General features: G+C 49.9%; 31 non-coding genes across 31 annotated transcripts; all 31 read right to left on the bottom strand.

The window, feature by feature from the left end:
- Positions 1-11975: 11975 nt before the first annotated feature.
- TRNAK-CUU (transfer RNA lysine (anticodon CUU)) lies at positions 11976-12048 on the bottom strand. Its single transcript has one exon. It is a non-coding gene; the product is annotated as a tRNA-Lys (tRNA).
- Positions 12049-15230: 3182 nt separating this feature from the next.
- TRNAK-UUU (transfer RNA lysine (anticodon UUU)) lies at positions 15231-15303 on the bottom strand. The gene has a single exon. It is a non-coding gene; the product is annotated as a tRNA-Lys (tRNA).
- Positions 15304-27095: 11792 nt separating this feature from the next.
- On the bottom strand, positions 27096-27168 carry TRNAK-CUU (transfer RNA lysine (anticodon CUU)). Its single transcript has one exon. It is a non-coding gene; the product is annotated as a tRNA-Lys (tRNA).
- A 2373-nt stretch (positions 27169-29541) lies between these two features.
- On the bottom strand, positions 29542-29614 carry TRNAK-UUU (transfer RNA lysine (anticodon UUU)). The gene has a single exon. It is a non-coding gene; the product is annotated as a tRNA-Lys (tRNA).
- An 11792-nt stretch (positions 29615-41406) lies between these two features.
- TRNAK-CUU (transfer RNA lysine (anticodon CUU)) lies at positions 41407-41479 on the bottom strand. The gene has a single exon. It is a non-coding gene; the product is annotated as a tRNA-Lys (tRNA).
- Positions 41480-43844: 2365 nt separating this feature from the next.
- TRNAK-UUU (transfer RNA lysine (anticodon UUU)) lies at positions 43845-43917 on the bottom strand. Its single transcript has one exon. It is a non-coding gene; the product is annotated as a tRNA-Lys (tRNA).
- Positions 43918-49059: 5142 nt separating this feature from the next.
- On the bottom strand, positions 49060-49132 carry TRNAE-CUC (transfer RNA glutamic acid (anticodon CUC)). Its single transcript has one exon. It is a non-coding gene; the product is annotated as a tRNA-Glu (tRNA).
- A 3070-nt stretch (positions 49133-52202) lies between these two features.
- TRNAE-CUC (transfer RNA glutamic acid (anticodon CUC)) lies at positions 52203-52275 on the bottom strand. The gene has a single exon. It is a non-coding gene; the product is annotated as a tRNA-Glu (tRNA).
- A 7661-nt stretch (positions 52276-59936) lies between these two features.
- TRNAK-CUU (transfer RNA lysine (anticodon CUU)) lies at positions 59937-60009 on the bottom strand. Its single transcript has one exon. It is a non-coding gene; the product is annotated as a tRNA-Lys (tRNA).
- Positions 60010-60747: 738 nt separating this feature from the next.
- On the bottom strand, positions 60748-60820 carry TRNAK-CUU (transfer RNA lysine (anticodon CUU)). The gene has a single exon. It is a non-coding gene; the product is annotated as a tRNA-Lys (tRNA).
- A 6733-nt stretch (positions 60821-67553) lies between these two features.
- Positions 67554-67626, bottom strand: TRNAK-CUU (transfer RNA lysine (anticodon CUU)). The gene has a single exon. It is a non-coding gene; the product is annotated as a tRNA-Lys (tRNA).
- Positions 67627-68377: 751 nt separating this feature from the next.
- On the bottom strand, positions 68378-68450 carry TRNAK-UUU (transfer RNA lysine (anticodon UUU)). The gene has a single exon. It is a non-coding gene; the product is annotated as a tRNA-Lys (tRNA).
- Positions 68451-70004: 1554 nt separating this feature from the next.
- TRNAK-CUU (transfer RNA lysine (anticodon CUU)) lies at positions 70005-70077 on the bottom strand. The gene has a single exon. It is a non-coding gene; the product is annotated as a tRNA-Lys (tRNA).
- A 1555-nt stretch (positions 70078-71632) lies between these two features.
- TRNAK-CUU (transfer RNA lysine (anticodon CUU)) lies at positions 71633-71705 on the bottom strand. Its single transcript has one exon. It is a non-coding gene; the product is annotated as a tRNA-Lys (tRNA).
- Positions 71706-74077: 2372 nt separating this feature from the next.
- On the bottom strand, positions 74078-74150 carry TRNAK-CUU (transfer RNA lysine (anticodon CUU)). Its single transcript has one exon. It is a non-coding gene; the product is annotated as a tRNA-Lys (tRNA).
- Positions 74151-74894: 744 nt separating this feature from the next.
- Positions 74895-74967, bottom strand: TRNAK-CUU (transfer RNA lysine (anticodon CUU)). Its single transcript has one exon. It is a non-coding gene; the product is annotated as a tRNA-Lys (tRNA).
- Positions 74968-75715: 748 nt separating this feature from the next.
- TRNAK-CUU (transfer RNA lysine (anticodon CUU)) lies at positions 75716-75788 on the bottom strand. The gene has a single exon. It is a non-coding gene; the product is annotated as a tRNA-Lys (tRNA).
- A 745-nt stretch (positions 75789-76533) lies between these two features.
- Positions 76534-76606, bottom strand: TRNAK-CUU (transfer RNA lysine (anticodon CUU)). The gene has a single exon. It is a non-coding gene; the product is annotated as a tRNA-Lys (tRNA).
- A 744-nt stretch (positions 76607-77350) lies between these two features.
- On the bottom strand, positions 77351-77423 carry TRNAK-CUU (transfer RNA lysine (anticodon CUU)). Its single transcript has one exon. It is a non-coding gene; the product is annotated as a tRNA-Lys (tRNA).
- Positions 77424-79798: 2375 nt separating this feature from the next.
- On the bottom strand, positions 79799-79871 carry TRNAK-CUU (transfer RNA lysine (anticodon CUU)). The gene has a single exon. It is a non-coding gene; the product is annotated as a tRNA-Lys (tRNA).
- Positions 79872-80615: 744 nt separating this feature from the next.
- Positions 80616-80688, bottom strand: TRNAK-CUU (transfer RNA lysine (anticodon CUU)). The gene has a single exon. It is a non-coding gene; the product is annotated as a tRNA-Lys (tRNA).
- A 4011-nt stretch (positions 80689-84699) lies between these two features.
- TRNAK-CUU (transfer RNA lysine (anticodon CUU)) lies at positions 84700-84772 on the bottom strand. The gene has a single exon. It is a non-coding gene; the product is annotated as a tRNA-Lys (tRNA).
- A 1554-nt stretch (positions 84773-86326) lies between these two features.
- Positions 86327-86399, bottom strand: TRNAK-CUU (transfer RNA lysine (anticodon CUU)). Its single transcript has one exon. It is a non-coding gene; the product is annotated as a tRNA-Lys (tRNA).
- Positions 86400-88778: 2379 nt separating this feature from the next.
- On the bottom strand, positions 88779-88851 carry TRNAK-CUU (transfer RNA lysine (anticodon CUU)). Its single transcript has one exon. It is a non-coding gene; the product is annotated as a tRNA-Lys (tRNA).
- A 2372-nt stretch (positions 88852-91223) lies between these two features.
- Positions 91224-91296, bottom strand: TRNAK-CUU (transfer RNA lysine (anticodon CUU)). Its single transcript has one exon. It is a non-coding gene; the product is annotated as a tRNA-Lys (tRNA).
- A 1554-nt stretch (positions 91297-92850) lies between these two features.
- TRNAK-CUU (transfer RNA lysine (anticodon CUU)) lies at positions 92851-92923 on the bottom strand. The gene has a single exon. It is a non-coding gene; the product is annotated as a tRNA-Lys (tRNA).
- A 2379-nt stretch (positions 92924-95302) lies between these two features.
- Positions 95303-95375, bottom strand: TRNAK-CUU (transfer RNA lysine (anticodon CUU)). The gene has a single exon. It is a non-coding gene; the product is annotated as a tRNA-Lys (tRNA).
- A 2372-nt stretch (positions 95376-97747) lies between these two features.
- TRNAK-CUU (transfer RNA lysine (anticodon CUU)) lies at positions 97748-97820 on the bottom strand. The gene has a single exon. It is a non-coding gene; the product is annotated as a tRNA-Lys (tRNA).
- A 3191-nt stretch (positions 97821-101011) lies between these two features.
- Positions 101012-101084, bottom strand: TRNAK-CUU (transfer RNA lysine (anticodon CUU)). The gene has a single exon. It is a non-coding gene; the product is annotated as a tRNA-Lys (tRNA).
- Positions 101085-126936: 25852 nt separating this feature from the next.
- TRNAK-CUU (transfer RNA lysine (anticodon CUU)) lies at positions 126937-127009 on the bottom strand. The gene has a single exon. It is a non-coding gene; the product is annotated as a tRNA-Lys (tRNA).
- A 7807-nt stretch (positions 127010-134816) lies between these two features.
- Positions 134817-134889, bottom strand: TRNAK-CUU (transfer RNA lysine (anticodon CUU)). Its single transcript has one exon. It is a non-coding gene; the product is annotated as a tRNA-Lys (tRNA).
- Positions 134890-139111: the final 4222 nt, after the last annotated feature.

Here is a 139111-nt window from a genome sequence, read left to right as displayed (position 1 = left end):
AAATTAGCTAAAGAGCATGATATTAAAATAGTTAGAGGATTCTTTGAGCCAACACTTACATTTGGAACTGCTTATGCACATCGCAATAATTTGACTTGCTTATTATCTCCTGTAGAGAAAAGCTTTTTAGATCACACAGATGATAGACGCAAAGCACTAAAAGAAAGGTTAGAAAAAGGACTAGAAAAACGTACTTATGCAAATGATTATGCTTACACTGCAATCAAATCACAAGGCAAACTAGCTATAGATGCATTACATGTAGGTAGGCTCTGTATATATAGACCAAAATCTGATCAAGACAATTTGTTTGTAGGTACGAGTGAATGTAGGCATGTGTTTTTGTTTCAGAGTAAATGGAGCTTTATGTTAAATGGACAAGATCCAGCAATCCCTGGAATCTATTATATTTGTGGACTGAATGCATATTACCGTCTCCCTAAGGGATGGTATGGGACATGTTATTTGGGAATAGTATTTCCAAAGATATACCAGATTGATGACTTGAAACAAATACCTAAAACGTCTGAATTACAACATCCTAGACAAAAACGAGAATCAGTGGCGGCTGTCATTGGTGATATATTTGGAGCCATAATCCCATCAGTGGGGGTTATTTTAAATTCTATGAAAATTCAAAAGTTGTCTACTATTGTGGATAACATGCTGACACATTTTACAGGAGCTATACTCCTGATGGATACTGAACTTGCTGCAGAAAGAGCTATGACTCTTCAAAATCGGCTTGCTTTAGACATTCTTTTAGCAAAGAGTGGAGGTGTTTGCAAAATGCTTAATGAGCGTCATTGTTGCTCATTTATACCAGATAACAGTAAGAAAATTAGAAGCATGCTTACTAACCTTACCAGAGATAGTACAGATTTGAAGGATTTGAAAGAACCTGGTGTTTGGGAGAAATTTGGGAAAGGAATTGCCCGAGTGGGAAGCTGGTTTACCAACATTTGGAATGGGGTATTTGCAAAAATTATGATGGGTCTATTAATTGTTTTAATTTGTCTATTAGGATTATGGGGGGCATGTAAAATCAATGACAAAGTGAAAAGAAATTGGACTAAAAGAACCAGAAGAAATGAAGAAAGTGAAAGAGAGAAAATGTTCAATGAAATATGGGAAAGCTCACATAAGGGGCAAGATGTTGAAATGCGTATTATGCGCAAGGTGAAAAATTAAAATCAAAGAGAAAGATTGTGTGATGACGAGCGTCATCAGAGGAGGGACTGAGAGAGCGTAGTTTAAACATTACCTATTTTAGATGTGAAATGCTTATATTAACAACGCTAATATTATTCATTGAAACGTATTTTAAACGTGGAGAATTTTTTCACATGCATAAACTAATGTCGACTGTAAGGAATAATTGCTTGAATTATGACTAATTGAATATATTAATACGTACGATAAGTGCATTTTATTAGAATCCATAAGCCTTAAGTTAGCGTGAGTCGAAAACTAGCTGTGTAGCTCTCATATTAAAGCATATTTTTCTGTTTCTCCAGTGTGCTGACTTGCAAAAGGCCATGACCCATCATTTGTTCTTTTTCTTCGCTTATTGTATCATTGACTGTTATACTCTCATCCGCATGCTAGTTGCTTTAGGATAAAGTTGCACGCTTTGCAACAAATATGGACACTTTCAAGGATACTGAACCACGGAAAAGAGAACTCTTGACCCGATGAACGTGCCAGAAAATGAAGTAACCCCGGATATGCCACCTACGAAAGACGTCAATTATGAAGACCAATCAGAAGAATGTAAATTATCGTAGAATGACAAATGCATTACTTAATGTATAATTTGATAGGTTACAGATAGTGGGGTGTAGTGACTATCCAATAGAATTTTGGGGGAATGTATTACGAAAAAGGGATAAAAACCCATGACACAAGAGACTAGGGAGCATTAGGTAGGGAATTATATCGATTGCATCCAGAAACTCTGTCACTCTATTTGGTGATTTGAGACTTCGACAAAACCATCCTCACCCATAGACTGCCCCATTACACTTTCTTCCTTATGAGGGAAGTGTCCCCTGCCATTCGACTAGATAGATTGACGGTGATCTAACTGATGTCCTGAAGACGAAGACTGATCCTGTAGGCTGACCTATTCCGAGGAGGGTAAATTATGTTGTTGCTATTGAAATTCATTTATTTGCCTTTTCTTTTTAGGTGCCAGGGAGTGCAGAATTATTAGGCAAATTAGTATTTTGACCACATCATCCTCTTTATGCATGTTGTCTTACTCCAAGCTGTATAGGCTTGAAAGCCTACTACCAATTAAGCATATTAGGTGATGTGCATCTCTGTAATGAGAAGGGGTGTGGTCTAATGACATCAACACCCTATATCAGGTGTGCATAATTATTAGGCAACTTCCTTTCCTTTGGCAAAATGGGTCAAAAGAAGGACTTGACAGGCTCAGAAAAGTCAAAAATAGTGAGATATCTTGCAGAGGGATGCAGCACTCTTAAAATTGCAAAGCTTCTGAAGCGTGATCATCGAACAATCAAGCGTTTCATTCAAAATAGTCAACAGGGTCGCAAGAAGCGTGTGGAAAAACCAAGGCGCAAAATAACTGCCCATGAACTGAGAAAAGTCAAGCGTGCAGCTGCCACGATGCCACTTGCCACCAGTTTGGCCATATTTCAGAGCTGCAACATCACTGGAGTGCCCAAAAGCACAAGGTGTGCAATACTCAGAGACATGGCCAAGGTAAGTAAGGCTGAAAGACGACCACCACTGAACAAGACACACAAGCTGAAACGTCAAGACTGGGCCAAGAAATATCTCAAGACTGATTTTTCTAAGGTTTATGGACTGATGAAATGAGAGTGAGTCTTGATGGGCCAGATGGATGGGCCCGTGGCTGTATTGGTAAAGGGCAGAGAGCTCCAGTCCGACTCAGACGCCAGCAAGGTGGAGGTGGAGTACTGGTTTGGGCTGGTATCATCAAAGATGAGCTTGTGGGGCCTTTTCGGGTTGAGGATGGAGTCAAGCTCAACTCCCAGTCCTACTGCCAGTTCCTGGAAGACACCTTCTTCAAGCAGTGGTACAGGAAGAAGTCTGCATCCTTCAAGAAAAACATGATTTTCATGTAGGACAATGCTCCATCACACGCGTCCAAGTACTCCACAGCGTGGCTGGCAAGAAAGGGTATAAAAGAAGGAAATCTAATGACATGGCCTCCTTGTTCACCTGATCTGAACCCCATTGAGAACCTGTGGTCCATCATCAAATGTGAGATGTACAAGGAGGGAAAACAGTACACCTCTCTGAACAGTGTCTGGGAGGCTGTGGTTGCTGCTGCACGCAATGTTGATGGTGAACAGATCAAAACACTGACAGAATCCATGGATGGCAGGCTTTTGAGTGTCCTTGCAAAGAAAGGTGGCTATATTGGTCACTGATTTGTTTTTGTTTTGTTTTTGAATGTAGAAATGTATATTTGTGAATGTTGAGATGTTATATTGGTTTCACTGGTAATAATAAATAATTGAAATGGGTATATATTTGTTTTTTGTTAAGTTGCCTAATAATTATGCACACCTGATATAGGGTGTTGATGTCATTAGACCACACCCCTTCTCATTACAGAGATGCACATCACCTAACATGCTTAATTGGTAGTAGGCTTTCGAGCCTATACAGCTTGGAGTAAGACAACATGCATAAAGAGGATGATGTGGTCAAAATACTCATTTGCCTAATAATTCTGCACTCCCTGTATTTTTGATTAGAGACCTTAGATGTTTTCCAAATTGATGTTCTAAATTGTTTTGCATGAAGTCCAACATGCTGATGCTAATTGTGGTTAGATGAGGCATTTCATCTTGACTGACGTGACTGACGTGACTGACGTGGTGCTATGCTGAACTAAACATATATGAGGTTTTATGCGTCTAGATTTGTTCATCTTCATATTACTATCTTGTGTCTGTGATCTTTGTATTATTACCATATTGTGACTATGCTCTTTTGCTTCTTGGTTTTGAGATTAATACATTTGCTATTAGATTGTAATCAACAGGGAATAAAATTCACAAAACTTCAGTAAGGTGTGGTTATTCATGACTGAAAGGTCATGGTTGCGCCGAAGGTTTACTAATGTCTAAAGTGAAATATATTGTGGTGATATATGTTGACAATATTATTGATATATTGATTGATATATTGATCAGTTATCTCGTCTTACAGTGTCTCACCACTGGGTCCAAAGATTCATAGGCCTAAAACGAGTCCCGATGTGTATAAATTAACATAGAAGGGCGCGTTATCAGCTGCGAGGGCTACAGTACAGACCTGAAACATCACAGGCACCTACTGACGCAGAGCAGACTGGTACGTTATCGAGCGCTAAGACACGACTGTGAGGTTTCTCTGCGCACATTCGGTGTATGACAGATCAAGTGTGGCATCTGAAATTAAAGCTAATGACGTGTTAGATTCCGAGCAGTCTTAAATGTGATATGTTATAATCGTGGGTTCCTGCTCAACCGTCGTTTACCCACGGAGAATTCATTTAAATGCGGAAAAAATTATCTAGTTGCCATAAAAAGAAATTTACATCCGTCTGATGAATTATCAGAATGACTGAAGTACAATGAACTTTAATAGGCATAGTTATATGGCCTAGAAATTAGCAATGAGGGTAAATCAGACAAGGAGACGGCAGGTAGTTTCACAAGAACTTCGCAAATCTAAGGATAATGGAGACCAAAATAAAGAAACACGTGTTTGCTCTAAAGATGAAAGAACGCTCCGGTGCCATCCTTTAGCAGCCAGTCCTCAGCATGCCTCTTGCAGCGATGGCACTACTTGGTCGGTGTGGAGCATACAGGCGCTTCATACCGCGGTGGACACTGATATTACAGCTAACCCTAATGGCTTTCATCCAGCAGACCTAAACTATGCTCCCTACATGGTCCTAATTTACATGATCCATAGGTATATATATATATATATATATATATATATATATATATATATATATATATATATATATATATATATATACGACTTCTTCAGCATAGATTTAGCCTGCTGCACGGCGTTGTAACAATTTGGGAAAACTTTAGCTGCTCACGTGACAAAAATCCTGTTCAGCAAAAGCTGAAGCGCCTAAAGGATTGACTCTCAGACACATTGTTCGGTTGATGATTGGCATCTCGTGCACATGTGACCTTAGGCATTCATCCTTACACTTTCTCCTGTAGAGAACAGCCCCTCCGTGTCCGTGAATACCAGATGCAGGAGTGGATGCCCCATTCGGGAACACTAGGGGCGATCTTTCAACACCCAGGCGACCCTTTCTCCTTCCAAGCTGGCCCATGGCTTCTAGGCGCCCGCCCCTCATGATAGCAGCGGTCCAGGTAAGGATCCGTACCTAGGTCGACCGCTAAATCTGGAATCCGGTCACCAACTCTAGGAGCTGGTGGGGGGATGGGGAAGAGTCAACCGTGGAATCTCTGCAGCTGTAAAACCATCTGAGACGTAGTGGCCAGAACACCGCTGAGGATACATTGAGCAGAAAACGATTGGATCGCAGACGTAAGAGGTATTGTTCCCGGGTTGTTTGAAAATGAGGGCCAAACGGTGCGAAGTTCATCCCTCGGCCTCTTTCACATTGTTGATAAGAAGAGGTCTGTGACCGATAAATGCAGTAGAATAACACCCAGGAAGAAATCACTATCACGTGCATCCAGTCTCTAGACTAGATGACATCACATCCGGCATCCCCTTTGTTCAGCTGGCAGGATGGCCGAGCGGTGTAAGGCCCCAGACTCAAGAGCGGTCTTTTCCCACCAGCTGGGTGTTCTGGTCTCTGAATGGAGGTGTGGGTTCAAATCCCATTTCTGACAAAATAATCTTTCACACCCACTTTAATTACCATGCACGCGGGATCACTAACTTTAATTACTCACAGGGAGAAAACGGCCTAGGCCTAGTCCTTACTAAAAGTGTAGTTTTCTGTATGTGATGAAGAAAGTGCTTAGAGAGGCGGAGCTAACCTGTGCTCCGCGGCACCTTTCCAGAGTGAAAAGCGCTGCGTGAAGTATGATCGGACGCATTATGAGTATTTTTTTTTTAAGCTTGACTAGTATTGGTGGAAAACATGAGGACTGTAAAAAACGCGAATAAACCTTAAAAGAACAATTAGCGCCCACACAATCTTCATTTATAACTACTTTTCCTGACGCATAAACTTGTATACCCTTTTTAATTATGTCAGCGAGACCGCAAGCCTTAACTAATTATGGGGGGTAAGGGAGGGCACCGAGACCTCTCTAAATGTAAATTCTCAGAGCAGGAGGAGCTGAGCCGGGCTACGATCGCTACCTGCAAGGGTGGAAAGTGTTGTGATAATGAGTGAAACTGCAGGATGTGTTTTTTTGTTTTGACAGATACTGGTGAATTTGGTGAAAAACATGAAGACTGCAAAAAACAATTTATCGCCCAATGTGGGGCTCGAACCCACGACCCTGAGATTAAGAGTCTCATGATCTACCGACTGAGCTAGCCGGGCTGCTGTGCCTGTATCATTTCACATGTTTTTTTGTGAGGAACTAGTGTGTGGTTATCCCACGAGGCCCCTTTGTTTCATTTTCTCTGCTCCTGACTCGACACAGGCACCTTTCTCTTTCTCCATCTCTCGCTCTACCCCACTCTTATGTCCCCATCAGTCTCTCTGGAGCTCACTCTGGTACATACATGCATCTGTCCTCTCAACCTGTCTCTGGGCACATACTTGCAGTTGCTTTTGTCTCTTTGCCATTGTTCTGGGTACACTACACTCATCTGTCTCCCTGCATCCAGCCGCCTGTCTCTCTGGACCAGCTTCTGCTTACATACATGCAGCTCTCTTTCTGCTTCTGTCTCTCTTTGGGCCAGGTTTCAGAAGCCCCCACTGCCACCTTGCGCCACATTTGCATCAGTTTTAAAGCAAATGTGATGCTAAGGTGGCATTTTCACCCACGCCATATTTACAAAGTGGCGCAATGCATGCATTCTGCCACTTTGTAACCCCTTGCGCCACATTATGCCTGCGCCAGGCATAATGTATGCAAGGGTGGTGTTCAGGCGCTAGTAGGCCCGAAAGAATGGCGAAGTGAAATTTATCAGATTTCACTGCGCCACTTTTTCTCTCATTTTGCACAGCTGCTCAGAGCAGGCATTAAAATGACGCACCCATTTAAATCAATGCGCCTCCTTGCACTTTGCTACACTAGCATCAAATATTTTGGCGCTAGTGTAGCAAAGCGCCACAATAGCGTCAAACATTTTGATGCTATTGTTCTAACTACCACCATGGTGTGCCTTATGTTAAATACAGCACAACTATGGCGTTGTAGGTGCCTCTAGGGTGGCACAGAAAAAGTGGCTCGTCAGAACTAATGAGCTACTTTTTTATCAATCTGGGTTTTTGTGTGTCTTCACTTGAATGAAAAGATTCTGAAGCAGCCCGCCCTGTGTGCATTTCCACCAACCATTAATACCCACTCCAGTCTGTCACCCCGGGCAGATAAATAGCTTTGGAGGCGGTTCATAGCGCAAATACGTGTCTGTGAAAACAAGACAAAGTTGTTTTTCTGCCTCAGTTACATTTCCACCTTCCATTACATTCAGGGACACAGGCACAGACTCTCTCAGAGAGAGTGTGAAGAGCAGAGTGACCCCACAGCGCCTCACAGCCTTGCTACAGTGAGCTACAACAGCTGAAGAGAGTGAAGGATTAACTGGACAACACACAGAGTTCCACTGGCTTGCGAGGCCCAACAGCAACTGACTCAGAAGGGCAGACTGGCACAGTGGAAAGAGCACCAAGGCTGTGTTGAAGCATCACAGGTACCGAGTGGCACAGGGCAGACTGGTACACCACGGTAATCAAGAAGCACCGCAGGTACAGACTGGCACAGGGCAGACTGGCACAATGCAAAGAGCTACATCAGGGTAGTCAAGAAGCATTGCAGGTATAGACTGGTGTAATGCAAAGTGCTGCACACAGGATGTGTAGAAGTATTAAAGGGGTAGCTTGGTGCAGGTCAGACTGGTGCAATGCAGAGAGGTACAGGACTGATGTTAAGTGTCAAGATACAGACTGGCACAGGGCAGACTGGTGCAATGCAGATAACTACAGCACTGATGTGAAGTATCATAGGAACCTGCAGGGTAGACTCGTACAATGCAGACAGCCGCAGCACTGATATGAAGTATCACTGGCGCAGACTGATGCAGGGCAAACTGGCGACATGCAGAGAGCTACAATATAGATGTGAACTGTAGAATATCTGCCTTTTCTGCATAGTCACTACAATGGACCCTATATTTGTGCTGGTTTTAGAACTCTGTGCAGTTTACCCCTGCTATTAAGTAGTAAAGTGCCTGTGCTCCCCCTTTGAACATGGTTGAATTGGCATACTTGATAATGGCATAGTTAACTTGCCAATAAGGTCCTGGTATATGGTACAAAGTGTACCAAAGACATGGAAGTTAAATGTCACTAGTGCTATGCAGCACATATTGTGACATCCACTACAGTGACAGTGAAAACCTGGCTTCAGGCTCATCATTATAGCCTGACTGTAGCATATGGAAGATGCCATTCAATCAGTCAAAATAAACCCTCTCAATAAGTAAAATCCTCCCTTTTAAATATTAACAAATCATCCTTATGTAGGTGTTGTAGTCCGCTAGACAGGGAACATGGTATTTAACCATAGGGCATGTAGAACTTTAATGATAACATGTCCTTACAGTGATTAGCACCCACAAGCCATTTTCCACTGTGGGATGCCTAGCTGTCCTATTTAGAAAACCAGAGTACAGATTAAAATACTAATACTATATTTTGGGGATGGAACTAGTTACCAAAAAATGTAAACAACTATTTTAATAGTTAATAAAAATCCAATTCAATGGTGGGGTTGGATTTTTAATAGAAATTAAGGAAAAGTAACTTTTAGAAATCTATATTTTCCATGCCTGAAGTTCCTAGAGTCTAGTTTGCGTTGGCTCTGCAGCTTTTCACATCCAATAATTAGCCTTGAAAAGGTATGAAATGCTTCCCAGGAGCCGGTGCTGTAACAATACATGAGGGGACCCTCTCGAAGGGAAGATAAGGGTGCTCCATCACCCCACCTTAGTCCTATTGCACTGGATGCATTGTTGCGCTATCCCCCTATACACTTTGCCTCACTGCACAGTCTCTAGGATATATTAGACCTTTTTGAAAACAGCTCCTCAAAGACAGTCAATCAATATAAGGACAACCCAAGATTCTACAAAAACCTTTTTATTTAAGTTAGTTTTGGATTATATAATCTGACTTCAAAACAACCTTACATTGCTACACTGATCTGGCTACGGAGAGAGGGAATGTAACCAAAGCTTCACCATCCTGAGATCTGCCTGGTTATACCTGTGTAGTGACTGGGTACAAACTGTACATTACATCAGGGATGGTATGAAAATAAGCAAAGCATTCATCACCCCGAGAGGAGGACAGTTTTACCCACACAGTGTTTAGAAATAGGCCACACATTTTCTCAGCATAGGCCTGTAAATATCCCCAATACTGATAACTGAAGAGTTTCACCCCTGTAATGGCTGGAAAAAAGTCTTATATTATCACACAATAAATCTGTAATAACAATTACCCACACCTTTGCTATATAATTATACCCAGCATCATCGGAAGGGAAGTTTCCAGGCTTTCTGACAATGAAAGTGAAAAAGAACAATGTCTCTAAATAACAGGAAAACAATGCCTGGTCATTATCTTTTTTGTTTTGGCCTGAGGAGGACAACCTCCATGACATTAGCATTGTTAATATAGGGAAATAAACATCCTAACTTTTAAATAAAGGTGTGGTTATTCATGGCTGCGAGGTCATGGTGTGTCAATTACTGACTTTTAATGATTACTAATGTTATTGATTATTGTTGAAATTGACAAATTGGTTATTGATCAGTGTTGTTATTGTTTCTTTATGGTGGGAATATCTCAAGCGTTAGTCAAAAGGTTCATCGACCTACTCGCGTCCCCTTGTAAGTTTACTTATTACGGTCTGACGTGCTAACATCTGTTGTGTGACATTTAACCCCTGATGTCTTTGCAAGAATCCTCTATACTACATGGCCGGTGACAATATTACATATGTAATAGTTGTTTTGTCTTGTGTGCTGTATGTGTCCACTCTGAGGCATTTAAATCTATGTGTCTCTTCTAGAGCTCCATAAAGTATGTCTGACCCAGGATGCGTTGCCATCGGGCTCTCATGGCAGATGCCATTAGCGATGTCTTTACTGCAACATTTGATTTGTAATCGAAAATATCTCACTAGTGATGAACCTTCTGGGAACAGTCCCTTTAGATGTGGCTTAGGGGACAGTTTATACCGTAAGTCTGTGACATTCTTCTCAATTGTGAATGTGAGATAGAGAATCTGGCATTGCTGATAGCTGTTTCGGGAAGTATGCTCAAGATGTCTGTTGTGAAAAATTTGCATGCTGCTATCTCTGCTAAAAAGAGGCGATGCCTGTGGCATAAATGTCTGGTACAGCAGATGCCAACGGCTGTGCTCTTACTGTGACTTCAGTGCCAGATGCCTCTTCCAAGAGATCTGGGTTCCAGATGTCTGAACTAGAATATCTCACCGGAGATGTCAGTGAAATGATATTAAATCATTGGTTTATGTTCATGAATGTCAATTCACCGAAATGCCGGGGGTAGCAGAAGTGACATCACACGACCTTTGACCTCCACTTTCACTCACACACACATACTTATAAAAACATACAAATTGACACTTGCATACATTCTCTCTCACATAAACACCCTCTCACCCGCAAGCATGCACACAATAGACATTTACAAGCATTTTTTACTTACCTCAGCTGCCATGGACAGGCATATCCCAGCTAACTGTACTCCATTTTTATTACACTAATAGTGAATACTATATTATTTTTCACTATTAGTGTAATAAAAAAATTGACAGACTACAAAGAGTGGAGCCCAAACTGAAGTCCATAAGGACGAGCTGCCACTGTGTTCCTGGCAGTGAATTTGCCATGAATGACGTTTATGTTTATGTCCCAGAAAGGTCTGGTGCCGGGTTTGAAGGGGAAGGGAGGATTATTAAGGGCAGTTGTGTAATATTAAGCGGCAGCCTTGGGCTCTGTGGCCTTTAGGGTCTGACACCTGCTCTAGATGGAGAGATGTGTAAATTAGACAATGATTTTTATAGTTCCTGATGTGATATGCCTTTTCTGACGCGTCCTTGAATGAGCTAGCCGTGGTATGTGCTGTAAAAGCATTGGGGTTGGGTGTGTGATGTAGAAGGTTGAAGTGCTGGTGTTTATTGTTAAACATTTGGTCCTTCGATGCCCGTCTTGCAGCAGCGTCTCCCTGATGTCTGTTGAGGAGGCCCGTGCTGCTGAGGGTGTTGTGATAAATGTCCAGTAGAGAAGATTGTGAAGTCTCCCTGTTTCACGAGGTGGCAGTCAGCCTCCAGAGCCATGTTCCAGAAACCTGCCGTGGGCTCCCGGAATGGCCGAGCGGTGTAAGGCACCACATTCAAGAGCGGTATCTTCCCCAGTCCCGTGATCAAATCCTGGTGCCGACATTAAGTAGTTTTCATACCTACTTTAATCTTAACACCAGCGGGGATGAGACCTTAAACTCATCTTTTTGAAAGGATGGGGGGGGACGGGCCGGACCGGAGCGGCCTCCGAGCTCGCTGTAAGCACAGGCAGCTCAGGCTAGGAAAGGGCACAGGAAAGGCTCGGCCTAGGACCGCTCCCAGCGGCGCCTCCCAGGGGGGGAAGTGCTGCGTTGTGTGGAGTCCTGTGGCAAACTGCAGGATGTGTGTGTAGTTTTAAGCCTCAGCGAAATATCTGAAAAAGGTGAGAGTTAATGTTAAAGCCGAAAATGGAGAAGCCTTTAAAAAGCATCACGCCTAACGTGGGGTTCGAACCCACGACCCTGAGATTAAGAGTCTCATGCTCTACCAACTGAGCTAGCTGGGCTGCTGTGCCTATGTCATTTCACACACCCTCTGTGTGTTCTTTGTGAGGAAGTAGTGTGTGGTTATCCCAGGAGGCCCCTTTGTTTCATTTTCTCTGCTGCTGACTCGACACAGGCACCTTTCTCTTTCTCCATCTCTCGCTCTACCCCAGTCTTATGTCCCCATCAGTCTCTCTGGAGCTCACTCTGGTACATACATGCATCTGTCCTCTCAACCTGTCTCTGGGCACATACTTAAATGTCCAGTATAGAACAGTGTGAACTCTCCCTGTTTCGCGAGGTGGCAGTCAGCCTCCAGAGCCGTGTTCTGGAGGCTGCCGGAATGGCCGAGTGGTGTAAGGCGCCACATTCAAGAGCAGTATCTTCCCCAGTCCCGTGGTCAAATCCCACTGCCGACAAAAAGTAGTTTTCATACCTACTTTAATCATAACACCAGCGGGGATGAGACCTTAAACTTCTCTTTTTGAAAGGATGGGGGGGGACAGGACGGACCGGAGCGGACTCCGAGCTCGCTGTAAGCACGGGCGGCTCAAGCTAGGAAAGGGCGCAGGAAAGGCTCGGCCTAGGACCGCTCCCAGCGGCACCTCCCAGGGCGGGAAGTGCTGCGTTGTGTGGAGTCCTGTGGGAATCATGAGGCAAACTGCAGGATGTGTGTGTGTGTAGTTTTAAGCCTCAGCGAAATATCTGAAAAAGGTGAGAGTTAATGTTAAACCCGAAATTGGAGAAGCCTTTAAAAAGCAACACGCCCAAAAAAGGGCTCGAACCAACGACCCTGAGATTAAGAGTCTCATGCTCTACCGACTAAGCTAGCCAGGCTGCTGTGCCTATGTCATTTCACACACCCTCTGTGTGTTCTTTGTGAGGAAGTAGTGTGTGGTTATCCCAGGAGGCCCCTTTGTTTCATTTTCTCTGCTGCTGACTCGACACAGGCACCTTTCTCTTTCTCCATCTCTCGCTCTACCCCAGTCTTATGTCCCCATCAGTCTCTCTGGAGCTCACTCTGGTACATACATGCATCTGTTCTCTCAACCTGTCTCTGGGCACATACTTAAATGTCCAGTAGAGAACAGTGTGAACTCTCCCTGTTTTGCGAGGTGGCAGTCCGCCTCCAGAGCCGTGTTCCGGGCGCTGCAGGAATGGCCGAGCGGTGTAAGGCCCCACATTCAAGAGCAGTATCTTCCCCAGTCCCGTAATCAAATCCCGCTGCCGACATAAAGTTGTTTTCATACCTACTTTAATCATAACACCAGCGGGGATGAGACCTTAAACTCCACTTTTTGAAAGGAATGGGGGGGGGACAGGACGGACCGGAGCGGACTCTGAGCTCGCTGTAAGCACGGGCGGCTCAGGCTAGGAAAGGGCGCAGGAAAGGCTCGGCCTAGGACCGCTCCCAGCGGCGCCTCCCAGGGCGGGAAGTGCTGCGTTGTGTGGAGTCCTGTGGGAATCGTGAGGCAAACTGTAGGATGTGTGTGTGTGTAGTTTTAAGCCTCAGCGAAATATCTGAAAAAGGTGAGAGTTAATGTTAAACCCTTTAAAAAGTATCACGCCCAATCTGGGGCTCGAACCGAAGACCCTGAGATTAAGAGTCTCATGCTCTACCGACTGAGCTAGCCAGGCTGCTGTGCCTATGTCATTTCACACACCCTCTGTGTGTTCTTTGTGAGGAAGTAGTGTGTGGTTATCCCAGGAGGCCCCTTTGTTTCATTTTCTCTGCTGCTGACTCGACACAGGCACCTTTCTCTCCATCTCTCGCTCTACCCCAGTCTTATGTCCCCATCAGTCTCTCTGGAGCTCACTCTGGTACATACATGCATCTGTCCTCTCAACCTGTCTCTGGGCACATACTTAAATGTCCAGTAGAGAACAGTGTGAACTCTCCCTGTTTTGCGAGGTGGCAGTCAGCCTCCAGAGTCGTGTTCCGCAGGCTGCCGGAATGGCCGAGCGGTGTAAGGCGCCACATTCAAGAGCAGTATCCTCCCCAGTCCCGTGATGAAATCCCGCTGCCGACATAAAGTAGTTTTCATACCTACTTTAATCATAACACCAGCGGGGATTAGACTTTAAACTCCTCTTTTTGAAAGGATGGGGGGGGACAGGACGGACCGGAGCGGACTCAGATCTCGCTGTAAGCACGGGCGGCTCAGGCTAGGAAAGGGCGCAGGAAAGACTCGGGCTAGGTCCGCTACCAGCGGCGCCTCCCAGGATGGGAAGTGCTGCGTTGTGTGGAGTCCAGTGGGAATCGTGAGGCAAACTGCAGGATGTGTGTGTGTGTGTAGTTTTAAGCCTCAGCAAAATATCTGAAATAGGTGAGAGTTAATGTTAAACCCGAAAATGGAGAAGCCTTTAAAAAGCATCACACCCAACGTGGAGCTCGAACCCACAACCCTGAGATTAAGAGTCTCATGTTCTACCGACTGAGCTAGCCGGGCTGCTGTGCTTATGTCATTTCACACACCCTCTGTGTGTTCTTTGTGAGGAAGTAGTGTGTGGTTATCCCAGGAGGCCCCTTTGTTTCATTTTCTCTGCTGCTGACTCGACACAGGCACCTTTCTCTTTCTCCATCTCTCGCTCTACCCCAGTCTTATGTCCCCATCAGTCTCTCTGGAGCTCACTCTGGTACATACATGCATCTGTCCTCTCAACCTGTCTCTGGGCACATACTTAAATGTCCAGTAGAGAACAGTGTGAACTCTCCCTGTTTTGCGAGGTGGCAGTCAGCCTCCAGAGCCGTGTTCCGCAGGCTGCCGGAATGGCCGAGCGTTGTAAGGCGCCACATTCAAGAGCAGTATCCTCCCCAGTCCCGTGATGAAATCCCGCTGCCGACATAAAGTAGTTTTCATACCTACTTTAATCATAACACCAGTGGGGATGAGACTTTAAACTCCTCTTTTTGAAAGGATGGGGGGGGACAGGACGGACCGGAGCGGACTCCGAGCTCGCTGTAAGCACGGGCGGCTCAGGCTAGGAAAGGGCGCAGGAAAGGCTCGGCCTAGGACCGCTCCCAGCGGCGCCTCCCAGGACGGGAAGTGCTGCGTTGTGTGGAGTCCTGTGGGAATCGTGAGGCAAACTGCAGGATGTGTGTGTGTGTGTGTGTGTGTGTGTAGTTTTAAGCCTCAGCAAAATATCTGAAATAGGTGAGAGTTAATGTTAAACCCGAAAACGGAGAAGCCTTTAAAAAGCATCACACCCAACGTGGGGCTCGAACCCACGACCCTGAGATTAAAAGTTTCATGCTCTACCGACTGAGCTAGCCGGGCTGCTGTGCCGATGTCATTTCACATACCCTCTGTGTGTTCTTTGTGAGGAAGTAGTGTGTGGTTATCCCAGGAGGTCCCTTTGTTTCATTTTCTCTGCAGCTGATTCGACACAGGCACCTTTCTCTTTCTCCATCTCTCGCTCTACTCCAGTCTTATGTCCCCATCAGTCTCTCTGGAGCTCACTCTGATACATACATGCATCTGTCCTATCAACCTGTCTCTGGGCACATACTTAAATGTCCAATAGAGAACAGTGTGAACTCTCCCTGTTTCGCGAGGTGGCAGTCAGCCTCCAGAGCGGTGCTCCGGAGGCTGCCGGAATGGCCGAGTGGTGCAAGGTGCCACATTCAAGGGCAGTGTTTTCCCCAGTCCTGTGATCAAACCCCGCTGCCGACAGAAAGTAGCTTTCATATCTACTTTAATCATAACACCAGCGGGGATGAGACTTTAAACTCCTCTTTTTGAAAGGATGGGGGGGACAGGACGGACTGGAGCGGACTTCAAGCTCGCTGTAAGCACAGGCGGCTCAGGCTAGGAAAGAGCGCAGGAAAAGCTCGGCCTAGGACCGCTCCCAGCGGCGCCTCCCAGGGCGGTAAGTGCTGCGTTGTGTGGAGTCCTGTGGGAATCGTGAGGCAAACTGCAGGATGTGTGTGTGTGTAGTTTTAAGCCTCAGCGAAATATCTGAAAAAGGTGAGAGTTAATGTTAAACCCGAAAATGGAGAAGCCTTTAAAAAGGATCACACCTAACGTGGGGTTCGAACCCACAACCCTGAGATTAAGAGTCTCATGCTCTACCGACTGAGCTAGCCGGGCTGCTGTGGCTATGTCATTTCACACACCCTCTGTGTGTTCTTTGTGAGGAAGTAGTGTGTGGTTATCCCAGGAGGCCCCTTTGTTTCATTTTCTCAGCTGCTGACTCGACACAGGCACCTTTCTCTTTCTCCATCTCTCGCTCTACCCCAGTCTTATGTCCCCATCAGTCTCTCTTGAGCTCACTCTGGTACATACATGCATCTGTCCTCTCAACCTGTCTCTGGGCACATACTTAAATGTTCAGTATAGAACAGTGTGAACTCTCCCTGTTTCGCGAGGTGGCAGTCAGCCTCCAGAGCCGTGTTCTGGAGGCTGTCGAAATGGCCGAGTGGTGTAAGGCGCCACATTCAAGAGCAGTATCTTCCCCAGTCCTGTGGTCAAATCCCGCTGCTGACATAAAGTAGTTTTCATACCTACTTTAATCATAACACCAGCGGGGATGAGACCTTAAACTATTCTTTTTGAAAGGATGGGGGGGGGACAGGACGGACCGGAGCGGACTCCGAGCTCGCTGTAAGCACGGGCGGCTCAGGCTAGGAAAGGGCGCAGGAAAGGCTCGGCCTAGGACCGCTCCCAGCGGCGCCTCCCAGGACGGGAAGTGCTGCGTTGTGTGGAGTCCTGTGGGAATCGTGAGGCAAACTGCAGGATGTGTGTGTGTGTGTGTGTAGTTTTAAGCCTCAGCAAAATATCTGAAATAGGTGAGAGTTAATGTTAAATCATAACACCAGTGGGGATGAGACTTTAAACTCCTCTTTTTGAAAGGATGGGGGGGGACAGGACGGACCGGAGCGGACTCCGAGCTCGCTGTAAGTACGGGCGGCTCAGGCTAGGAAAGGGCGCAGGAAAGGCTCGGCCTAGGACCGCTCCCAGCGGCGCCTCCCAGGGCGGGAAGTGCTGCGTTGTGTGGAGTCCTGTGGGGATCGTGAGGCAAACTGTAGGATGTGTGTGTGTGTAGTTTTAAGCCTCAGCGAAATATCTGAAAAAGGTGAGAGTTAATGTTAAAGCCGAAAATGGAGAAGCCTTTAAAAAGCATCACGCCTAACGTGGGGTTCAAACCCACGACCCTGAGATTAAGAGTCTCATGCTCTACCGACTGAGCTAGCCGGGCTGCTGTGCCTATGTCATTTCACACACCCTCTGTGTGTTCTTTGTGAGGAAGTAGTTGTCAAAGCCCAGCTCACCTGAGTTCTTGTTCAGTTCTGATGGAGGTTGAAGACAATCCGACCCCACCCTGAAACTGCTTGTTCCAGCACACTAGTTTTTAAAACAGTGCACTAAGAACAGAAGCTCAAGGGAAGGGGGGAAGTGGATAAAATAAAAAATAAAGAGACAACACCGTTCTTGCGTTTCCACTGTTGAAGTGCTGCACAAATCTGCGGCCCTTTCTGACTTCTGTAGAAACTGGTGCCTAATGAAACATAAACAAAGAACAGATAAGTGCAACCTATTCCTAAATGGGTTCCTAACTATCCCTTTATTTATTAGAAATTCTCTTCTAAAAGTACCTCTTGGATCCTGGTCTCTAGTTTCCAGGTTTGGAATGTGTTACTGCTCTGGGATGTGTTTTCTATTACTGTAAAGCTTCTAAAACATTAAACAAATACCATTATCAGAATTACCAATATCAAACATTCATCATAATATAACTAAAGCCTAAATTCCCAATAGCAGACTCACTTTTCGCATATTTCCAGAATCTTTTATAAAACAAATACTGTACTTTTACATCAAAATACAGCATGTAATTTGTGCAAGTCCTTGATTTACTGTTTGCCTTGCTGTCAATGGTTTCCACTGTTCGATTCCCAAAAGTTCCATGAAAAAAAACAATGTCCGCTTCACAAAGTCCTGCAAAATACTCCTGCAACAAAGAGCCTGAATCACAATGCTCGTGGAAGGCACTTCGCCTCAAACTGTCTATACACGAATCCAGAAATTGCCGTCAAAGCTCCCTCAGGTAATAAAAAGTTTTGCACTTACTTGTTGCTGGCAAGAGATACTGATCAGTCTAACCTTGTCTTCTTTCTCTTTTGCAGGTTACTCGTAGGAGAGAGGCTGAGGCAAGGAGGAACCGGAAACCAGAAGAAAGAAGAGCCAGCAGCTGCACCCATTGAAGTCAAAGAAAGTCTGTAAAGAGCAGGAGTGCCAGCGCCGAGGGATCTGTTCTCAGGTAAGCGGGAGGTAGACGAGCACAAGCACTGGGTGAGGCTCGGGGGATGCCTTTTATAGACAGGGCTGGGTGTGGTTCGAAGAGCTGGGTGTGGTTTGAAGGGCTGGGTGTGGTCCTCACATGCTGCACATGCTCTTGGAAGGTGTGCAGAGCTGGGTGTGGTTTGAAGAGCTGGGTGTGGTCCTCACATGCTGCACATGTTCTTGAAAGGTGTGCAGAGTTTCAGTTATTATGCAAATGAGTTGGATTAACACATGGCCTAGGGAGGAGTGTTTTAAAGAAGCCTTGGTAAAAGCAAGGCCCAATGTGTAAACAAAACAGCACATTAAACAACATACACAGAAGCCTAGGGGGGGGGGGAGGTGAGATAACAAGAAAGGCTTTCAATAGTAAGTTTAAAAGGGAGCTATTACAGAACCCACTAGTGCAGTGAGAGGGGACATGCTCTTTGCTGTGTACAAACCCTAACAGTTGCCCCCCTCAAAGGCCCTCCTACAGGACGGGGTTTTCCTGGATTTTTTAAATAAAACCGTCTAATCCGCTGTGGGGCATGTACATATGATGCTGGTTCCCATGAATTCTCAGATTCATCATATCCTTTCCATTCTACTAAATAAAACAGACGTCCACTAATTCTTTTTGAGTCTTTTATGCTTTTCACTTCATATTCCAGATTTCCCTTAATTGGTATGGGTGGAGGTGGTGGTTCAGGTCGGGTTTTTGAGTTGTACGGCTTAAGCAAGGACACATGGAATGTAGTATGTACTGGATATTCTTTTGGTAAATCTAATTTTACTGTTACCGGGTTTACTATGGCAGTTATACTAAAGGGTCCAATGAAACGTGGTTGCAGCTTTCGGGATCCCTCTATGTTTAGGTTTTTTGTGGAGAGCCATACCTTGTCACCAATTTTATACATTGGGGCCTCAGACCTGTGTTTGTCTGCTTGTCTTTTCATGCTTTCCTTGTACTTTAATAAATGTTTCCTGGCTTTGTCTTGTATGTCACCTAACCTCGTTAGTCTATCCGTTACTGTAGGCAACAGGGAATCTTCTAACAAAATGGGTATAGCTCTTGGATGATACCCCTGCAAGAAATAGAATGGTGAGCAAAGTAGAGCTGAATGCTCAGTATTATTATAAACAAACTCTGCTACAGGAAGAGCTTCCAACCATTCACTAGAATAATCAGCCAATAAACAACGTAGCGTTTGAAGTAAGGTTTGGTTCAGTCGTTCAGTCTGTCCATCTGTCTCTGGGTGGAAAGCAGTGGATAAGGCCACATCTATTTTCAGTTTTTCACATAATTTTTTCCAAAATCTGGAGTTGAACTGGCTCCCTCGGTCTGACACCACTTTGCTTGGCAAACCATGTAAACGCACAATTTCCCTTATAAAAATATCGGCAAAATCTGCCGCCGTGGGTAATTTCTGTAATGGTACAAAATGTGCCAATTTAGATAAAAAATCCACTATAACCAACACTGTTGTGAAGGATTTTACAGGTGGTAAACCTACAATAAAGTCTACGCTCACAGTGTGCCAAGGTTGTTTGGGTGTTGGCATTGGTATTAACAAGCCGTCAGGAGCCTTATGAGAAGATTTATGTCTTGCACAAATTGGACAGGTAGTGACAAATTGCTTAATGTCCTTTCTTATAGTGTCCCACCAAAAGTGTTTTTGCACATTTTCCAGGGTTTTTACCCAACCAGGATGACCTGCCAACGGTGAGGCGTGATGCCAAATTATCACCTGTGTTTGTAATTCAGAGGTGGGCACTAACAGCATGTTGTCGTGATACAATAAACCTCGTTGTATTGTGTTATGGGAATCCTTTAACCAATCCTGAGGTGCTATTTGCATGTGTGCATTATATAGATCTGTGATGAAATCCTTCTGTTGTACTGGTGCCAACAACTTTTGGGGAGGAATAATGGGTTCTCCTATTTTATCTTGTTTCATGTCTGAGGTATGTCCGTATCTAGATAACACATCAGATTGAATTTGTTGTGCACCTGGTCTATAGGTTATAACAAAGTCAAATGTGCTAAAAAAAATTAACCAGCGCATCTGACGTGGTGTTAGTGCTTTAAGTGATCCAAAAAACTGTAGGTTCTTATGGTCAGAAAAGATTGTAACTGGGTACTTGGCTCCCATTAAATGGTGCCTCCATTCTGAAAAGGCTACTTTGATAGCTAGTAGTTCCCTTTCAGCCACAGTGTAATTTTGTTCAGCTGGCAATAACTTTTTGGAATAGAAGGCTATAGGATGTAACTGGCCATCTACTGCATCTCGTTGAGAGAGAACTCCTCCTAAAGCTACTTGTGAAGCATCCGCTTCAACAAAAAAGGGCAAGTCAGGATCAGGATGTTTCAGAATTGGGGCTGAAGTGAACTTTTGTTTTAGGAGTTGAAAGGCGTGTGCCGCCTCATCAGTCCAAAGAAATCGTTGCCCTTTCCGCAACAAGGTAGTTATTGGGGCCGCAATGTCTGCAAAATGTGCAATAAACCTACTATAAAAATTGGCGAAACCCAGAAATTTCTGAATATCTTTTACAGAGGATGGTTCTGGCCAATCAGCAATAGCACTGATTTTCTTTACATCCATAGTTATTCCTTGAGGTGACAGGCAGTATCCTAAAAAGTCCACCTTGTTGACATTAAAAGTACACTTTTCTAACTTAGCAAAAAGATGATTTTCTTTTAACTTTGATAATACTGCACGAACATGTTGGGTATGTTCTTCTGAGTTCTTAGAGTAAATGAGGATGTCGTCTATGTATACTATGACACAAACGTCCAGGAATTCGTGTAGGACCTCATTTATAAAGAACTGAAAGGCCGCAGGGGCATTACATAACCCAAAGGGCATTACTGTGTACTCAAATAAACCAAACTTTGTCTTGAAAGCTGTCTTCCACTCATCCCCCTCTTTTACTCGGACCAGGTGGTAAGCTCCCCGCAGATCTAGTTTAGTGTATACAGTAGAATGTCTTAATTGATCCAACAACACAGGTATTAGAGGAAGAGGATATTTATTCTTTATTGTAGCCTTATTTAGTCCTCTATAATCGATACACGCGCGCAGGGATTTATCCGGCTTCGGGATAAAAAAGAGTGGAGATGACACTGGAGATGTGGAATGACGGATGAACCCAGACTGTAGTAGGTCATCTAGGTAGGTTCTTAAGTATTTGGTTTCTTCGTCAGTCAAAGCATATACTCTGTTATTAGGTAAAGGGGCCCCTGGGATAAGATCTATACGGCAGTCATAAGACCGATGTGGGGGCAGCACACTAGCCTTTACTGGATCAAAGACGTCTTTAAAGTCAGAATATTCAGGAGGGAGACTTGGTTCATCTTGTGTAACACTAGCACAGTGTAATACTGTGCTCTGTTCTGTACCTGCTTCTTGATAGCAATTGGTTCTACAGAAAGAGGAATCCAAAGTAACAGTTCTATTCACCCAATCAATTTTTGGGTTATGAGTTGTTAACCAGGGTACCCCGAGAATCAAACCAAAATTAGGAGTATCTATCAGATCAAAGCTAATCACCTCTGTGTGCCCGTTCTGACAGACCATAACAAGTGGACTTGTTTGTTTTGTGATTAATCCAGAGGTCAATTCTGACCCATCCACCGCACATACTACTTCTGGACAAGGCTTTAGGCACATAGGAAGTCCTAAGATTTCAGCTAACTTATTATCCACAAAATTTCCTGTCGCGCCTGAGTCCAGTAGGACAGGGAGAGAATGCCTCACTTGGGTAGTAACAATTAAAACGACCTGAATTATGAAATGTCTAGGTATGTGCGGTACCCTGAAGGCTGAAGCATTAGAGGTTTGATTAAGATGTTTTCTCGAACAAGTAACCTCTCCCCTTGTCGAGCTTAATCGTTTCCCGATTCAGTTGAGGAGGTGGAGGAAACAGCACCCTTTCGTGGAGTTTTAGGCTTTACTGGACATTCTCTGGCAAAGTGACCTGCCCTGCCACAATATAAACATAATTGAAATTTTCTCCTTCTTTCTTTTTCCTCTGATGTGAGTGGACCTCTGAGTGTCCCTATTTGCATAGGCTCTGGTTCAGGGAGTTTATTATCTGTGTCTTTCTTCTCGTGTCTAATAAAAGTTAACCGTGATTCCAGTTTGTATTTATCTCTCTTTCTTTCTCCTAGTCTATGTTCTAATTTCACAACTAAATCTACAAAGTCCGAATAGTCTTTTGGCAAATCAACGATATGAGCCAGCGCGTCTTTTAACTCGTCTCTCAAACCTTTATAAAAAAGGGAGACACGCTTTTCTTCTGGCCACTGTGTCTCGGTGAGTAAACGATTAAAACTAGTGAGATAGGTCAATAAATCCTTGTTACCTTGTTTAAGATTTAAAAGCTCATTATCATTTGCCTGCATGAAAGTGTGTTTTGCAAAAAGGCTGGTCATGGTACGTTTAAATTGATTCCAATTATGGAGGATGGGATCATCTCTATCCACGAAAGGAATTGACCAATTGGCTGCTGTGCCACCCAAATAAGACAAGACGAATGCCACTTTCGTATCATCAGTAGGGAACTGTTGTGGCTTACAAATGAAGTGTAATTGACATTGATTGATAAAAACATGGAATTTGTTACTATCTCCATGAAAACGTTCAGGTGCTGCTAAGGGCACAACATTAGGAACATTAACAGTAACCTCAACTGGGGAAGGCAAAGTTGTATGTTTTGATGGCGCCCCTGTCTCTGAGGAGGTTTTAAACAAAGGCGTAGAAGCTGTGTTCCACTGAGATCCCCTAAATTTATACCTGCTTAAATCCTGTTTTAAAGAGGTATTCTCCATCTTTAATCTCTCTATTTCCTCTTGCATATGTTGCAAGATGCCAGACACTGATTCATTATGAGCCAAGTCCTCATTTAGGGCCTGCGCCATATCCGTGACGTCAATGCCCTCTATTTCTTCCCCGGTATTCATCGTCCACCAGAACTGAAATTTTTTAAGGCTTGTGCTTCTGTCAAAGCCCAGCTCACCTGAGTTCTTGTTCAGTTCTGATGGAGGTTGAAGACAATCCGACCCCACCCTGAAACTGCTTGTTCCAGCACACTAGTTTTTAAAACAGTGCACTAAGAACAGAAGCTCAAGGGAAGGGGGGAAGTGGATAAAATAAAAAATAAAGAGACAACACAGTTCTTGCGTTTCCACTGTTGAAGTGCTGCACAAATCTGCGGCCCTTTCTGACTTCTGTAGAAACTGGTGCCTAATGAAACATAAACAAAGAACAGATAAGTGCAACCTATTCCTAAATGGGTTCCTAACTATCCCTTTATTTATTAGAAATTCTCTTCTAAAAGTACCTCTTGGATCCTGGTCTCTAGTTTCCAGGTTTGGAATGTGTTACTGCTCTGGGATGTGTTTTCTATTACTGTAAAGCTTCTAAAACATTAAACAAATACCATTATCAGAATTACCAATATCAAACATTCATCATAATATAACTAAAGCCTAAATTCCCAATAGCAGACTCACTTTTCGCATATTTCCAGAATCTTTTATAAAACAAATACTGTACTTTTACATCAAAATACAGCATGTAATTTGTGCAAGTCCTTGATTTACTGTTTGCCTTGCTGTCAATGGTTTCCACTGTTCGATTCCCAAAAGTTCCATGAAAAAAAACAATGTCCGCTTCACAAAGTCCTGCAAAATACTCCTGCAACAAAGAGCCTGAATCACAATGCTCGTGGAAGGCACTTCGCCTCAAACTGTCTATACACGAATCCAGAAATTGCCGTCAAAGCTCCCTCAGGTAATAAAAAGTTTTGCACTTACTTGTTGTTGGCAAGAGATACTGATCAGTCTAACCTTGTCTTCTTTCTCTTTTGCAGGTTACTCGTAGGAGAGAGGCTGAGGCAAGGAGGAACCGGAAACCAGAAGAAGGAAGAGCCAGCAGCTGCACCCATTGAAGTCAAAGAAAGTCTGTAAAGAGCAGGAGTGCCAGCGCCGAGGGATCTGTTCTCAGGTAAGCGGGAGGTAGACGAGCACAAGCACTGGGTGAGGCTCGGGGGTTGCCTTTTATAGACAGGGCTGGGTGTGGTTCGAAGAGCTGGGTGTGGTTTGAAGGGCTGGGTGTGGTCCTCACATGCTGCACATGTTCTTGGAAGGTGTGCAGAGCTGGGTGTGGTTTGAAGAGCTGGGTGTGGTCCTCACATGCTGCACATGTTCTTGAAAGGTGTGCAGAGTTTCAGTTATTATGCAAATGAGTTGGATTAACACATGGCCTAGGGAGGAGTGTTTTAAAGAAGCCTTGGTAAAAGCAAGGCCCAATGTGTAAACAAAACAGCACATTAAACAACATACACAGAAGCCTAGGGGGGGGGGAGGTGAGATAACAAGAAAGGCTTTCAATAGTAAGTTTAAAAGGGAGCTATTACAGAACCCACTAGTGCAGTGAGAGGGGACATGCTCTTTGCTGTGTACAAACCCTAACAGTAGTGTGTGGTTATCCCAGGAGGCCCCTTTGTTTCATTTTCTCTGCTGCTGACTCGACACAGGCACCTTTCTCTTTCTCCATCTCTCGCTCTACCCCAGTCTTATGTCCCCATCAGTCTCTCTTGAGCTCACTCTGGTACATACATGCGTCTGTCCTCTCAACCTGTCTCTGGGCACATACTTAAATGTCCAGTATAGAACAGTGTGAACTCTCCCTGTTTCGCGAGGTGGCAGTCAGCCTCCAGAGCCATGTTCTGGAGGCTGCGGAATGGCCGAGTGGTGTAAAGCGCCACATTTAAGAGCAGTATCTTCCCCAGTCCCGTGGTCAAATCCCGCTGCTGACATAAAGTAATTTTCATACCTACTTTAATCATAACACCAGCGGGGATGAGACCTTAAACTCCTCTTTTTGAAAGGATGGGGGGGGGGGGGACAGGACGGACCGGAGCGGACTCCGAGCTCGCTGTAAGCACAGGCGGCTCAGGATAGGTAAGGGCGCAGGAAAGGCTCGGCCTAGGACCACTCCCAGCGGCGCCTCCCAGGGCGGGAAGTGCTGCGTTGTGTGGAGTCCTGTGGGAATCGTGAGGCAAACTGCAGGATGTGTGTGTGTGTAGTTTTAAGCCTCAGCGAAATATCTGAAAAAGGTGAGAGTTAATGTTAAACCCGAAAATGGAGAAGCCTTTAAAAAGCATCACGCCCAACGTGGGGCTCGAACCCACAACCCTGAGATTAAGAGTCTCATGCTATACCGACTGAGCTAGCCGGGCTGCTGTGTCTATGTCATTTCACACACCCTCTGTGTGTTCTTTGTGAGGAAGTAGTGTGTGGTTATCCCAGGAGGCCCCTTTGTTTCATTTTCTCTGCTGCTGCCTCGACCCAGGCACCTTTCTCTTTCTCCATCTCTCGTTCTACCCCATTCTTATGTCCCCATCAGTCTCTCTGGAGCTCACTCTGGTACATACATGCATCTGTCCTCTCAACCTGTCTCTAGGCACATACTTAAATGTGCAGTAGAGAACAGTGTGAACTCTCCCAGTGTCGTGAGGTGGCAGTCAGCCTCCAGAGACGTGTTCCGGAGGCTGCCGGAATGGCAGAGCGGTGTAAGGTGCCACATTCAAGAGCAGCATCTTCCCCAGTCCTGTGGTCAAATCCTGCTGCTGACATAAAGTAGTTTTCATACCTACTTTAATCATAACACCAGCGGGGATGAGACCTTAAACTCGTCTTTTTGAAAGGATGGGGGGGGACAGGACGGACCGGAGCGGACTCCGAGCTCGCTGTAAGCACGGGCGGGTCAGGCTAGGAAAGTGCGCTTGAAAGGTTCGGCCTAGGACCACTCCCAGCGGCGCCTCCCAGGGCGGGAAGTGCTGCGTTGTGTGGAGTCCTGTGTGAATCGTGAGGCAAACTGCAGGATGTGTGTGTGTGTAGTTTTAAGCCTCAGCGAAATATCTGAAAAAGGTGAGAGTTAATGTTAAACCCGAAAATGGAGAAGCCTTTAAAAAGTATCACACCCAACGTGGGACTCGAACCCATGAACCTGAGATTAAGAGTCTCATGCTCTACCGACTGAGCTAGCCGGGCTGCTGTGCCTATATCATTTCACACACCCTCTGTGTGTTCTTTGTGAGGAAGTAGTGTGTGGTTATCCCAGGAGGCCCCTTTGTTTCATTTTCTCTGCTGCTGACTCGACACAGGCACCCTTCTCTTTCTCCATCTCTCGCTCTACCCCACTGTTATGTCCCCATCAGTCTCTCTGCAGCTCACTATGGTACATACATGCATCTGTCCTCTCAACCTGTCTCTGGGCACATACTTAAATGTCCAGTAGAGAACAGAGTGAACGCTCCCTGTTTCGCGAGGTGGCTGTCAGCCTCCAGAGGTGTGTTCCGGAGGCTGCCGGAATGGCCGAGCGGTGTAAGGTGCCACATTCAAGAGCAGTATCTTCTCCAGTCTTGTGATCAAATCCCTCTGCCGACATAAAGTAGTTTTCATACCTACTTTAATCATAACACCAGCAGGGATGACACCTTAAACTCCTCTTTTTGAAAGGATGGGGGGTGGGGGGGAAAGGGACGGACCGGAGCAGACTCCGAGCTCGCTGTAAGCACGGGCGGCTCAGGCTAGGAAAGGGCGCAGGAAAGGCTCGGCCTAGGACAGCTCCCAGCGGCGCCTCCCAGGGCGGGAAGTGCTGTGTTGTGTGGAGGTCCGTGGGAATCGTGAGGCAAACTGCAGGATGTGTGTGTGTGTAGTTTTAAGCCTCAGCGAAATATCTGAAAAAGGTGAGAGTTAATGTTAGACCCGAAAATGGAGAAGCCTTTAAAAAGCATCACACCCAACGTGGGGCTCGAACCCACGACCCTGAGATTAAGAGTCTCATGCTCTACCGACTGAGCTAGCCGGGCTGCTGTGCTTATGTTATTTCACACATCCTCTGTGTGTTCTTTGTGAGGAAGTAGTGTGTGGTTATCCCAAGAGGCCCCTTTGTTTCATTTTCTCTGCTGCTGACTCGACACAGGCACCTTTCTCTTTCTCCATCTCTCGATCTACCCCAGTCTTATGTCCCCATCAGTCTCTCTGGAGCTCACTCTGGTACATACATGCATCTGTCCTCTCAACCTGTCTCTGGGCACATACTTAAATGTCCAGTAGAGAACAGTGTGAACTCTCCCTGTTTCGCGAGGTGGCAGTCATCCTCCAGAGCTGTGTTTCGGAGGCTGCCGGAATGGCCGAGCGGTGTAATGTGCCACTTTCAAGAGCAGTATTTTCCCCAGTCCTGTGATCAAATCCCGCTGTCTACATAAAGTAGTTTTCATACCTACTTTAATCATAACACCAGCGGGGATGAGACCTTAAACTCCACTTTTTGAAAGGAATGGGGGGGGGGACAGGACGGACCGGAGCGGACTCTGAGCTCGCTGTAAGCACGGGCGGCTCAGGCTAGGAAAGGGCGCAGGAAAGGCTCGGCCTAGGACCGCTCCCAGCGGCGCCTCCCAGGGCGGGAAGTGCTGCGTTGTGTGGAGTCCTGTGGGAATCGTGAGGCAAACTGTAGGATGTGTGTGTGTGTAGTTTTAAGCCTCAGCGAAATATCTGAAAAAGGTGAGAGTTAATGTTAAACCCTTTAAAAAGTATCACGCCCAATCTGGGGCTCGAACCGAAGACCCTGAGATTAAGAGTCTCATGCTCTACCGACTGAGCTAGCCAGGCTGCTGTGCCTATGTCATTTCACACACCCTCTGTGTGTTCTTTGTGAGGAAGTAGTGTGTGGTTATCCCAGGAGGCCCCTTTGTTTCATTTTCTCTGCTGCTGACTCGACACAGGCACCTTTCTCTTTCTCCATCTCTCGCTCTACCCCAGTCTTATGTCCCCATCAGTCTCTCTGGAGCTCACTCTGGTACATACATGCATCTGTCCTCTCAACCTGTCTCTGGGCACATACTTAAATGTCCAGTAGAGAACAGTGTGAACTCTCCCTGTTTTGCGAGGTGGCAGTCAGCCTCCAGAGCCGTGTTCCGCAGGCTGCCGGAATGGCCGAGCGGTGTAAGGCGCCACATTCAAGAGCAGTATCCTCCCCAGTCCCGTGATGAAATCCCGCTGCCGACATAAAGTAGTTTTCATACCTACTTTAATCATAACACCAGCGGGGATTAGACTTTAAACTCCTCTTTTTGAAAGGATGGGGGGGGACAGGACGGACCGGAGCGGACTCAGATCTCGCTGTAAGCACGGGCGGCTCAGGCTAGGAAAGGGCGCAGGAAAGGCTCGGCCTAGGACCGCTCCCAGCGGCGCCTCCCAGGATGGGAAGTGCTGCGTTGTGTGGAGTCCTGTGGGAATCGTGAGGCAAACTGCAGGATGTGTGTGTGTGTGTAGTTTTAAGCCTCAGCAAAATATCTGAAATAGGTGAGAGTTAATGTTAAACCCGAAAATGGAGAAGCCTTTAAAAAGCATCACACCCAACATGGAGCTCGAACCCACAACCCTGAGATTAAGAGTCTCATGTTCTACCGACTGAGCTAGCCGGGCTGCTGTGCTTATGTCATTTCACACACCCTCTGTGTGTTCTTTGTGAGGAAGTAGTGTGTGGTTATCCCAGGAGGCCCCTTTGTTTCATTTTCTCTGCTGCTGACTCGACACAGGCACCTTTCTCTTTCTCCATCTCTCGCTCTACCCCAGTCTTATGTCCCCATCAGTCTCTCTGGAGCTCACTCTGGTACATACATGCATCTGTCCTCTCAACCTGTCTCTGGGCACATACTTAAATGTCCAGTAGAGAACAGTGTGAACTCTCCCTGTTTTGCGAGGTGGCAGTCAGCCTCCAGAGCCGTGTTCCGCAGGCTGCCGGAATGGCCGAGCGTTGTAAGGCGCCACATTCAAGAGCAGTATCCTCCCCAGTCCCGTGATGAAATCCCGCTGCCGACATAAAGTAGTTTTCATACCTACTTTAATCATAACACCAGTGGGGATGAGACTTTAAACTCCTCTTTTTGAAAGGATGGGGGGGGACAGGACGGACCGGAGCGGACTCCGAGCTCGCTGTAAGCACGGGCGGCTCAGGCTAGGAAAGGGCGCAGGAAAGGCTCGGCCTAGGACCGCTCCCAGCGGCGCCTCCCAGGACGGGAAGTGCTGCGTTGTGTGGAGTCCTGTGGGAATCGTGAGGCAAACTGCAGGATGTGTGTGTGTGTGTGTGTGTGTGTGTAGTTTTAAGCCTCAGCAAAATATCTGAAATAGGTGAGAGTTAATGTTAAACCCGAAAACGGAGAAGCCTTTAAAAAGCATCACACCCAACGTGGGGCTCGAACCCACGACCCTGAGATTAAAAGTTTCATGCTCTACCGACTGAGCTAGCCGGGCTGCTGTGCCGATGTCATTTCACATACCCTCTGTGTGTTCTTTGTGAGGAAGTAGTGTGTGGTTATCCCAGGAGGTCCCTTTGTTTCATTTTCTCTGCAGCTGATTCGACACAGGCACCTTTCTCTTTCTCCATCTCTCGCTCTACTCCAGTCTTATGTCCCCATCAGTCTCTCTGGAGCTCACTCTGATACATACATGCATCTGTCCTATCAACCTGTCTCTGGGCACATACTTAAATGTCCAATAGAGAACAGTGTGAACTCTCCCTGTTTCGCGAGGTGGCAGTCAGCCTCCAGAGCGGTGCTCCGGAGGCTGCCGGAATGGCCGAGTGGTGCAAGGTGCCACATTCAAGGGCAGTGTTTTCCCCAGTCCTGTGATCAAACCCCGCTGCCGACAGAAAGTAGCTTTCATATCTACTTTAATCATAACACCAGCGGGGATGAGACTTTAAACTCCTCTTTTTGAAAGGATGGGGGGGACAGGACGGACTGGAGCGGACTTCAAGCTCGCTGTAAGCACAGGCGGCTCAGGCTAGGAAAGAGCGCAGGAAAAGCTCGGCCTAGGACCGCTCCCAGCGGCGCCTCCCAGGGCGGTAAGTGCTGCGTTGTGTGGAGTCCTGTGGGAATCGTGAGGCAAACTGCAGGATGTGTGTGTGTGTAGTTTTAAGCCTCAGCGAAATATCTGAAAAAGGTGAGAGTTAATGTTAAACCCGAAAATGGAGAAGCCTTTAAAAAGGATCACACCTAACGTGGGGTTCGAACCCACAACCCTGAGATTAAGAGTCTCATGCTCTACCGACTGAGCTAGCCGGGCTGCTGTGGCTATGTCATTTCACACACCCTCTGTGTGTTCTTTGTGAGGAAGTAGTGTGTGGTTATCCCAGGAGGCCCCTTTGTTTCATTTTCTCAGCTGCTGACTCGACACAGGCACCTTTCTCTTTCTCCATCTCTCGCTCTACCCCAGTCTTATGTCCCCATCAGTCTCTCTTGAGCTCACTCTGGTACATACATGCATCTGTCCTCTCAACCTGTCTCTGGGCACATACTTAAATGTTCAGTATAGAACAGTGTGAACTCTCCCTGTTTCGCGAGGTGGCAGTCAGCCTCCAGAGCCGTGTTCTGGAGGCTGTCGAAATGGCCGAGTGGTGTAAGGCGCCACATTCAAGAGCAGTATCTTCCCCAGTCCTGTGGTCAAATCCCGCTGCTGACATAAAGTAGTTTTCATACCTACTTTAATCATAACACCAGCGGGGATGAGACCTTAAACTATTCTTTTTGAAAGGATGGGGGGGGGACAGGACGGACCGGAGCGGACTCCGAGCTCGCTGTAAGCACGGGCGGCTCAGGCTAGGAAAGGGCGCAGGAAAGGCTCGGCCTAGGACCGCTCCCAGCGGCGCCTCCCAGGACGGGAAGTGCTGCGTTGTGTGGAGTCCTGTGGGAATCGTGAGGCAAACTGCAGGATGTGTGTGTGTGTGTGTGTAGTTTTAAGCCTCAGCAAAATATCTGAAATAGGTGAGAGTTAATGTTAAATCATAACACCAGTGGGGATGAGACTTTAAACTCCTCTTTTTGAAAGGATGGGGGGGGACAGGACGGACCGGAGCGGACTCCGAGCTCGCTGTAAGTACGGGCGGCTCAGGCTAGGAAAGGGCGCAGGAAAGGCTCGGCCTAGGACCGCTCCCAGCGGCGCCTCCCAGGGCGGGAAGTGCTGCGTTGTGTGGAGTCCTGTGGGGATCGTGAGGCAAACTGTAGGATGTGTGTGTGTGTAGTTTTAAGCCTCAGCGAAATATCTGAAAAAGGTGAGAGTTAATGTTAAAGCCGAAAATGGAGAAGCCTTTAAAAAGCATCACGCCTAACGTGGGGTTCAAACCCACGACCCTGAGATTAAGAGTCTCATGCTCTACCGACTGAGCTAGCCGGGCTGCTGTGCCTATGTCATTTCACACACCCTCTGTGTGTTCTTTGTGAGGAAGTAGTTGTCAAAGCCCAGCTCACCTGAGTTCTTGTTCAGTTCTGATGGAGGTTGAAGACAATCCGACCCCACCCTGAAACTGCTTGTTCCAGCACACTAGTTTTTAAAACAGTGCACTAAGAACAGAAGCTCAAGGGAAGGGGGGAAGTGGATAAAATAAAAAATAAAGAGACAACACCGTTCTTGCGTTTCCACTGTTGAAGTGCTGCACAAATCTGCGGCCCTTTCTGACTTCTGTAGAAACTGGTGCCTAATGAAACATAAACAAAGAACAGATAAGTGCAACCTATTCCTAAATGGGTTCCTAACTATCCCTTTATTTATTAGAAATTCTCTTCTAAAAGTACCTCTTGGATCCTGGTCTCTAGTTTCCAGGTTTGGAATGTGTTACTGCTCTGGGATGTGTTTTCTATTACTGTAAAGCTTCTAAAACATTAAACAAATACCATTATCAGAATTACCAATATCAAACATTCATCATAATATAACTAAAGCCTAAATTCCCAATAGCAGACTCACTTTTCGCATATTTCCAGAATCTTTTATAAAACAAATACTGTACTTTTACATCAAAATACAGCATGTAATTTGTGCAAGTCCTTGATTTACTGTTTGCCTTGCTGTCAATGGTTTCCACTGTTCGATTCCCAAAAGTTCCATGAAAAAAAACAATGTCCGCTTCACAAAGTCCTGCAAAATACTCCTGCAACAAAGAGCCTGAATCACAATGCTCGTGGAAGGCACTTCGCCTCAAACTGTCTATACACGAATCCAGAAATTGCCGTCAAAGCTCCCTCAGGTAATAAAAAGTTTTGCACTTACTTGTTGCTGGCAAGAGATACTGATCAGTCTAACCTTGTCTTCTTTCTCTTTTGCAGGTTACTCGTAGGAGAGAGGCTGAGGCAAGGAGGAACCGGAAACCAGAAGAAAGAAGAGCCAGCAGCTGCACCCATTGAAGTCAAAGAAAGTCTGTAAAGAGCAGGAGTGCCAGCGCCGAGGGATCTGTTCTCAGGTAAGCGGGAGGTAGACGAGCACAAGCACTGGGTGAGGCTCGGGGGATGCCTTTTATAGACAGGGCTGGGTGTGGTTCGAAGAGCTGGGTGTGGTTTGAAGGGCTGGGTGTGGTCCTCACATGCTGCACATGCTCTTGGAAGGTGTGCAGAGCTGGGTGTGGTTTGAAGAGCTGGGTGTGGTCCTCACATGCTGCACATGTTCTTGAAAGGTGTGCAGAGTTTCAGTTATTATGCAAATGAGTTGGATTAACACATGGCCTAGGGAGGAGTGTTTTAAAGAAGCCTTGGTAAAAGCAAGGCCCAATGTGTAAACAAAACAGCACATTAAACAACATACACAGAAGCCTAGGGGGGGGGGGGAGGTGAGATAACAAGAAAGGCTTTCAATAGTAAGTTTAAAAGGGAGCTATTACAGAACCCACTAGTGCAGTGAGAGGGGACATGCTCTTTGCTGTGTACAAACCCTAACAGTTGCCCCCCTCAAAGGCCCTCCTACAGGACGGGGTTTTCCTGGATTTTTTAAATAAAACCGTCTAATCCGCTGTGGGGCATGTACATATGATGCTGGTTCCCATGAATTCTCAGATTCATCATATCCTTTCCATTCTACTAAATAAAACAGACGTCCACTAATTCTTTTTGAGTCTTTTATGCTTTTCACTTCATATTCCAGATTTCCCTTAATTGGTATGGGTGGAGGTGGTGGTTCAGGTCGGGTTTTTGAGTTGTACGGCTTAAGCAAGGACACATGGAATGTAGTATGTACTGGATATTCTTTTGGTAAATCTAATTTTACTGTTACCGGGTTTACTATGGCAGTTATACTAAAGGGTCCAATGAAACGTGGTTGCAGCTTTCGGGATCCCTCTATGTTTAGGTTTTTTGTGGAGAGCCATACCTTGTCACCAATTTTATACATTGGGGCCTCAGACCTGTGTTTGTCTGCTTGTCTTTTCATGCTTTCCTTGTACTTTAATAAATGTTTCCTGGCTTTGTCTTGTATGTCACCTAACCTCGTTAGTCTATCCGTTACTGTAGGCAACAGGGAATCTTCTAACAAAATGGGTATAGCTCTTGGATGATACCCCTGCAAGAAATAGAATGGTGAGCAAAGTAGAGCTGAATGCTCAGTATTATTATAAACAAACTCTGCTACAGGAAGAGCTTCCAACCATTCACTAGAATAATCAGCCAATAAACAACGTAGCGTTTGAAGTAAGGTTTGGTTCAGTCGTTCAGTCTGTCCATCTGTCTCTGGGTGGAAAGCAGTGGATAAGGCCACATCTATTTTCAGTTTTTCACATAATTTTTTCCAAAATCTGGAGTTGAACTGGCTCCCTCGGTCTGACACCACTTTGCTTGGCAAACCATGTAAACGCACAATTTCCCTTATAAAAATATCGGCAAAATCTGCCGCCGTGGGTAATTTCTGTAATGGTACAAAATGTGCCATTTTAGATAAAAAATCCACTATAACCAACACTGTTGTGAAGGATTTTACAGGTGGTAAACCTACAATAAAGTCTACGCTCACAGTGTGCCAAGGTTGTTTGGGTGTTGGCATTGGTATTAACAAGCCGTCAGGAGCCTTATGAGAAGATTTATGTCTTGCACAAATTGGACAGGTAGTGACAAATTGCTTAATGTCCTTTCTTATAGTGTCCCACCAAAAGTGTTTTTGCACATTTTCCAGGGTTTTTACCCAACCAGGATGACCTGCCAACGGTGAGGCGTGATGCCAAATTATCACCTGTGTTTGTAATTCAGAGGTGGGCACTAACAGCATGTTGTCGTGATACAATAAACCTCGTTGTATTGTGTTATGGGAATCCTTTAACCAATCCTGAGGTGCTATTTGCATGTGTGCATTATATAGATCTGTGATGAAATCCTTCTGTTGTACTGGTGCCAACAACTTTTGGGGAGGAATAATGGGTTCTCCTATTTTATCTTGTTTCATGTCTGAGGTATGTCCGTATCTAGATAACACATCAGATTGAATTTGTTGTGCACCTGGTCTATAGGTTATAACAAAGTCAAATGTGCTAAAAAAAATTAACCAGCGCATCTGACGTGGTGTTAGTGCTTTAAGTGATCCAAAAAACTGTAGGTTCTTATGGTCAGAAAAGATTGTAACTGGGTACTTGGCTCCCATTAAATGGTGCCTCCATTCTGAAAAGGCTACTTTGATAGCTAGTAGTTCCCTTTCAGCCACAGTGTAATTTTGTTCAGCTGGCAATAACTTTTTGGAATAGAAGGCTATAGGATGTAACTGGCCATCTACTGCATCTCGTTGAGAGAGAACTCCTCCTAAAGCTACTTGTGAAGCATCCGCTTCAACAAAAAAGGGCAAGTCAGGATCAGGATGTTTCAGAATTGGGGCTGAAGTGAACTTTTGTTTTAGGAGTTGAAAGGCGTGTGCCGCCTCATCAGTCCAAAGAAATCGTTGCCCTTTCCGCAACAAGGTAGTTATTGGGGCCGCAATGTCTGCAAAATGTGCAATAAACCTACTATAAAAATTGGCGAAACCCAGAAATTTCTGAATATCTTTTACAGAGGATGGTTCTGGCCAATCAGCAATAGCACTGATTTTCTTTACATCCATAGTTATTCCTTGAGGTGACAGGCAGTATCCTAAAAAGTCCACCTTGTTGACATTAAAAGTACACTTTTCTAACTTAGCAAAAAGATGATTTTCTTTTAACTTTGATAATACTGCACGAACATGTTGGGTATGTTCTTCTGAGTTCTTAGAGTAAATGAGGATGTCGTCTATGTATACTATGACACAAACGTCCAGGAATTCGTGTAGGACCTCATTTATAAAGAACTGAAAGGCCGCAGGGGCATTACATAACCCAAAGGGCATTACTGTGTACTCAAATAAACCAAACTTTGTCTTGAAAGCTGTCTTCCACTCATCCCCCTCTTTTACTCGGACCAGGTGGTAAGCTCCCCGCAGATCTAGTTTAGTGTATACAGTAGAATGTCTTAATTGATCCAACAACACAGGTATTAGAGGAAGAGGATATTTATTCTTTATTGTAGCCTTATTTAGTCCTCTATAATCGATACACGCGCGCAGGGATTTATCCGGCTTCGGGATAAAAAAGAGTGGAGATGACACTGGAGATGTGGAATGACGGATGAACCCAGACTGTAGTAGGTCATCTAGGTAGGTTCTTAAGTATTTGGTTTCTTCGTCAGTCAAAGCATATACTCTGTTATTAGGTAAAGGGGCCCCTGGGATAAGATCTATACGGCAGTCATAAGACCGATGTGGGGGCAGCACACTAGCCTTTACTGGATCAAAGACGTCTTTAAAGTCAGAATATTCAGGAGGGAGACTTGGTTCATCTTGTGTAACACTAGCACAGTGTAATACTGTGCTCTGTTCTGTACCTGCTTCTTGATAGCAATTGGTTCTACAGAAAGAGGAATCCAAAGTAACAGTTCTATTCACCCAATCAATTTTTGGGTTATGAGTTGTTAACCAGGGTACCCCGAGAATCAAACCAAAATTAGGAGTATCTATCAGATCAAAGCTAATCACCTCTGTGTGCCCGTTCTGACAGACCATAACAAGTGGACTTGTTTGTTTTGTGATTAATCCAGAGGTCAATTCTGACCCATCCACCGCACATACTACTTCTGGACAAGGCTTTAGGCACATAGGAAGTCCTAAGATTTCAGCTAACTTATTATCCACAAAATTTCCTGTCGCGCCTGAGTCCAGTAGGACAGGGAGAGAATGCCTCACTTGGGTAGTAACAATTAAAACGACCTGAATTATGAAATGTCTAGGTATGTGCGGTACCCTGAAGGCTGAAGCATTAGAGGTTTGATTAAGATGTTTTCTCGAACAAGTAACCTCTCCCCTTGTCGAGCTTAATCGTTTCCCGATTCAGTTGAGGAGGTGGAGGAAACAGCACCCTTTCGTGGAGTTTTAGGCTTTACTGGACATTCTCTGGCAAAGTGACCTGCCCTGCCACAATATAAACATAATTGAAATTTTCTCCTTCTTTCTTTTTCCTCTGATGTGAGTGGACCTCTGAGTGTCCCTATTTGCATAGGCTCTGGTTCAGGGAGTTTATTATCTGTGTCTTTCTTCTCGTGTCTAATAAAAGTTAACCGTGATTCCAGTTTGTATTTATCTCTCTTTCTTTCTCCTAGTCTATGTTCTAATTTCACAACTAAATCTACAAAGTCCGAATAGTCTTTTGGCAAATCAACGATATGAGCCAGCGCGTCTTTTAACTCGTCTCTCAAACCTTTATAAAAAAGGGAGACACGCTTTTCTTCTGGCCACTGTGTCTCGGTGAGTAAACGATTAAAACTAGTGAGATAGGTCAATAAATCCTTGTTACCTTGTTTAAGATTTAAAAGCTCATTATCATTTGCCTGCATGAAAGTGTGTTTTGCAAAAAGGCTGGTCATGGTACGTTTAAATTGATTCCAATTATGGAGGATGGGATCATCTCTATCCACGAAAGGAATTGACCAATTGGCTGCTGTGCCACCCAAATAAGACAAGACGAATGCCACTTTCGTATCATCAGTAGGGAACTGTTGTGGCTTACAAATGAAGTGTAATTGACATTGATTGATAAAAACATGGAATTTGTTACTATCTCCATGAAAACGTTCAGGTGCTGCTAAGGGCACAACATTAGGAACATTAACAGTAACCTCAACTGGGGAAGGCAAAGTTGTATGTTTTGATGGCGCCCCTGTCTCTGAGGAGGTTTTAAACAAAGGCGTAGAAGCTGTGTTCCACTGAGATCCCCTAAATTTATACCTGCTTAAATCCTGTTTTAAAGAGGTATTCTCCATCTTTAATCTCTCTATTTCCTCTTGCATATGTTGCAAGATGCCAGACACTGATTCATTATGAGCCAAGTCCTCATTTAGGGCCTGCGCCATATCCGTGACGTCAATGCCCTCTATTTCTTCCCCGGTATTCATCGTCCACCAGAACTGAAATTTTTTAAGGCTTGTGCTTCTGTCAAAGCCCAGCTCACCTGAGTTCTTGTTCAGTTCTGATGGAGGTTGAAGACAATCCGACCCCACCCTGAAACTGCTTGTTCCAGCACACTAGTTTTTAAAACAGTGCACTAAGAACAGAAGCTCAAGGGAAGGGGGGAAGTGGATAAAATAAAAAATAAAGAGACAACACAGTTCTTGCGTTTCCACTGTTGAAGTGCTGCACAAATCTGCGGCCCTTTCTGACTTCTGTAGAAACTGGTGCCTAATGAAACATAAACAAAGAACAGATAAGTGCAACCTATTCCTAAATGGGTTCCTAACTATCCCTTTATTTATTAGAAATTCTCTTCTAAAAGTACCTCTTGGATCCTGGTCTCTAGTTTCCAGGTTTGGAATGTGTTACTGCTCTGGGATGTGTTTTCTATTACTGTAAAGCTTCTAAAACATTAAACAAATACCATTATCAGAATTACCAATATCAAACATTCATCATAATATAACTAAAGCCTAAATTCCCAATAGCAGACTCACTTTTCGCATATTTCCAGAATCTTTTATAAAACAAATACTGTACTTTTACATCAAAATACAGCATGTAATTTGTGCAAGTCCTTGATTTACTGTTTGCCTTGCTGTCAATGGTTTCCACTGTTCGATTCCCAAAAGTTCCATGAAAAAAAACAATGTCCGCTTCACAAAGTCCTGCAAAATACTCCTGCAACAAAGAGCCTGAATCACAATGCTCGTGGAAGGCACTTCGCCTCAAACTGTCTATACACGAATCCAGAAATTGCCGTCAAAGCTCCCTCAGGTAATAAAAAGTTTTGCACTTACTTGTTGTTGGCAAGAGATACTGATCAGTCTAACCTTGTCTTCTTTCTCTTTTGCAGGTTACTCGTAGGAGAGAGGCTGAGGCAAGGAGGAACCGGAAACCAGAAGAAGGAAGAGCCAGCAGCTGCACCCATTGAAGTCAAAGAAAGTCTGTAAAGAGCAGGAGTGCCAGCGCCGAGGGATCTGTTCTCAGGTAAGCGGGAGGTAGACGAGCACAAGCACTGGGTGAGGCTCGGGGGTTGCCTTTTATAGACAGGGCTGGGTGTGGTTCGAAGAGCTGGGTGTGGTTTGAAGGGCTGGGTGTGGTCCTCACATGCTGCACATGTTCTTGGAAGGTGTGCAGAGCTGGGTGTGGTTTGAAGAGCTGGGTGTGGTCCTCACATGCTGCACATGTTCTTGAAAGGTGTGCAGAGTTTCAGTTATTATGCAAATGAGTTGGATTAACACATGGCCTAGGGAGGAGTGTTTTAAAGAAGCCTTGGTAAAAGCAAGGCCCAATGTGTAAACAAAACAGCACATTAAACAACATACACAGAAGCCTAGGGGGGGGGGAGGTGAGATAACAAGAAAGGCTTTCAATAGTAAGTTTAAAAGGGAGCTATTACAGAACCCACTAGTGCAGTGAGAGGGGACATGCTCTTTGCTGTGTACAAACCCTAACAGTAGTGTGTGGTTATCCCAGGAGGCCCCTTTGTTTCATTTTCTCTGCTGCTGACTCGACACAGGCACCTTTCTCTTTCTCCATCTCTCGCTCTACCCCAGTCTTATGTCCCCATCAGTCTCTCTTGAGCTCACTCTGGTACATACATGCGTCTGTCCTCTCAACCTGTCTCTGGGCACATACTTAAATGTCCAGTATAGAACAGTGTGAACTCTCCCTGTTTCGCGAGGTGGCAGTCAGCCTCCAGAGCCATGTTCTGGAGGCTGCGGAATGGCCGAGTGGTGTAAAGCGCCACATTTAAGAGCAGTATCTTCCCCAGTCCCGTGGTCAAATCCCGCTGCTGACATAAAGTAATTTTCATACCTACTTTAATCATAACACCAGCGGGGATGAGACCTTAAACTCCTCTTTTTGAAAGGATGGGGGGGGGGGGACAGGACGGACCGGAGCGGACTCCGAGCTCGCTGTAAGCACAGGCGGCTCAGGATAGGTAAGGGCGCAGGAAAGGCTCGGCCTAGGACCACTCCCAGCGGCGCCTCCCAGGGCGGGAAGTGCTGCGTTGTGTGGAGTCCTGTGGGAATCGTGAGGCAAACTGCAGGATGTGTGTGTGTGTAGTTTTAAGCCTCAGCGAAATATCTGAAAAAGGTGAGAGTTAATGTTAAACCCGAAAATGGAGAAGCCTTTAAAAAGCATCACGCCCAACGTGGGGCTCGAACCCACAACCCTGAGATTAAGAGTCTCATGCTATACCGACTGAGCTAGCCGGGCTGCTGTGTCTATGTCATTTCACACACCCTCTGTGTGTTCTTTGTGAGGAAGTAGTGTGTGGTTATCCCAGGAGGCCCCTTTGTTTCATTTTCTCTGCTACTGCCTCGACCCAGGCACCTTTCTCTTTCTCCATCTCTCGTTCTACCCCATTCTTATGTCCCCATCAGTCTCTCTGGAGCTCACTCTGGTACATACATGCATCTGTCCTCTCAACCTGTCTCTAGGCACATACTTAAATGTGCAGTAGAGAACAGTGTGAACTCTCCCAGTGTCGTGAGGTGGCAGTCAGCCTCCAGAGACGTGTTCCGGAGGCTGCCGGAATGGCAGAGCGGTGTAAGGTGCCACATTCAAGAGCAGCATCTTCCCCAGTCCTGTGGTCAAATCCTGCTGCTGACATAAAGTAGTTTTCATACCTACTTTAATCATAACACCAGCGGGGATGAGACCTTAAACTCGTCTTTTTGAAAGGATGGGGGGGGACAGGACGGACCGGAGCGGACTCCGAGCTCGCTGTAAGCACGGGCGGGTCAGGCTAGGAAAGTGCGCTTGAAAGGTTCGGCCTAGGACCACTCCCAGCGGCGCCTCCCAGGGCGGGAAGTGCTGCGTTGTGTGGAGTCCTGTGTGAATCGTGAGGCAAACTGCAGGATGTGTGTGTGTGTAGTTTTAAGCCTCAGCGAAATATCTGAAAAAGGTGAGAGTTAATGTTAAACCCGAAAATGGAGAAGCCTTTAAAAAGTATCACACCCAACGTGGGACTCGAACCCATGAACCTGAGATTAAGAGTCTCATGCTCTACCGACTGAGCTAGCCGGGCTGCTGTGCCTATATCATTTCACACACCCTCTGTGTGTTCTTTGTGAGGAAGTAGTGTGTGGTTATCCCAGGAGGCCCCTTTGTTTCATTTTCTCTGCTGCTGACTCGACACAGGCACGCTTCTCTTTCTCCATCTCTCGCTCTACCCCACTGTTATGTCCCCATCAGTCTCTCTGCAGCTCACTATGGTACATACATGCATCTGTCCTCTCAACCTGTCTCTGGGCACATACTTAAATGTCCAGTAGAGAACAGAGTGAACGCTCCCTGTTTCGCGAGGTGGCTGTCAGCCTCCAGAGGTGTGTTCCGGAGGCTGCCGGAATGGCCGAGCGGTGTAAGGTGCCACATTCAAGAGCAGTATCTTCTCCAGTCTTGTGATCAAATCCCTCTGCCGACATAAAGTAGTTTTCATACCTACTTTAATCATAACACCAGCAGGGATGACACCTTAAACTCCTCTTTTTGAAAGGATGGGGGGTGGGGGGGAAAGGGACGGACCGGAGCAGACTCCGAGCTCGCTGTAAGCACGGGCGGCTCAGGCTAGGAAAGGGCGCAGGAAAGGCTCGGCCTAGGACAGCTCCCAGCGGCGCCTCCCAGGGCGGGAAGTGCTGTGTTGTGTGGAGGTCCGTGGGAATCGTGAGGCAAACTGCAGGATGTGTGTGTGTGTAGTTTTAAGCCTCAGCGAAATATCTGAAAAAGGTGAGAGTTAATGTTAGACCCGAAAATGGAGAAGCCTTTAAAAAGCATCACACCCAACGTGGGGCTCGAACCCACGACCCTGAGATTAAGAGTCTCATGCTCTACCGACTGAGCTAGCCGGGCTGCTGTGCTTATGTTATTTCACACATCCTCTGTGTGTTCTTTGTGAGGAAGTAGTGTGTGGTTATCCCAAGAGGCCCCTTTGTTTCATTTTCTCTGCTGCTGACTCGACACAGGCACCTTTCTCTTTCTCCATCTCTCGATCTACCCCAGTCTTATGTCCCCATCAGTCTCTCTGGAGCTCACTCTGGTACATACATGCATCTGTCCTCTCAACCTGTCTCTGGGCACATACTTAAATGTCCAGTAGAGAACAGTGTGAACTCTCCCTGTTTCGCGAGGTGGCAGTCATCCTCCAGAGCTGTGTTTCGGAGGCTGCCGGAATGGCCGAGCGGTGTAATGTGCCACTTTCAAGAGCAGTATTTTCCCCAGTCCTGTGATCAAATCCCGCTGTCTACATAAAGTAGTTTTCATACCTACTTTAATCATAACACCAGCGGGGATGAGACCTTAAACTCCACTTTTTGAAAGGAATGGGGGGGGGGACAGGACGGACCGGAGCGGACTCTGAGCTCGCTGTAAGCACGGGCGGCTCAGGCTAGGAAAGGGCGCAGGAAAGGCTCGGCCTAGGACCGCTCCCAGCGGCGCCTCCCAGGGCGGGAAGTGCTGCGTTGTGTGGAGTCCTGTGGGAATCGTGAGGCAAACTGTAGGATGTGTGTGTGTGTAGTTTTAAGCCTCAGCGAAATATCTGAAAAAGGTGAGAGTTAATGTTAAACCCTTTAAAAAGTATCACGCCCAATCTGGGGCTCGAACCGAAGACCCTGAGATTAAGAGTCTCATGCTCTACCGACTGAGCTAGCCAGGCTGCTGTGCCTATGTCATTTCACACACCCTCTGTGTGTTCTTTGTGAGGAAGTAGTGTGTGGTTATCCCAGGAGGCCCCTTTGTTTCATTTTCTCTGCTGCTGACTCGACACAGGCACCTTTCTCTTTCTCCATCTCTCGCTCTACCCCAGTCTTATGTCCCCATCAGTCTCTCTGGAGCTCACTCTGGTACATACATGCATCTGTCCTCTCAACCTGTCTCTGGGCACATACTTAAATGTCCAGTAGAGAACAGTGTGAACTCTCCCTGTTTTGCGAGGTGGCAGTCAGCCTCCAGAGCCGTGTTCCGCAGGCTGCCGGAATGGCCGAGCGGTGTAAGGCGCCACATTCAAGAGCAGTATCCTCCCCAGTCCCGTGATGAAATCCCGCTGCCGACATAAAGTAGTTTTCATACCTACTTTAATCATAACACCAGCGGGGATTAGACTTTAAACTCCTCTTTTTGAAAGGATGGGGGGGGACAGGACGGACCGGAGCGGACTCAGATCTCGCTGTAAGCACGGGCGGCTCAGGCTAGGAAAGGGCGCAGGAAAGGCTCGGCCTAGGACCGCTCCCAGCGGCGCCTCCCAGGATGGGAAGTGCTGCGTTGTGTGGAGTCCTGTGGGAATCGTGAGGCAAACTGCAGGATGTGTGTGTGTGTGTAGTTTTAAGCCTCAGCAAAATATCTGAAATAGGTGAGAGTTAATGTTAAACCCGAAAATGGAGAAGCCTTTAAAAAGCATCACACCCAACGTGGAGCTCGAACCCACAACCCTGAGATTAAGAGTCTCATGTTCTACCGACTGAGCTAGCCGGGCTGCTGTGCTTATGTCATTTCACACACCCTCTGTGTGTTCTTTGTGAGGAAGTAGTGTGTGGTTATCCCAGGAGGCCCCTTTGTTTCATTTTCTCTGCTGCTGACTCGACACAGGCACCTTTCTCTTTCTCCATCTCTCGCTCTACCCCAGTCTTATGTCCCCATCAGTCTCTCTGGAGCTCACTCTGGTACATACATGCATCTGTCCTCTCAACCTGTCTCTGGGCACATACTTAAATGTCCAGTAGAGAACAGTGTGAACTCTCCCTGTTTCGCGAGGTGGCAGTCAGCCTCCAGAGCCGTGTTCCGCAGGCTGCCGGAATGGCCGAGCGCTCTAAGGCTCCACATTCAAGAGCAGTATCTTCCCCAGTCCTGTGAATAAATCCCGCTGCCCACATAAAGTAGTTTTCATACCTACTTTAATCATAACACCAGTGGGGATGAGACTTTAAACTCCTCTTTTTGAAAGGATGGGGGGGGACAGGACGGACCGGAGCGGACTCCGAGCTCGCTGTAAGCACGGGCGGCTCAGGCTAGGAAAGGGCGCAGGAAAGGCTCGGCCTAGGACCGCTCCCAGCGGCGCCTCCCAGGACGGGAAGTGCTGCGTTGTGTGGAGTCCTGTGGGAATCGTGAGGCAAACTGCAGGATGTGTGTGTGTGTGTGTGTAGTTTTAAGCCTCAGCAAAATATCTGAAATAGGTGAGAGTTAATGTTAAACCCGAAAACGGAGAAGCCTTTAAAAAGCATCACACCCAACGTGGGGCTCGAACCCACGACCCTGAGATTAAAAGTTTCATGCTCTACCGACTGAGCTAGCCGGGCTGCTGTGCCGATGTCATTTCACATACCCTCTGTGTGTTCTTTGTGAGGAAGTAGTGTGTGGTTATCCCAGGAGGTCCCTTTGTTTCATTTTCTCTGCTGCTGATTCGACACAGGCACCTTTCTCTTTCTCCATCTTTCGCTCTACTCCAGTCTTATGTCCCCATCAGTCTCTCTGGAGCTCACTCTGATACATACATGCATCTGTCCTATCAACCTGTCTCTGGGCACATACTTAAATGTCCAATAGAGAACAGTGTGAACTCTCCCTGTTTCGCGATGTGGCAGTCAGCCTCCAGAGCTGTGTTACGGAGGCTGCCGGAATGGCCGAGTGGTGCAAGGTGCCACATTCAAGGGCAGTGTTTTCCCCAGTCCTCTGATCAAACCCCCCTGCCGACAGAAAGTAGCTTTCATATCTACTTTAATCATAACACCAGCGGGGATGAGACTTTAAACTCCTCTTTTTGAAAGGATGGGGGGGACAGGACGGACTGGAGGGACTTCAAGCTCGCTGCAAGCACAGGCGGCTCAGGCTAGGAAAGGGCGCAGGAAAAGCTCGGCCTAGGACCGCTCCCAGCGGCGCCTCCCAGGGCGGTAAGTGCTGCGTTGTGTGGAGTCCTGTGGGAATCGTGAGGCAAACTGCAGGATGTGTGTGTGTGTAGTTTTAAGCCTCAGCGAAATATCTGAAAAAGGTGTGAGTTAATGTTAAATCCGAAAATGGAGAAGCCTTTAAAAAGGATCACACCTAACGTGGGGTTCGAACCCACAACCCTGAGATTAAGAGTCTCATGCTCTACCGACTGAGCTAGCCGGGCTGCTGTGGCTATGTCATTTCACACACCCTCTGTGTGTTCTTTGTGAGGAAGTAGTGTGTGGTTATCCCAGGAGGCCCCTTTGTTTCATTTTCTCAGCTGCTGATTCGACACAGGCACCTTTCTCTTTCTCCATCTCTCGCTCTACCCCAGTCTTATGTCCCCATCATTCTCTCTTGAGCTCACTCTGGTACATACATGCATCTGTCCTCTCAACCTGTCTCTGGGCACATACTTAAATTTTCAGTATAGAACAGTGTGAACTCTCCCTGTTTCGCGAGGTGGCAGTCAGCCTCCAGAGCCGTGTTCTGGAGGCTGTCGAAATGGCCGAGTGGTGTAAGGCGCCACATTCAAGAGCAGTATCTTCCCCAGTCCTGTGGTCAAATCCCGCTGCTGACATAAAGTAGTTTTCATACCTACTTTAATCATAACACCAGCGGGGATGAGACCTTAAACTATTCTTTTTGAAAGGATGGGGGGGACAGGACGGACCGGAGCAGACTCCGAGCTCGCTGTAAGCACGGGCGGCTCAGGCTAGGAAAGGGCGCAGGAAAGGCTCGGCCTAGGACCGCTCCCAGCGGCGCCTCCCAGGACGGGAAGTGCTGCGTTGTGTGGAGTCCTGTGGGAATCGTGAGGCAAACTGCAGGATGTGTGTGTGTGTGTGTGTAGTTTTAAGCCTCAGCAAAATATCTGAAATAGGTGAGAGTTAATGTTAAATCATAACACCAGTGGGGATGAGACTTTAAACTCCTCTTTTTGAAAGGATGGGGGGGGACAGGACGGACCGGAGCGGACTCCGAGCTCGCTGTAAGCACGGGCGGCTCAGGCTAGGAAAGGGCGCAGGAAAGGCTCGGCCTAGGACCGCTCCCAGCGGCGCCTCCCAGGGCGGGAAGTGCTGCGTTGTGTGGAGTCCTGTGGGGATCGTGAGGCAAACTGTAGGATGTGTGTGTGTGTAGTTTTAAGCCTCAGCGAAATATCTGAAAAAGGTGAGAGTTAATGTTAAAGCCGAAAATGGAGAAGCCTTTAAAAAGCATCACGCCTAACGTGGGGTTCAAACCCACGACCCTGAGATTAAGAGTCTCATGCTCTACCGACTGAGCTAGCCGGGCTGCTGTGCCTATGTCATTTCACACACCCTCTGTGTGTTCTTTGTGAGGAAGTAGTGTGTGGTTATCCCAGGAGGCCCCTTTGTTTCATTTTCTCTGCTGCTGACTCGACACAGGCACCTTTCTCTTTCTCCATCTCTCGCTCTACCCCAGTCTTATGTCCCCATCAGTCTCTCTTGAGCTCACTCTGGTACATACATGCGTCTGTCCTCTCAACCTGTCTCTGGGCACATACTTAAATGTCCAGTATAGAACAGTGTGAACTCTCCCTGTTTCGCGAGGTGGCAGTCAGCCTCCAGAGCCATGTTCTGGAGGCTGCGGAATGGCCGAGTGGTGTAAGGCGCCACATTTAAGAGCAGTATCTTCCCCAGTCCTGTGGTCAAATCCCGCTGCTGACATAAAGTAGTTTTCATACCTACTTTAATCATAACACCAGCGGGGATGAGACCTTAAACTCCTCTTTTTGAAAGGATGGGGGGGGACAGGACGGACCGGAGCGGACTCCGAGTTCGCTGTAAGCACGGGTGGCTCAGGCTAGGAAAGGGCGCAGGTAAGGTTCGGCCTAGGACCGCTCCCAGCGGCGCCTCCCAGGGCGGGAAGTGCTGCGTTGTGTGGAGTTCTGCGGGATCGTGAGGCAAACTGCAGGATGTGTGTGTGTGTGTAGTTTTAAGCCTCAGCAAAATATCTGAAAAAGGTGAGAGTTAATGTTAAAGCCGAAAATGGAGAAGCCTTTAAAAAGCATCATGCCCAACGTGGGGCTCGAACCCACAACCCTGAGATTAAGAGTCTCATGCTCTACCGACTGAGTTAGCCAGGCTGCTGTGCCTAGGTAATTTCACACACCCTCTGTGTGTTCTTTGTGAGGAAGTAGTGTGTGGTTATCCCAGGAGGCCCCTTTGTTTCATTTTCTCTGCTGCTGACTCGACACAGGCACCTTTCTCTTTCTCCATCTCTGGCTCTACCCCAGTCTTATGTCCCCATCAGTCTCTCTGGAGCTCACTCTGGTACATACATGCATCTGTCCTCGCAACCTGTCTCTGGGCACACACTTAAATGTCCAGTAGAGAACAGTGTGAACTCTCCCTGTTTCACGAGGTGGCAGTCAGCCTCCGGAGCCGTGTTCAGGAGGCTGCTGGAATGGCCGAGTGGTGTAAGGCACCACATTCAAGAGCAGTATCTTCCCCAATCCCGTGATCAAATCCCACTCCTGACATAAAGTAGTTTTCATACCTACTTCAATCATAACACCAGCGGGGATGAGACCTTAAACTCCTCTTTTTGGGGGGGGGGGGGGGGCAGGACGGACCAGAGCGGACACCGAGCTCGCTGTAAGCTCAGGATAGGAAAGGGCGCAGGAAAGGCTCAGCCTAGGACCGCTCCCAGCGGCGCCTCCCAGGGCGGGAAGTGCTGCGTTGTGTGGAGTCCTGTGGGAATCGTGAGGCAAACTGCAGGATGTGTGTGTGTGTAGTTTCAAGCCTCAGCGAAATATCTGAAAAAGGTGAGAGTTAATGTTAAACCCGAAAATGGAGAAGCCTTTCAAAAGCATCACACCCAACATGGGGCTCGAACCCACGACCCTGAGATTAAGAGTCTCATGTTCTACCAACTGAGCTCGCGAGGCTGCTGTGCCTATATCATTTCACACACCCTCTGTGTGTTCTTTGTGAGGAAGTAGTGTGTGGTTATCCCAGGAGGCCCCTTTGTTTCATTTTCTCTGCTGCTGACTCGACACAGCACCTTTCTCTTTCTCCATCTCTCGCTCTACCCCAGTCTTATGTCCCCATCAGTCTCTCTGGAGCTCACTCTGGTACATACATGCATCTGTCCACTCAACCTGTCTCTGGGCACATACTTAAATGTCCAGTAGAGAACAGTGTGAACTCTCCCTGTTTCGCGAGGTGGCAGTCAGTCTCCAGAGAAATGATCCGGAGGCTGCCGGAATGGCCAAGCGGTGTAAGGTGCCACATTCAAGAGCAGTATTTTCCCCAGTCCCGTGATCAAATACCGCTGCCGACATAAAGTAGTTTTCATACCTACTTTAATCATAACAGCAGCGGGGATGAGACCTTAAACTCCTCTTTTTGAAAGGATGTGGGGGGACAGGACGGACCGTAGCGGACTCCTAGCTCGCTGTAAGCACGGGCGGCTCAGGCTAGGAAAGGGCGCAGGAAAGGCTCGGCCTAGGACCGCTCCCAGCGGCGCCTCCCAGGGCGGGAAGTGCTGCGTTTTGTGGAGTCCTGTGGGAATCGTGAGGCAAACTGCAGGATGTGTGTGTGTGTGTGTAGTTTTAAGCCTAAGCGAAATATCTGAAAAAGGTGAGAGTTAATGTTAAACCCGAAAATGGAGAAGCCTTTAAAAAGCATCACCCCCAACATGGGGCTCGAACCCACAAGCCTGAGATTAAGAGTCTCACACCCTACCGACTGAGCTAGCCAGGCTGCTGTGTTTACGTCATTTCACACACCCTCTGTGTGTTCTTTGTGAGGAAGTAGTGTGTGGTTATCCAAGGAGGCCCCTTTGTTTCATTTTCTCTGCTGCTGAGTCGACACAGGCACCTTTCTCTTTCTCCATCTCTCGCTCTACCCCAGTCTTATGTCCCCATCAGTCTCTCTGGAGCTCACTCTGGTACATACATGCATCTCTCCTCTCAACCTGTCTCTGGGCACATACTTAAATGTCCAGTAGAGAACAGTGTGAACTCTCCCTGTTTCACGAGGTGGCAGTCAGCCTCCAGAGGCGTGTTCCGGAGGCTGCCGGAATGGCCGAGCGGTGTAAGGCACCACATTCAAGAGCAGTATCTTCCCCAGTCCTGTAATCAAATCCCACTGCCGACATAAAGTAGTTTTCATACCTACTTTAATCATAACACCAGCGGTGACGAGACCTTAAACTCCTCTTTTTGAAAGGATGGGGGGGGACAGGACGGACCGGAGCGGACTCCGACCTCGCTGTAAGCACGGGCGGCTCAGGCTAGGAAAGGGCGCAGGAAAGGCTCGGCCTAGGACCGCTCCCAGCGTCGCCTCCCTGGGCGGGAAGTGCTGCGTTGTGTGGAGTCCTGTGGGAATCGTGAGGCAAACTGCAGAATGTGTGTGTGTGTGTGTGTAGTTTTAAGCCTCAGCGAAATATCTGAAAAAGGTGAGAGTCAGCCTCCAGAGCTGTGTTCAATATCTGAAAAAGGTGAGAGTTAATATTAAACCCGAAAATGGAGAAGCCTTTAAAAAGCATCACGCTCAAAATAGGGCTCGAACCCACGACCCTGAGATTGAGAGTCTCATGCTCTAACGACTGAGCTAGCCAAGCTGCTGTGCCTATGTGATTTCACACACCCTCGTGTGTTTAATTATGAGGAAGTAGTGTGTGGTTATCGCTGTAAGCACGGGCGGCTCAGGCTAGGAAAGGGCGCAGGAAAGGCTCGGCCTAGGACCACTCCCAGCGGCGCCTCCCAGGGCGGGAAGTGCTGCGTTGTGTGGAGTCCTGTGGGAATCATGAGGCAAACTGCAGGATGTGTGTGTGTGTAGTTTTAAGCCTCAGCGAAATATCTGAAAAAGGTGAGAGTTAATGTTAAACCCGAAAATGGAGAAGCCTTTAAAAAGCATCACGCCCAACGTGGGGCTCAAACGCACAACCCGTAGATTAAGAGTCTCATGCTCTACCGACCGAGCTAGCTGGGCTGCTGTGCCTATGTCATTTCACACACCCTCTGTGTGTTTCTTGTGAGGAAGTAGTGTGTGGTTATCCCAGGAGGCCCCTGTGTTGTGTGGAGTCCTGTGGGAATCGTGAGGCAAACGGCAGGATGTGTGTGTGTGTGCAGTTTTAAGCCTCAGCAAAATATCTGAAAAAGGTGAGAGTTAATGTTAAACCCGAAAATGGAGAAGCCTTTAAAAAGCATCATGCCCAACGTGGGGCTCGAACCCACAACCCTGAGATTAAGAGTCTCATGCTCTACCGACTGAGTTAGCCAGGCTGCTGTGCCTAGGTAATTTCACACACCCTCTGTGTGTTCTTTGTGAGGAAGTAGTGTGTGGTTATCCCAGGAGGCCCCTTTGTTTCATTTTCTCTGCTGCTGACTCGACACAGGCACCTTTCTCTTTCTCCATCTCTGGCTCTACCCCAGTCTTATGTCCCCATCAGTCTCTCTGGAGCTCACTCTGGTACATACATGCATCTGTCCTCGCAACCTGTCTCTGGGCACACACTTAAATGTCCAGTAGAGAACAGTGTGAACTCTCCCTGTTTCACGAGGTGGCAGTCAGCCTCCGGAGCCGTGTTCAGGAGGCTGCTGGAATGGCCGAGTGGTGTAAGGCACCACATTCAAGAGCAGTATCTTCCCCAATCCCGTGATCAAATCCCACTCCTGACATAAAGTAGTTTTCATACCTACTTCAATCATAACACCAGCGGGGATGAGACCTTAAACTCCTCTTTTTGGGGGGGGGGGGCAGGACGGACCAGAGCGGACACCGAGCTCGCTGTAAGCTCAGGATAGGAAAGGGCGCAGGAAAGGCTCAGCCTAGGACCGCTCCCAGCGGCGCCTCCCAGGGCGGGAAGTGCTGCGTTGTGTGGAGTCCTGTGGGAATCGTGAGGCAAACTGCAGGATGTGTGTGTGTGTAGTTTCAAGCCTCAGCGAAATATCTGAAAAAGGTGAGAGTTAATGTTAAACCCGAAAATGGAGAAGCCTTTCAAAAGCATCACACCCAACATGGGGCTCGAACCCACGACCCTGAGATTAAGAGTCTCATGCTCTACCAACTGAGCTCGCGTGGCTGCTGTGCCTATGTCATTTCACACACCCTCTGTGTGTTCTTTGTGAGGAAGTAGTGTGTGGTTATCCCAGGAGGCCCCTTTGTTTCATTTTCTCTGCTGCTGACTCGACACAGCACCTTTCTCTTTCTCCATCTCTCGCTCTACCCCAGTCTTATGTCCCCATCAGTCTCTCTGGAGCTCACTCTGGTACATACATGCATCTGTCCACTCAACCTGTCTCTGGGCACATACTTAAATGTCCAGTAGAGAACAGTGTGAACTCTCCCTGTTTCGCGAGGTGGCAGTCAGTCTCCAGAGAAATGATCCGGAGGCTGCCGGAATGGCCAAGCGGTGTAAGGTGCCACATTCAAGAGCAGTATTTTCCCCAGTCCCGTGATCAAATACCGCTGCCGACATAAAGTAGTTTTCATACCTACTTTAATCATAACAGCAGCGGGGATGAGACCTTAAACTCCTCTTTTTGAAAGGATGTGGGGGGACAGGACGGACCGTAGCGGACTCCTAGCTCGCTGTAAGCACGGGCGGCTCAGGCTAGGAAAGGGCGCAGGAAAGGCTCGGCCTAGGACCGCTCCCAGCGGCGCCTCCCAGGGCGGGAAGTGCTGCGTTTTGTGGAGTCCTGTGGGAATCGTGAGGCAAACTGCAGGATGTGTGTGTGTGTGTGTAGTTTTAAGCCTAAGCGAAATATCTGAAAAAGGTGAGAGTTAATGTTAAACCCGAAAATGGAGAAGCCTTTAAAAAGCATCACCCCCAACATGGGGCTCGAACCCACAAGCCTGAGATTAAGAGTCTCACACCCTACCGACTGAGCTAGCCAGGCTGCTGTGTTTATGTCATTTCACACACCCTCTGTGTGTTCTTTGTGAGGAAGTAGTGTGTGGTTATCCAAGGAGGCCCCTTTGTTTCATTTTCTCTGCTGCTGAGTCGACACAGGCACCTTTCTCTTTCTCCATCTCTCGCTCTACCCCAGTCTTATGTCCCCATCAGTCTCTCTGGAGCTCACTCTGGTACATACATGCATCTCTCCTCTCAACCTGTCTCTGGGCACATACTTAAATGTCCAGTAGAGAACAGTGTGAACTCTCCCTGTTTCACGAGGTGGCAGTCAGCCTCCAGAGGCGTGTTCCGGAGGCTGCCGGAATGGCCGAGCGGTGTAAGGCACCACATTCAAGAGCAGTATCTTCCCCAGTCCTGTAATCAAATCCCACTGCCGACATAAAGTAGTTTTCATACCTACTTTAATCATAACACCAGCGGTGACGAGACCTTAAACTCCTCTTTTTGAAAGGATGGGGGGGGACAGGACGGACCGGAGCGGACTCCGACCTCGCTGTAAGCACGGGCGGCTCAGGCTAGGAAAGGGCGCAGGAAAGGCTCGGCCTAGGACCGCTCCCAGCGTCGCCTCCCTGGGCGGGAAGTGCTGCGTTGTGTGGAGTCCTGTGGGAATCGTGAGGCAAACTGCAGAATGTGTGTGTGTGTGTGTGTAGTTTTAAGCCTCAGCGAAATATCTGAAAAAGGTGAGAGTCAGCCTCCAGAGCTGTGTTCAATATCTGAAAAAGGTGAGAGTTAATATTAAACCCGAAAATGGAGAAGCCTTTAAAAAGCATCACGCTCAAAATAGGGCTCGAACCCACGACCCTGAGATTGAGAGTCTCATGCTCTAACGACTGAGCTAGCCAAGCTGCTGTGCCTATGTTATTTCACACACCCTCGTGTGTTCAATTATGAGGAAGTAGTGTGTGGTTATCGCTGTAAGCACGGGCGGCTCAGGCTAGGAAAGGGCGCAGGAAAGGCTCGGCCTAGGACCACTCCCAGCGGCGCCTCCCAGGGCGGGAAGTGCTGCGTTGTGTGGAGTCCTGTGGGAATCATGAGGCAAACTGCAGGATGTGTGTGTGTGTAGTTTTAAGCCTCAGCGAAATATCTGAAAAAGGTGAGAGTTAATGTTAAACCCGAAAATGGAGAAGCCTTTAAAAAGCATCACGCCCAACGTGGGGCTCAAACGCACAACCCGTAGATTAAGAGTCTCATGCTCTACCGACCGAGCTAGCCGGGCTGCTGTGCCTATGTCATTTCACACACCCTCTGTGTGTTTCTTGTGAGGAAGTAGTGTGTGGTTATCCCAGGAGGCCCCTGTGTTGTGTGGAGTCCTGTGGGAATCGTGAGGCAAACGGCAGGATGTGTGTGTGTGTGCAGTTTTAAGCCTCAGCAAAATATCTGAAAAAGGTGAGAGTTAATGTTAAACCCGAAAATGGAGAAGCCTTTAAAAAGCATCACGCCCAACGTGGGGCTCGAACCCACGACCCTGAGATTAAGAGTCTCATGGTCTACCGACTGAGCTAGCCGGGCTGCTGTGCCTATGTCATTTCACATACCCTCTGTGTGTTCTTTGTGAGGAAGTAGTGTGTAGTTATCACAGGAGGCCCCTTTGTTTCATTTTCTCTGCTGCTGTCTCGACACAGGCACCTTTCTATTTCTCCAGCTCTCGCTCTACCCCACTCTTATGTCCCCATAAGTCTCTCTGGAGCTCACTCTGGTACATACATGCATCTGTACTCTCAACCTGTCTCTGGGCACATACTTAAATGTCCAATAGAGAACAGTGTGAACTCTCCCTGTTTCGTGAGGTGGCAGTCAGCCTCCAGAGTCGCGTTCTGGAGGCTGCCGGAATGGCCGAGCGGTGTAAGGTGCCACATTCAATAGCAGTATCTTCCCCAGTCCCGTGATCAAATCCTTCTGCCGACATAAAGTAGTTTTCATACCTACTTTAATCATAACACCAGCTGGGATGAGACCTTAAACTCCTCCTTTTGAAAGGATGGGGGGGACAGGATGGACCAGAGCGGACTCCGAGATCGCTGTAAGCACGGGCGGCTCAGGCTTGTAAAGGGCGCAGGAAAGGCTCGGCCTAGGACCGCTCCCAGCGGCGCCTCCCAGAGCGGGAAGTACTGCGTTGTGTGGAGTCCTGTGGGAATCGTGAGGCAAACTGCAGGATGTGTGTGTGTGCATTTTTAAGCCTCAGCGAAATATCTGAAAAAGGTGAGAGTTAATGTTAAACCCGAAAATGGAGAAGCCTTTAAAAAGCATCACGCCCAATGTGGGACTCAAACTCACGACCCTGATATTAAGAGTCTCATGCTCTACCGACCGAGCTAGCCGGGTTGTTGTGCCTATGACATTTCACACACCCACTGTGTGTTCTTTGTGAGGAAGTAGTGAGTGGTTATCCTAGGAGGCCCCTTTGTTTCATTTTCTCTGCTGCTGACTCGACACAGGCACCTTTCTCTTTCTACATCTCTCGCTCTACCCCAGTCTTATGTCCCCATCAGTCTCTCTGGAGCTCACTCTGGTACATACATGCATCTGTCCTCTCAACCTGTCTCTGGGCACATACTTAAATGTCCAGTAGAGAACAGTGTGAACTCTCCCTGTTTTGCGAGATGGCAGTCAGCCTCCAGAGCTGTGGTCCGAAGGCTGCCGGAATGGCCGAGCGGTGTAAGGCGCCACATTCAAGAACAGTATCTTTTCCAGTCTTGTGATCAAATCCCGCTGCTGACATAAAGTAGTTTTCATACCTACTTTAATCATGTAGGAGGCTGGACTGGCTTGTAGTGAGTACCAAGGGGTACTTGCACCTTGCACCAGGCCCAGTTATCCCTTATTAGTGTATAGGGTGTCTAGCAGCATAGGCTGATAGATAATGGTAGCTTAGCAGAGCAGCTTAGGCTGAACTAGGAGACGTGTGAAGCTACTACAGTACCACCTAGTGTCATATGCACAATATCATAAGAAAACACAATACACAGTTATACTAAAAATAAAGGTACTTTATTTTTATGACAATATGCCAAAGTATCTTAGAGTGTACCCTCAGTGAGAGGATAGGAAATATACACAAGATATATATACACAATAGCAAAAATATGCAGTATAGTCTTAAAAAACAGTGCAAACAATGAATAGTTACAATAGGATGCAATGGGGAAACATAGGGATAGGGGCAACACAAACCATATACTCCAAAAGTGGAATGCGAAACACGAATGGACCCCAAATCTATATGACCTTGTAGAGGGTCGCTGGGACTATTAGAAAATAGTGAGAGTTAGAAAAATAACCCTCCCCAAGACCCTGAAAAGTGAGTGCAAAGTGCACTAAAGTTCCCCTAAGGACAAAGTAGTCGTGTTAGAGGAATAATGCAGGAAAGACACAAACCAGCAATGCAACAACTGTGGATTTCCAATCTAGGGTACCTGTGGAACAAGGGGACCAAGTCCAAAAGTCACAAGCAAGTCGGAGATGGGCAGATGCCCAGGAAATGCCAGCTGCGGGTGCAAAGAAGCTTCGACTGGACAGAAGAAGCTGAGGTTTCTGCAGGAACGAAAAGGGCTAGAGACTTCCCCTTTGGTGGACGGATCCCTCTCGCCGTGGAGAGTCGTGCAGATGTGTTTTCCCGCTGAAAGAACGCCAACAAGCCTTGCTAGCTGCAAATCATGCGTTTGGCGTTTTTGGACGCTGCTGGGGCCCAGGAGGGACCAGGAGGTCGCAAATTGGACCTGCAGAGAGAGGGGACGTCGAGCAAGACAAAGAGCCCTCACTGAAGCAGGTAGCTCCCGGAGAAGTGCCAGGAACAGGCACTATGAGGATGCGTGAAACGGTGCTCGCCGAAGTTGCACAAAGGAGTCCCACGTCGCCGGAGACCAACTTAGAAAGTCGTGCAATGCAGGTTAGAGTGCCGTGGACGCAGGCTTGGCTGTGCGCAAAGGATTTCCGCCGGAAGTGCACAGGGGCCGGAGTAGCTGCAAAGTCGCGGTTCCCAGCAATGCAGCCCAGCGAGGTGAGGCAAGGACTTACCTCCACCAAACTTGGGCTGAAGAGTCACTGGACTGTGGGGGTCACTTGGACAGAGTCGCTGGATTCGAGGGACCTCGCTCGTCGTGCTGAGAGGAGACCCAAGGGACCGGTAATGCAGCTTTTTGGTGCCTGTGGTTGCAGGGGGAAGATTCCGTCGACCCACGGGAGATTTCTTCGGAGCTTCTGGTGCAGAGAGGAGGCAGGCTACCCCCACAGCATGCACAAGCAGGAAAACAGTTGAGAAGGCGGCAGGATCAGCGTTACAGAGTTGCAGTAGTCGTCTTTGCTACTATGTTGCAGGTTTGCAGGCTTCCAGCGCGGTCAGCAGTCGATTCCTTATCAGAAGGTGAAGAGAGAGATGCAGAGGAACTCGGATGAGCTCTTGCATTCGTTATCTAAAGTTTCCCCAGAGACAGAGACCCTAAATAGCCAGAAAAGAGGGTTTGGCTACCTAGGAGAGAGGATAGGCTACTAACACCTGAAGGAGCCTATCAGCAGGAGTCTCTGACGTCACCTGGTGGCACTGGCCACTCAGAGCAGTCCAGTGTGCCAGCAGCACCTCTGTTTCCAAGATGGCAGAGGTCTGGAGCACACTGGAGGAGCTCTGGACACCTCCCAGGGGAGGTGCAGGTCAGGGGAGTGGTCACTCCCCTTTCCTTTGTCCAGTTTCGCGCCAGAGCAGGGGCTAAGGGGTCCCTGAACCGGTGTAGACTGGCTTATGCAGAATTGGGCACATCTGTGCCCAACAAAGCATTTCCAGAGGCTGGGGGAGGCTACTCCTCCCCTGCCTTCACACCATTTTCCAAAGGGAGAGGGTGTTACACCCTCCCTCAGAGGAAGTTCTTTGTTCTGCCATCCTGGGCCAGGCCTGGCTGGACCCCAGGAGGGCAGCTGCCTGTCTGAGGGGTTGGCAGCAGCAGCAGCTGCAGTGAAACCCCAGGAAGGGCAGTTTGGCAGTACCAGGGTCTGTGCTACAGACCACTGGGATCATGGGATTGTGCCAACTATGCCAGGATGGCATAGAGGGGGCAATTCCATGATCATAGACATGTTACATGGCCATATTCGGAGTTACCATTGTGAAGCTACATATAGGTAGTGACCTATATGTAGTGCACGCGTGTAATGGTGTCCCCGCACTCACAAAGTTCAGGGAATTGGCTCTGAACAATGTGGGGGCACCTTGGCTAGTGCCAGGGTGCCCTCACACTAAGTAACTTTGCACCTAACCTTTACCAGGTAAAGGTTAGACATATAGGTGACTTATAAGTTACTTAAGTGCAGTGTAAAATGGCTGTGAAATAACGTGGACGTTATTTCACTCAGGCTGCAGTGGCAGGCCTGTGTAAGAATTGTCAGAGCTCCCTATGGGTGGCAAAAGAAATGCTGCAGCCCATAGGGATCTCCTGGAACCCCAATACCCTGGGTACCTCAGTACCATATACTAGGGAATTATAAGGGTGTTCCAGTAAGCCAATGTAAATTGGTAAGAATGGTCACTAGCCTGTTAGTGACAATTTGGAAAGAAATGAGAGAGCATAACCACTGAGGTTCTGATTAGCAGAGCCTCAGTGAGACAGTTAGTCACTACACAGGTAACACATTCAGGCACACTTATGAGCACTGGGGCCCTGGTTTACCAGGGTCCCAGTGACACATACAACTAAAACAACATATATACAGTGAAAAATGGGGGTAACATGCCAGGCAAGATGGTACTTTCCTACAAATCATAACACCAGCGGGGATGAGACCTTAAACTCCTCTTTTTGAAAGGATGGGGGGGAGGGGGGGACAGGGCGGACCGGAGCGGACTCCGAGCTCGCTGTAAGCACGGGCGGCTCAGGCTAGGAAAGGGCGCAGGAAAGGCTCGGCCTAGGACCGCTCCCAGCGGCGCCTCCCAGGGCGGGAAGTGCTGCGTTGTGTGGAGTCCTGTGGGAATCCTGATGCAAACTGCAGGATGTGTGTGTGTGTAGTTTAAATCCTCAGCGAAATATCTGAAAAAGTGAGAGTTAATGTTAAACCCGAAAATGGAGAAGCCTTTAACAAGCATCACACCCAACATGGGGCTCGAACCCACGACCCTGAGATTAAGAGTCTCATGCTCTACCGACTGAGCTAGCCGGGCTGCTAGGCCTATGTAATTTCACACATCCTCTGTGTGTTCTTTGTGAGGAAGTAGTGTGTGGTTATCACAGGAGGACCCTTTGTTTCATTTTCTCTGCTGCTGACTCGACACAGGGACCTTTCTCTTTCTCCATCTCTCGCTCTACCCCAGTCTTATGTCCCCATCAGTCTCTCTGGAGCTCACTCTGGTACATACATGCATCTCTCCTCTCAAACTGTCTCTGGGCACATACTTAAATGTCCAGTAGAGAACAGTGTGAACTATCCCTGTTTCACGAGGTGGCAGTCAGCCTCCAGAGATGCGTTCCGGAGGCTGCCGGAATGGGCGAGCGGTGTAAGGTGCCTCTTTCAAGAGCGGTATCTTCCCCAGTCCTGTGATCAAATCCTGCTGCCGACATAAAGTAGTTTTCATACCTACTTTAATCATAACACCAGCGGGATGAGACCTTAAACTGCTCTTTTTGAAAGGATGGGGGGGGGGGACAGGACGGACCGGAGCGGACTCCGAGCTCACTGTAAGCACGGGCGGCTCAGGCTAGGAAAGGGCGCAGGAAAGGCTCGGCCTAGGACCGCTCCCAGAGGCGCCTCCTAGGGCGGGAAGTGCTGCGTTGTGTGGAGTCCTGTGGGAATCGTGAGGCAAACTGCAGGATGTGTGTGTGTGTGTGTAGTTTTAAGCCTCAGCGAAATATCTGAAAAAGGTGAGAGTTAATGTTAAACCCGAAAATGGAGAAGCCTTTAACAAGCATTACGCCCAACATGGGGCTCAAACCCACGACCCTGAGATTAAGAGTCTCATGCTCTACCGACTGAACTAGCCACGCTGCTGTGCCTATGTCATTTCACACACCCTCTGTGTGTTCTTTGTGAGGAAGTAGTGTGTGGTTATCCCAGGAGGCCCCTTTGTTTCATTTTCTCTGCTGCTTACTCGACACAGGCACCTTTCTCTTTCTACATCTCTTGCTCTACCCCAGTCTTATGTCCCCATCAGTCTCTCTGGAGCTCACTCTGGTACATACATGCATCTGTCCTCTCAACGTGTCTCTGGGCACATACTTAAATGTCCAGTAGAGAACAGTGTGAACTCTCCCTGTTTCGCAAGGTGGCAGTTAGCCTCCAGAGCCATGTTCCGGAGGCTGCCGGAATGGCCGAGCGGTGTAAGGTGCCACATTCAAGAGCAGTGTCTTCCCCAGTCCCGTGATCAAATCCTGTTGCCGATATAAAGTAGTTTTCATACCTACTTTAAACATAACACCAGCGGGGATGAGACCTTAAACTCCTCTTTTTGAAAGGATGGGGGAGAGACAGGACGGACCGGAGCGTACTCCGAGCTCGCTGTAAGCATGGGCGGCTCAGGCTAGGAAAGGGCGCAGGAAAGGCTCGGCCTAGGACCGCTCCAGCGGCGCCTCCCAGGGCGTGAGGTGCTGCGTTGTGTGGAGTCCTGTGGCAATTGTGAGGGAAACTGCAGGATGTGTGTGTGTGTAGTTTTAAGCCTCAGCGAAATATCTGAAGAAGGTGAGAGTTAATGTTAAACCCGAAAATGGATAAGCCTTTAAAAAGCATCACACCCAACGTGGGGCTCAAACCCATGACCCTGAGATTAAGAGTCTCGTGCTCTACCGACTGAGCTAGCCCGGCTGCTGTGCCTGTTGTTTCACACACCCTCTGTGTGTTCTTTGTGAGGAACTAGTGTGTGGTTATGCGAGGAGGCCCCTTTGTTTCATTTTCTCTGCTGCTGACTCGACACAGGCACCTTTCTCTTTCTCCATCTCTCGCTCTACCCCAGTCTTATGTCCCCATCAGTCTATCTGGAGCTCACTCTGGTACATACATGCATCTGTCCTCTCAACCTGTCTCTGGGCACATACTTAAATGTCCAGTAGAGAACAGTGTGAACTCTCCCTGTTTTGCGAGGTGGCAGTCAGCTTCCAGAGCGGTGTTCCGGAGGCTGCCAGAAAGGCCGAGCGGTGTAAAGCGCCACATTTAAGAGCAGTATCGTCCCCAGTCCCGTGATCAAATCCCGCTGCTGACATAAAGTGGTTTTCATACCTACTTTAATCATAACACCAGCGGGGATGAGACCTTAAACTCTTCTTTTTGAAAGGATGGGGGGGGGGACAGGACGGACCGGAGCAGACTCCGAGCTCGCTGTAAGCACGGGCGGCTCAGGCTAGGAAAGGGCGCAGGAAAGGCTGGGCCTAGGACCGCTCCCAGGGCTGGAAGTGCTGCGTTGTGTGGAGTCCTGTGGGAATCGTGAGGCAAACGGCAGGATGTGTGTGTGTGTGTCGTTTTAAGCCTCAGCGAAATATCTGAAAAAGGTGAGAGTTAATGTTAAACCTGAAAATGGAGAAGCCTTTAAGAAGCATCACGCCCAACGTGGGGCTCGAACCCACGACCCTGAGATCAAGAGTCTCATGCTCTACCGACTGAGCTAGCCGGGCTGCTGTGCCTGTGGTATTTCACACAACCTCTGTGTTCTTTGTGAGGAAGTAGTGAGTGGTTATCCCAAGAGGCCCCTTTGTTTCATTTTCTCTGCTGCTGACTCGACACAGGCACCTTTCTCCATCTCTCGCTCTACCCCAGTCTTATGTCCCCATCAGTCTCTGGAGCTCACTCTGGTACATACATGCATCTGTCCTCTCAACCTGTCTCTGGGCACATACTTGAATGTCCAGTAGAGAACAGTGTGAACTCTCCCTGTTTCGCGAGGTGGCAGTCAGCCTCCAGAGCCGTGTTCGGGAGGCTGCCGGAATTTCCGAGCAGTGTAAGGCGCCACATTCAAGAGCAGTATCTTCCCCAGTCCCGTGATCAATTCCTGCTGCCGACATAAAGTAGTTTTCATACCTACTTTAATCATAACACCGGCGGGGTTAAGACCATAAACTCCTCTTTTTGAAAGGATGGGGGGGAGACAGGACGGACCGGAGCGGACTCCGAGCTCGCTGTAAGTACGGGCGGCTCAGGCTAGAAAAGGGCGCAGGAAAGGCTCGGCCTAGGACCGCTCCAAGCGGCACCTCCCAGGGTGGGAAGTGCTGCGTTGTGTGGAGTCCTGTGGGAATCGTGAGGCAAACTGCAGGATGTGTGTGTGTGTGTGTAGTTTTAACCCTCAGCGAAATATATCTGAAAAAGGTGAGAGTTAAGGTTAAACCCGAAAATGGAGAAGCCTTTAAAAAGCATCACACCCAACGTGGGGCTTGAACCCACGACCCTGAGATTAAGAGTCTCATGCTCTACCGACTGAGCTAGCCGGGCTGCTGTGCCTATGTTATTTCACACATCCTCTGTGTGTTCTTTGTGAGGAAGTAGTGTGTGGTTATCCCAGGAGGCCCCTTGGTTTCATTTTCTCTGCTGCTGACTCGATACAGGCACCTTTCTCTTTCTCCATCTCTCGCTCTACTCCAGTCTTATGTCCCCATCAGTCTCTCTGGAGCTCACTCTGGTACATACATGCATCTGTCGTCTCAACCTGTCTCTGGGCACATACTTAAATGTCCAGTAGAGAACAGTGTGAACTCTCCCTGTTTTGCGAGGTGGCAGTCCGCCTCCAGAGATGTGTTCCGGAGGCTGCCCGAATGGCCGAGCGGTGTAAGGTGCCACATTCTAGAGCAGTATCGTCCCCAGTCCCGTGATCAAATCCTGCTGCAGACATAAGGTAGTTTTCATACCTACTTTAATCATAACACCAGCGGGGATGAGACCTTAAACTCCTCTTTTTGAAAGGATGGGGGGGACAGGACGGACCGGAGCGGACTCCGAGCTCGCTGTAAGCATGGGCAGCACAGGTTAGGAAAGGGCGCAGGAAAGGCTGGGCCTAGGACCGCTCCCAGCGGCGCCACCCATGGCGGGAAGTGCTGTGTTGTGTGGAGTCCTGTGGGAATCGTGAGGGAAACGGCAGGATGTGTGTGTGTGTCGTTTTAAGCCTCAGCGAAATATCTGAAAAAGGTGAGAGTTAATGTTAAACCCGAAAATGGAGAAGCCTTTAAAAAGCATCACGCCCAACGTGGGGCTCGAACCCACAACCCTGAGATTAAGAGGCTCATGCTCTACCGACTGAGCTAGCCAGGCTGCTGTGCCTATGTCATTTCACACACCCTCTGTGTGTTCTTTGTGAGGAAGTAGTGTGTGGTTATCCCAGAAGGCCCCTTTGTTTCATTTTCTCTGCTGCTTACTCGACACAGGCACCTTTCTCTTTCTACATCTCTTGCTCTACCCCAGTCTTATGTCCCCATCAGTCTCTCTGGAGCTCACTCTGGTACATACATGCATCTGTCCTCTCAACGTGTCTCTGGGCACATACTTAAATGTCCAGTAGAGAACAGTGTGAACTCTCCCTGTTTCGCAAGGTGGCAGTTAGCCTCCAGAGCCATGTTCCGGAGGCTGCCGGAATGGCCGAGCGGTGTAAGGTGCCACATTCAAGAGCAGTGTCTTCCCCAGTCCCGTGATCAAATCCTGCTGCCGATATAAAGTAGTTTTCATACCTACTTTAAACATAACACCAGCGGGGATGAGACCTTAAACTCCTCTTTTTGAAAGGATGGGGGAGAGACAGGACGGACCGGAGCGTACTCCGAGCTCGCTGTAAGCATGGGCAGCTCAGGCTAGGAAAGGGCGCAGGAAAGGCTCGGCCTAGGACCGCTCCCAGCGGCGCCTCCCAGGGCGGGAAGTTCTGCGTTGTGTGGAGTCCTGTGGGAATTGTGTGGCAAACTGCAGGATGTTTGTGTGTGTAGTTTTAAGCCTCAGCGAAATAGCTGAAAAAGGTGAGAGTTAATGTTAAACCCGAAAATGGAGAAGCCTTTAAAAAGCATCACGCCCAACATGGGGCTCGAGCCCACGACCCTGAGATTAAGAGTCTCATGCTCTACCGACTGAGCTAGCCAGGGTGCTGTGCCTATGCCATTTCACACACCCTCTGTGTGTTCTTTGTGAGGAAGTAGTGTGTGGTTATCCCAGGAGGCCCCTTTGTTTCATTTTCTCTGCTGCTGAGTAGACACAGGCCCCTTTCTCTTTCTCCATCTCTCGCTCTACCCCAGTCTCATGTCCCCATCAGTCTCTCTGGAGCTCATTCTGGTACATACATGCATCTGTCCTCTCAACCTGTCTCTGGGCACATACTTAAATGTCCAGTAGAGAACAGTGTGAACTCTCCCTGTTTTGCAAGGTGGCAGTCAGCTTCCAGAGCTGTGTTCTAATGGCTGAGCGGTGTAAGGCACCACATTCAAGAGCAGTATCTTCCCCAGTCCGGTGATCAAATCGTGCTGCTGATATAAAGTACTTTTCATACCTACTTTAATCATAACACCAGCGGGGATGAGACCTTAACTCCTCTTTTTGAAAGGATGGTGGGGACAGGACGGACCGGAGCAGACTCCCAGCTCGCTGTAAGAACAGGCAGCTCAGGCTAGGAAAGGGCGCAGGAAAGGCTCGGCCTAGGACCGCTCCCAGTGGCGCCTCCCAGGGCGGGAAGTGCTGCGTTGTGTGGAGTCCTGTGGGAATCATGAGGCAAACTGCAGGATGTGTGTGTGTGTAGTTTTAAGCCTCAGCTAAATATATCTGAAAAAGGTGAGAGTTAATGTTAAACCCGAAAATGGAGAAGCCTTTAAAAAACATCACACACAACGTGGGGCTCGAACCCACGCCCCTGAGATTAAGAGTCTCATGCTCTACCAACTGAGCTAGCCAGGCTGCTGTGTCTATGTCATTTCACACACCCTCTGTGTGTTCTTTGTGAGGAAGTAGTGTGTGGTTATCCCAGGAGGCCCCTTTGTTTCATTTTCTCTGCTGCTGACTCGACACAGGCACCTTTCTCTTTCTCCATCTCTTGCTCTACTCCAGTCTTATTTCCCCATCAGTCTCTCTGGAGCTCACTCTGGTACATACATGCATCTGTCGTCTCAACCTGTCTCTGGGCACATACTTAAATGTCCAGTAGAGAACAGGGTGAACTCTCCCTGTTTCGCGAAGTGGCAGTCAGCCTCCACATCCGTGTTCCGGAGGCTGCCGGAATGGCCGAGCGGTGTAAAGTTCCACATTCAAGAGCACTATCTTCTCCAGTCCTGTCATCAAATCCCGCTGCCGACATAAAGTAGTTTTCATACCTACTTTAATCATAACACCAGCGGGGATGAGACCTTAAACTCCTCTTTTTGAAAGGATGGTGGGGGACAGGACGGACCGGAGCGGACTCCGAGCTCGCTGTAAGCACGGGCAGCTCAGGCTAGGAAAGGGCGCAGGAAAGGCTCGGCCTAGGACTGCTCCCAGCGGCGCCTCCCAGGGCGGGAAGTGCTGCGTAGTGTGGAGTCCTGTGGGAATCGTGAGGCAAACTGCAGGATGTGTGTGTGTGTGTAGTTTTAAGCCTCAGCGAAATATATCTGAAAAAGGTGAGAGTTAATGTTAAACCCGAAAATGGAGAAGCCTTTAAAAAGCATCACTCCCAACATGGGGCTGGAACTCACAACCCTGAGATTAAGAGTCTCATGCATTACCGACTGAGCTAGCCGGGCTGATGTGCCTATGTCATTTCACACACCCTCTGTGTGTTCTTTGTGAGGAAGTAGTGTGTGGTTATCCCAGGAGGCCCCTTTGTTTCATTTTCTCTGCTGCTGACTCGACACAGGCACCTTTCTCTTTCTCCATCTCTCGCTCTACCCCAGTCTTATGTCCCCATCAGTCTCTCTGGAGCTCACTCTGGTACATACATGCATCTGTCCTCTCAACCTGTCTCTGGGCACATACTTAAATGTCCAGTAGAGAACAGTGTGAACTCTACCTGTTTCGCGAGGTGGTAGTCACCCTCCTGAGTGTTGTTCCGGAGACTGCCGGAATGGCCGAGCGGTGAAAGGTGCCACATTCGAAAGCAGTATCTTCCCCAGTCCCGTGATCAAATCCTGCTGCCGACATAAAGAAGTTTTCATTACTAATTTAATCATAACACCAGCTGGGATGAGACCTTAAACTCCTCTTTTTGAAAGGATGAGGGGGGACAGGACGGACCAGAGCGGACTCCAAGCTCGCTGTAAGCACGGGCTGCTCAGGCTAGGAAAGGGCGCAGGAAAGGCTCGGCCTAGGACCGCTCCCAGCGGCGCCTTCCAGGGCGGGAAGTGCTGCGTTGTGTGGAGTCCTGTGGGAATCGTGAGGCAAACTGCAGGATGTGTGTGTAGTTTTAAGCCTCAGCAAAATTTCTGAAAAAGGTGAGAGTTAATGTTAAACCCGAAAATGGAGAATCCTTTAAAAAGCATCACGCCCAACGTGGGGCTCAAACCCACAACTCGGAGATTAAGAGTCTCATGCTCTACCGACCGAGCTAGCCCGCTTCCTGTGTCTATGTCATTTCACACACCCTCTGTGTGTTTCTTGTGAGGAAGTAGTGTGTGGTTATCCCAGGAGGCCCCTGTGTTGTGTGGAGTCCTGTGGGAATCGTGAGGCAAACGGCAGGATGTGTGTGTGTGTGTCGTTTTAAGCCTCAGCAAAATATCTGAAAAAGGTGAGAGTTAATGTTAAACCCGAAAATGGAGAAGCCTTTAAAAAGCATAAAGCCCAACGTGGGGCTCGAACCCACGACCCTGAGATTAAGAGTCTCATGGTCTACCGACTGAGCTAGCCGGGCTGCTGTGCCTATGTCATTTCACACACCCTCTGTGTGTTCTTTGTGAGGAAGTAGTGTGTGGTTATCACAGGAGGCCCCTATGTTTCATTTTCTCTGCTGCTGACTCGACACAGGCACCTTTCTCTTTCTCCATCTCTCGTTCTACCCCACCCTTATGTCCCCATAAGTCTCTCTGGAGCTCACTCTGGTACATACATGCATCTGTACTCTCAACCTGTCTCTGGGCACATACTTAAATGTCCAGTAGAGAACAGTGTGAACTCTCCCTGTTTCACGAGGTGGCAGTCAGCCTCCAGAGTCGCGTTCTGGAGGGTGCCAGAATGGCCGAGCGGTGTAAGGTGCCACATTCAATAGCAGTATCTTCCCCAGTCCTGTGATCAAATCTTGCTGCTGACATAAAGTAGTTTTCATACCTACTTTAATCATAACACCAGCTGGGATGAAACCTTAAACTCCTCTTTTTGAAAGGATTGGGGGGGGGGGGGGGGAACAGGACGGACCAGAGCGGACTCCGAGCTCGCTGTAAGCACGGGCGGCTCAGGCTAGGAAAGGGTGCAGGAAAGGCTCGGCCTAGGACCGCTCCCAGCGGCGCCTCCCAGGGCGGGAAGTGCTGCGTTGTGTGGAGTCCTGTGGGAATTGTGAGGCAAACTGCAGGATGTGTGTGTGTGTGTGTAGTTTTAAGCCTCAGCGAAATATCTGAAAAAGGTGAAAGTTAATGTTAAACCCGAAAATGGAGAAGCCTTTATCAAGAATCACACCCAACATGGGGCTCGAACCCACGACCCTGAGATTAAGAGTCTCATGCTCTACCGACTGAGCTAGCCGGGCTGCTAGGCCTATGTAATTTCACACATCCTCTGTGTTCTTTGTGAGGAAGTAGTGTGTGGTTATCCCAGGAGGACCCTTTGTTTCATTTTCTCTGCTGCTGACTCGACACAGGGACCTTTCTCTTTCTCCATCTCTCGCTCTACCCCAGTCTTATGTCCCCATCAGTCTCTCTGGAGCTCACTCTGGTACATACATGCATCTCTCCTCTCAACCTGTCTCTGGGCACATACTTAAATGTCCAGTAGAGAACAGTGTGAACTATCCCTGTTTCACGAGGTGGCAGTCAGCCTCCAGAGCTATGGTCCGGAGGCTGCCGGAATGGGCGAGCGGTGTAAGGTGCCTCTTTCAAGATCGGTATCTTCCCCTGTCCTGTGATCAAATCCCGCTGCCGACATAAAGTAGTTTTAATACCTACTTTAATCATAACACCAGCGGGGATGAGACCTTAAACTCCTCTTTTTGAAAGGATGGGGGAGGACAGGACGGACCGGAGAAGACTCCGAGCTCGCTGTAAGCACGTGCGGCTCAGGCTAGGAAAGGGCGCAGAAAAGGTTCGGCCTGGGACCGCTCCCAGCGGCGCCTCCCAGGGCGGGAAGTGCTGCGTTGTGTGGAGTCCTGTGGGAATCGTGAGGCAAACTGCAGGATGTGTGTGTGTGTGTAGTTTTAAGGCTCAGCGAAATATCTGAAAAAGGTGAGAGTTAATGTTAAACCCGAAAATAGAGAAGCCTTTAAAAAGCATCTCGCCCAACGTGGGGCTTGAACCCACGACCCTGAGATTAAGAGTCTCATGCTCTACCGACTGAACTAGCCGGGCTGCTGTGCCTATGTTATTTCACACACCCTCTGTGTGTTCTTTGTGAGGAAGTAGTGTGTAGTTATCCCAGGAGGCCCCTTTGTTTCATTTTCTCTGCTGCTGACTCGACACAGGCACCTTTCTCTTTCTCCATTTCTCGCTCTACCCCAGTCTTATGTCCCCATCAGTCTCTCTGGAACTCACTCTGGTACATACTTGCATCTGTCCTCTCAACCTGTCTCTGGGCACATACTTAAATGTCCAGTAGAGAACAGTGTGAACTCTCCCTGTTTCGCGAGGTGGCAGTCAGCCTCCAGAGCCGTGTTCCGGAGGCTGCTGGAATGGCCGAGCGGTGTAAGGTGCCTCATTCAAGAGCAGAATCTTCACCAGTCCCGTTATCAAATCCTGCTGCTGACATAAAGTAGTTTTCTTACCTACTTTAATCATAACACCAGCGGGGATGAGACCTTAAACTCCTCTTTTTGAAAGGATGGGGGGGACAGGACGGACCGAAGCGGACTCCGAGCTCGCTGTAAGCACGGGCGGCTCAGGCTAGGAAAGGGCGCAGGAAAGGCTCGGCCTTGGACCGCTCCCAGCGGCGCCTCCCAGGGCGGGAAGTGCTGCGTTGTGTGGAGTCCTGTGAGAATCGTGAGGCAAACTGCAGGATGTGTCTGTGTGTAGTTTTAAGCCTCAGCGAAATATCTGAAAAAGGTGAGAGTTAATGTTAAACCTTAAAATGGAGAAGCCTTTAAAAAACATCACGCCCAACGTGGGGCTCAAACCCACGACCCTGAGATTAAGAGTCTCATGCTCTACCAACTGAGCTAGCCGGGCTGCTGTGCCTATTTCATTTCACACACCCTCTGTGTGTTCTTTGTGAGGAAGTAGTGTGTGGTTATCCCAGGAGGCCCCTTTGTTTCATTTTCTCTGCTGCTGACTCGAAACAGGCACCTTTCTCTTTCTCCATCTCTCGCTCTACCCCAGTCTTATGTCCCCGTCAGTCTCTCTGGAGCTCACTCTGGTACATACATGCATCTGTCCTCTAAACCTGTCTCTGGGCACATACTGAAATGTCCAGTAGAGAACAGTGTGAACTCTCCCTGTTTCGCGAGGTGGCAGTCAGCCTCCAGAGCTGTGTTCCCGAGGCTGCCGGAATGGCCGAACGGTGTAAGGCGCCACATTCAAGAGCAGTATCTTCCCCAGTCCTGTGATCAAATGCTGCTGCCGACATAAAGTAGTTTTCATACCTACTTTAATCATAACATCAGTGGGGATGAGACCTTAAACTCCTTTTCTTGAAAAGATGGGGGGGGGACAGTACGGACCGGAGCGGAGCGGACTCCGAGCTCGCTGTAAGCACGGGCGGCTCAGGCTAGGAAAGGGCGCAGGAAGGGCTCGGCCTAGGACCGCTCAAAGCGGCGCCTCCCAGGGCAGGAAGTGCTGCGTTGTGTGGAGTCCTGTGGGAATCGTGAGGCAAACTGCAGGATGTGTGTGTGTGTGTAGTTTTAAGCCTCAGCGAAATATATCTGAAAAAGGTGAGAGTTAATGTTAAACCCGAAAATGGAGAAGCCTTTAAAAAGCATCACGCCACACGTGGGGCTCGAACCCACGACCCTGAGATTAAAAGGCTCATGCTCTACCGACTGAGGTAGCCGGGCTGCTGTGCCTATGTCGTTTCACACACCCTCTGTGTGTTCTTTGTAAGGGAGTAGTGTGTGGTTATCCTAGGAGGCCCCTTGGTTTCATTTTCTCTGCTGCTGACTCGACACAGGCACCTTTCTCTTTCTCTATCTCTCGCTCTACTCCAGTCTTATGTCCCGATCAGTCTCTCTGGAGCTCACTCTGGTACATACATGCATCTATCGTCTCAACCTGTCTCTGGGCACATACTTAAATGTCCAGTAGAGAACAGTGTGAACTCTTCCTGTTTCGCGAAGTGGCAGTCAGCCTCCAGAGCCATGTTCCAGAGGCTGCCGGAATGGCCGAGCTGTGTAAGGTGCCCCATTTAAGAGCAGTATGTTCCCCAGTCCTGTTATCAAATCCCGCTGCCGACATAAAGTAGTTTTCATACCTACTTTAATCATAACACCTGCGGGGACGAGACCTTAAACTCCTCTTTTTGAAAGGATGGGGGGGGACAGGACGGACTGGAGCGGACTCCGAGCTCGCTGTAAGCACGGGCAGCTCAGGCTAGGAAAGGGCGCAGGAAAGGCTCGGCCTAGGACCGCTCCCAGCGGCGCCTCCCAGGGCGGGAAGTGATGCGTTGTGTGGAGTCCTGTGGGAATCGTGAGGCAAACTGCAAGATCTGTGTGTGTGTAGTTTTAAGCCTCAACGAAGTATCTGAAAAAGGTGAGAGTTAATGTTAAACCCGAAAATGGAGAAGGCTTTAAAAAGCATCACGCCCAACGTGGGGCTTGAACCCACGACCCTGAGATTAAGAGTCTCATGCTCAACCGACTGAACTAGCCGGGCTGCTGTGCCTATGTTATTTCACACACCCTCTGTGTGTTCTTTGTGAGGAAGTAGTGTGTAGTTATCCCAGGAGGCCCCTTTGTTTCATTTTCTCTGCTGCTGACTCGACACAGGCACCTTTCTCTTTCTCCATTTCTCGCTCTACCCCAGTCTTATGTCCCCATCAGTCTCTCTGGAACTCACTCTGGTACATACTTGCATCTGTCCTCTCAACCTGTCTCTGGGCACATACTTAAATGTCCAGTAGAGAACAGTGTGAACTCTCCCTGTTTCGCGAGGTGGCAGTCATCCTCCAGAGGCGTGTTCCGGAGGCTGCTGGAATGGCCGAGCGGTGTAAGGTGCCTCATTCAAGAGCAGAATCTTCACCAGTCCCGTTATCAAATCCTGCTGCTGACATAAAGTAGTTTTCATACCTACTTTAATCATAACACCAGCGGGGATGAGACCTTAAACTCCTCTTTTTGAAAGGATGGGGGGGACAGGACGGACCGAAGCGGACTCCGAGCTCGCTGTAAGCACGGGCGGCTCAGGCTAGGAAAGGGCGCAGGAAAGGCTCGGCCTTGGACCGCTCCCAGCGGCGCCTCCCAGGGCGGGAAGTGCTGCGTTGTGTGGAGTCCTGTGAGAATCGTGAGGCAAACTGCAGGATGTGTGTGTGTGTAGTTTTAAGCCTCAGCGAAATATCTGAAAAAGGTGAGAGTTAATGTTAAACCTTAAAATGGAGAAGCCTTTAAAAAACATCACGCCCAACGTGGGGCTCAAACCCACGACCCTGAGATTAAGAGTCTCATGCTCTACCAACTGAGCTAGCCGGGCTGCTGTGCCAATGTAATTTCACACACCCCCAGTGTGTTCTTTGTGAGGAAGTAGTGTGTGGTTATCCCAGGAAGCCCCTTTGTTTCATTTTCTCTGCTGCTGACTCGACACAGGCACCTTTCTCCATCTCTCGCTCTACCCCAGTCTTATGTCCCCATCAGTCTCTCTGGAGCTCACTCTGGTAGATACATGCATCTGTCCTCTCAACCTGTCTCTGGGCACATACTTAAATGTCCAGTAGAGAACAGTGTGAACTCTCCCTGTTTCGCGAGGTGGCAGTCAGCTTCCAGAGGATTGTTCCGGAAGCTGCTGGAATGGGCGAGCGGTGTAAGGTGCCACATTCAAGATCAATATCTTTCCCAGTCTTGTGATCAAATCCCGCTGCCGACATAAAGTAGTTTTCATACCTACTTTAATCATAACACCAGCGGGGATAAGACCTTAAACTCCTCTTTTTGAAAGGATGGGGGGGGGGACAGGACGGACCGGAGCGGACTCCGAGCTCGCTGTAAGCACGTGCGGCTAAGGCTAGGAAAGGGCGCAGGAAAGGCTCGGCCTAGGACCGCTCCCAGCGGCGCATCCCAGGGCGGGAAGTGCTGCGTTGTGTGGAGTCCTGTGGGAATCGTGAGGCAAACGGCAGGATGTGTGTGTGTGTGTAGTTTTAAGCCTCAGCGAAATATCTGAAAAAGGTAAGAGTTAATGTTAAACCCGAAAATGGAGAAGCCTTTAAAAAGCATCACACCCAACGTAGGGCTCGAACCCACGACCCTGAGATTAAGAGGCTCATGTTCTACCGACTGAGCTAGCCAGGCTACTGTGCCTATATCATTTCACACACCCTCTGTGTGTTCTTTGTGAGGAAGTAGTGTGTGGTTATCCCAGGAGGCCCCTTTGTTTCATTTTCTCTGCTGCTGACTCGACACAGGAACCTTTCTCTTTCTCCATCTCTCGCTCTACCCCAGTCTTATGTCCCCATCAGTCTCTCTGGAGCTCACTCTGGTAAATACATGCATCTTTCCTCTCAACCTGTCTCTGGGCACATACCTAAATGTCCAGTAGAGAACAGTGTGAACTCTCCCTGTTTTGCGAGTTGGCAGTCAGCCTCCAGAGCAATGTTCCGCAGGCTGCCGGAATGGCCGAGCGGTGTAAGCTGCCACATTCTAGAGCTGTATCGTCCCCAGTCCCGTGATCAAATCCCGCTGCTGACATAAAGTAGTTTTCATACCTACTTTAATCATAACACCAGCGGGGATGAGACCTTAAACTCCTCTTTTTGAAAGGATGGGGGGGGACAGGACGGACCGGAGCAGACTCCGAGCTCGCTGTAAGCACGGGCGGCTCAGGCTAGGAAAGGGCGCAGGAAAGGCTGGGCCTTGGACCGCTCCCAGCGGCGCCTCCCAGGGCTGGAAGTGCTGCGTTGTGTGGAGTCCTGTGGGAATCGTGAGGCAAACGGCAGGATGTGTGTGTGTGTGTCGTTTTAAGCCTCAGCGAAATATCTGAAAAAGGTGAGAGTTAATGTTAAACCTGAAAATGGAGAAGCCTTTAAGAAGCATCACGCCCAACGTGGGGCTCGAACCCACGACCCTGAGATTAAGAGTCTCATGCTCTACCGACTGAGCTAGCCGGGCAGCTGTGCCTGTGATATTTCACACAACCTCTGTGTGTTCTTTGTGAGGAAGTAGTGTGTGGTTATCCCAAGAGGCCCCTTTGTTTCATTTTCTCTGCTGCTGACTCGACACAGGCACCTTTCTCCATCTCTCGCTCTACCCCAGTCTTATGTCCCCATCAGTCTCTCTGGAGCTCACTCTGGTACATACATGCATCTGTCCTCTCAACCTGTCTCTGGGCACATACTTAAATGTCCAGTAGAGAACAGTGTGAACTCTCCCTGTTTTGCGAGGTGGCAGTCAGCCTCCCGAGTTGTGTTCCGGAGGCTGCCCGAATGGCCGAGCGGTGTAAGGTGCCACATTCTAGAGCAGTATCGTCCCCAGTCCCGTGATCAAATCCTGCTGCAGACATAAGGTAGTTTTCATACCTACTTTAATCATAACACCAGCGGGGATGAGACCTTAAACTCCTCTTTTTGAAAGGATGGGGGGGACAGGACGGACCGGAGCGGACTCCGAGCTCGCTGTAAGCATGGGCAGCACAGGTTAGGAAAGGGCGCAGGAAAGGCTGGGCCTAGGACCGCTCCCAGCGGCGCCACCCAGGGCGGGAAGTGCTGCGTTGTGTGGAGTCCTGTGGGAATCGTGAGGGAAACGGCAGGATGTGTGTGTGTGTGTCGTTTTAAGCCTCAGCGAAATATCTGAAAAAGGTGAGAGTTAATGTTAAACCCGAAAATGGAGAAGCCTTTAAAAAGCATCACGCCCAACGTGGGGCTCGAACCCACAACCATGAGATGAAGAGGCTCATGCTCTACCGACTGAGCTAGCCAGGCTGCTGTGCCTATGTCATTTCACACACCCTCTGTGTGTTCTTTGTGAGGAAGTAGTGTGTGGTTATCCCAGGAGGCCCCTTTGTTTCATTTTCTCTACTGCTGACTCGACACAGGCACCTTTCTCTTTCTCCATCTCTCGCTCTACCCCAGTCTTATGTCCCCATCAGTCTCTCTGGAGCTCACTCTGGTACATACATGCATATGTCCTCTCAACCTGTCTCTGGGTACATACTTAAATGTCCAGTAGAGAACAGTGTGAACTCTCCCTGTTTCGCGAGGTGGCAGTCAGCCTCCAGAGCCATGTTTTGGAGGCTGCCGGAATGGCTGAGCGGTGTAAGACGCCACATTCAAGAGCAGCATCTTCCCCAATCTTGTGATCAAATCCTGCTGCCGACATAAAGTAGGTTTCATACCTACTTTAATCATAACACCAGCAGGGATGAGACCTTAAACTCCTCTTTTTGAAAGGATGGGGGGGGGACAGGACGGACCGGAGCGGACTCCGACCTCGCTGTAAGCACGGGCGGCTCAGGCTAGGAAAGGGCGCAGGAAAGGCTCGGCCTAGGACCGCTCCCAGCGGCGCCTCCCAGGGCTGGAAGTGCTGCGTTGTGTGGAGTCCTGTGGGAATCGTGAGGCAAACTGCAGGATGTGTGTTTGTGTAGTTTTATGCCTCAGCGAAATATCTGAAAAAGGTGAGAGTTAATGTTAAACCCGAAAATGGAGAAGCCTTTAAAAAGCATCACGCCCATCGTGGGGCTCGAACCCACGACCCTGAGATTAAGAGTCTCATGCTCTACTGACTGAGCTAGCCGGGCTCCTGTGCCTATGTCATATCACACACCCTCTGTGTGTTCTTTGTGAGGAAGTAGTGTGTGGTTATCCCAGGAGGCCCCTTTGTTTCCTTTTCTCTGCTGCTGACTCAACACAGGCACCTTTCTCTTTCTCCATCTCTAACTCTACCCCAGTCTTATGTCCCCATCAGTCTCTCTGGAGCTCACTCTGGTACATACATGCATCTGTCCTCTCAACCTGTCTCTGGGCACATACTTAAATGTCCAGTAGAGAACAGTGTGAACTCTCCCTGTTTCGCGAGGTGGCAGTCAGCCTCCAGAGCCGTGTTCGGGAGGCTGCCGGAATTTCCGAGCGGTGTAAGGCGCCACATTCAAGAGCAGTATCTTCCCCAGTCCCGTAATCAATTCCCGCTGCCGACATAAATTAGTTTTCATACCTACTTTAATCATAACACCAGCGGGGTTGAGACCTTAAACTCCTCTTTTTGAAAGGATGGGGGGGAGATAGGACGGACCGGAGCGGACTCCCAGCTCGCTGTAAGCACGGGCGGCTCAGGCTAGGAAAGGGCGTAGGAAAGGCTCGGCCTAGGACCGCTCCCAGCGGCGCCTCCCAGGGTGGGAAGTGCTGCGTTGTGTGGAGTCCTGTGGGAATCGTGAGGCAAACTGCAGGATGTGTGTGTGTGTGTGTGTAGTTTTAAGCCTCAGCGAAATATCTGAAAAAGGTGAGAGTTAATGTTAAACCCGAAAATGGATAAGCCTTTAAAAAGCATCACACCCAACGTGGGGCTCGAACCCACGACCCTGAGATTAAGAGTCTCATGCTCTACCGACTGAGCTAGCCGGGCTGCTGTGCTTATGTCATTACACACATCCTCTGTGTGTTCTTTGTGAGGAAGTAGTGTGTGGTTATCCCAGGAGGCCCCTTTGTTTCATTTTCTCTGCTGCTGACTCGACACAGGCACCTTTCTCTTTCTCCATCTCTCACTCTACCCCAGTCTTATGTCCCCATCAGTCTCTCTGGAGCTCACTCTGGTACATACATGCATCTGTCCTCTCAACCTGTCTCTGGGCACATACTTAAATGTCCAGTAGAGAACAGTGTGAACTCTCCCTGTTTTGCGAGGTGGCAGTCAGCCTCCAGAAGAGTGTTCCGCAGGCTGCCGGAATGGCCGAGCGGTGTAAGGTGCCACATTCTAGAGCCGTATCGTCCCCAGTCCCGTGATCAAACCCTGCTGCTGACATAAAGTAGTTTTCATACCTACTTTAATCATAACACCAGCGGGGATGAGACCTTAAACTCCACTTTTTGAAAGGATGGGGGGGGGACAGGACGGACCGGAGCGGACTCCGAGCTTGCTGTAAGCACGGGCGGCTCAGGCTAGGAAAGGGCGCAGGAAAGGCTTGGCCTAGGACCGCTCTCAGCGGCGCCTCCCAGGGCTGGAAGTGCTGCGTTGTGTGGAGTCCTGTGGGAATCGTGAGGCAAACGGCAGGATGTGTGTGTGTGTCTCGTTTTAAGCCTCAGCAAAATATCTGAAAAAGGTGAGAGTTAATGTTAAACCCGAAAATGGAAAAGCCTTTAAAAATCATCCCGCCCAACGTGGGGCTCGAACCCACGACCCTGAGATTAAGAGTCTCATGCTCTACCGACTGAGCTAGCCAGGCTGCTGTGCCTGTAGTATTTCACACAACCTCTGTGTGTTCTTTGTGAGGAAGTAGTGTGTGGTTATCCCAAGAGGCCCCTTTGTTTCATTTTCTCTGCTGCTGACTCGACACAGGCACCTTTCTCCAACTCTCGCTCTACCCCAGTCTTATGTCCCCATCAGTCTCTCTGGCGCTCACTCTGGTACATACATGCATCTGCCCTCTCAACCTGTCTCTGGGCACATACTTGAATGTCCAGTAGAGAACAGTGTGAACTCTCCCTGTTTCGCGAGGTGGCAGTCAGCCTCCAGAGCCGTGTTCGGGAGGCTGCCGGAATTTCCGAGCGGTGTAAGGTGCCACATTCAAGAGCAGTATCTTCCCCAGTCCCGTAATCAATTCCCGCTGCCGACATAAATTAGTTTTCATACCTACTTTAATCATAACACCAGCGGGGTTGAGACCTTAAACTCCTCTTTTTGAAAGGATGGGGGGGAGATAGGACGGACCGGAGCGGACTCCCAGCTTGCTGTAAGCACGGGCGGCTCAGGCTAGGAAAGGGCGTAGGAAAGGCTCGGCCTAGGACCGCTCCCTGCGGCGCCTCCCAGGGTGGGAAGTGCTGCGTTGTGTGGAGTCCTGTGGGAATCGTGAGGCAAACTGCAGGATGTGTGTGTGTGTGTGTGTGTGTGTAGTTTTAAGCCTCAGCGAAATATCTGAAAAAGGTGAGAGTTAGTGTTAAACTCGAAAATGGATAAGCCTTTAAAAAGCATCACGCCCAACGTGGGGCTCGAACCCACGACCCTGAGATTAAGAGTCTCATGCTCTACCGACTGAGCTAGCCAGGCTGCTGTGCTTATGTTATTTCACACATCCTCTGTGTGTTCTTTGTGAGGAAGTAGTGTGTGGTTATCCCAGGAGGCCCCTTTGTTTCATTTTCTCTGCTGCTGACTCGACACAGGCACCTTTCTCTTTCTCCATCTCTCGCTCTACCCCAGTCTTATGTCCCCATCAGTCTCTCTGGAGCTCACTCTGGTACATACATGCATCTGTCCTCTCAACCTGTCTCTGGGCACATACTCAAATGTCCAGTAGAGAACAGTGTGAACTCTCCCTGTTTTGCGAGGTGGCAGTCAGCCTCCAGAGCAGTGTTCCGCAGGCTGCCGGAATGGCCGAGCGGTGTAAGATACCACATTCTAGAGCCGTATCATCCCCAGTCCCGTGATCAAATCCTGCTGCTGACATAAAGTAGTTTTCATACCTACTTTAATCATAACACCAGCGGGGATGAGACCTTAAACTCCTCTTTTTGAAAGGATGGGGGGGGACAGGACGGACCGGAGCGGACTCCGAGCTCGCTGTAAGCACGGGCGGCTCAGGCTAGGAAAGGGGGCAGGAAAGGCTGGGCCTAGGACCGCTCCCAGCGGCGCCTCCCAGGGCTGGAAGTGCTGCGTTGTGTGGAGTCCTGTGGGAATCGTGAGGCAAACGGCAGGATGTGTGTGTGTGTGTGTCGTTTTAAGCCTCAGCGAAATATCTGAAAAAGGTGAGAGTTAATGTTAAACCCAAAAATGGAAAAGCCTTTAAAAATCATCACGCCCAACGTGGGGCTCGAACCCACGACCCTGAGATTAAGAGTCTCATGCTCTACCGATTGAGCTAGCCGGGCTGCTGTGCCTGTGGTATTTCACACAACCTCTGTGTGTTCTTTGTGAGGAAGTAGTGTGTGGTTATCCCAAGAGGCCCCTTTGTTTCATTTTCTCTGCTGCTGACTCGACACAGGCACCTTTCTCCAACTCTCGCTCTACCCCAGTCTTATGTCCCCATCAGTCTCTCTGGAGCTCACTCTGGTACATACATGCATCTGTCCTCTCAACCTGTCTCTGGGCACATACTTGAATGTCCAGTAGAGAACAGTGTGAACTCTCCCTGTTTCGCGAGGTGGCAGTCAGCCTCCAGAGCCGTGTTCGGGAGGCTGCCGGAATTTCCGAGCGGTGTAAGGTGCCACATTCAAGAGCAGTATCTTCCCCAGTCCCGTAATCAATTCCCGCTGCCGACATAAATTAGTTTTCATACCTACTTTAATCATAACACCAGCGGGGTTGAGACCTTAAACTCCTCTTTTTGAAAGGATGGGGGGGAGATAGGACGGACCGGAGCGGACTCCCAGCTTGCTGTAAGCACGGGCGGCTCAGGCTAGGAAAGGGCGTAGGAAAGGCTCGGCCTAGGACCGCTGCCAGCGGCGCCTCCCAGGGTGGGAAGTGCTGCGTTGTGTGGAGTCCTGTGGGAATCGTGAGGCAAACTGCAGGATGTGTGTGTGTGTGTGTGTGTAGTTTTAAGCCTCAGCGAAATATCTGAAAAAGGTGAGAGTTAGTGTTAAACTCGAAAATGGATAAGCCTTTAAAAAGCATCACGCCCAACGTGGGGCTCGAACCCACGACCCTGAGATTAAGAGTCTCATGCTCTACCGACTGAGCTAGCCAGGCTGCTGTGCTTATGTTATTTCACACATCCTCTGTGTGTTCTTTGTGAGGAAGTAGTGTGTGGTTATCCCAGGAGGCCCCTTTGTTTCATTTTCTCTGCTGCTGACTCGACACAGGCACCTTTCTCTTTCTCCATCTCTCGCTCTACCCCAGTCTTATGTCCCCATCAGTCTCTCTGGAGCTCACTCTGGTACATACATGCATCTGTCCTCTCAACCTGTCTATGGGCACATACTTAAATGTCCAGTAGAGAACAGTGTGAACTCTCCCTGTTTTGTGAGGTGGCAGTCAGCCTCCAGAGCAGTGTTCCGCAGGCTGCCGGAATGGCCGAGCGGTGTAAGATACCACATTCTAGAGCCGTATCATCCCCAGTCCCGTGATCAAATCCCGCTGCTGACATAAAGTAGTTTTCATACCTACTTTAATCATAACACCAGCGGGGATGAGACCTTAAACTCCTCTTTTTGAAAGGATGGGGGGGGACAGGACGGACCGGAGCGGACTCCGAGCTCGCTGTAAGCACGGGCGGCTCAGGCTAGGAAAGGGGGCAGGAAAGGCTGGGCCTAGGACCGCTCCCAGCGGCGCCTCCCAGGGCTGGAAGTGCTGCGTTGTGTGGAGTCCTGTGGGAATCGTGAGGCAAACGGCAGGATGTGTGTGTGTGTGTGTCGTTTTAAGCCTCAGCGAAATATCTGAAAAAGGTGAGAGTTAATGTTAAACCCAAAAATGGAAAAGCCTTTAAAAATCATCACGCCCAACGTGGGGCTCGAACCCACGACCCTGAGATTAAGAGTCTCATGCTCTACCGACTGAGTTAGCCGGGCTGCTGTGCCTATGTCATTTCACACATCCTCTGTGTGTTCTTTGTGAGGAAGTAGTGTGTGGTTATCCCAGGAGGCCCCTTTGTTTCATTTTCTCTGCTGCTGACTCGACACAGGCACCTTTCTCTTTCTCCATCTCTCGCTCTACCCCAGTCTTATGTCCCCATCAGTCTCTCTGGAGCTCACTCTGGTACATACATGCATCTGTCCTCTCAACCTGTCTCTGGGCACATACTTAAATGTCCAGTAGAGAACAGTGTGAACTCTCCCTGTTTCGCGAGGTGGCAGTCAGCCTCCAGAGCCGTGTTCCGGAGGCTGCCGGAATGGCCGAGCGGTGTAAGGTGCCACATTCAAGAGCAGTTTTTTCCCCAGTCCTGTGATCAAATCCCACTGCCGACATAAAGTAGTTTTCATACCTACTTTAATCACAACACCAGCGGGGATGAGACCTTAAACTCCTCTTTTTGAAAGGATGGGGGGGACAGGAGAGACCGGAGCGGACTCCGAGCTCGCTGTAAGCACGGGCGGCTCAGGCTAGGAAAGGGCGCAGGAAAGGCTTGGCCTAGGACCGCTCTCAGCGGCGCCTCCCAGGGCTGGAAGTGCTGCGTTGTGTGGAGTCCTGTGGGAATCATGAGGCAAACGGCAGGATGTGTGTGTGTGTCTCGTTTTAAGCCTCAGCGAAATATCTGAAAAAGGTGAGAGTTAATGTTAAACCCGAAAATGGAAAAGCCTTTAAAAATCATCACACCCAACGTGGCGCTCAAACCCACGACCCTGAGATTAAGAGTCTCATGCTCTACCGACTGAGCTAGCCGGGCTGCTGTGCCTGTTGTATTTCACACAACCTCTGTGTGTTCTTTGTGAGGAAGTAGTGTGTGGTTATCCCAAGAGGCCCCTTTGTTTCATCTTCTCTGCTGCTGACTCGACACAGGCACCTTTCTCCATCTCTCGCTCTACCCCAGTCTTATGTCCCCATCAGTCTCTCTGGAGCTCACTCTGGTACATACATGCATCTGTCCTCTCAACCTGTCTCTGGGCACATACTTGAATGTCCAGTAGAGAACAGTGTGAACTCTCCCTGTTTCGCAAGGTGGCAGTCAGCCTCCAGAGCCGTGTTCGGGAGGCTGCCGGAATTTCCGAGCGGTGTAAGGCGCCACATTCAAGAGCAGTATCTTCCCCAGTCCCGTGATCAATTCCCGCTGCCGACATAAAGTAGTTTTCATACCTACTTTAATCATAACACAGGCGGGGTTAAGACCTTAAACTCCTCTTTTTGAAAGGATGGGGGGGAGACAGGACGGACCGGAGCGGACTCCGAGCTCGCTGTAAGCACGGGCGGCTCAGGCTAGAAAAGGGCGCAGGAAAGGCTCGGCCTAGGACCGCTCCAAGCGGCGCCTCCCAGGGTGGGAAGTGCTGCGTTGTGTGGAGTCCTGTGGGAATCGTGAGGCAAACTGCAGGATGTGTGTGTGTGTGTGTAGTTTTAAGCCTCAGCGAAATATATCTGAAAAAGGTGAGAGTTAATGTTAAACCCGAAAATGGAGAAGCCTTTAAAAAGCATCACACCCAACGTGGGGCTTGAACCCACGACCCTGAGATTAAGAGTCTCATGCTCTACCAACTGAGCTAGCCGGGCTGCTGTGCCTATGTCATTTCACACATCCTCTGTGTGTTCTTTGTGAGGAAGTAGTGTGTGGTTATCCCAGGAGGCCCCTTTGTTTCATTTTCTCTGCTGCTGACTCGACACAGGCACCTTTCTCTTTCTCCATCTCTCGCTCTACCCCAGTCTTATGTCCCCATCAGTCTCTCTGGAGCTCACTCTGGTACATACATGCATCTGTCCTCTCAACCTGTCTCTGGGCACATACTTAAATGTCCAGTAGAGAACAGTGTGAACTCTCCCTGTTTCGCGAGGTGGCAGTCAGCCTCCAGAGCAGTGTTCTGCAGGCTGCCGGAATGGCAGAGCGGTGTAAGGTGCCCCATTCTAGAGCTGTATCGTCCCCAGTCCTGTGATCAAATCCCGCTGCTGACATAAAGTAGTTTTCATACCTACTTTAATGATAACACCAGCGGGCATGAGACCTTAAACTCCACTTTTTGAAAGGATGGGGGGTGGACAGGACGGACCGGAGCGGACTCCGAGCTCGCTGTAAGCACGGGCGGCTCAGGCTAGGAAAGGGCGCAGGAAAGGCTTGGCCTAGGACCGCTCTCAGCGGCGCCTCCCAGGGCTGGAAGTGCTGCGTTGTGTGGAGTCCTGTGGGAATCATGAGGCAAACGGCAGGATGTGTGTGTGTGTCTCGTTTTAAGCCTCAGCGAAATATCTGAAAAAGGTGAGAGTTAATGTTAAACCCGAAAATGGAAAAGCCTTTAAAAATCATCACACCCAACGTGGGGCTCGAACCCACGACCCTGAGATTAAGAGTCTCATGCTCTACCGACTGAGCTAGCCGGGCTGTTGTGCCTGTTGTATTTCACACAACCTCTGTGTGTTCTTTGTGAGGAAGTAGTGTGTGGTTATCCCAAGAGGCCCCTTTGTTTCATCTTCTCTGCTGCTGACTCGACACAGGCACCTTTCTCCATCTCTCGCTCTACCCCAGTCTTATGTCCCCATCAGTCTCTCTGGAGCTCACTCTGGTACATACATGCATCTGTCCTCTCAACCTGTCTCTGGGCACATACTTGAATGTCCAGTAGAGAACAGTGTGAACTCTCCCTGTTTCGCAAGGTGGCAGTCAGCCTCCAGAGCCGTGTTCGGGAGGCTGCCGGAATTTCCGAGCGGTGTAAGGCGCCACATTCAAGAGCAGTATCTTCCCCAGTCCCGTGATCAATTCCCGCTGCCGACATAAAGTAGTTTTCATACCTACTTTAATCATAACACAGGCGGGGTTAAGACCTTAAACTCCTCTTTTTGAAAGGATGGGGGGGAGACAGGACGGACCGGAGCGGACTCCGAGCTCGCTGTAAGCACGGGCGGCTCAGGCTAGAAAAGGGCGCAGGAAAGGCTCGGCCTAGGACCGCTCCAAGCGGCGCCTCCCAGGGTGGGAAGTGCTGCGTTGTGTGGAGTCCTGTGGGAATCGTGAGGCAAACTGCAGGATGTGTGTGTGTGTGTGTAGTTTTAAGCCTCAGCGAAATATATCTGAAAAAGGTGAGAGTTAATGTTAAACCCGAAAATGGAGAAGCCTTTAAAAAGCATCACACCCAACGTGGGGCTTGAACCCACGACCCTGAGATTAAGAGTCTCATGCTCTACCAACGGAGCTAGCCGGGCTGCTGTGCCTATGACATTTCACACATCCTCTGTGTGTTCTTTGTGAGGAAGTAGTGTGTGGTTATCCCAGGAGGCCCCTTGGTTTCATTTTCTCTGCTGCTGACTCGATACAGGCACCTTTCTCTTTCTCCATCTCTCGCTCAACTCCAGTCTTATGTCCCCATCAGTCTCTCTGGAGCTCACTCTGGTACATACATGCATCTGTCGTCTCAACCTGTCTCTGGGCACATACTTAAATGTCCAGTAGAGAACAGAGTGAACTCTCCCTGTTTTGCGAGGTGGCAGTCAGCCTCCAGAGCCGTGTTCCGGAGGCTGCCCGAATGGCCGAGAGGTGTAAGGTGCAACATTCTAGAGCAGTATTGTCCCCAGTTCTGTGATCAAATCCAGCTGCCGACATAAGATAGTTTTCATACCTACTTTAATCATAACACCAGCGGGGATGAGACCTTACACTCCTCTTTTTGAAAGGATGGGGGGGACAGGACGGACCGGAGCGGACTCCGAGCTCGCTGTAAGCACGGGCAGCTCAGGTTAGGAAAGGGCGCAGGAAAGGCTCGGCCTAGGACCGCTCCCAGCGGCGGCTCCCAGGGCGGGAAGTGCTGCATTGTGTGGAGTCCTGTGGGAATCGTGAGGCAAACGGCAGGATGTGTGTGTGTGTGTGTCGTTTTAAGCCTCAGCGAAATATCTGAAAAAGGTGAGAGTTAATGTTAAACCCGAAAATGGAGAAGCCTTTAAAAAGCATCACGCCCAACGTGGGGCTTGAACCCACAACCCTGAGATTAAGAGGCTCATGCTCTACCGACTCAGCTAGCCAGGCTGCTGTGCCTATGTCATTTCACACACCCTCTGTGTGTTCTTTGTGAGGAAGTAGTGTGTGGTTATCCCAGGAGGCCCCTTTGTTTCATTTTCTCTACTGCTGACTCGACACAGGCACCTTTCTCTTTCTCCATCTCTCGCTATACCCCAGTCTTATGTCCCCATCAGTCTCTCTGGAGCTCACTCTGGTAAATACATGCATCTGTCCTCTCAACCTGTCTCTGGGCACATACTTAAATGTCCAGTAGAGAACAGTGTGAACTCTCCCTGTTTCGCGAGGTGGCAGTCAGCCTCCAGAGCCGTGTTTTGGAGGCTGCCGGAATGGCTGAGCGGTGTAAGACGCCACATTGAAGAGCAGCATCTTCCCCAATCCTGTGATCAAATCCTGCTGCCGACATAAAGTAGTTTTCATACCTACTTTAATCATAACACCAGCAGGGATGAGACCTTAAACTCCTCTTTTTGAAAGGATGGGGGGGGGGGACAGGACGGACCGGAGCGGACTCCGACCTCGCTGTAAGCACGGGCGGCTCAGGCTAGGAAAGGGTGCAGGAAAGGCTCGGCCTAGGACCGCTCCCAGCGGCGCCTCCCAGGGCTGGAAGTGCTGCGTTGTGTGGAGTCCTGTGGGAATCGTGAGGCAAACTGCAGGATGTGTGTTTGTGTAGTTTTATGCCTCAGCGAAATATCTGAAAAAGGTGAGAGTTAATGTTAAACCCGAAAATGGAGAAGCCTTTAAAAAGCATCACGCCCAATGTGGGGCTCGAACCCACGACCCTGAGATTAAGAGTCTCATGCTCTACTGACTGAGCTAGCCGGGCTCCTGTGCCTACGTTATTTCACACACCCCCTGTGTGTTCTTTGTGAGGAACTAGTGTGTGGTTATCCCAGGAGGCCCCTTTGTTTCATTTTCTCTGCTGCTGACTCAACACAGGCACCTTTCTCTTTCTCCATCTCTCGCTCTACCCCAGTCTTATGTCCCCATCAGTCTCTCTGGAGCTCACTCTGGTACATACATGCATCTGTCCTCTCAACCTGTCTCTGGGCACATACTTAAATGTCCAGTAGAGAACAGTGTGAACTCTCCCTGTTTCGCGAGGTGGCAGTCAGCCTCCAGAGCCGTGTTCGGGAGGCTGCCGGAATTTCCGAGCGGTGTAAGGCGCCACATTCAAGAGCAGTATCTTCCCCAGTCCCGTAATCAATTCCCGCTGCCGACATAAATTAGTTTTCATACCTACTTTAGTCATAACACCAGCGGGGTTGAGACCTTAAACTCCTCTTTTTGAAAGGATGGGGGGGAGATAGGACGGACCGGAGCGGACTCCCAGCTCGCTGTAAGCACGGGCGGCTCAGGCTAGGAAAGGGCGTAGGAAAGGCTCGGCCTAGGACCGCTCCCAGCGGCGCCTCCCAGGGTGGGAACTGCTGCGTTGTGTGGAGTCCTGTGGGAATCGTGAGGCAAACTGCAGGATGTGTGTGTGTGTGTGTAGTTTTAAGCCTCAGCGAAATATCTGAAAAAGGTGAGAGTTAATGTTAAACCCGAAAATGGATAAGCCTTTAAAAAGCATCACGCCCAACGTGGGGCTCGAACCCACGACCCTGAGATTAAGAGTCTCATGCTCTACCGACTGAGTGAGCCGGGCTGCTGTGCCTATGTCATTTCACACATCCTCTGTGTGTTCTTTGTGAGGAAGTAGTGTGTGGTTATCCCAGGAGGCCCCTTTGTTTCATTTTCTCTGCTGCTGACTCGACACAGCCACCTTTCTCTTTCTCCATCTCTCGATCTACCCCAGTCTTATGTCCCCATCAGTCTCTCTGGAGCTCACTCTGGTACATACATGCATCTGTCCTCTCAACCTGTCTCTGGGCACATACTTAAATGTCCAGTAGAGAACAGTGTGAACTCTCCCTGTTTTGCGAGGTGGCAGTCAGCCTCCAGAGCAGTGTTTCGCAGGCTGCCGGAATGGCCGAGCGGTGTAAGGTGCCACATTCTAGAGCTGTATCGTCCCCAGTCCCGTGATCAAATCCCGCTGCTGACATAAAGTAGTTTTCATACCTACTTTAATCATAACACCAGCGGGGATGAGACCTTAAACTCCACTTTTTGAAAGGATGGGGGGGGACAGGACGGACCGGAGCGGACTCCGAGCTCGCTGTAAGCACGGGCGGCTCAGGCTAGGAAAGGGCGCAGGAAAGGTTTGGCCTAGGACCGCTCTCAGCGGCGCCTCCCAGGGCTGGAAGTGCTGCGTTGTGTGGTGTCCTGTGGGAATCGTGAGGCAAACGTCAGGATGTGTGTGTGTGTCTCGTTTTAAGCCTCAGCGAAATATCTGAAAAAGGTGAGAGTTAATGTTAAACCCGAAAATGGAAAAGCCTTTAAAAATCATCATGCCCAACGTGGGGCTCGAACCCACGACCCTGAGATTAAGAGTCTCATGCTCTACCGACTGAGCTAGCCAGGCTGCTGTGCCTGTGATATTTCACACAACCTCTGTGTGTTCTTTGTGAGGAAGTAGTGTGTGGTTATCCCAAGAGGCCCCTTTGTTTCATTTTCTCTGCTGCTGACTCGACACAGGCACCTTTCTCCATCTCTCGCTCTACCCCAGTCTTATGTCCCCATCAGTCTCTCTGGAGCTCACTCTGGTACATACATGCATCTGTCCTCTCAACCTGTCTCTGGGCACATACTTGAATGTCCAGTAGAGAACAGTGTGAACTCTCCCTGTTTCGCGAGGTGGCAGTCAGCCTCCAGAGCCGTGTTCGGGAGGCTGCCGGAATTTCTGAGCGGTGTAAGGCGCCACATTCAAGAGCAGTATCTTCCCCAGTCCCGTAATCAATTCCCGCTGCCGACATAAATTAGTTTTCATACCTACTTTAATCATAACACCAGCGGGGTTGAGACCTTAAACTCCTCTTTTTGAAAGGATGGGGGGGGAGATAGGACGGACCGGAGTGGACTCCCAGCTCGCTGTAAGCACGGGCGGCTCAGGCTAGGAAAGGGCGTAGGAAAGGCTCGGCCTAGGACCGCTTCCAGCGGCGCCTCCCAGGGTGGGAAGTGCTGCGTTGTGTGGAGTCCTGTGGGAATCGTGAGGCAAACTGCAGGATGTGTGTGTGTGTGTAGTTTTAAGCCTCAGCGAAATATCTGAAAAAGGTGAGAGTTAATGTTAAACCTGAAAATGGATAAGCCTTTAAAAAGCATCACGCCCAACGTGGGGCTCGAACCCAGAACCCTGAGATTAAGAGTCTCATGCTCTACCGACTGAGCTAGCCGGGCTGCTGTGCTTATGTTATTTCACACATCCTCTGTGGGTTCTTTGTGAGGAAGTAGTGTGTGGTTATCCCAGGAGGCCCCTTTGTTTCATTTTCTCTGCTGCTGACTCGACACAGGCACCTTTCTCTTTCTCCATCTCTCGCTCTACCCCAGTCTTATGTCTCCATCAGTCTCTCTGGAGCTCACTCTGGTACATACATGCATCTGTCCTCTCAACCTGTATCTGGGCACATACTTAAATGTCCAGTAGAGAACAGTGTGAACTCTCCCTGTTTTGCGAGGTGGCAGTCAGCCTCCAGAGCAGTGTTCCGCAGGCTGCCAGAATGGCCGAGCGGTGTAAGGTGCCACATTCTAGAGCCGTATCATCCCCAGTCCCGTGATCAAATCCCGCTGCTGACATAAAGTAGTTTTCATACCTACTTTAATCATAACACCAGCGGGGATGAGACCTTAAACTCCTCTTTTTGAAAGGATGGGGGGGACAGGACGGACCGGAGCGGACTCCGAGCTCGCTGTAAGCACGGGCGGCTCAGGCTAGGAAAGGGGGCAGGCAAGGCTGGGCCTAGGACCGCTCCCAGCGGCGCCTCCCAGGGCTGGAAGTGCTGCGTTGTGTGGAGTCCTGTGGGAATCGTGAGGCAAACGGCAGGATGTGTGTGTGTGTGTCGTTTTAAGCCTCAGCGAAATATCTGAAAAAGGTGAGAGTTAATGTTAAACCCGAAAATGGAAAAGCCTTTAAAAATCATCACGCCCAACGTGGGGCTCGAACCCACGACCCTGAGATTAAGAGTCTCATGCTCTACCAACTGAGCTAGCCGGGCTGCTGTGCCTATGTCATTTCACACATCCTTGTGTGTTCTTTGTGAGGAAGTAGTGTGTGGTTATCCCAGTAGGCCCCTTTGTTTCATTTTCTCTGCTGCTGACTCGACACAGGCACCTTTCTCTTTCTCCATCTCTCGCTCTACCCCAGTCTTATGTCCCCATCAGTCTCTCTGGAGCTCACTCTGGTACATAAATGCATCTGTCCTCTCAACCTGTCTCTGGGCACATACTTGAATGTCCAGTAGAGAACAGTGTCAACTCTCCCTGTTTCGCGAGGTGGCAGTCAGCCTCCAGAGCCGTGTTCCGGAGGCTGCCGGAATTTCCGAGCGGTGTAAGGCGCCACATTCAAGAGCAGTATCTTCCCCAGTCCCCTAATCAATTCCCGCTGCCGACATAAAGTAGTTTTCATACCTACTTTAATCATAACACCAGCGGGGTTGAGACCTTAAACTCCTCTTTTTGAAAGGATGGGGGGGAGACAGGACGGACCGGAGCGGACTCCGAGCTCGCTGTAAGCACGGGCGGCTCAGGCTAGGAAAGGGCGCAGGAAAGGCTCGGCCTAGGACCGCTCCCATCGGCGCCTCCCAGGGTGGGAAGTGCTGCGTTGTATGGAGTGCTGTGGGAATCGTGAGGCAAACTGCAGGATGTGTGTGTGTGTAGTTTTAAGCCTCAGCGAAATATCTGAAAAAGGTGAGAGTTAATGTTAAACCCGAAAATGGATAAGCCTTTAAAAAGCATCAAGCCCAATGTGGGGCTCGAACCCATGACCCTGAGACTAAGAGGCTCATGCTCTACCGACTGAGCTAGCCGGGCTGCTGTGCCTCTATCGTTTCTCACATCCTCTGTGTGTTCTTTGTGAGGAAGTAGTGTGTGGTTATCCCAGGAGGCCCCTTTGTTTCATTTTTTCTGCTGCTGACTCGACACAGGCACCTTTCTCTTTCTCCATCTCTCGCTCTACCCCAGTCTTATGTCCCCATCAGTCTCTCTGGAGCTCACTCTGGTACATACATGCATTTGTCCTCTCAACCTGTCTCTGGGCACATACTTAAATGTCTAGTAGAGAACAGTGTGAACTCTCCCTGTTTCGCGAGGTGGCAGTCAGCCTCCAGAGCCGTGTTCCAAAGGCTGCCGGAATGGCCGAGTGGTGTAAGGTGCTACATTTAAGAGCAGTATCTTCCCCAGTCCTGTGGTCAAATCCCGCTGCTGACATAAAGTAGTTTTCATACCTACTTTAATCATAACACAGGCGGGGTTAAGACCTTAAACTCCTCTTTTTGAAAGGATGGGGGGGAGACAGGACGGACCGGAGCGGACTCCGAGCTCGCTGTAAGCACGGGCGGCTCAGGCTAGAAAAGGGCGCAGGAAAGGCTCGGCCTAGGACCGCTCCAAGCGGCGCCTCCCAGGGTGGGAAGTGCTGCGTTGTGTGGAGTCCTGTGGGAATCGTGAGGCAAACTGCAGGATGTGTGTGTGTGTGTGTAGTTTTAAGCCTCAGCGAAATATATCTGAAAAAGGTGAGAGTTAATGTTAAACCCGAAAATGGAGAAGCCTTTAAAAAGCATCACACCCAACGTGGGGCTTGAACCCACAACCCTGAGATTAAGAGTCTCATGCTTTACCAACTGAGCTAGCCGGGCTGCTGTGCCTATGTCATTTCACACATCCTCTGTGTGTTCTTTGTGAGGAAGTAGTGTGTGGTTATCCCAGGAGGCCCCTTTGTTTCATTTTCTCTGCTGCTGACTCGACACAGGCACCTTTCTCTTTCTCCATCTCTCGCTCTACCCCAGTCTTATGTCCCCATCAGTCTCTCTGGAGCTCACTCTGGTACATACATGCATCTGTCCTCTCAACCTGTCTCTGGGCACATACTTAAATGTCCAGTAGAGAACAGTGTGAACTCTCCCTGTTTCGCGAGGTGGCAGTCAGCCTCCAGAGCAGTGTTCTGCAGGCTGCCGGAATGGCAGAGCGGTGTAAGGTGCCCCATTCTAGAGCTGTATCGTCCCCAGTCCTGTGATCAAATCCCGCTGCTGACATAAAGTAGTTTTCATACCTACTTTAATCATAACACCAGCGGGGATGAGACCTTAAACTCCACTTTTTGAAAGGATGGGGGGGGGACAGGACGGACCGGAGCGGACTCCGAGCTCGCTGTAAGCACGGGCGGCTCAGGCTAGGAAAGGGCGCAGGAAAGGCTTGGCCTAGGACCGCTCTCAGCGGCGCCTCCCAGGGCTGGAAGTGCTGCGTTGTGTGGAGTCCTGTGGGAATCATGAGGCAAACGGCAGGATGTGTGTGTGTGTCTCGTTTTAAGCCTCAGCGAAATATCTGAAAAAGGTGAGAGTTAATGTTAAACCCGAAAATGGAAAAGCCTTTAAAAATCATCACACCCAACGTGGGGCTCGAACCCACGACCCTGAGATTAAGAGTCTCATGCTCTACCGACTGAGCTAGCCGGGCTGCTGTGCCTGTTGTATTTCACACAACCTCTGTGTGTTCTTTGTGAGGAAGTAGTGTGTGGTTATCCCAAGAGGCCCCTTTGTTTCATCTTCTCTGCTGCTGACTCGACACAGGCACCTTTCTCCATCTCTCGCTCTACCCCAGTCTTATGTCCCCATCAGTCTCTCTGGAGCTCACTCTGGTAAATACATGCATCTGTCCTCTCAACCTGTCTCTGGGCACATACTTAAATGTCCAGTAGAGAACAGTGTGAACTCTCCCTGTTTCGCGAGGTGGCAGTCAGCCTCCAGAGCTGTGTTTTGGAGGCTGCCGGAATGGCTGAGCGGTGTAAGACGCCACATTGAAGAGCAGTATCTTCCCCAATCCTGTGATCAAATCCTGCTGCCGACATAAAGTAGTTTTCATACCTACTTTAATCATAACACCAGCAGGGATGAGACCTTAAACTCCTCTTTTTGAAAGGATGGGGGGGGGGACAGGACGGACCGGAGCGGACTCCGACCTCGCTGTAAGCACGGGCGGCTCATGCTAGGAAAGGGTGCAGGAAAGGCTCGGCCTAGGACCGCTCCCAGCGGCGCCTCCCAGGGCTGGAAGTGCTGTGTTGTGTGGAGTCCTGTGGGAATCGTGAGGCAAACTGCAGGATGTGTGTTTGTGTAGTTTTATGCCTCAGCGAAATATCTGAAAAAGGTGAGAGTTAATGTTAAACCCGAAAATGGAGAAGCCTTTAAAAAGCATCACGCCCAATGTGGGGCTCGAACCCACGACCCTGAGATTAAGAGTCTCATGCTCTACTGACTGAGCTAGCCGGGCTCCTGTGCCTATGTTATTTCACACACCCCCTGTGTGTTCTTTGTGAGGAACTAGTGTGTGGTTATCCCAGGAGGCCCCTTTGTTTCATTTTCTCTGCTGCTGACTCAACACAGGCACCTTTCTCTTTCTCCATCTCTCGCTCTACCCCAGTCTTATGTCCCCATCAGTCTCTCTGGAGCTCACTCTGGTACATACATGCATCTGTCCTCTCAACCTGTCTCTGGGCACATACTTAAATGTCCAGTAGAGAACAGTGTGAACTCTCCCTGTTTCGCGAGGTGGCAGTCAGCCTCCAGAGCCGTGTTCGGGAGGCTGCCGGAATTTCCGAGCGGTGTAAGGCGCCACATTCAAGAGCAGTATCTTCCCCAGTCCCGTAATCAATTCCCGCTGCCGACATAAATTAGTTTTCATACCTACTTTAGTCATAACACCAGCGGGGTTGAGACCTTAAACTCCTCTTTTTGAAAGGATGGGGGGGAGATAGGACGGACCGGAGCGGACTCCCAGCTCGCTGTAAGCACGGGCGGCTCAGGCTAGGAAAGGGTGTAGGAAAGGCTCGGCCTAGGACCGCTCCCAGCGGCGCCTCCCAGGGTGGGAACTGCTGCGTTGTGTGGAGTCCTGTGGGAATCGTGAGGCAAACTGCAGGATGTGTGTGTGTGTGTGTAGTTTTAAGCCTCAGCGAAATATCTGAAAAAGGTGAGAGTTAATGTTAAACCCGAAAATGGATAAGCCTTTAAAAAGCATCACGCCCAACGTGGGGCTCGAACCCACGACCCTGAGATTAAGAGTCTCATGCTCTACCGACTGAGTGAGCCGGGCTGCTGTGCCTATGTCATTTCACACATCCTCTGTGTGTTCTTTGTGAGGAAGTAGTGTGTGGTTATCCCAGGAGGCCCCTTTGTTTCATTTTCTCTGCTGCTGACTCGACACAGCCACCTTTCTCTTTCTCCATCTCTCGATCTACCCCAGTCTTATGTCCCCATCAGTCTCTCTGGAGCTCACTCTGGTACATACATGCATCTGTCCTCTCAACCTGTCTCTGGGCACATACTTAAATGTCCAGTAGAGAACAGTGTGAACTCTCCCTGTTTTGCGAGGTGGCAGTCAGCCTCCAGAGCAGTGTTTCGCAGGCTGCCGGAATGGCCGAGCGGTGTAAGGTGCCACATTCTAGAGCTGTATCGTCCCCAGTCCCGTGATCAAATCCCGCTGCTGACATAAAGTAGTTTTCATACCTACTTTAATCATAACACCAGCGGGGATGAGACCTTAAACTCCACTTTTTGAAAGGATGGGGGGGGACAGGACGGACCGGAGCGGACTCCGAGCTCGCTGTAAGCACGGGCGGCTCAGGCTAGGAAAGGGCGCAGGAAAGGTTTGGCCTAGGACCGCTCTCAGCGGCGCCTCCCAGGGCTGGAAGTGCTGCGTTGTGTGGTGTCCTGTGGGAATCGTGAGGCAAACGTCAGGATGTGTGTGTGTGTCTCGTTTTAAGCCTCAGCGAAATATCTGAAAAAGGTGAGAGTTAATGTTAAACCCGAAAATGGAAAAGCCTTTAAAAATCATCATGCCCAACGTGGGGCTCGAACCCACGACCCTGAGATTAAGAGTCTCATGCTCTACCGACTGAGCTAGCCAGGCTGCTGTGCCTGTGATATTTCACACAACCTCTGTGTGTTCTTTGTGAGGAAGTAGTGTGTGGTTATCCCAAGAGGCCCCTTTGTTTCATTTTCTCTGCTGCTGACTCGACACAGGCACCTTTCTCCATCTCTCGCTCTACCCCAGTCTTATGTCCCCATCAGTCTCTCTGGAGCTCACTCTGGTACATACATGCATCTGTCCTCTCAACCTGTCTCTGGGCACATACTTGAATGTCCAGTAGAGAACAGTGTGAACTCTCCCTGTTTCGCGAGGTGGCAGTCAGCCTCCAGAGCCGTGTTCGGGAGGCTGCCGGAATTTCTGAGCGGTGTAAGGCGCCACATTCAAGAGCAGTATCTTCCCCAGTCCCGTAATCAATTCCCGCTGCCGACATAAATTAGTTTTCATACCTACTTTAATCATAACACCAGCGGGGTTGAGACCTTAAACTCCTCTTTTTGAAAGGATGGGGGGGGAGATAGGACGGACCGGAGTGGACTCCCAGCTCGCTGTAAGCACGGGCGGCTCAGGCTAGGAAAGGGCGTAGGAAAGGCTCGGCCTAGGACCGCTTCCAGCGGCGCCTCCCAGGGTGGGAAGTGCTGCGTTGTGTGGAGTCCTGTGGGAATCGTGAGGCAAACTGCAGGATGTGTGTGTGTGTGTAGTTTTAAGCCTCAGCGAAATATCTGAAAAAGGTGAGAGTTAATGTTAAACCTGAAAATGGATAAGCCTTTAAAAAGCATCACGCCCAACGTGGGGCTCGAACCCAGAACCCTGAGATTAAGAGTCTCATGCTCTACCGACTGAGCTAGCCGGGCTGCTGTGCTTATGTTATTTCACACATCCTCTGTGGGTTCTTTGTGAGGAAGTAGTGTGTGGTTATCCCAGGAGGCCCCTTTGTTTCATTTTCTCTGCTGCTGACTCGACACAGGCACCTTTCTCTTTCTCCATCTCTCGCTCTACCCCAGTCTTATGTCTCCATCAGTCTCTCTGGAGCTCACTCTGGTACATACATGCATCTGTCCTCTCAACCTGTATCTGGGCACATACTTAAATGTCCAGTAGAGAACAGTGTGAACTCTCCCTGTTTTGCGAGGTGGCAGTCAGCCTCCAGAGCAGTGTTCCGCAGGCTGCCAGAATGGCCGAGCGGTGTAAGGTGCCACATTCTAGAGCCGTATCATCCCCAGTCCCGTGATCAAATCCCGCTGCTGACATAAAGTAGTTTTCATACCTACTTTAATCATAACACCAGCGGGGATGAGACCTTAAACTCCTCTTTTTGAAAGGATGGGGGGGACAGGACGGACCGGAGCGGACTCCGAGCTCGCTGTAAGCACGGGCGGCTCAGGCTAGGAAAGGGGGCAGGAAAGGCTGGGCCTAGGACCGCTCCCAGCGGCGCCTCCCAGGGCTGGAAGTGCTGCGTTGTGTGGAGTCCTGTGGGAATCGTGAGGCAAACGGCAGGATGTGTGTGTGTGTGTCGTTTTAAGCCTCAGCGAAATATCTGAAAAAGGTGAGAGTTAATGTTAAACCCGAAAATGGAAAAGCCTTTAAAAATCATCACGCCCAACGTGGGGCTCGAACCCACGACCCTGAGATTAAGAGTCTCATGCTCTACCAACTGAGCTAGCCGGGCTGCTGTGCCTATGTCATTTCACACATCCTTGTGTGTTCTTTGTGAGGAAGTAGTGTGTGGTTATCCCAGTAGGCCCCTTTGTTTCATTTTCTCTGCTGCTGACTCGACACAGGCACCTTTCTCTTTCTCCATCTCTCGCTCTACCCCAGTCTTATGTCCCCATCAGTCTCTCTGGAGCTCACTCTGGTACATAAATGCATCTGTCCTCTCAACCTGTCTCTGGGCACATACTTGAATGTCCAGTAGAGAACAGTGTCAACTCTCCCTGTTTCGCGAGGTGGCAGTCAGCCTCCAGAGCCGTGTTCCGGAGGCTGCCGGAATTTCCGAGCGGTGTAAGGCGCCACATTCAAGAGCAGTATCTTCCCCAGTCCCCTAATCAATTCCCGCTGCCGACATAAAGTAGTTTTCATACCTACTTTAATCATAACACCAGCGGGGTTGAGACCTTAAACTCCTCTTTTTGAAAGGATGGGGGGGAGACAGGACGGACCGGAGCGGACTCCGAGCTCGCTGTAAGCACGGGCGGCTCAGGCTAGGAAAGGGCGCAGGAAAGGCTCGGCCTAGGACCGCTCCCATCGGCGCCTCCCAGGGTGGGAAGTGCTGCGTTGTATGGAGTGCTGTGGGAATCGTGAGGCAAACTGCAGGATGTGTGTGTGTGTAGTTTTAAGCCTCAGCGAAATATCTGAAAAAGGTGAGAGTTAATGTTAAACCCGAAAATGGATAAGCCTTTAAAAAGCATCAAGCCCAATGTGGGGCTCGAACCCATGACCCTGAGACTAAGAGGCTCATGCTCTACCGACTGAGCTAGCCGGGCTGCTGTGCCTCTATCGTTTCTCACATCCTCTGTGTGTTCTTTGTGAGGAAGTAGTGTGTGGTTATCCCAGGAGGCCCCTTTGTTTCATTTTTTCTGCTGCTGACTCGACACAGGCACCTTTCTCTTTCTCCATCTCTCGCTCTACCCCAGTCTTATGTCCCCATCAGTCTCTCTGGAGCTCACTCTGGTACATACATGCATTTGTCCTCTCAACCTGTCTCTGGGCACATACTTAAATGTCTAGTAGAGAACAGTGTGAACTCTCCCTGTTTCGCGAGGTGGCAGTCAGCCTCCAGAGCCGTGTTCCAAAGGCTGCCGGAATGGCCGAGTGGTGTAAGGTGCTACATTTAAGAGCAGTATCTTCCCCAGTCCTGTGGTCAAATCCCGCTGCTGACATAAAGTAGTTTTCATACCTACTTTAATCATAACACAGGCGGGGTTAAGACCTTAAACTCCTCTTTTTGAAAGGATGGGGGGGAGACAGGACGGACCGGAGCGGACTCCGAGCTCGCTGTAAGCACGGGCGGCTCAGGCTAGAAAAGGGCGCAGGAAAGGCTCGGCCTAGGACCGCTCCAAGCGGCGCCTCCCAGGGTGGGAAGTGCTGCGTTGTGTGGAGTCCTGTGGGAATCGTGAGGCAAACTGCAGGATGTGTGTGTGTGTGTGTAGTTTTAAGCCTCAGCGAAATATATCTGAAAAAGGTGAGAGTTAATGTTAAACCCGAAAATGGAGAAGCCTTTAAAAAGCATCACACCCAACGTGGGGCTTGAACCCACAACCCTGAGATTAAGAGTCTCATGCTTTACCAACTGAGCTAGCCGGGCTGCTGTGCCTATGTCATTTCACACATCCTCTGTGTGTTTTTTGTGAGGAAGTAGTGTGTGGTTATCCCAGGAGGCCCCTTTGTTTCATTTTCTCTGCTGCTGACTCGACACAGGCACCTTTCTCTTTCTCCATCTCTCGCTCTACCCCAGTCTTATGTCCCCATCAGTCTCTCTGGAGCTCACTCTGGTACATACATGCATCTGTCCTCTCAACCTGTCTCTGGGCACATACTTAAATGTCCAGTAGAGAACAGTGTGAACTCTCCCTGTTTCGCGAGGTGGCAGTCAGCCTCCAGAGCAGTGTTCTGCAGGCTGCCGGAATGGCAGAGCGGTGTAAGGTGCCCCATTCTAGAGCTGTATCGTCCCCAGTCCTGTGATCAAATCCCGCTGCTGACATAAAGTAGTTTTCATACCTACTTTAATCATAACACCAGCGGGGATGAGACCTTAAACTCCACTTTTTGAAAGGATGGGGGGGGGACAGGACGGACCGGAGCGGACTCCGAGCTCGCTGTAAGCACGGGCGGCTCAGGCTAGGAAAGGGCGCAGGAAAGGCTTGGCCTAGGACCGCTCTCAGCGGCGCCTCCCAGGGCTGGAAGTGCTGCGTTGTGTGGAGTCCTGTGGGAATCATGAGGCAAACGGCAGGATGTGTGTGTGTGTCTCGTTTTAAGCCTCAGCGAAATATCTGAAAAAGGTGAGAGTTAATGTTAAACCCGAAAATGGAAAAGCCTTTAAAAATCATCACACCCAACGTGGGGCTCGAACCCACGACCCTGAGATTAAGAGTCTCATGCTCTACCGACTGAGCTAGCCGGGCTGCTGTGCCTGCTGTATTTCACACAACCTCTGTGTGTTCTTTGTGAGGAAGTAGTGTGTGGTTATCCCAAGAGGCCCCTTTGTTTCATCTTCTCTGCTGCTGACTCGACACAGGCACCTTTCTCCATCTCTCGCTCTACCCCAGTCTTATGTCCCCATCAGTCTCTCTGGAGCTCACTCTGGTAAATACATGCATCTGTCCTCTCAACCTGTCTCTGGGCACATACTTAAATGTCCAGTAGAGAACAGTGTGAACTCTCCCTGTTTCGCGAGGTGGCAGTCAGCCTCCAGAGCTGTGTTTTGGAGGCTGCCGGAATGGCTGAGCGGTGTAAGACGCCACATTGAAGAGCAGTATCTTCCCCAATCCTGTGATCAAATCCTGCTGCCGACATAAAGTAGTTTTCATACCTACTTTAATCATAACACCAGCAGGGATGAGACCTTAAACTCCTCTTTTTGAAAGGATGGGGGGGGGGACAGGACGGACCGGAGCGGACTCCGACCTCGCTGTAAGCACGGGCGGCTCATGCTAGGAAAGGGTGCAGGAAAGGCTCGGCCTAGGACCGCTCCCAGCGGCGCCTCCCAGGGCTGGAAGTGCTGTGTTGTGTGGAGTCCTGTGGGAATCGTGAGGCAAACTGCAGGATGTGTGTTTGTGTAGTTTTATGCCTCAGCGAAATATCTGAAAAAGGTGAGAGTTAATGTTAAACCCGAAAATGGAGAAGCCTTTAAAAAGCATCACGCCCAATGTGGGGCTCGAACCCACGACCCTGAGATTAAGAGTCTCATGCTCTACTGACTGAGCTAGCCGGGCTCCTGTGCCTATGTTATTTCACACACCCCCTGTGTGTTCTTTGTGAGGAACTAGTGTGTGGTTATCCCAGGAGGCCCCTTTGTTTCATTTTCTCTGCTGCTGACTCAACACAGGCACCTTTCTCTTTCTCCATCTCTCGCTCTACCCCAGTCTTATGTCCCCATCAGTCTCTCTGGAGCTCACTCTGGTACATACATGCATCTGTCCTCTCAACCTGTCTCTGGGCACATACTTAAATGTCCAGTAGAGAACAGTGTGAACTCTCCCTGTTTCGCGAGGTGGCAGTCAGCCTCCAGAGCCGTGTTCGGGAGGCTGCCGGAATTTCCGAGCGGTGTAAGGCGCCACATTCAAGAGCAGTATCTTCCCCAGTCCCGTAATCAATTCCCGCTGCCGACATAAATTAGTTTTCATACCTACTTTAGTCATAACACCAGCGGGGTTGAGACCTTAAACTCCTCTTTTTGAAAGGATGGGGGGGAGATAGGACGGACCGGAGCGGACTCCCAGCTCGCTGTAAGCACGGGCGGCTCAGGCTAGGAAAGGGCGTAGGAAAGGCTCGGCCTAGGACCGCTCCCAGCGGCGCCTCCCAGGGTGGGAACTGCTGCGTTGTGTGGAGTCCTGTGGGAATCGTGAGGCAAACTGCAGGATGTGTGTGTGTGTGTGTAGTTTTAAGCCTCAGCGAAATATCTGAAAAAGGTGAGAGTTAATGTTAAACCCGAAAATGGATAAGCCTTTAAAAAGCATCACGCCCAACGTGGGGCTCGAACCCATGACCCTGAGATTAAGAGTCTCATGCTCTACCGACTGAGTTAGCCGGGCTGCTGTGCCTATGTCATTTCACACATCCTCTGTGTGTTCTTTGTGAGGAAGTAGTGTGTGGTTATCCCAGGAGGCCCCTTTGTTTCATTTTCTCTGCTGCTGACTCGACACAGGCACCTTTCTCTTTCTCCATCTCTCGATCTACCCCAGTCTTATGTCCCCATCAGTCTCTCTGGAGCTCACTCTGGTACATACATGCATCTGTCCACTCAACCTGTCTCTGGGCACATACTTAAATGTCCAGTAGAGAACAGTGTGAACTCTCCCTGTTTTGCGAGGTGGCAGTCAGCCTCCAGAGCAGTGTTTCGCAGGCTGCCGGAATGGCCGAGCGGTGTAAGGTGCCACATTCTAGAGCTGTATCGTCCCCAGTCCCGTGATCAAATCCCGCTGCTGACATAAAGTAGTTTTCATACCTACTTTAATCATAACACCAGCGGGGATGAGACCTTAAACTCCACTTTTTGAAAGGATGGGGGGGGACAGGACGGACCGGAGCGGACTCCGAGCTCGCTGTAAGCACGGGCGGCTCAGGCTAGGAAAGGGCGCAGGAAAGGTTTGGCCTAGGACCGCTCTCAGCGGCGCCTCCCAGGGCTGGAAGTGCTGCGTTGTGTGGAGTCCTGTGGGAATCGTGAGGCAAACGTCAGGATGTGTGTGTGTGTCTCGTTTTAAGCCTCAGCGAAATATCTGAAAAAGGTGAGAGTTAATGTTAAACCCGAAAATGGAAAAGCCTTTAAAAATCATCATGCCCAATGTGGGGCTCGAACCCACGACCCTGAGATTAAGAGTCTCATGCTCTACCGACTGAGCTAGCCGGGCTGCTGTGCCTGTGATATTTCACACAACCTCTGTGTGTTCTTTGTGAGGAAGTAGTGTGTGGTTATCCCAAGAGGCCCCTTTGTTTCATTTTCTCTGCTGCTGACTCGACACAGGCACCTTTCTCCATCTCTCGCTCTACCCCAGTCTTATGTCCCCATCAGTCTCTCTGGAGCTCACTCTGGTACATACATGCATCTGTCCTCTCAACCTGTCTCTGGGCACATACTTGAATGTCCAGTAGAGAACAGTGTGAACTCTCCCTGTTTCGCGAGGTGGCAGTCAGCCTCCAGAGCCGTGTTCGGGAGGCTGCCGGAATTTCTGAGCGGTGTAAGGCGCCACATTCAAGAGCAGTATCTTCCCCAGTCCCGTAATCAATTCCCGCTGCCGACATAAATTAGTTTTCATACCTACTTTAATCATAACACCAGCGGGGTTGAGACCTTAAACTCCTCTTTTTGAAAGGATGGGGGGGGAGATAGGACGGACCGGAGTGGACTCCCAGCTCGCTGTAAGTACGGGCGGCTCAGGCTAGGAAAGGGCGTAGGAAAGGCTCGGCCTAGGACCGCTTCCAGCGGCGCCTCCCACGGTGGGAAGTGCTGCGTTGTGTGGAGTCCTGTGGGAATCGTGAGGCAAACTGCAGGATGTGTGTGTGTGTGTAGTTTTAAGCCTCAGCGAAATATCTGAAAAAGGTGAGAGTTAATGTTAAACCTGAAAATGGATAAGCCTTTAAAAAGCATCACGCCCAACGTGGGGCTCGAACCCAGAACCCTGAGATTAAGAGTCTCATGCTCTACCGACTGAGCTAGCCGGGCTGCTGTGCTTATGTTATTTCACACATCCTCTGTGGGTTCTTTGTGAGGAAGTAGTGTGTGGTTATCCCAGGAGGCCCCTTTGTTTCATTTTCTCTGCTGCTGACTCGACACAGGCACCTTTCTCTTTCTCCATCTCTCGCTCTACCCCAGTCTTATGTCTCCATCAGTCTCTCTGGAGCTCACTCTGGTACATACATGCATCTGTCCTCTCAACCTGTATCTGGGCACATACTTAAATGTCCAGTAGAGAACAGTGTGAACTCTCCCTGTTTTGCGAGGTGGCAGTCAGCCTCCAGAGCAGTGTTCCGCAGGCTGCCAGAATGGCCGAGCGGTGTAAGGTGCCACATTCTAGAGCCGTATCATCCCCAGTCCCGTGATCAAATCCCGCTGCTGACATAAAGTAGTTTTCATACCTACTTTAATCATAACACCAGCGGGGATGAGACCTTAAACTCCTCTTTTTGAAAAGATGGGGGGGACAGGACGGACCGGAGCGGACTCCGAGCTCGCTGTAAGCACGGGCGGCTCAGGCTAGGAAAGGGGGCAGGAAAGGCTGGGCCTAGGACCGCTCCCAGCGGCGCCTCCCAGGGCTGGAAGTGCTGCGTTGTGTGGAGTCCTGTGGGAATCGTGAGGCAAACGGCAGGATGTGTGTGTGTGTGTCGTTTTAAGCCTCAGCGAAATATCTGAAAAAGGTGAGAGTTAATGTTAAACCCGAAAATGGAGAAGCCTTTAAAAAGCATCACGCCCAATGTGGGGCTCGAACCCACGACCCTGAGATTAAGAGTCTCATGCTCTACTGACTGAGCTAGCCGGGCTCCTGTGCCTATGTTATTTCACACACCCCCTGTGTGTTCTTTGTGAGGAACTAGTGTGTGGTTATCCCAGGAGGCCCCTTTGTTTCATTTTCTCTGCTGCTGACTCAACACAGGCACCTTTCTCTTTCTCCATCTCTCGCTCTACCCCAGTCTTATGTCCCCATCAGTCTCTCTGGAGCTCACTCTGGTACATACATGCATCTGTCCTCTCAACCTGTCTCTGGGCACATACTTAAATGTCCAGTAGAGAACAGTGTGAACTCTCCCTGTTTCGCGAGGTGGCAGTCAGCCTCCAGAGCCGTGTTCGGGAGGCTGCCGGAATTTCCGAGCGGTGTAAGGCGCCACATTCAAGAGCAGTATCTTCCCCAGTCCCGTAATCAATTCCCGCTGCCGACATAAATTAGTTTTCATACCTACTTTAGTCATAACACCAGCGGGGTTGAGACCTTAAACTCCTCTTTTTGAAAGGATGGGGGGGAGATAGGACGGACCGGAGCGGACTCCCAGCTCGCTGTAAGCACGGGCGGCTCAGGCTAGGAAAGGGCGTAGGAAAGGCTCGGCCTAGGACCGCTCCCAGCGGCGCCTCCCAGGGTGGGAACTGCTGCGTTGTGTGGAGTCCTGTGGGAATCGTGAGGCAAACTGCAGGATGTGTGTGTGTGTGTGTGTAGTTTTAAGCCTCAGCGAAATATCTGAAAAAGGTGAGAGTTAATGTTAAACCCGAAAATGGATAAGCCTTTAAAAAGCATCACGCCCAACGTGGGGCTCGAACCCATGACCCTGAGATTAAGAGTCTCATGCTCTACCGACTGAGTTAGCCGGGCTGCTGTGCCTATGTCATTTCACACATCCTCTGTGTGTTCTTTGTGAGGAAGTAGTGTGTGGTTATCCCAGGAGGCCCCTTTGTTTCATTTTCTCTGCTGCTGACTCGACACAGGCACCTTTCTCTTTCTCCATCTCTCGATCTACCCCAGTCTTATGTCCCCATCAGTCTCTCTGGAGCTCACTCTGGTACATACATGCATCTGTCCACTCAACCTGTCTCTGGGCACATACTTAAATGTCCAGTAGAGAACAGTGTGAACTCTCCCTGTTTTGCGAGGTGGCAGTCAGCCTCCAGAGCAGTGTTTCGCAGGCTGCCGGAATGGCCGAGCGGTGTAAGGTGCCACATTCTAGAGCTGTATCGTCCCCAGTCCCGTGATCAAATCCCGCTGCTGACATAAAGTAGTTTTCATACCTACTTTAATCATAACACCAGCGGGGATGAGACCTTAAACTCCACTTTTTGAAAGGATGGGGGGGGACAGGACGGACCGGAGCGGACTCCGAGCTCGCTGTAAGCACGGGCGGCTCAGGCTAGGAAAGGGCGCAGGAAAGGTTTGGCCTAGGACCGCTCTCAGCGGCGCCTCCCAGGGCTGGAAGTGCTGCGTTGTGTGGAGTCCTGTGGGAATCGTGAGGCAAACGTCAGGATGTGTGTGTGTGTCTCGTTTTAAGCCTCAGCGAAATATCTGAAAAAGGTGAGAGTTAATGTTAAACCCGAAAATGGAAAAGCCTTTAAAAATCATCATGCCCAATGTGGGGCTCGAACCCACGACCCTGAGATTAAGAGTCTCATGCTCTACCGACTGAGCTAGCCGGGCTGCTGTGCCTGTGATATTTCACACAACCTCTGTGTGTTCTTTGTGAGGAAGTAGTGTGTGGTTATCCCAAGAGGCCCCTTTGTTTCATTTTCTCTGCTGCTGACTCGACACAGGCACCTTTCTCCATCTCTCGCTCTACCCCAGTCTTATGTCCCCATCAGTCTCTCTGGAGCTCACTCTGGTACATACATGCATCTGTCCTCTCAACCTGTCTCTGGGCACATACTTGAATGTCCAGTAGAGAACAGTGTGAACTCTCCCTGTTTCGCGAGGTGGCAGTCAGCCTCCAGAGCCGTGTTCGGGAGGCTGCCGGAATTTCTGAGCGGTGTAAGGCGCCACATTCAAGAGCAGTATCTTCCCCAGTCCCGTAATCAATTCCCGCTGCCGACATAAATTAGTTTTCATACCTACTTTAATCATAACACCAGCGGGGTTGAGACCTTAAACTCCTCTTTTTGAAAGGATGGGGGGGGAGATAGGACGGACCGGAGTGGACTCCCAGCTCGCTGTAAGTACGGGCGGCTCAGGCTAGGAAAGGGCGTAGGAAAGGCTCGGCCTAGGACCGCTTCCAGCGGCGCCTCCCACGGTGGGAAGTGCTGCGTTGTGTGGAGTCCTGTGGGAATCGTGAGGCAAACTGCAGGATGTGTGTGTGTGTGTAGTTTTAAGCCTCAGCGAAATATCTGAAAAAGGTGAGAGTTTATGTTAAACCTGAAAATGGATAAGCCTTTAAAAAGCATCACGCCCAACGTGGGGCTCGAACCCAGAACCCTGAGATTAAGAGTCTCATGCTCTACCGACTGAGCTAGCCGGGCTGCTGTGATTATGTTATTTCACACATCCTCTGTGGGTTCTTTGTGAGGAAGTAGTGTGTGGTTATCCCAGGAGGCCCCTTTGTTTCATTTTCTCTGCTGCTGACTCGACACAGGCACCTTTCTCTTTCTCCATCTCTCGCTCTACCCCAGTCTTATGTCTCCATCAGTCTCTCTGGAGCTCACTCTGGTACATACATGCATCTGTCCTCTCAACCTGTATCTGGGCACATACTTAAATGTCCAGTAGAGAACAGTGTGAACTCTCCCTGTTTTGCGAGGTGGCAGTCAGCCTCCAGAGCAGTGTTCCGCAGGCTGCCAGAATGGCCGAGCGGTGTAAGGTGCCACATTCTAGAGCTGTATCATCCCCAGTCCCGTGATCAAATCCCGCTGCTGACATAAAGTAGTTTTCATACCTACTTTAATCATAACACCAGCGGGGATGAGACCTTAAACTCCCCTTTTTGAAAAGATGGGGGGGACAGGACGGACCGGAGCGGACTCCGAGCTCGCTGTAAGCACGGGCGGCTCAGGCTAGGAAAGGGGGCAGGAAAGGCTGGGCCTAGGACCGCTCCCAGCGGCGCCTCCCAGGGCTGGAAGTGCTGCGTTGTGTGGAGTCCTGTGGGAATCGTGAGGCAAACGGCAGGATGTGTGTGTGTGTGTCGTTTTAAGCCTCAGCGAAATATCTGAAAAAGGTGAGAGTTAATGTTAAACCCGAAAATGGAAAAGCCTTTAAAAATCATCACGCCCAACGTGGGGCTCGAACCCACGACCCTGAGATTTAGAGTCTCATGCTCTACCAACTGAGCTAGCCGGGCTGCTGTGCCTATGTCATTTCACACATCCTTGTGTGTTCTTTGTGAGGAAGTAGTGTGTGGTTATCCCAGTAGGCCCCTTTGTTTCATTTTCTCTGCTGCTGACTCGACACAGGCACCTTTCTCTTTCTCCATCTCTCGCTCTACCCCAGTCTTATGTCCCCATCAGTCTCTCTGGAGCTCACTCTGGTACATAAATGCATCTGTCCTCTCAACCTGTCTCTGGGCACATACTTGAATGTCCAGTAGAGAACAGTGTCAACTCTCCCTGTTTCGCGAGGTGGCAGTCAGCCTCCAGAGCCGTGTTCCGGAGGCTGCCGGAATTTCCGAGCGGTGTAAGGCGCCACATTCAAGAGCAGTATCTTCCCCAGTCCCCTAATCAATTCCCGCTGCCGACATAAAGTAGTTTTCATACCTACTTTAATCATAACACCAGCGGGGTTGAGACCTTAAACTCCTCTTTTTGAAAGGATGGGGGGGAGACAGGACGGACCGGAGCGGACTCCGAGCTCGCTGTAAGCACGGGCGGCTCAGGCTAGGAAAGGGCGCAGGAAAGGCTCGGCCTAGGACCGCTCCCATCGGCGCCTCCCAGGGTGGGAAGTGCTGCGTTGTGTGGAGTGCTGTGGGAATCGTGAGGCAAACTGCAGGATGTGTGTGTGTGTAGTTTTAAGCCTCAGCGAAATATCTGAAAAAGGTGAGAGTTAATGTTAAACCCGAAAATGGATAAGCCTTTAAAAAGCATCAAGCCCAATGTGGGGCTCGAACCCATGACCCTGAGACTAAGAGGCTCATGCTCTACCGACTGAGCTAGCCGGGAAGCTGTGCCTATATCGTTTCTCACATCCTCTGTGTGTTCTTTGTGAGGAAGTAGTGTGTGGTTATCCCAGGAGGCCCCTTTGTTTCATTTTTTCTGCTGCTGACTCGACACAGGCACCTTTCTCTTTCTCCATCTCTCGCTCTACCCCAGTCTTATGTCCCCATCAGTCTCTCTGGAGCTCACTCTGGTACATACATGCATTTGTCCTCTCAACCTGTCTCTGGGCACATACTTAAATGTCCAGTAGAGAACAGTGTGAACTCTCCCTGTTTTGCGAGGTGGCAGTCAGCCTCCAGAGCCGTGTTCCGCAGGCTGCCGGAATGGCCGAGCGGTGTAAGGTGCCACATTCTAGAGCAGTATCGTCCCCAGTCCCGTGATCAAATCCCGCTGCTGACATAAAGTAGTTTTCATACCTACTTTAATCATAACACCAGCGGGGATGAGACCTTAAACTCCTCTTTTTGAAAGGATGGGGGGGGACAGGACGGACCGGAGCGGACTCCGAGCTCGCTGTAAGCACGGGCGGCTCAGGCTAGGAAAGGGCGCAGGAAAGGCTCCGCCTAGGACCGCTCCCAGCGGCGCCTCCCAGGGTGGGAAGTGGTGCGTTGTGTGGAGTCCTGTGGGAATCGTGAGGCAAACTGCAGGATGTGTGTGTGTGTGTGTGTAGTTTTAAGCCTCAGCGAAATATATCTGAAAAAGGTGAGAGTTAATGTTAAACCCGAAAATGGAGAAGCCTTTAAAAATCATCACGCCCAACGTGAGGCTCGAACCCACGACCCTGAGATTAAGAGTCTCATGCTCTACCGACTGAGCTAGCCGGGCTGCTGTGCCTATGTCATTTCACACACACTCTGTGTGTTCTTTGTGAGAAAGTAGTGTGTGGTTATCCCAGGAGGCCCCTTGGTTTCATTTTCTTTGCTGCTGACTCGATACAGACACCTTTCTCTTTCTCCATCTCTCGCTCTACTCCAGTCTTATGTCCCCATCAGTCTCTCTGGAGCTCACTCTGGTACATACATGCATCTGTCGTCTCAACCTGTCTCTGGGCACATACTTAAATGTCCAGTAGAGAACAGTGTGACCTCTCCCTGTTTTGCGAGGTGGCAGTCAGCCTCCAGAGCCATGTTCCGGAGGCTGCCCGAAAGGCCGAGCGGTGTAAGGTGCCACATTCTAGAGCAGTATCGTCCCCAGTCCCGTAATCAAATCCCGCTGCCGACATAAGGTAGTTTTCATACCTACTTTAATCATAACACCAGCGGGGATGAGACCTTAAACTCCTCTTTTTGAAAGGATGGGGGGGGACAGGATGGAACGGAGCGGACTCCGAGCTCGCTGTAAGCACGGGCAGCTCAGGTTAGGAAAGGGCGCAGGAAAGGCTGGGCCTAGGACCGCTCCCAGCGGCGCCTCCCAGGGCGGGAAGTGCTGCGTTGTGTGGAGTCCTGTGGGAATCGTGAGGCAAACGGCAGGATGTGTGTGTGTGTGTGTAGTTTTAAACCTCAGCGAAATATCTGAAAAATGTGAGAGTTAATATTAAACCCTAAAATAGAGAAGCTTTTAAAAAGCATCACACCCAACGTGGGGCTCAAACCCACGACCCTGAGATTAAGAGTCTCATGCTCTACCGACTGAGCTAGCCGGGCTGTTGTGCCTATGGCATTTCACACACCCTCTGTGTGTTCTTTGTAAGGAAGTAGTGTGTGGTTATCCCAGGAGGCCCCTTTGTTTCATTTTCTCTGCTGCTGACTCGACACAGGCACCTTTCTCTTTCTCCATCTCCCGCTCTACCCCAGTCTTATGTCCCCATCAGTCTCTCTGGAGCTCACTCTGGTACATACATGCATCTGTCCTCTCAACCTGTCTCTGGGAACATACTTAAATGTCCAGTAGAGAACAGTGTGAACTCTCCCTGTTTCGAGAGGTGGCAGTCAGCCTCCAGAGCCACGTTTGGGAGGCTGCCGGAATGGCTGAGCGGTGTGAGGTGCCACATTCAAGAGCAGTATTTTCCCCAGTCCTGTGATCAAATACTGCTGCCGACATAAAGTAGTTTTCATACCTACTTTAATCATAACACCAGCGGGGATGAGACCTTATAATCCTCTTTTTGAAAGGATAGGGGGGGGACAGGACGGAGCGCAGCGGACTCCGAGCTCGCTGTAAGCACGGGCGGCTCAGGCTAGGAAAGGGCGCAGGAAAGGCTTGGCCTAGGACCGCTCCCAGCGGCGTCTCCCAGGGCGGGAAGTGCTGCGTTGTGTGGAGTCCTGTGGGAATCGTGAGGCAAACTGCAGGATGTGTGTGTGTGCAGTTTTAAGCCTCAGCGAAATATCTGAAAAAGGTGAGAGTTAATGTTAAATCCCCAAATTGAGAAGCCTTTAAAAAGCATCACGCCCAACATTGGGCTCGAACCCACGACCCTGAGATTAAGAGTCTCATGCTCTACCGACTGAGCTAGCGGGGCTGCTGTGCCTATGTCATTTCACACACCCTCTGTGTGTTCTTTGTGAGGAAGTAGTGTGTGGTTATCCCAGGAGGCCCCTTTGTTTCATTTTCTCTGCTGCTGACTCGACACAGGCACCTTTCTCTTTCTCCATCTCTCGCTCTACCCCAGTCTTATGTCCCCATCAGTCTTTTGGGAGCTCACTCTGGTACATACATGCATCTGTCCTTTCAACCTGTCTCTGGGCACATGCTTAAATGTCCAGTAGAGAACAGTGTGAACTCTCCCTGTTTCGCGAGGTGGCAGTCAGCCTCCAGAGCTGTGTTGCGGAGGCTGCCGGAATGGCCGAGCGGTGTAAGGTGCCACATTCAAGAGCAGTATCTTCCCCAGTCCTGTGGTCAAATCCCGCTGCTGACATAAAGTAGTTTTCATACCTACTTTAATCATAACACCAGCAGGGATGAGACCTTAAACTCCTCTTTTTGAAAGGATGGGGGGGGGGACAGGACAGACAGGAGCGGACTCCGAGCTCGCTGTAAGCACGGGCGGCTCAGGCTAGGAAAGGGCGCAGGAAAGGCTCGGCCTAGGACCGCTCCCAGCGGCGCCTCCCAGGGCGGGAAGTGCTGCGTTGTGTGTAGTCCTGTGGGAATCGTGAGGCCAACTGCAGGATGTGTGTGTGTGTTGTTTTAAGCCTCAGCGAAATTACTGAAAAAGGTGAGAGTTAATGTTAAACCCTAAAATGGAGAAGCCTTTAAATAGCATCACACCCAACATGTGGCTCGAACCCACGACCCTGAGATTAAGAGTCTCATTCTCTACCGACTGAGCTAGCCGGGCTGCTGTGCTTATCTCATTTCACACACCCTCTGTGTGTTCTTTGTGAGGAAGTAGTGTGTGGTTATCCCAGGAGGCCCCTTTGTTTCATTTTCTCTGCTGCTGACTCGACACAGGCACCTTTCTCTTTCTCCATCTCTCGCTCTACCCCAGTCTTATGTCCCCATCAGTCTCTCTGGAGCTCACTCTGGTACATACATGCATCTGTCCTCTCAACCTGTCTCTGGGCACATACTTAAATGTCCAGTAGAGAACAGTGTGAACGCTCCCTGTTTCGCGAGGTGGCAGTCATCCTCCAGAGCTGTGTTCCGGAGGCTGCTGGAATGGCCGAGCGGTGTAAGGTGCCACATTAAAGAGCAGTATTTTCCCCAGTCCTGTGATCAAATCCTGCTGCCCACATAAAGTAGTTTTCATACCTACTTTAATCATAACACCAGCGGGGATGAGACTTTAAACTCCTCTTTTTGAAAGGATGGGGGGGGACAGGACGGACCTGAGCGGACTCCGAGCTCGCTGTAAGCACGGGCGGCTCAGGCTAGGAAAGGGCGCAGGAAAGGCTCGGCATAGGACCGCTCCCAGCGGCACCTCCCAGGGCGGGAAGTGCTGCGTTGTGTGGAGTCCTGTGGGAATCGTGAGGCAAACTGCAGGATGTGTGTGTGTGTGTGTAGTTTAAAGCCTCAGCAAAATATCTGAAAAAGGTGAGATTTAATGTTAAACCCGAAAATGGAAAAGCCTTTAAAAAGCATCACACCCAACATTGGGCTCGAACCCACTACCCTGAGATTAAGAGTCTCATGCTCTACCGACTGAGCTAGCCGAGCTGCTGTGCCTATGTCATTTCACACACCCTCTGTGTGTTCTTTGTGAGGAAGTAGTGTGTGGTTATCCCAGGAGGCCCCTTTGTTTCATTTTCTCTGCTGCTGACTCGACACAGGCACCTTTCTCTTTCTCCATCTCTCGCTCTACCCCAGTCTTATGTCCCCTTCAGTCTCTCTGGAGCTCACTCAGGTACATACATGCATCTGTCCTCTCAACCTGTCTCTGGGCACATACTTAAATGTCCAGTAGAGAACAGTGTGAACTCTCACTGTTTCGCAAGGTGGCAGTCATCCTCCAGAGATGTTTTCCGGAGGCTGCCGGAATGGCCGAGCGGTGTAAGGCGCCACATTCAAAAGCAGTATTTTCCCCAGTCCCGTGGTCAAATCCCGCTGCTGACATAAAGTAGTTTTCATACCTACTTTAATCATAACACCAGCGGGGATGAGACTTTAAACTCCTCTTTTTGAAAGGATGGGGGGGGACAGGACGGACCGGAGCGGACTTCGCGCTCACTGTAAGCACGGGCGGCTCAGGCTAGGAAAGGGCGCAGGAAAGGCTCGGCATAGGACCGCTCCCAGCGGCGCCTCCCAGGGCGGGAAGTGCTGCGTTGTGTGGAGTCCTGTGAGAATCGTGAGGCAAACTGCAGGATGTGTGTGTGTGTGTGTAGTTTTCAACCTCAGCGAAATATCTGAAAAAGGTGAGAGTTAATGTTGAACCCGAAAATGGAGAAGCCTTTAAAAAGCATCACGCCCAACGTGGGGCTCAAACCCACGCCCCTGAGATTAAGAGTCTCATGCTCTACCGACTGAACTAATCAGGCTGCTGTGCTTATGTCATTTCACACACCCTCTGTGTGTTCTTTCTGAGGAAGTAGTGTGTGGTTATCCCAGGAGGCCCCTTTGTTTAATTTTCTCTGCTGCTGACTCGACACAGGCACCTTTCTCTTTCTCCATCTCTCGCTCTACCCCAGTCTTATGTCCCCATCAGTCTCTCTGGAGCTCACTCTGGCACATATATGCATCTGTCCTCTCAACCTGTCTCTGGGCACATACTTAAATGTCCAGTAGAGAACAGTGTGAACTCTCCCTGTTTCGCGAGGTGGCAGCCATCCTAAAGAGCCGTGTTCTGGAGGCTGCCGGAATGGCCGAGCGGTGTAAGGTGCCACATTCAAGAGCAGTATTTTTTCCAGTCCTGTGATCAAATCCCGCTGCCGACGTAAAGTAGTTTTCATGTCTACTTAATTCATAACACCAGCGGGGATGAGACCTCAAACTCCTCCTTTTTGAAAGGATGGGAGGGGGGGGGGTGGCAGGACGGACCGGACCGGACTCCGAGCTCGCTGTAAGCACGGGCGGCTCAGGCTAGGAAAGGGCGCAGGAAAGGCTCGGCCTAGGACCGCTCCAAGCGGCGCCTCCCAGGGCGGGAAGTGCTGCGTTGTGTGGAGTCCTGTGGGAATCGTGAGGCAAACTGCAGGATGTGTGTGTGTGTGTAGATTCAAGCCTCAGCGAAATATCTGAAAAAGGTGAGAGTTAAAGTTATACCCGAAAATGGAGAAGCCTTTGAAAAGCATCACCCCCAACGTGGGGCTTGAACCCACACCCCTGAGGTTAAGAGTCTCATGCTCTACTGACTGAGCTAGCCGGGGTGCTGTGCCTATGTCATTTCACACACCCTCTGTGTGTTCTTTGTGAGGAAGTAGTGTGTGGTTATCCCAGGAGGCCCCTTTGTTTCATTTTCTCTGCTGCTGACTCGACACAGGCACCTTTCTCTTTCTCCATCTCTCGCTCTACCCCAGTCTTATGTCCCCATCAGTGTCTCTGGAGCTCACTCTGGTACATACATTCATCTGTCCTCTCAACCTTTCTCAGGGCACATACTTAAATGTCCAGTAGAGAACAGTGTGAACTCTCCCTGTTTCGCGAGGTGGCAGTCAGCCTCCAGAGGCGTGTTTCGGAGGCTGCCGGAATGGCTGAGCGGTGTAAGGCGCCACATTCAAGAGCAGTATCTTCCCCAGTCCCATGATCAAATAGCGCTGCTGACGTAAAGTAGTTTTCATACCTACTTTAATCATAACACCAGGGGGGATGAGACCTTAAACTCCTCTTTTTGAAAGGATGTGGGGGGACAGGACGGACTGCAGCGGACTCCGAGCTCGCTGTAAGCACGGGCGGCTCAGGCTAGGAAAGGGCGCAGGAAAGGCTCGGCCTAGGACCGCTCCCAACGCGCCTCCCAGGGAGGGAAGTGCTGCGTTGTGTGGAGTCCTGTGGGAATCGTGAGGCAAACTGCAGGATGTGTGTGTGTGTGTGTAGTTTTAAGCCTCAGCGAAATATCTGAAAAAGGTGAGAGTTAATGTTAAACCCGAAAATGGAGAAGCCTTTAAAAAGCATCACGCCCAATGTGGGGCTCAAACCCACAACCCTGAGATTAAGAGTCTCATGCTCTACCAACTGAGCTAGCCAGGATGCTGTGTCTATTTCATTTCACACACCCTCTGTGTGTTCTTTGTGAGGAAGTAGTGTGTGGTTATCCCAGGAGGCCCCTTTGTTTCATTTTCTCTGCTGCTGATTCGACACAGGCACCTTTCTCTTTCTCCATCTCTCGCTCTACCCCAGTCTTATGTCCCCATCAGTCTCTCTGGAGCTCACTCTGGTATATACATGCATCTGTCATCTCAACCTGTCTCTGGGCACATACTTAAATGTCCAGTAGAGAACAGTGTGAACTCTCCCTGTTTCGCGAGGTGGCAGTCAGCCTCCAGAGCCGTGCTCTGCAGGCTGCCGGAATGGCTGAGTGGTGTAAGGCGCCACATTCAAGAGCAGTATCTTCCCCAGTCCCATGATCAAATCCCGCTGCTGATATAAAGTAGTTTTCATACCTACTTTAATCATAACACCAGCGGGGATGAGACTTTAAACTCCTCTTTTTGAAAGGATGGGCGGGGACAGGACGGACTGGAGCGGACTCCGAGCTCGCTGTAAGCACGGGCGGCTCAGGCTAGGAAAGGGCGCAGGAAAGGCTCGGCCTAGGACCGCTCCCAGCGGCGATTTCCAGGGCGGGAAGTGTTGCGTTGTGTGGAGTCCTGTGGGAATCGTGAGGCAAACTGCAGGATGTGTGTGTGTGTGTGTGTGTAGTTTTAAGCCTCAGCAAAATATCTGAAAAAGGTGAGAGTTAATGTTAAACCCGAAAATGGAGAAGCCTTTAAAAAAGCATCATGCCCAACATAGGGCTCGAACCCACGACCCTGAGATTAAGAGTCTCATGCTCTACCGACTGAGCTAGTCGGGCTGCTGTGCCTATGGCATTTCACACAGCCTCTGTGTGCTCTTTGTGAGGAAGTAGAGTGTGGTTATCCCAGGAGGCTCCTTTGTTTCATTTTCTCTGCTGCTGACTCGACACAGGCACCTTTCTCTTTCTCCATCTCTCGCTCTACCCCAGTCTTATGTCCCCATCAGTCTCTCTGGAGCTCACTCTGGTACGTACATGCATCTGTCCTCTCAACCTGTCTCTGGGCACATACTTAAATGTCCAGTAGAGAACTGTGTGAACTCTCCCTGTTTCGCGAGGTGGCAGTCAGCCTCCAGAGCTGTGCTCCGCAGGCTGCCGGAATGGCCGAGTGGTGTAAGGTGCCACATTCAAGAGCAGTATCTTCCCCAGTCCCATGATCAAATCCTGCTGCTGATATAAAGTAGTTTTCATACCTACTTTAATCATAACACCAGCGGGGATGAGACTTTAAACTCTTCTTTTTGAAAGGATGGGGGGGGGGACAGGACGGACCAGGACGGACCGGAGCGGACTCCGAGCTCGCTGTAAGCACAGGCGGCTCAGGCTAGGAAAGGGCACAGGAAAGGATCGGCCTAGGACCGCTCCCATCGGCGCCTCCCAGGGCGGGAAGTGCTGCGTTGTGTGGAGTCCTGTGGGAATCGTGAGGCAAACTGCAGTATGTGTGTGTGTGTGTAGTTTTAAGCCTCAGCAAAATATCTGAAAAAGGTGAGAGTTAATGTTAAACCCGAAAATGGACCAGCCTTTAAAAAGCATCACGCCCAACGTGGGGCTTGAACCCACAACCCTGAGATTAAGATTCTCATGCTCTACAGACTAAGCTAGTCGGGATGCTGTTCCTATATCATTTCACACACCCTCTGTGTGTTCTTTGTGGGGCAGTAGTGTGTGGTTATCCCAGGCAGCCCCTTTGTTTCATTTTCTCTGCTGCTGACTCGACACAGGCACATTTCTCTTTCTCCATCTCTCGCTCTACCCCAGTCTTATGTCCCCATCAGTCTCTCTGGAGCTCACTCTAGTACATACATGCATCTGTCCTCTCAACCTGTCTCTGGACACATACTTAAATGTCCAGTAGAGAACAGTGTGAACTCTCCCTGTTTCGCGAGGTGGCAATCAGCCTCCAGAGCAGTGTTCCGAAGGTTGCCGGAATGGCCGAGCGGTGTAAGGTGCCACATTCAAGAGCAGTATTTTCCCCAGTTGTAGGAGGCTGGACTGGCTTGTAGTGAGTACCAGGGGGTACTTGCACCTTGCACCAGGCCCAGTTATCCCTTATTAGTGTATAGGGTGTATAGCAGCATAGGCTGATAGATAATGGTAGCTTAGCAGAGCAGCTTAGGCTGAACTAGGAGACGAGTGAAGCTCCTACAGTACCACTAGTGTCACTTGCACAATACCATAAGAAAACGCAATACACAGATATACTAAAAATAAAGGTACTTTATTTTTATGACAATATGCCAAAGTATCTCAGTGAGTACCCTCAGTATGAGGATAGCAATTATACACAAGTTATATGTACACAATACCAAAAATATGCAGTATAGTCTTAGAAAACAGTGCAAACAATGTATAGTTACAATAGGATGCAATGGGGGCACATAGGGATAGGGGCAACACAAACCATATACTCCAAAAGTGGAATGTGAACCACAAATGGACCCCAAACCTATGTGACCTTGTAGAGGGTCGCTGGGACTATTAGAAAATAGTGAGAGTTAGGAAAATAGCCCTCCCCAAGACCCTGAAAAGTGAGTGCAAAGTGGACTGAAGTTCCCCAAAAGACAAAGAGTCGTGATAGAGGAATAATGCAGGAAAGACACCAACCAACAATGCAACAACTGTGGATTTCCAATCTAGGGTACCTGTGGAACAAGGGGACCAAGTCCAAAAGTCACAAGCAAGTCGGAGATGGGCAGATGCCCAGGAAATGCCAGCTGCGGGTGCAAAGAAGCTTCTACTGGACAGAAGAAGCTGCGGTTTCTGCAGAAACAAAAAGGGCTAGAGACTTCCTCTTTGGTGGACCGATCCCTCTTGCCATGGAGAGTCGTGCAGAAGTGTTTTCCCGCCGAAAGAACGCCAACAAGCCTTGCTAGCTGCAAATCTTACGGTTAGCATTTTTGGACGCTGCTGTGGCCCAGGAGGGACCAGGAGGTCGCAAATTGGACCAGGAGAGAGAAGGGACGTCGAGCAAAACAAGGAGTCCTCTCTGAAGCAGGTAGCTCCCAGAGAAGTGCCAGAAACAGGCACTACGATGATGTGTGAAATGGTTCTCGCCGAAGTTGCACAAAGGAGTCCCACGTCGCCGGAGACCAACTTAGAAAGTCGTGCAATGCAGGTTAGAGTGCCGTGGAACCCAGGCTTGGCTGTGCACAAAGGATTTCCGCCGGAAGTGCACAGCGGCCGGAGTAGCTGCAAAAGTTGCGGTTCCCAGCAATGCAGTCTAGCGAGGTGAGGCAAGGACTTACCTCCACCAAACTTGGACTGAAGAGTCACTGGACTATGGGAGTCACTTGGACAGAGTTGCTGGATTCGAGGGACCTCGCTCGTTGTGCTGAGAGGAGACCCAAGGGACCGGTAATGCAGCTTTTCGGTGCCTGCGGTTGCAGGGGGAAGATTCCGTCGACCCACGGGAGATTTCTTTGGAGCTTCTGCTGCAGAGAGGAGGCAGACTACCCCCACAGCATGCACAAGCAGGAAAACAGTCGAGAAGGCGGCAGGATCAGCGTTACAGAGTTGCAGTAGTCGTCTTAGCTACTTTGTTGCAGTTTTGCAGGCTTCCAGCGCGGTCAGCAGTCGATTCCTTATCAGAAGGTGAAGAGAGAGATGCAGAGGAACTCTGATGAGCTCTTGCATTCGTTATCTAAAGTTTCCCCAGAGACAGAGACCCTAAATAGCCAGAAAAGAGGGTTTGGCTACTTAGGAGAGAGGATAGGCTACTAACACCTGAAGGAGCCTATCAGAAGGAGTCTCTGACTTCACCTGGTGGCACTGGCCACTCAGAGCAGTCCAGTGTGCCAGCAGCACCTCTGTTTCCAAGATGGCAGAGGTCTGGAGCACACTGGAGGAGCTCTGGACACCTCCCAGGGGAGGTGCAGGTCAGGGGAGTGGTCACTCCCCTTTCCTTTGTCCAGTTTCGCGCCAGAGCAGGGGCTAAGGGGTCCCTGAACCGGTGTAGACTGGCTTATGCAGAATTGGGCACATCTGTGCCCAAGAAAGCATTTCCAGAGGCTGGGGGAGGCTTCTCCTCCCCTGCCTTCACACCATTTTCCAAAGGGAGAGGGTGTAACACCCTCTCTCAGAGGAAGTCCTTTGTTCTGCCATCCTGGGACAAGCCTGGCTTGACCCCAGGGGGGCAGAAACCTGTCTGAGGGGTTGGCAGCAGCAGCAGCTGCAGTGAAACCCCAGGAAAGGCAGTTTGGCAGTACCAGGGTCTGTGCTACAGACCACTGGGATCATGGAATTGTACCAACAATGCCAGGATTGCATAGAGGGGGCAATTCCATGATCTTAGACATGTTACATGGCCATATTCGGAGTTACCATTGTGAAGCTACATATAGGTAGTGACCTATATGTAGTGCACGCGTGTAATGGTGTCCCCGCACTCACAAAGTTCAGGGAATTGGCCCTGAACAATGTGGGGGCACCTTGGCTAGTGCCAGGGTGCCCTCACACTAAGTAACTTTGCACCTAACCTTTACCAGGTAAAGGTTAGACATATAGGTGACTTATAAGTTACTTAAGTGCAGTGTAAAATGGCTGTGAAATAACGTGGACGTTATTTCACTCAGGCTGCACTGGCAGGCCTGTGTAAGAATTGTCAGAGCTCCCTATGGGTGGCAAAAGAAATGCTGCAGCCCATAGGGATCTCCTGGAACCCCAATACCCTGGGTACCTCAGTACCATATACTAGGGAATTATAAGGGTGTTCCAGTAAGCCAATGTAAATTGGTAAAATTGGTCACTAGCCTGTTAGTGACAATTTGAAAGAAATGAGAGAGCATAACCACTGAGGTTCTGGTTAGCAGAGCCTCAGTGAGACAGTTAGGCACTACACAGGGAACACATACATATAGGCCACAAACCTATGAGCACTGGGGTCCTGACTAGCAGGGTCCCAGTGACACATAACAAACATACTGAAAACATAGGGTTTTCACTATGACCACTGGGCCCTGGCTAGGAGGATCCCAGTGAGACAGTGAAAATACCCTGACATACACTCACAAACAGGCCAAAAGTGGGGGTAACAAGGCTAGAAAGAGGCTACTTTCTCACACCAGTCCTGTGATCAAATCCCGCTGCCGACATAAAGTAGTTTTCATACCTACTTTAATCATAACACCAGCGGGGATGAGACCTTAAACTCCTCTTTTTGAAAGGATGAGGGGGGACAGGACGGACCGGAGCAGACTCCGAGCTCGCTGTAAGCATGGGCGGCTTAGGCTAGGAAAGGGCGCAGGAAAGGCACGGCCTAGGACCGCTCCCAGCAGCGCCTCCCAGGGCGGGAAGTGCTGCGTTGTTTGGAGTCCTGTGGGAATCGTGAGGCAAACTGCAGGATGTGTGTGTTTAGTTTTAAGCCTCAGCGAAATATCTGAAAAAGGTGAGAATTAATGTTAAACCCGAAAATGGAGAAGCCTTTAAAAAGCATCACACCCAACGTGGAGCTCGGACCCACGACCCTGAGATTAAGAGTCTCATGCTCTACCGACTGAGCTAGCCGGGCTGCTGTGCTTATGTCATTTCAAACACCCTCTGTGTGTTCTTTGTGAGGAAGTAGTGTGTGGTTATCCCAGGAGGCCCCTTTTTTCATTTTCTCTGCTGCTGACTCGACACAGGCACCTTTCTCTTTCTCCATCTCTCGCTCTACCCCAGTCTTATGTCCCCATCAGTCTCTCTGGAGCTCACTCTGGTACATACATGCATCTGTCCTCTCAACCTGTCTCTGGGCACATACTTAAATGTCCAGTAGAGAACAGTGTGAACTCTCCCTGTTTCGCGAGGTGGCAGTCAGCCTCCAGAGCCGTTTTCCGGAGGCTACCGGAATGGCCGAGCGGTGTAAGGCGCCACATTCAAGAGTAGTATCTTCCCTAGTCCCGTGGTCAAATCCTGCTGCTGACATAAAGTAGTTTTCATACCTACTTTAAACATAACACCAGCGGGGATAAGACCTTAAACTCCTCTTTTTGAAAGGATGGGGGGGACAGGATAGACCGGAGCGGACTCCGAGCTCGCTGTAAGCACGTGCGGTTCAGGCTTGGAAAGGGCGCAGGAAAGGCTCGGCCTAGCACCGCTCCCAGCGGCGCCTCCCAGGGCGGGAAGTGCTGCGTTGTGTGGAGTCCTGTGGGAATCGTGAGGCAAACTGCAGGATGTGTGAGTGTGTAGTTTTAAGACTCAGCGAAATATCTGAAAAAGGTGAGAGTTAATGTTAAACCCGAAAATGGAGAAGCCTTTAAAAAGCATCACGCCCAACGTGGGGCTCAAACCCACGACCCTGAGAAGAGTCTCATGCTCTACCGACTGAGATATCCGGTCTGCTGTGCCTATGTCATTTCACACACCCTCTGTGTGTTCTTTGTGAGGAAGTAGTGTGTGGTTATCCCAGGAGGCCCCTTTTTTCATTTTCTCTGCTGCTGACTCGACACAGGCACCTTTCTCTTTCTCCATCTCTCGCTCTACCCCAGTCTTATGTCCCCATCAGTCTCTCTGGAGCTCACTCTGGTACATACATGCATCTGTCCTCTCAACCTGTCTCTGGGCACATACTTAAATGTCCAGTAGAGAACAGTGTGAACTCTCTCTGTTTCGCGAGGTGGCAGTCAGCCTCCAGAGCCGTGTTCCTGAGGCTGCCGGAATGGCCGAGCGGTGTGAAGTGCCACATTCAAGAGCAATATCTTCCTCAGTCCTGTGATCAAATCCCCCTGCTGACATAAAGTAGTTTTCATACCTACTTTAATCATAACACTAGCAGGGATAAGACCTTAAACTCCTCTTTTTGAAAGGATGGGGGGGGGGACAGGACGGACTGGAGCAGACTCCGAGCTCGCTGTAAGCACGGGCGGCTCAGGCTAGGAAAGGGCGCAGGTAAGGCTCGGCCTAGGTCCGCTCCCAGAGGCGCCTCCCAGGGCGGGAAGTGCTGCGTTGTGTGGAGTCCTGTGGGAATCGTGAGGCAAACTGCAGGATGTGTGTGTGTGTAGTTTTAAGCCTCAGCGAAATATCTGAAAAAGGTGAGAGTTAATGTTAAACCCGAAAATGGAGAAGCCTTTAAAAAGCATCACGCCCAACGTGGGGCTCAAACCCACAACCCTGAGATTAAGAGTCTCATGCTCTACCGACTGAGCTAGCCGGTCTGCTGTGCCTATGTCATTTCACACACCCTCTGTGTATTCTTCGTGAGGAAGTAGTGTGTGGTTATCCCAGGAGGCCCCTTTTTTCATTTTCTCTGCTGCTGACTCGACACAGGCACCTTTCTCTTTCTCCATCTCTCGCTCTACCCCAGTCTTATGTCCCCATCAGTCTCTCTGGAGCTCACTCTGGTACATACATGCATCTGTCCTCTCAACCTGTCTCTGGGCACATAATTAAATGTCCAGTAGAGAACAGTGTGAACTCTCCCTGTTTCGCGAGGTGGCAGTCAGCATCCAGAAAAGTGTTCCGGAGGCTGCCGGAATGGCCGAGTGGTGTAAGGGGCCACTTTCAAGAGCAGTATCTTCCCCAGTCCTGTGAGCAAATCCCGATGCTGACATAAAGTAGTTTTCATACCTACTTTAATCATAACACCAGCGGGGATGAGACCTTAAACTCCTCTTTTTGAAAGGATGAGGGGGGGACAGGACGGACCGGAGCGGACTCCGAGCTCGCTGTAAGCACTGGCGGCTCAGGCTAGGAAAGAGCGCAGGAAAGCCTCGTCCTAGGACCGCTCCCAGCGGCGCCTCCCAGGGTGGGAAGTGCTGCGTTGTGTGGAGTCCTGTGGGAATCGTGAGGCAAACTGCAGGATGTGTGTGTGTGTAGTTTTAAGCCTCAGCGAAATATCTGAAAAAGGTGAGAGTTAATGTTAAACCCAAAAATGGAGAAGCCTTTAAAAAGCATCACGCCCAACATGGGGCTCAAACACACAAGCCTGATATTAGGAGTCTCATGCTCTACAGACGGAGCTAACCGGGCTGCTGTGCCTATGTCATTTCACACACCCTCTGTGTGTTCTTTGTGAGGAAGTAGTGTGTGGTTATCCCAGGAGGCCCCTTTGTTTCATTTTCTCTACTGCTGACTCGACACAGGCACCTTTTTCTGTCTCCATCTCTCGCTCTACCCCAGTCTTATGTCCCCATCAGTCTCTCTGGAGCTCACTCTGGTACATACATGTATTTGTCCTCTCAACCTGTCTCTGGGAACATACTTAAATGTCCAGTAGAGAACAGTGTGAACTCTCCCTGTTTCGCGAGGTGGCAGTCAACCTCCAGAGTGGTGATCCACAGGCTGCCGGAATGGCCGAGTGGTGTAAGGCGCCACATTCAAGAACAGTATCTTCCCCAGTCCTGTGATCAAATCCCGCTGCCGACATAAAGTAGTTTTCATACCTACTTTAATCATAACACCAGCGGGGATGAGACTTTAAACTCCTCTTTTTGAAAGGATGGGGGGGGACAGGACGGACCGGAGCGGACTCCGAGCTCGCTGTAAGCACTGGCGGCTCAGGCTAGGAAAGGGCGCAGGAAAGGCTCGGCCTAGGACCCCTCCCAGCGGAACCTCCCAGGGCGGGAAGTGCTGCGTTGTGTGGAGTCCTGTGGGAATCGTGAGGTAAACTGCAGGATGTGTGTGTGTGTGTGTAGTTTTAAGCCTCAGCGAAATATCTGAAAAAGGTCAGAGTTAATGTTAAACTCAAAAATGGAGTAGCCTTTAAAAAGCATCACGCCCAACGTGGGGCTCAAACCCACGACCCTGAGATTAAGAGTCTCATGCTCTACCGACTGAGATATCCGGTCTGCTGTGCCTATGTCATTTCACACACCCTCTGTGTGTTCTTTGTGAGGAAGTAGTGTGTGGTTATCCCAGGAGGCCCCTTTTTTCATTTTCTCTGCTGCTGACTCGACACAGGCACCTTTCTCTTTCTCCATCTCTCGCTCTACCCCAGTCTTATGTCCCCATCAGTCTCTCTGGAGCTCACTCTGGTACATACATGCATCTGTCCTCTCAACCTGTCTCTGGGCACATACTTAAATGTCCAGTAGAGAACAGTGTGAACTCTCTCTGTTTCGCGAGGTGGCAGTCAGCCTCCAGAGCCGTGTTCCTAAGGCTGCCGGAATGGCCGAGCGGTGTGAAGTGCCACATTCAAGAGCAATATCTTCCTCAGTCCTGTGATCAAATCCCACTGCTGACATAAAGTAGTTTTCATACCTACTTTAATCATAACACTAGCAGGGATAAGACCTTAAACTCCTCTTTTTGAAAGGATGGGGGGGGGGACAGGACGGACTGGAGCAGACTCCGAGCTCGGTGTAAGCACGGGCGGCTCAGGCTAGGAAAGGGCGCAGGTAAGGCTCGGCCTAGGTCCGCTCCCAGAGGCGCCTCCCAGGGCGGGAAGTGCTGCGTTGTGTGGAGTCCTGTGGGAATCGTGAGGCAAACTGCAGGATGTGTGTGTGTGTAGTTTTAAGCCTCAGCGAAATATCTGAAAAAGGTGAGAGTTAATGTTAAACCCGAAAATGGAGAAGCCTTTAAAAAGCATCACGCCCAACATGGGGCTCAAACCCACAACCCTGAGATTAAGAGTCTCATGCTCTACCGACTGAGCTAGCCGGTCTGCTGTGCCTATGTCATTTCACACACCCTCTGTGTATTCTTCGTGAGGAAGTAGTGTGTGGTTATCCCAGGAGGCCCCTTTTTTCATTTTCTCTGCTGCTGACTCGACACAGGCACCTTTCTCTTTCTCCATCTCTCGCTCTACCCCAGTCTTATGTCCCCATCAGTCTCTCTGGAGCTCACTCTGGTACATACATGCATCTGTCCTCTCAACCTGTCTCTGGGCACATAATTAAATGTCCAGTAGAGAACAGTGTGAACTCTCCCTGTTTCGCGAGGTGGCAGTCAGCATCCAGAAAAGTGTTCCGGACGCTGCCGGAATGGCCGAGTGGTGTAAGGGGCCACTTTCAAGAGCAGTATCTTCCCCAGTCCTGTGAGCAAATCCCGATGCTGACATAAAGTAGTTTTCATACCTACTTTAATCATAACACCAGCGGGGATGAGACCTTAAACTCCTCTTTTTGAAAGGATGAGGGGGGGAAAGGACGGACCGGAGCGGACTCCGAGCTCGCTGTAAGCACGGGCGGCTCAGGCTAGGAAAGAGCGCAGGAAAGGCTCGTCCTAGGACCGCTCCCAGCGGCGCCTCCCAGGGTGGGAAGTGCTGCGTTGTGTGGAGTCCTGTGGGAATCGTGAGGCAAACTGCAGGATGTGTGTGTGTGTAGTTTTAAGCCTCAGCAAAATATCTGAAAAAGGTGAGAGTTAATGTTAAACCCAAAAATGGAGAAGCCTTTAAAAAGCATCACGCCCAACATGGGGCTCAAACACACAAGCCTGATATTAGGAGTCTCATGCTCTACCGACGGAGCTAGCCGGGCTGCTGTGCCTATGTCATTTCACACACCCTCTGTGTGTTCTTTGTGAGGAAGTAGTGTGTGGTTATCCCAGGAGGCCCCTTTGTTTCATTTTCTCTGCTGCTGACTCGACACAGGCACCTTTTTCTGTCTCCATCTCTCGCTCTACCCCAGTCTTATGTCCCCATCAGTCTCTCTGGAGCTCACTCTGGTACATACATGTATTTGTCCTCTCAACCTGTCTCTGGGCACATACTTAAATGTCCAGTAGAGAACAGTGTGAACTCTCCCTGTTTCGCGAGGTGGCAGTCAACCTCCAGAGTGGTGTTCCACAGGCTGCCGGAATGGCCGAGTGGTGTAAGGCGCCACATTCAAGAACAGTATCTTCCCCAGTCCCGTGATCAAATCCCGCTGCCGACATAAAGTAGTTTTCATACCTACTTTAATCATAACACCAGCGGGGATGAGACTTTAAACTTCTCTTTTTGAAAGGATGGGGGGGGACAGGACGGACCGGAGCGGACTCCGAGCTCGCTGTAAGCACTGGTGGCTCAGGCTAGGAAAGTGAGCAGGAAAGGCTCGGCCTAGGACCGCTCCCAGCGGCGCCTCCCAGGGCGGGAAGTGCTGCATTGTGTGGAGTCCTGTGGGAATCGTGAGGCAAACTGCAGGATGTGTGTGTGTGTAGTTTTAAGCCTCAGCGAAATATCTGAAAAAGGTGAGAGTTAATGTTAAACCCGAAAATGGAGAAGCCTTTAAAAAGCATCACGCCCAACGTGGGGCTCCAGCCCACAACCCTGAGATTTGGAGTCTCATGCTCTACCAACTGAGCTAGCCAGGCTGCTGTGCCTATGTCATTTCACACACCCTCTGTGTGTTCTTTGTGAGGAAGTAGTGTGTGGTTATCCCAGGAGGCCCCTTTGTTTCATTTTCTCTGCTGCTGACTCGACACAGGCACCTTTCTCTTTCTCCATCTCTCACTCTACCCCAGTCTTATGTCCTCATCAGTCTCTCTGGAGCTCACTCTGGTACATACATGCATCTGTCCTCTCAACCTGTCTCTGGGCACATACTTAAATGTCCAGTAGAGAACAGTGTGAACTCTCCCTGTTTCGCGAGGTGGCAGTCAGCCTCCAGAGACTTGCTCCGGAGGCTGCCGGAATGGCCGAGCGGTGTAAGGCGCCACATTCAAGAGCAGTATCTTCCCCAGTCCTGTGATTAAATCCCGCTGCCGACATAAAGTAGTTTTCATACCTACTTTAATCATAACACCAGTGGGGATGAGACCTTAAACTCCTCTTTTTGAAAGGATGGGGGGGGGACAGGATGGACTGGAGCGGACTCCGAGCTCGCTGTAAGCACGGGCGGCTCAGGCTAGGAAAGGGCGCAGGAAAGGCTCGGCCTAGGACCACTCCCAGCGGCGACTCCCAGGAGGGGAAGTGCTGCGTTGTGTGGAGTCCTGTGGGAATCGTGAGGCAAACTGCAGGATGTGTGTGTGTGTGTGTAGTTTTAAGCCTCAGCGAAATATCTGAAAAAGGTGAGAGTTAATGTTAAACTCGAAAATGGAGAAGCCTTTAAAAAGCATCACTCCCAACGTGGGGTTCAAAACCACAACCCTGAGATTAAGAGACTCATGCTCTACCGACTGAGCTAGCCAGGCTGCTGGGCCTATGTCATTTCACACACCCTCTGTGTGTTCTTTGTGAGGAAGTAATGTGTGGTTATCCCAGGAGGCCCCTTTGTTTCATTTTCTCTGCTGCTGACTCGACACAGGCACCTTTCTCTTTCTCCATCTCTCGCTCTACCCCAGTCTTATGTCCCCATCAGTCTCTCTGGAGCTCACTCTGGTACATACATGCATCTGTCCTCCCAATCTTTCTCTGGGCACATACTTAAATGGCCAGTAGAGAACAGTGTGAACTCTCCCTGTCTTGCGAGGTGGCAGTCAGCCTCCAGAGCCGTGTTCCGGAGGCTGCCGTAATGGCCGAGCGGTGTAAGGCACCACATTTAAGAGCAGTATCTTCCCCAATCCCGTGATCAAATCCCGCTGCTGACATAAAGTAGTTTTCATGTCTACTTAATTCATAACACCAGCGGGGATGAGACCTCAAACTCCTCCTTTTTGAAAGGATGGGAGGGGGGGGGGTGGCAGGACGGACCGGACCGGACTCCGAGCTCGCTGTAAGCACGGGCGGCTCAGGCTAGGAAAGGGCGCAGGAAAGGCTCGGCCTAGGACCGCTCCAAGCGGCGCCTCCCAGGGCGGGAAGTGCTGCGTTGTGTGGAGTCCTGTGGGAATCGTGAGGCAAACTGCAGGATGTGTGTGTGTGTGTAGATTCAAGTATCAGCGAAATATCTGAAAAAGGTGAGAGTTAAAGTTAAACCCGAAAATGGAGAAGCCTTTGAAAAGCATCACCCCCAACGTGGGGCTTGAACCCACACCCCTGAGGTTAAGAGTCTCATGCTCTACTGACTGAGCTAGCCGGGGTGCTGTGCCTATGTCATTTCACACACCCTCTGTGTGTTCTTTGTGAGGAAGTAGTGTGTGGTTATCCCAGGAGGCCCCTTTGTTTCATTTTCTCTGCTGCTGACTCGACACAGGCACCTTTCTCTTTCTCCATCTCTCGCTCTACCCCAGTCTTATGTCCCCATCAGTCTCTCTGGAGCTCACTCTGGTACATACATTCATCTGTCCTCTCAACCTTTCTCAGAGCACATACTTAAATGTCCAGTAGAGAACAGTGTGAACTCTCCCTGTTTCGCGAGGTGGCAGTCAGCCTCCAGAGCCGTGTTTCGGAGGCTGCCGGAATGGCTGAGCGGTGTAAGGCGCCACATTCAAGAGCAGTATCTTCCCCAGTCCCGTGATCAAATAGCGCTGCTGACGTAAAGTAGTTTTCATACCTACTTTAATCATAACACCAGGGGGGATGAGACCTTAAACTCCTCTTTTTGAAAGGATGTGGGGGGACAGGACGGACTGCAGCGGACTCCGAGCTCGCTGTAAGCACGGGCGGCTCAGGCTAGGAAAGGGCGCTGGAAAGGCTCGGCCTAGGACCGCTCCCAGCGCGCCTCCCAGGGAGGGAAGTGCTGCGTTGTGTGGAGTCCTGTGGGAATCGTGAGGCAAACTGCAGGATGTGTGTGTATGTGTAGTTTTAAGCCTCAGCGAAATATCTGAAAAAGGTGAGAGTTAATGTTAAACCCGAAAATGGAGAAGCCTTTAAAAAGCATCACGCCCAATGTGGGGCTCAAACCCACAACCCTGAGATTAAGAGTCTCATGCTCTACCAACTGAGCTAGCCAGGCTGCTGTGCCTATTTCGTTTCACACACCCTCTGTGTGTTCTTTGTGAGGAAGTAGTGTGTGGTTATCCCAGGAGGCCCCTTTGTTTCATTTTCTCTGCTGCTGATTCGACACAGGCACCTTTCTCTTTCTCCATCTCTCGCTCTACCCCAGTCTTATGTCCCCATCAGTCTCTCTGGAGCTCACTCTGGTATATACATGCATCTGTCATCTCAACCTGTCTCTGGGCACATACTTAAATGTCCAGTAGAGAACAGTGTGAACTCTCCCTGTTTCGCGAGGTGGCAGTCAGCCTCCAGAGGCGTGTTCCGGAGGCTGCCGGAATGGCCGAGCGGTGTAAGGCGCCACATTCAAGAGCAGTATCTTGCCCAGTTCTGTGATCAAATCCTGCTGCCGACATAAAGTAGTTTTAATACCTACTTCAATCATAACACCAGCGGGGATGAGACCTTAAACTCCTCTTTTTGAAAGGATGGGGGGGGGACAGAACGGACCAGAGAGGACTCCGAGCTCGCTGTAAGCACGGGCGGCTCAGGCTAGGAAAGGGCGCAGGAAAGGCTCGGCCTAGGACCGCTTCCAGTGGCGCCTCCCATGGCGGGAAGTGCTGCGTTGTGTGGAGTCCTGTGGGAATCGTGAGGCAAACTGCAGGATGTTTGTGTGTGTAGTTTTAAGCCTCAGCGAAATATCTGAAAAAGGTGAGAGTTAATGTTAAACCCGAAAAAGGAGAAGCCTTTAAAAAGCATCACGGCCAAAATGGGGCTCGAACCCACAACCCTGAGATTAAGAGTCTCATGCGCCACCCACTGAGCTAGCCGGGCTGCTGTGCCTATATCATTTCACACACCCTGTGTGTGTTCTTTGTGAGGAAGTAGTGTGTGGTTATCCCAGGAGGCCCCTTTGTTTCATTTTCTCTGCTGCTGACTCGACACAGGCACCTTTCTCTTTCTCCATCTTTCGCTCTACCCCAGTCTTATGTCCCCATCAGTCTCTCTGGAGCTCAATCTGGTACATACATGCATCTGTCCTCTCAACCTGTCTCTGGGCACATACTTAAATGTCCAGTAGAGAACAGTGTGAACTCTCCCTGTTTCGAGAGGGGGCAGTCAGCCTCCAGACCGGTGTTCAGGAGGCTGCTGGAATGGCCGAGCGGTGTAAGGTGCCACATTCAAGAGCAGTATCTTCCCCAGTTCTGTGATCAAATCCCGCTGCTGACATAAAGTAGTTTTCATACCTACTTTAATCATAACACCAGCGGGGATGAGACCTTAAACTATTCTTTTTGAAAGGATGGGGGGGGGACAGGACGGACCGGAGCGGACTCCGAGCTCGCTGTAAGCACGGGTGGCTCAGGCTAGGAAAGGGCGCAGGAAAGGATCGGCCTAGGACTGCTCCCAGAGGCGCCTCCCAGGGTAGGAAGTGCTGCGTTGTGTGGAGTCCTGTGGGAATCGTGAGGCAAACTGCAGGATGTGTGTGTGTGTAGCTTTAAGCCTCAGCGAAATATCTGAAAAGGTGAGAGTTAATGTTAAACCCGAAAATGGAAAAGCCTTTAAAAAGCATAACGCCTAACATGGTGTTTGAACCCACGACCCTGAGATTAAGAGTCTCATGCTCTACTGACTGAGCTAGCCAGGCTGCTGTGACTATGACATTTCACACTCCCTCTGTGTGTTCTTTGTGAGGAAGTAGTGTTTGGTTATCCCAGGAGGCCCCTTTGTTTCATTTTCTCTGCTGCTGACTCGACACAGGCACCTTTCTCTTTCTCCATCTGTCGCTCTACCCCAGTCTTATGTCCCCATCAGTCTCTCTGGAGCTCACTCTGGTACATACATGCATCTGTCCTCTCAACCTGTCTCTGGGCACATGCTTAAATGTCCAGTAGAGAAGAGTGTGAACTCTCCCTGTTTCGCGAGGTGGCAGTCAGCCTCCAGAGCCGTGTTCCGGAGGCTGCCGGAATGGCCGAGTGGTGTAAGGTGCTACATTTAAGAGCAGTGTCTTCCCCAGTCCTGTGGTCAAATCCCGCTGCTGACATAAAGTAGTTTTCATACCTACTTTAATCATAACACCAGCGGGGATGAGACCTTAAACTCCTCTTTTTGAAAGGATGGGGGGGGACAGAACGGACCGGAGCGGACTCCGAGCTCGCTGTAAGCGCGGGCGGCTCAGGCTAGGAAAGGGCACAGGCACCTCCCAGGGCGGGAAGTTCTGCGTTGTGTGGAGTCCTGTGGTAATTGTGAGGCAAACTGCAGGATGTGTGTGTGTGTGTAGTTTTAAGCCTCAGCGAAATATCTGAAAAAGGTGAGAGTTAATGTTATACCCGACAATGGAGAAGCCTTTAAAAAGCATCACGCCCAACGTGGGCTTGAACCCACGACCCTGAGATTAAGAGTCTCATGCTCTACCGACTGAGCTAGCCGGGCTGCTGTACCTATGTCATTTCACACACCCTCTGTGTGTTCTTTGTGAGGAAGTAGTGTGTGGTTATCCTAGGAGGCCCCTTTGTTTCATTTTCTCTGCTGCTGACTCGACACAGGCACCTTTCTCTTTCTCCATCTCTCGCTCTACCCCAGTCTTATGTCCTCATCAGTCTCTCTGGAGCTCACTCTGGTACATACATGCATCTGTCCTTTCAACCTGTCTCTGGGCACATGCTTAAATGTCCAGTAGAGAAGAGTGTGAACTCTCCCTGTTTTGCGAGGTGGCAGTCAGCCTCGAGAGCCGTGTTCCAGAGGCTGCCGGAATGGCCGAGCGGTGTAAGGCGCCACATTCAAGAGCAGTATCTTCCCCAGTCCTGTGGTCAAATCCCACTGCTGACATAAAGTAGTTTTCATCCCTACTTTAATCATAACACCAGCGGGGATTAGACCTTAAACTCCTCTTTTTGAAAGGATGGGGGGGGACAGGACGGACCGGAGCGGACTCTGAGCTCGCTGTAAGCACGGGCGGCTCAGGCTAGGAAAGGGCGCAGGAAAGGGTCGGCCTAGGACCGCTCCCAGCGGCGCCTCCCAGGGAGGGAAGTGCTGCGTTGTGTGGAGTCCTGTGGGAATCGTGAGGCAAACTGCAGGATGTGTGTGTGTGTAGTTTTTAGCCTCAGCAAAATATCTGAAAAAGGTGAGAGTTAATGTTAAACCCGAAAATGGAGAAGCCTTTAAAAAGCATCATGCCCAACATGGGGCTTGAACCCACGACCCTGAGATTAAGAATCTCATGCTCTACCGACTGAGCTAGCCGGGCTGCTGTTCCTATGTCATTTCACACACCCTCTGTGTGTTCTTTGTGAGGAAGTAGTGTGTGGTTATCCCAGGAGGCCCCTTTGTTTCATTTTCTCTGCTGCTGACTCGACACAGGCACCTTTCTCTTTCTCCATCTCTCGCTCTACCCCAGTCTTATGTCCTCATCAGTCTCTCTGTAGCTCACTCTGGTACATACATGCATCTGTCCTCTCAACCTGTCTCTGGGCACATACTTAAATGTCCAGTAGAGAACAGTGTGAACTCTCCCTGTTTCGCGAGGTGGCAGTCAGCCTCCAGAGCTGTTTTCCGGAGGCTGCCGGAATGGCTGAGCGGTGTAAGGTGCCACATTCAAAAGCAGTATCTTCCCCAGTCCTGTGATCAAATCCTGCTGCAGACATAAAGTAGTTTTCATACCTACTTTAATCATAACACCAGCCGGGATGAGACCGTAAAACTCCTCATTTTGAAAGGATGGAGGTGGACAGGACGGACCGGAGTGGACTCCGAGCTCGCTGTAAGCACGGGCGGCTCAGGCTAGAAAAGGGCGCAGGAAAGGCTCGGCCTAGGACCGCTCCCAGCGGCGCCTCCCAGGGCGGGAAGTGCTGCGTTGTGTGGAGTGCTGTGGGATTCGTGAGGCAAACTGCAGGATGTGTGTGTGTGTAGTTTTAAGCCTCAGCAAAATATCTGAAAAAGGTGAGAGTTAATGTTAAACCCGAAAATGGAGAAGCCTTTAAAAAGCATCACACCCAACATGGGGCTCAAACCCACGACCCTGAGATTAAGAGTCTCATGCTCTACCGATTGAGCTAGCCGGGCTGCTGAGCCTATGTCATTTCACACACCCTCTGTGTGTTCTTTGTGAGGAAGTAGTGTGTGGTTATTGTAGGAAAGTACCATCTTGCCTGGCATGTTACCCCCATTTTTCACTGTATATATGTTGTTTTAGTTGTATGTGTCACTGGGACCCTGGTAACCCAGGGCCCCAGTGCTCATAAGTGTGCCTGAATGTGTTACCTGTGTAGTGACTAACTGTCTCACTGAGGCTCTGCTAATCAGAACCTCAGTGGTTATGCTCTCTCATTTCTTTCCAAATTGTCACTGACAGGCTAGTGACCATTTTTACCAATTTACATTGGCTTACTGGAACACCCTTATAATTCCCTAGTATATGGTACGGAGGTACCCAGGGTATTGGGGTTCCAGGAGATCCCTATGGGCTGCAGCATTTCTTTTGCCACCCATAGGGAGCTCAGACAATTCTTACACAGGCCTGCCACTGCAGCCTGAGTGAAATAACGTCCACGTTATTTCACAGCCATTTTACACTGCACTTAAGTAACTTATAAGTCACCTATATGTCTAACCTTTACCTGGTAAAGGTTAGGTGCAAAGTTACTTAGTGTGAGGGCACCCTGGCACTAGCCAAGGTGCCCCCACATTGTTCAGAGCCAATTCCCTGAACTTTGTGAGTGCGGGGACACCATTACACGCGTGCACTACATATAGGTCACTACCTATATGTAGCTTCACCATGGTAACTCCAAATATGGCCATGTAACATGTCTATGATCATGGAATTGCCCCCTCTATGCCATCCTGGCATTGTTGGTACAATTCCATGATCCCAGTGGTCTGTAGCACAGACCCTGGTACTGCCAGACTGCCCTTCCTGGGGTTTCACTGCAGCTGCTGCTGCTGCCAACCCCTCAGACAGGCAGCTGCCCTCCTGGGGTCCAGCCAGGCCTGGCCCAGGATGGCAGAACAAAGAACTTCCTCTGAGAGAGGGTGTGACACCCTCTCCCTTTGGAAAATGGTGTGAAGGCAGGGGAGGAGTAGCCTCCCCCAGCCTCTGGAAATGCTTTGTTGGTCACATATGTGCCCAATTCTGCATAAGCCAGTCTACACCGGTTCAGGGACCCCTTAGCCCCTGCTCTGGCGCGAAACTGGACAAAGGAAAGGGGAGTGACCACTCCCCTGACCTGCACCTCCCCTGGGAGGTGTCCAGAGCTCCTCCAGTGTGCTCCAGACCTCTGCCATCTTGGAAACAGAGGTGCTGCTGGCACACTGGACTGCTCTGAGTGGCCAGTGCCACCAGGTGACGTCAGAGACTCCTTGTGATAGGCTCCTTCAGGTGTTAGTAGCCTTTCCTCTCTCCTAGGTAGCCAAACCCTCTTTTCTGGCTATTTAGGGTCTCTGTCTCTGGGGAAACTTCAGATAACGAATGCATGAGCTCAGCCGAGTTCCTCTGCATCTCTCTCTTCACCTTCTGATAAGGAAACGACCGCTGACCGCGCTGGAAGCCTGCAAACCTGCAACATAGTAGCAAAGACGACTACTGCAACTCTGTAACGCTGATCCTGCCGCCTTCTCGACTGTTTTCCTGCTTGTGCATGCTGTGGGGGTAGTCTGCCTCCTCTCTGCACCAGAAGCTCCGAAGAAATCTCCCGTGGGTCGACGGAATCTTCCCCCTGCAACCGCAGGCACCAAAAAGCTGCATTACCGGTCCCTTGGGTCTCCTCTCAGCACGACGAGCGAGGTCCCTCGAATCCAGCGACGCTGTCCAAGTGACCCCCACAGTCCAGTGACTCTTCAGCCCAAGTTTGGTGGAGGTAAGTCCTTGCCTCACCTCGCTGGGCTGCATTGCTGGGAACCGCGACTTTGCAGCTACTCCGGCCCCTGTGCACTTCCGGCGGAAATCCTTTGTGCACAGCCAAGCCTGGATCCACGGCACTCTAACCTGCATTGCACGACTTTCTAAGTTGGTCTCCGGCGACGTGGGACTCCTTTGTGCAACTTTGGCGAGTACCGTTTCACGCATCCTCGTAGTGCCTGTTTCTGGCACTTCTCCGGGTGCTACCTGCTTCAGTGAGGGCTCTTTGTCTTGCTCGACGTCCCCTCTCTCTGCAGGTCCAATTTGCGACCTCCTGGTCCCTCCTGGGCCCCAGCAGCGTCCAAAAACGCCAAACGCACGATTTGCGTGTAGCAAGGCTTGTTGGCGTCTTTCCGGCGGGAAAACACTTCTGCACGACTCTCCTAGGCGAGATGGATCCGTCCACCAAAGGGGAAGTCTCTAGCCCTTTTCGTTCCTGCAGAAACCTCAGTTTCTTCTGTCCAGTCAAAGCTTCTTTGCACCCGCAGCTGGCATTTCCTGGGCATCTGCCCATCTCCGACTTGCTTGTGACTTTTGGACTTGGTCCCCTTGTTCCACAGGTACCCTAGATTGGAAATCCACAGTTGTTGCATTGCTGGTTTGTGTCTTTCCTGCATTATTCCTCTAACACGACTCTTTTGTCCTTAGGGGAACTTTAGTGCACTCTGCACTCACTTTTCAGGGTCTTGGGGAGGGTTATTTTTCTAACTCTCACTATTTTCTAATAGTCCCAGCGACCCTCTACAAGGTCACATAGGTTTGGGGTCCATTCGTGGTTCACATTCCACTTTTGGAGTATATGGTTTGTGTTGCCCCTATCCCTATGTTTCCCCATTGCATCCTATTGTAACTATACATTGTTTGCACTGTTTTCTAAGACTATACTGCATATTTTTGCTATTGTGTATATATATCTTGTGTATATTTCCTATCCTCTCACTGAGGGTACACTCTAAGATACTTTGGCATATTGTCATAAAAATAAAGTACCTTTATTTTTAGTATAACTGTGTATTGTGTTTTCTTATGATATTGTGCATATGACACTAAGTGGTACTGTAGTAGCTTCACACGTCTCCTAGTTCAGCCTAAGCTGCTCTGCTAAGCTACCATTATCTATCAGCCTAAGCTGCTAGACACCCTATACACTAATAAGGGATAACTGGGCCTGGTGCAAGGTGCAAGTACCCCTTGGTACTCACTACAAGCCAGTCCAGCCTCCTACAGTTATTTCAGGAGGCCCCTTTGTTTCATTTTCTCTGCTGCTGACTTGACACAGGCACCTTTCTCTTTCTCCATCTCTCGCTCTATCCCAGTCTTATGTCCCCATCAGTCTCTCTTGAGCTCACTCTGGTACATACATGCATCTGTCCTCTCAACCTGTCTCTGGGCACATACTTAAATGTCCAGTATAGAACAGTGTGAACTCTCCCTGTTTCACGAGGTGGCAGTCAGCCTCCAGAACTGTGTTCTGGAGGCTGCCGGAATGGTCGAGTGGTGTAAGGCGCCACATTCAAGAGCAGTATCTTCCTCAGTCCCGTGGTCAAATCCCGCTGCTGACATAAAGTAGTTTTCATACCTACTTTAATCATAACACCAGCGGGGATGAGACCTTAAACTCCTCTTTTTGAAAGGACGGGGGGGGGGGACAGGACGGACCGGAGCGGACTCCGAGCTCGCTGTAAGCACGGGCGGCTCAGGCTAGGAAAGGGCGCAGGAAAGGCTCGGCCTAGGACCGCTCCCAGCGGCGCCTCCCAGGGCGGGAAGTGCTGCGTTGTGTGCAGTCCTGTGGGAATCGTGAGGCAAACTGCAGGATGTGTGTGTGTGTAGTTTTAAGCCTCAGCGAAATATCTGAAAAAGGTGAGAGTTAATGTTAAACCGAAAATGGAGAAGCCTTTAAAAAGCATCACGCCCAACGTGGGGCTTGAACCCACAACCCTGAGATTAAGAGTCTCATGTGCTACCGACTGAGCTAGCCGGGCTGCTGTGCCTGTCTTATTTTACACACCCTCTGTGTGTTCTTTGTGAGGCAGTAGTGTGTGGTTATCCCAGGAGGCCCCTTTGTTTCATTTTCTCTGCTGCTGACTCGACACAGGCACCTTTCTCTTTCTCCATCTCTCGCTCTACCCCAGTCTTATATCCCCATCAGTCTTTCTGGAGCTCACTCTGGTACATACATGCATCTGTCCTCTCAACCTGTCTCTGGGCACATGCTTAAATGTCCAGTAGAGAACAGTGTGAACTCTCCCTGTTTCGCGAGGTGGCAGTCAGCCTCCAGAGCCGTGTTCCGGAGGCTGCCGGAATGGACGAGCGGTGTAAGGTGCCACATTCAAGAGCAGTATCTTCCCCAGTCCTATGGTCAAATCCAGCTGCTGACATAAAGTAGTTTTCATACCTACTTTAATCATAACACCAGCGGAGATGAGACCTTAAACTCCTCTTTTTGAAAGGATGGGGGGGGACAGGACGGACCAGAGCGGACTCCGAGATCGCTGTAAGCACGGGCGGCTCAGGCTAGGAAAGGGCGCAGGAAAGGCTCGGCCTAGGACTGCTGCCAGCGGCGCCTCCCAGGGTGGGAAGTTGTTCGTTGTGTGGAGTCCTGTGGGAATCGTGAGGCAAACTGCAGGATGTGTGTGTGTGTGTGTAGTTTTAAGCCTCAGTGAAATATCTGAAAAAGGTGAGAGTTAATGTTAAACCCGAAAATGGAGAAGCCTTTAAAAAGCATCACGGCCAACGTGGGGCTCGAACCCACAACCCTGAGATTAAGAGTCTCATGCTCTACAGGATGAGCTAGCCGGGCTGCTTAGCCTATAATTTCACACACCCTCTGTGTGTTCTTTGTGAGGAAGTAGTGTGTGGTTATCCAAGGAGGCCCCTTTGTTTCATTTTCTCTGCTGCTGACTCGACACAGGCACCTTTCTCTTTCTCCATCTCTCACTCTACCCCAGTCTTATGTCCCCATCAGTCTCTCTGGAGCTCACTCTGATACATACATGCATCTGTCCTCTCAACCTGTCTCTGGGCACATACTTAAATGTCCAGTAGAGAACAGTGTGAACTCTCCCTGTTTCGCGAGGGGGCAGTCAGCCTCCAGAGCTGTGTTCCGGAGGCTGCCGGATTGGCCGAGCGGTGTAAGGCGCCACATTCAAGAGCAGTATCTTCCCCAGTCCCGTAATTAAATCCAGCTGCCGACATAAAGTAGTTTTCATACCTACTTTAATCATAACACCAGCGGGGATGAGACCTTAAACTCTTCTTTTTGAAAGGATGGGGGGGGACAGGACGGACCGGAGCGGACTCCGAGCTCGCTGTAAGCACGGGCGGCTCAGGCTAGGGAAGGGCGCAGGAAAGGCTCGGCCTAGGACTGCTCCCAGCGGCGCCTCCCAGGGCGGGAAGTGCAGCGTTGTGTGGAGTCCTGTGGGAATCGTGAGGCAAACTGCAGGATGTGTGTGTGTGTAGTTTTAAGCCTCAGCGAAATATCTGAAAAAGGTGAGAGTTAATGTTAAACCCGAAAATGGAGAAGCCTTTAAAAAGCATCGCGCCCAACCCCACGACCCTGAGATTAAGAGTCTCATGCGCTACCGACTGAGCTAGCCGGGCTGCTGTGTCTTTGTCATTTCACACACCCTCTGTGTGTTCTTTGTGAGGAAGTAGTGTGTGGTTATCCCAGAAGGCCCCTTTGTTTCATTTTCTCTGCTGCTGACTCGACACAGGCACCTTTCTCTTTCTCCATCTCTCGCTTTACCCCAGTCTTATGTCCTCACCAGTCTCTCTGGAGCTCACTCTGGTACATACATGCATCTGTCCTCTCAACCTGTCTCTGGGCACATACTTAAATGTCCAGTAGAGAACAGTGTGAACTCTCCCTGTTTCGCGAGGTGGCAGTCAGCCTCCAGAGCTCTTTTTCGGAGGCTGCCGGAATGGCTGAGCGGTGTAAGGTGCCACATTCAAGAGCAGTATCTTCCCCAGTCCTGTGATCAAATCCCGCTACTGACATAAAGTAGTTTTCATACCTACTTTAATCATAACACCAGCGGGGATGAGACCGTAAAACTCCTCTTTTTGAAAGGATGGGGGTGGACAGGACGGACCGGAGCGGACTCCGAGCTCGCTGTAAGCACGGGCGGCTCAGGCTAGGAAAGGGCGCAGGAAAGGCTCGGCCTAGGACCGCTCCCAGCGGCGCCTCCCAGGGCGGGAAGTTCTGGGTTGTGTGGAGTCCTGTGGGAATCGTGAGGCAAACTGCAGGATGTGTGTGTGTGTAGTTTTAAGCCTCAGCGAAATATCTGAAAAAGGTGAGAGTTAATGTTAAACCCGAAAATGGAAAAGCCTTTAAAAAGCATAACGCCCAACGTGGGGTTCAAACCCACAACCCTGAAATTAAGAGTCTTATGCTCTACCGACTGAGCTAGCTGGGCTGCTGTGCCTATGACATTTCACACACCCTCTGTGTGTTCTTTGTGAGGAAGTAGTGTGTGGTTATCCCAGGAGGCCCCTTTGTTTCATTTTCTCTGCTGCTGACTCGACACAGGCACCTTTCTCTTCTCCATCTCTCGCTCTACCCCAGTCTTATGTCCCCATCAGTCTTTCTGGAGCTCACTCTGGTACATACATGCATCTGTCCTCTCAACCTGTCTCTGGGCACATGCTTAAATGTCCAGTAGAGAACAGTGTGAACTCTCCCTGTTTCGCGAGGTGTCAGTCAGCCTCCAGAGTCTTGCTCCGGAGGCTGCCGGAATGACTAAGCGGTGTAAGGTGCCACATTCAAGAGCAGTATCTTCCCCAGTCCTGTGATCAAATCCCCCTACCGACATAAAGTAGTTTTCATACCTATTTTAATCATAACACCAGCGGGGATGAGACCGTAAAACTCCTCTTTTTGAAAGGATGGGGGTGGACAGGACGGACCGGAGCGGACTCAGAGCTCGCTGTAAGCACGGGCGGCTCAGGCTAGGAAAGGGCGCAGGAAAGGCTCGGCCTAGGACCGCTCCCAGCGGCGCCTCCCAGGGCGGGAAGTGCTGGGTTGTGTGGAGTCCTGTGGGAATCGTGAGGCAAACTGCAGGATGTGTGTGTGTGTGTAGCTTTAAGCCTCAGCGAAATATCTGAAAAAGGTGAGAGTTAATGTTAAACCCGAAAATGGAAAAGCCTTTAAAAAGCATCACGCCCAACGTGGGGTTCGAACCCACGACCCTGAGATTAAGAGTCTCATGCTCTACCGACTGAGCTAGCCGGGCTGCTGTGCCTATGAAATTTCACACACCCTCTGTGTGTTCTTTGTGAGGAAGTAGTGTGTGGTTATCCCAGGAGGCCCCTTTGTTTCATTTTCTCTGCTGCTGACTCGACACAGGCACCTTTCTCTTTCTCCATCTCTCGCTCTACCCCAGTCTTATGTCCCCATCAGTCTCTCTGGAGCTCACTCTGGTACATACATGCATCTGTCCTCTCAACCTGTCTCTGGGCACATGCTTAAATGTCCAGTAGCGAAGAGTGTGAACTCTCCCTGTTTCGCGAGGTGGCAGTCAGCCTCCAGAGCCGTGTTCCAGAGGCTGCCGGAATGGCCGAGTGGTGTAAGGTGCTACATTTAAGAGCAGTATCTTCCCCAGTCCTGTGGTCAAATCCCGCTGCTGACATAAAGTAGTTTTCATACCTACTTTAATCATAACACCAGCGGAGATGAGACCTTAAACTCCTCTTTTTGAAAGGATGGGGGGGGGGACAGAACGGACCGGAGCGGACTCCGAGCTCGCTCTAAGCGCGGGCGGCTCAGGCTAGGAAAGGGTGCAGGAAAGGCTCGGCCTAGGACCGCTCCCAGCGGCACCTCCCAGGGCGGGAAGTTCTGCGTTGTGTGGAGTCCTGTGGGAATTGTGAGGCAAACTGCAGGATGTGTGTGTGTGTGTGTAGTTTTAAGCCTCAGCAAAATATCTGAAAAAGGTGAGAGTTAATGTTATACCCGACAATGGAGAAGCCTTTAAAAAGCATCATGCCCAACGTGGGCTTGAACCCACGACCCTGAGATTAAGAGTCTCATGCTCTACTGACTGAGCTAGCCGAGCTGCTGTAACAATGTTATTTCACACACCCTCTGTGTGTTCTTTGTGAGGAAGTAGTGTGTGGTTATCCTAGGAGGCCCCTTTGTTTCATTTTCTCTGCTGCTGACTCGACACAGGCACCTTTCTCTTTCACCATCTCTCGCTCTACCCCAGTCTTATGTCCTCATCAGTCTCTCTGGAGCTCACTCTGGTACATACATGCATCTGTCCTTTCAACCTGTCTCTGGGCACATGCTTAAATGTCCAGTAGAGAAGAGTGTGAACTCTCCCTGTTTCACGAGGTGGCAGTCAGCCTCGAGAGCCGTGCTCCGGAGGCTGCCGGAATGACTGAGCGGTGTATGGCGCCACATTCAAGATCAGTATCTTCCCCAGTCCTGTGATCAAATCCAGCTGCTGACATAAAGTAGTTTTCATACCTACTTTTATCATAACACCAGCAGGGATGAGACCTTAAACTCCTCTTTTTGAAAGGATGGGGGTGGGGACAGGACGGACCGGAGCGGACTCCGAGCTCGCTGTAAGCACGGGCGGCTCAGGCTAGGAAAGGGCGCTGGAAAGGCTCGGCCTAGGACCGCTCCCAGCGGCGCCTCCCAGGGCGGGAAGTGCTGCGTTGTGTGGAATCCTTTGGGATCGTGAGGCAAACTGCAGGATGTGTGTGTGTGTAGTTTTAAGCCTCAGCAAAATATCTGAAAAAGGTGAGAGTTAATGTTAAACCTGAAAATGGAGAAGCCTTTAAAAAGCATCACTCCCAATGTGGGGCTTGAACCCACGACCCTGAGATTAAGAGTCTCATGCTCTACCGACTGAGCTAGCCGGGCTGCTGTGCCTATGTCATTTCACACACCCTCTGTGTGTTCTTTGTGAGGAAGTAGTGTGTGGTTATCCCAGGAGGCCCCTTTGTTTCATTTTCTCTGCTGCTGACTCGACACAGGCACCTTTCTCTTTCTCCATCTCTCGCTTTACCCCAGTCTTATGTCCTCACCAGTCTCTCTGGAGCTCACTCTGGTACATAAATGCATCTGTCCTCTCAACCTGTCTCTGGGCACATACTTAAATGTCCAGTAGAGAACAGTGTGAACTCTCCCTGTTTCGCGAGGTGGCAGTCAGCCTCCAGAGCTCTTTTCCGGAGGCTGCCGGAATGGCTGAGCGGTGTAAGGTGCCACATTCAAGAGCAGTATCTTCCCCAGTCCTGTGATCAAATCCCGCTACTGACATAAAGTAGTTTTCATACCTACTTTAATCATAACACCAGCGGGGATGAGACCGTAAAACTCCTCTTTTTGAAAGGATGGGGGTGGACAGGACGGACCTGAGCGGACTCCGAGCTCGCTGTAAGCACGGGCGGCTCAGGCTAGGAAAGGGCGCAGGAAAGGCTCGGCCTAGGACCGCTCCCAGCGGCGCCTCCCAGGGCGGGAAGTGCTGGGTTGTGTGGAGTCCTGTGGGAATCGTGAGGCAAACTGCAGGATGTGTGTGTGTGTATTTTTAAGCCTCAGCGAAATATCTGAAAAAGGTGAGAGTTAATGTTAAACCCGAAAATGGAAAAGCCTTTAAAAAGCATCACGCCCAACGTGGGGTTCAAACCCACAACCCTGAGATTAAGAGTCTTATGCTCTACCGACTGAGCTAGCTGGGCTGCTGTGCCTATGACATTTCACACACCCTCTGTGTGTTCTTTGTGAGGAAGTAGTGTGTGGTTATCCCAGGAGGCCCCTTTGTTTCATTTTCTCTGCTGCTGACTCGACACAGGCACCTTTCTCTTCTCCATCTCTCGCTCTACCCCAGTCTTATGTCCCCATCAGTCTTTCTGGAGCTCACTCTGGTACATACATGCATCTGTCCTCTCAACCTGTCTCTGGGCACATGCTTAAATGTCCAGTAGAGAAGAGTGTGAACTCTCCCTGTTTCGCGAGGTGGCAGTCAGCCTCCAGAGCCGTGTTCCAGAGGCTGCCGGAATGGCCGAGTGGTGTAAGGTGCTACATTTAAGAGCAGTATCTTCCCCAGTCCTGTGGTCAAATCCCGCTGCTGACATAAAGTAGTATTCATACGTACTTTAATCATAACACCAGCGGAGATGAGACCTTAAACTCCTCTTTTTGAAAGGATGGGGGGGGGACAGAACGGACCGGAGCGGACTCCGAGCTCGCTGTAAGCGCGGGCGGCTCAGGCTAGGAAAGGGCGCAGGAAAGGCTCGGCCTAGGACCGCTCCCAGCGGCACCTCCCAGGGCGGGAAGTTCTGCGTTGTGTTGAGTCCTGTGGGAATTGTGAGGCAAACTGCAGGATGTGTGTGTGTGTGTGTAGTTTTAAGCCTCAGCAAAATATCTGAAAAAGGTAAGAGTTAATGTTATACCCGACAATGGAGAAGCCTTTAAAAAGCATCATGCCCAACGTGGGCTTGAACCCACGACCCTGAGATTAAGAGTCTCATGCTCTACTGACTGAGCTAGCCGGGCTGCTGTAACTATGTAATTTCACACACCCTCTGTGTGTTCTTTGTGAGGCAGTAGTGTGTGGTTATCCCAGGAGGCCCCTTTGTTTCATTTTCTCTGCTGCTGACTCGACACAGGCACCTTTCTCTTTCTCCATCTCTCGCTCTACCCCAGTCTTATGTCCCCATCAGTCTTTCTGGAGCTCACTCTGGTACATACATGCATCTGTCCTCTCAACCTGTCTCTGGGCACATGCTTAAATGTCCAGTAGAGAACAGTGTGAACTCTCCCTGTTTCGCGAGGTGGCAGTCAGCCTCCAGAGCCGTGTTCCGGAGGCTGCCGGAATGGACGAGCGGTGTAAGGCGCCACATTCAAGAGCAGTATCTTCCCGAGTCCTGTGGTCAAATCCAGCTGCTGACATAAAGTAGTTTTCATACCTACTTTAATCATAACACCAGCGGGGATGAGACCTTAAACTCCTCTTTTTGAAAGGATGGGGGGCGACAGGACGGACCGGAGCGGACTCCGAGCTCGCTGTAAGCACGGGCGGCTCAGGCTAGGAAAGGGCGCAGGAAAGGCTCGGCCTAGGACCGCTGCCAGCGGCGCCTCCCAGGGTGGGAAGTTGTTCGTTGTGTGGAGTCCTGTGGGAATCGTGAGGCAAACTGCAGGATGTGTGTGTGTGTAGTTTTAAGCCTCAGCGAAATATCTGAAAAAGGTGAGAGTTAATGTTAAACCCGAAAATGGAGAAGCCTTTAAAAAGCATCACGGCCAACGTGGGGCACAAACCCACAACCTTTAGATTAAGAGTCTCATGCTCTACAGGATGAGCTAGCCGGGATGCTGTGCATTTAATAATTTCACACACCCTCTGTGTGTTCTTTGTGAGGAAGTAGTGTGTGGTTATCCAAGGAGGCCCCTTTGTTTCATTTTCTCTGCTGCTGACTCGACACAGGCACCTTTCTCTTTCTCCATCTCTCGCT

This window comes from Pleurodeles waltl, chromosome 6, assembly GCF_031143425.1.
Source record: "Pleurodeles waltl isolate 20211129_DDA chromosome 6, aPleWal1.hap1.20221129, whole genome shotgun sequence".
Lineage (NCBI taxonomy): Eukaryota > Metazoa > Chordata > Amphibia > Caudata > Salamandridae > Pleurodeles > Pleurodeles waltl.
This window is presented reverse-complemented; position numbering and strand designations above follow the sequence as displayed.